At 41.2% G+C, this 144,179-nt stretch overlaps 2 protein-coding genes across 3 annotated transcripts in view; one reads left to right on the top strand and one right to left on the bottom strand.

Moving 5' to 3' along the window:
- The window catches only part of BUD23 (BUD23 rRNA methyltransferase and ribosome maturation factor), a 14,982-nt gene extending 8,516 nt beyond the window's left edge, over positions 1-6,466 (top strand). The window contains exons 10-12 of the mRNA XM_063443643.1: positions 3,224-3,285; positions 4,748-4,837; positions 5,596-6,466. Coding sequence (XP_063299713.1) covers positions 3,224-3,285; positions 4,748-4,837; positions 5,596-5,650 — 207 coding nt within the window. The 3' untranslated portion in view covers positions 5,651-6,466. The remainder of the gene's footprint in view (positions 1-3,223; positions 3,286-4,747; positions 4,838-5,595) is intronic.
- A 25,064-nt stretch (positions 6,467-31,530) lies between these two features.
- STX1A (syntaxin 1A) lies at positions 31,531-120,443 on the bottom strand. 2 transcript variants are annotated; one of them, XM_063449487.1, is made up of 10 exons: positions 119,921-120,442; positions 80,322-80,399; positions 79,663-79,762; positions 44,701-44,775; positions 42,573-42,646; positions 40,620-40,728; positions 35,771-35,844; positions 35,352-35,489; positions 33,335-33,445; positions 31,531-32,765 (listed from the first exon to the last, which is right to left on the bottom strand). In XM_063449487.1, the coding sequence occupies exons 1-10, from the start codon at positions 119,948-119,950 to the stop codon at positions 32,688-32,690; spliced, it is 867 nt and encodes a 288-aa protein (XP_063305557.1). In that variant the 5' UTR covers positions 119,951-120,442; the 3' UTR covers positions 31,531-32,687. The 2 variants fall into 2 exon arrangements, with proteins under 2 accessions (XP_063305557.1, XP_063305566.1); XM_063449496.1 differs by lacking the exon at positions 31,531-32,765 and adding an exon at positions 33,960-34,013 and having other exon boundaries at positions 33,362-33,445; positions 119,921-120,443.
- Positions 120,444-144,179: the final 23,736 nt, after the last annotated feature.

The following is a 144,179-nucleotide window of genomic DNA, read 5'->3' as shown; positions in this document are numbered from 1 at the left end:
ACGCCATTGAAGGCGCCACGACCAAGATTACCCAATTAGAGGCTGCAACAAGCACACCAGATACAAGACTCACCACTGTGGAACGCAAATTGGAGGAACTCCAAGGGCAACAAAAAACCATGGCAGACAGAACCGAGGCACTGGAAGACCAAAGACGGAGAAACAACTTGAAAGTGCGGGGAATCCCAGACTTGGTGAGCCTGACCGACCTGCCGCACTATGTGCGCGCCTGCTTATCACGCTATTACCTCCGAAACAAGCCAAGGTTGAGAGCATGTTCCGGCTGCCGAAACCGGCGTCCGCACCAACAGAGGCAACAGCAGACCTGATAATTAGATTCCAATCCCTGCAAGACGTCACCTCGATTCGCACAGCGGCCCGGGGACATACTTCCCTGCTGTTTGAAGACTCTGCCTTATTGCTATTTCCAGACCTCAACAGAGGTGCCATGGCGTGGCGTAAATCCCTGCGACCCTTACTGATCATCCTAAGAGCTAAAGGCATCACCTACCGCTGGGGGTTCCCAAGGGATCTGTCCTTTACACACCAGGGCTCGACATATAAGGCTCAGAATTTCCAAGAGCTGGAAAACCATCTGCAACACCTGAATCTACTCGGACTGGGAAAGACTGCAACAACGGACCTGGCACGTCTGAACGCCTCCATTATCCTGGAGTTCACCTCACGCTCCACACAACGCAGAGTGCACGCCGGGGACGGAACCTGAGCAATGCCGCCCAACACTCGGTCTTTCAAACCCACGACGGGCCTGCCGGTCTGCACCACTGCATACCGCATATATGATAAAGTTGCCATAGACTGTTCTTAGTATATTTTACACGGTTTACTCTATACAGTTTATTTTATACTGTCTCGCCCACCACACACATCTTGGAAGAAAAAGTTTGTTTCTCCCCTAGGCCCACTCATCAGGCACACACTGCGCCATTAGTCGCTGGGGACTGTAACGGAGGCCATCCCCCCTCCCCATCACCCCTCGCCAAGTATTGATAACATGACAACGCATCTTAAGTGCAGACCCAGAGAAGGGCTCCATGTCCCTAAGAGGTATTGCTACACGCAGGTGCCTTCCCGGACTTATCCCATCCTATTCTAGTGGGGGTAATAACTGTGACCTCTTAACATTACACTCTAATGTAAAACTTATGTCATGCTCAACTAATTCACACATTCCCGAGCCATGGTACCCGATATGTTAAAAGTCACCGTAGCACATCACCATGGACACCTTAGTCTGATTAGTCTGAATTGTTTAATATCATAAAAGTGCTTGACTTTATCTGCCACACACTTGTTACATTTGTTTGACGTGTGCTTGCATTTGCTGTTAAGGCAAGGGAGCTTATTGTTATATGCTGCACAATAAAAATAAAGAATATAAAAAAAAAATAATCTGTACAGACACTGATAAAACCACTTCTTCAGGCAGATAATTCTACATCCTTACTTTTCTTATGGTAAAAAAAAACCCCCAAACTTTCCTTTGCCTTAGACGAAATCTTCTTTCCTCCAGTCTAAACGCATGACTGATTGAGGATGGAGCACAGCCAGTTTGTTAAAGGGACACTATAGTCACCAAAACAACTTCATCTTAATGAAGCAGTTTATGTGTATAGATAATGCTTCTATACACGTTTCACTGCTCAATTCAGGATGCCATTTAGGAATTGAATCACTTTGGTTACTGTTTATGCAGCCCTAGCCACACCTCCCTTGGCTGTGACTGACACACGTTTTTTTATCTCCTGCTCTGTAAATTGAACTTTACTCACACCCAGGAACCTCCTGCTAGCTCTAGCAAGCGATTAAAAGAGCAGGGAAATCTAAATTAAACACAATTTGCAATAAAGGAAATGTAAACATTAGAGGACTCTTTAGAGGACGTGTTTAGGTAGAATGTGTAAGTCACATTCAGGGAGGTGTGACTAGGGCTGTATAAACAAAGTGATTTAACTCTGGATGAGTATCATTTTGCCTCTTTATAAATCATTGGTAAGACCACATATTGAATATGTGTGCAATTTTGGGCACCTGTTATAAAGAAGGATATTATGGCACTAGAAAAAGTGCAGAGGCGGGCTACAGAATTAATAAAAGGAATGGAACATATCAGCTATGAAGAAAGGTTAACAAATTTAAACCTCTTTAGTTTAGAAAAAGTCACCTGAGAGGGGATATGATAACATTATACAAATATATTCGGGGCCAATACAAACCATTGTGTGGAAATCTATTCACAAACCAGACTTTACATAGGACACGAGGTCATGCATTTAGACTGGAAGAAAGAAGATTTCGTCTAAGGCAAAGGAAAGTTTCCTTTTTTTACTGTAAGAACAATAAGGATGTGGAATTCTCTGCCTGAAGAAGTGGTCCATACAGATGTTCAAACTGCTACTAGATGCATACGTGCAAAAACAGAATATTCAAGGATATAATCTTTCAATGTAGGGTAATAACTGCTTGATCCAAGGATAAATCTGACTGCCATTCTGGGGTCAAGAAGGATTTTTTTCCTAGCTTGTTGCTTCAAACTGTTTTTTTGGGGGTTTTTTTTGCCTTCTTTTGGATCAACAGCAAAAAACAAATGTGAGAGACTGTACTTGATGGACTCAAGTCTCTTTTCAGCTATGTAACTCCTAAATGGCAAATAACTCAGCAGTGAGACTGCAGGGGCACCATTTATACACAAAAATGGCTTCATTAAGATAATGTTGTTTTGGTGACAATAGTGTCTCTTTAAACATGCACTGATTATTGGGAGATATGTTAGCTCTCTGATCATGGGGGTTGCAAAAGTTTAGATAAACAGTGATAGGAAGTTTGCTGTATATTTTCTTCCACCATCTCCTACCTGCATTCCTTAGGCAGCTGGATGTGTGGGATAATAATTCTACATGTAATGTAGTTTAGATACTCTGCTGTGTGTGATGGGAGTGGTCCATTATGGGGCAGGAGGGGAGCATATTTAGTTTTAATAAATTAGAATGTGTCTGTAACATTCTCATTTAAGCTGGTTTACATATTAAATGTACCGTTTAGAGTCAATGCCTTGTTGATGGAGTAGGGCTGAAAACCTGTTTAGACATTGCACATGGTTGTGAATGGAGAAGATCTCTAGTGAGCTGCACCAGTGAGTTTGCCATTGTTACTCTCACACCATCTCTGTTTGCCTTGTTGTAACCTTGTCTTATTGTTGCAGGGTCTGGGAGAAGGTGCAGCGAATCAACGGGCCTCTAATCAGGTTTCTTTCACTAACCAGAGGTAATACTAGAAAAGATAAAGTATGTGAAGAAAAATTAGGAGTAACTGCGCTAAGGAGTTGCATAATAAAAAAAAAATCAAAATATGCAAATATTAAATTTGCAAGTAGCACCTGCTATGTATATGAATGAATTATAAAGTAATGTTTTAATTATATCAGGAGTATAGTGTGTGGGGAGAAAAATATTAAATGTTCTGTTCGACCTATAAACCTTTAGCCTGTCTACAGAATTGTTCCTTGGAGTTAGAGGAACCGAAAATGACTTTCAATCACAATAGCAGACATACAGCTCCTATTAACATACTATCACACCAAAGGCTGCTCTGGCATTTTTTGCATCCTTTACATGCAATGCCAGTCATAAAGAATCTTGCTTTAAAAAATAAATACATTTTGCTCTGAGCACTTTTCTGTTTTTTGCTCACAATGTCCATGACGTTAGCGGGGGTAACTTCCATCTCTCTTTGTCAACTGTAATTGTGGCATCATATTCCAAAGCTATTGTTTGGCACAGAAAGCCTGTATAAAACTATGATTTAAAGCTTTTACTCAACAAGTTGTTATATATGGGCATTTAGCAACATATTGTAAACTGAGCTGCAATTAAATAGCAGAAACCTATTTTTGTTTCAGTATTTTATAGCAAAGAATGTGTTTAGGAGCTTTTTTTCTGTCAGATAACACACTATTCTTTGAAGAAATATAATGCTTGATATTCCATTTTCTTGCACTTATATTCACACACGGTGCTCCACACAAAGTAGTGTTTCTACCTCAACACATTTAGAGATGATTCTTGCACAAGAGATAATTTTACTTTTGACTAGTTGTGAAATACAACAGATAAACTGTTTGCAGTCAGACCGAATGACACTCCTATTTAGTGTCATGTTATTTTTGCTAAACTTTTAATATTGTACTTTCAAATATAGGCGGGGGGGGGGGGGGGGGGGGTATAAGCACACTGTTTCTAACAGGTTTAGTGCCTTTAAGGTGCATTTAAATAAGCATGTGGTGTTTTGAGTTCAGTAAAGTTTAGTCTAAATGATATCACTGTTTTTTTGTATCGAGTTCCAGCATACAATGCAATTTATGGTTCCTTATGCTCTTGGACAGGTCTGCAGGTCTTAGCAGCTCTAGTCGTTATGGTGCTTGGAGGGTTTCTTTAAGATAGACATACTCACTACAAATGCATTAAAATGCCATATGTTTGTTGTGCGGGTAATGTTTAATGTTTGATCGCGATGAAAGATGCGTACGTCTGTCCATTAGTGCTGTACGGCCCAACTCCCCTATCAGCCGAAGGACGGACACACAGCAACGAGAGGTTTATAGTCATGTTGGCTACAAGGATCTGGCATGTTTTCCTGCCTCTCACATAATCTGCATGGTGTTGTGTGCAATAAATGCTATAGAAATAATTTTGAAAATGAGAGTCTGACTCTCGCGTTAACATTGCAGGTCGCGTTTTAAAAACATCCGGGGAAAATCTGCGAAAAAAAGCAAAGATTGGATTCTTGAGAAGAAAGAACGCCGTCGACGGCAAGGAAAGTAAGTAATCCCACTGATGTCTATTTTGTACGACTTAACCCATGCTCATGCAGCTTTAATTTTGGAAATTGCTCATCTATTGATTGCCTGTTGGATTTACCTGAGAAGCTGTAAGCCTGGTCTAAGCTTTAAAGAGTGTGCTGATAATATTATTGTCCTTAGTGATACGAGTCTCAAGATGTTTTCTACCAATCCCAACTAGTAAGGCTTGTTTTCCAAGTCTTTTCTATTATAAATTACTGCTACCTTCTGACCAAATACAAATCTAGGGACACTGTCACTTAGCCCGTTACCATTTCAGCAAATAGAAAATCTGTCTAAAATAAAAATCAGCTTTATTTATTGCTTTTATGTTGTTATGATTATGATTTTTTTGGACTCTTGTAAGCACTGTACTTCACAGGGTGGTGTTATTGGTTCCCTCTGTGAGCAGGATGCATGTTCCCATCTGCACCTTGAGGACAGTGTGCCCATCCGGCCACTATTTATTTCTTACACCCGAACAATGAATCCCCTCTATACATGTGTCTGCACGCACGTATATATGCCAAGACACCCATTAGTGGCATTGCCACGCTCTCAGATTTCAAATGATGTAATATCTTCTTTTTTGTGATGTAGTGTTGTGAACCATAGGTAAAAGAAACATATTGCAGTGTCCCATATCATAAATGCGAGTAACAGGATGAAAGCTCTGGAATATTGTGTATTTGGTTTACTGTTAAAAAAATTGTAAACTTTTTTTTCTTTCTCTCCAGGGAAGTTCGTCCTGACACTAAGTTTAGTGGTAGAAACCGACGGCCTCATTTTTAAGGACTACATTGGCTCTTTAATCGCTGGAAGAAATAGTGTTGAGTAAATCAGCAAATTTGAAACAATGTCCGCCTTTCAGATGGGTTTTGCAGTGTTTTTCTCAAAGTGTGACCTTGAGGCCTGGCTGGTGATAACCATTCCTTTTTGTGGAATACAGCAATATTCATGCTTCTTGGAGAACGAACACATGTGAGCAGCGTTGGCCGGACATTGCTGGGTGTCCATGTTTGCATAGAAATCTAATATTTAGGCCACATTGCACAAAAGCCTGGAACTCTGCTTGAAACACCAATAGCCATGAACCAGGAGTACAGTTGCTATATTACCAATATATATGTGTATATTTTTATAATTGTATTAATGTTTTTGGGATTATTTTACTTTTTCCAACATTGCTGCTGCTTCGCACTCTGGTACCTAGATTCTGGAGTCAGTCATTATTATTGGTCCTTGTTACAGAGTGTGGAACTATTCACCATTGAAGACACATTTCAAAGGAAAAAGGTGCTTGAGATGACTGCATTGATCCTATTATACTCTTCCCCCATCACCCACATGAGTGTCTAACCTTTAAATCCTCTGAATCTAGTAATGACCTGCCTGTTGCTCCTGGACATATACGTCTAATTTTCCTTCGTATTGCATTTTCATAGCGTAGCTCTCTGTGTAATGAAACACAGCACTTATATCATTTGGTTGGAGTTAATTGCCTGCATTAAAATGTATTGGTAAAACATGGAGTTTGGATACTGTCCACAAAAAGACACCTAGCAAACGGCATAACTGCAAAGTTATGAGCAAATATTATTTAAAGGGTCACTATCATAAACACTGTGTCTTCTCAGAGAAAATGCAGTGTTTCCATTACAGCCTAGTGATAACTTCACTGGCCACTCCTCGGATGGCTGTTAGAGATCCTTCCTGGGTCATGGCTTCCTAAAATGCATCCAAACATTCAGTATCTCCTCCCTCTGCATGCAGACACTGAACTTTCCTCATAGAGATTCATTGATTCAATTCATATCTATGAGGAGATGCTGATTGGCCAGGGCTGTGTTTGACTCATGCTGGCTCTGCCCCTGATCTGCCTCATTGTCAGTCTCAGTCAATCCTATGGGAATCCTTTAACTCAGAAAACTGTTGGCCTGTCACTAACTAAAGAGCATAACTTTTTTTTTTTAAGATGTATTAGCTCTTTTGGCTACATAACTAACTGGATGTAGCTGTAAGAACACAATTGCATGATATCAAATTAGGAAAGATTGTGTGTGTGTGTGTGTGTGTCTCTCTCCATAATAATAATTTCAGAAGAACATTGAAATAATGTGTCTGATACACCTAAACTGAAGTAGGTAGATTGTAATAGTAGAGTAACATTAAATATAGTGCATAACCATCTGCTAAGTTATGCCATGGTAAATGGGCAACAAACCACTGGGTGGCACTGTTGGAACAAAAATCAGACTACTGTAAAAAATTCTAATATTCTATGGAACGAATCTTACACTAGTAAAGTAGCAGATGGCATACAGATCATGCGGTTTGTTTATTTAATAACTGATTATGAAGAAATGATTTTAAAAAAAACTCCACGTAAAGGAGAAATAGAATTATCTTTTCTCCCCTTTATCTTTATAGAGCCTTCTAAGCAACTCAACTACTACAGTGTGTTCTAGTGGCTATTTTGGTTATAGAACCTTTTTTAATGTGATGATCACAAACAAAAATAACTTTTCAATTGAATAGCCATAGTGCCACAACTATAGACATTTATTTTTCATAGAGTAAGATATTGCATTTGGGAAAAAATGAAAATGTGACGTTAGTGGGGGCCGGTATCTCTCTAAAGCCTCGTTTAAGTGCAAGGTAAAGGTTGCCAGGGAGTTCTTGCTACTTCCATCTGAAACAATTTCAAGCCAAATCACTTGCAAATGCATAGGTGAAAAGTTATTTCATGCTACAGTTTTTAGTTTTTGATCTCATTATTTTAACTACAATTAAGAAAGCTGGATGGCTCCGTTGCCACGTGACGCAGTGCCACCCAATTCTAAGCATACACTTGCATGGAAAGGATTGTGGAGATGCCTCTCATTTCACTGGAATTTTGTTTTTCTTCTCACTAAATTAGAAGTTGTACAGAACTGACAAGGGAATTGAACAGTTCAGGCCGGTGTTTCTTATTACGTGGGTTGCTGCTATTTTTTATTATCTTGGAAACAGGCAATTTGGTAAAAGCTAATGGGTCTATTTCCTCAGTTTAATCCTTTATAACATGCATACACTTCCCACCTCCGGCTGCCTTTTAGCTGCATGCTGTGATGAAATGGAGCAAAAAGTTCCACCATCTTGTTGCTGCAGTTTGGGGGTCCTAGCGCAGCCACACACTGGACTTAACGGAGAGCCACACAGAGACAACTGGCGAATGCTAAAATCTATTCTCATTATTGCGGTAGTGATTAAGGAGATAGTGTTGCTTTGCAGTGCTTTAAAATTCTATCTTCGGCTGGACATGCCCTAATGTATGACAAGTACTGAGATCTGTAAACTCTAACATTGTATGCAGTGCGTCACTCATAACATAAGCGTTTCAGAACGCGTTTTTAGTACTTATTTGTACTGCTTACATTTCACCACACGGTGTCACTCTTCTCCCTCTGTAAAAGACAATTTTGGGAAGTCTACATGACTGCTGATTTCGTTCAGGGATGCACATATATAATATAAATAAGGCTGGAATTTATTTACGAGAAGAAATGCACCATCCAACTTGGAAATACCCAAAATCCAATTTTGCATTGAATTTAGATATGTACTAAAATCAGTTCAGATAGGTATTGAAAAACTAGCCTTAAAGCACCACTATAGGCACCCAGACCACTTCAACACAATGAAGTGATCTGGGTGCCAGGTCCCCCTAGTCTTAACCCTGCAGCTGACAACAGCAGTTTCAGAGAAACCGCTATGTTTATACTGCAGGGTTAATCCCTGACAGTCACTAGGTGCTGCTTCTGCGATTTACACGGAGTAAATCACAGTTATTTGAAGCTGGACGTCCTCACAGAGTCCAGCGTCAAAAAAGATCCCCATAGAAAAGCATTGAGTAATGCTTTCCTATGGGCGGGTTTGAATGCGTGCGCATGCTCATTCGGCTCCACACAGGAGCTGACGTTGATGGAGGAGGAGAGGAGATCACCAGCGAGGGAGCCCAGCGCTGGATTAAGTTAAGCAAATAAATGGTTAACCATTTATTTGCTGCGGAACGGGGCCCTAGTCACCTAAATGGTGACTAGGGCTCTCTAGCATCAGGAATACATATTTGTATTCCTAATGCTATAGTGTTCCTTTAATGTATGGCATGGTACAGTAATGGAAGGTGAATCAAGTAAACAAATATATCTGAGTTTCATGCAAAGTATAGAACTTAAGACATTTATCAATGGCCAGATTGCCTCTAAAGTGGTTAATTCAGAACAGATTCAGATTTACATCTGCTTTTAATCAAAAGTATCAACACAGTCTCAGTCCTAACAGCAATTAGTGAGCAGCATTTAATTCACACCCTGGCTGCAGGCAGTCAGAATAAAGGGAAACTATAGTGCCAGGAAAACCCCTTCTCTCACTTACCTATTTCCTGCGCTCTTCCCACATCGCCGACAGCCGGTGGGAGAGACCTAATGCGCATGGCGGGAATGGCCATGCTCTCATTAGTACTGTCCCCATAGGAACGTATTATACAGTGCTTTCCTATGGGGATTCGGGTGATGCTGTCCTTATGCACAGCGTGAGGACATCCAGCGTCAGGCGACCAAAAGTCGCCTAACAACCCGGCAGTACCTTTAGCTATTTATTGCAACTTCAGGCCACACATTTAAAATCGGTGGGTAATACAACATAAGATGGCTTAGCCCACAAACAGCTTAAAATGCTGGGCAAATCTCTGTATTTGATGCTCTCACTATTGCCATGTAAACTCCTGTAAGGCAGTTGCAGGCTTATGGTTTTTCATCCAGAATTCATCTCGGGGGCCGGAAGGCAAGTGTCCAGGCTTTCCATAAAAAGTTCTCTGGCTGTAGGCACGCTAAGCATTTTGACATGTAAATGTTGCTTCTCCCTAATGTTGTGGCACTTGCAGTGTGCAAGTCTTCTTCAACCTTGTAACTCTTGCTGACGACCCACGGAAAAGTCAGAACTGCATGATCCCCATGTTTTAAATTGTTAATGTTCATACATGGCCTGTTTGTTGGATCCTGAGAACAGGTTTGAAGAACATGAATCGAACAGGTGTGGACAAATGGTAGGCAATCGGTTTTTTTTTTTTGGCTGCCATGTTGACATAGGGTCATGACAGTTCTAGTACTGCAACACCTGGGGATCTACTTTCTGGCCAACCCTGTTGGATCTAGAATGTTTCTTCTGGACAACGAATGGTACATAAATGAACACAATGGTAAAATTCTTGAAAAATAAAGAGAAATATTTTAATAACATTAAAGAGAATAGTTTACAGAGAACCCCTGGTTCAATTACTGCCTGCTGTCCCCTTTTTATGGAAAGAGAGTGAATCAACTGAACAATGCTGACTGGTCTGAGGATAAATTACATTTGTTGGAGGCAGGAAACAGGAGCCAAAATCTGAGAACATGGATTATTCTCGAAAAGTCACCTGGATGTATAGAGCAAATAGTTCCAGTAGATGTGTGGCTGAATACACAGGACTGGATGTACTAGACTAACGTGAAATAGATGGACTATGGAGTGCTAGAGCCATTTTATGTAATTGTAACAAGAACTTGCAATTAATGAACTATCTCTGGTATTGCTTCTTTACGTAAACCTCTTCACTTGTTGTCTAGACCATGACGAGTGTGAGGTCCCTAAAAGGATTTGCAAGTGACTGCGGTGTGATGTGAGACAGTAATAATGACATTCATAAAATACACAGCTAATCATTTTTATCAAAGGAGTTGATGCACACGGAGTATCTCTTGCATAAGAACATTTTTCTATAACTGCTCCAATATACTGATGGGGGTTGCAGAGATATTTGATGTCAAACCTAACAACTCCATCAGCCACTATCTGGCACATCCATATGTGACATTCTGTGCTTAAATAGGACCATTCGTCAAAGTGAGTTTTCTGAGCTTAAATGGCCATTTATTTGTGCTCTCCCCTGCCACAGGTACAGTTTACACAACTGTCTAATGTTAAATTACCATAAAACCGTGACATTTCCATACATATTGCATTATCATATCTTTATAGTCTTGGTTTATGTTTCACATCAGGTTTTGGGTAGGGTGTAATGGTATGTTTAAGAATCTGAGTTGGTCTATCAGTAATTCATAAACCAGCTGGAGCTTTGAGACAAGCAACAACAACAGTCCTGAGGCAAGAGGCTGGCCACAGCAGGCCCCTCCAAGAACCCTTGACGAGGTTCAGTTTGTCACAGGGCCTTAATCACAGGGTAGGAGGCTGGCAAACAGGCCCTTCCAAAAGCCAGTGATGAGGTTACTTTCGTCACAGTCTTCATCGTACACAACAGCACCTGTTAAGGATCCTTATCTCCTCTTTATTTCTAATTTGTTTAGAACTTCTTCTCTAAGTTACTATGCTTCAGTCATGAGAACTCTGAGGCAAGTCACACAAAAAGTTTCAAACTGCAGATTTTAATAGGAACATCAAGTTGCCATGGCAACATTTCACCCACACACCGCGGCCTTTGTCAGGTCTTCATTGTGTGGTCAAAACATTGTCATGGCTGCTTGATGTACCTATTAAATTCTGCACTTTGAAACTTGAGTTTGGACTCCTTACACATGGTTTCAGCATATATTTGGAGACTCACAACCTCTGAGTTCTTGAACACCAATCCATACTGCAGATGAATGATTGGACATAATTGCAGTCCCTTACTTGTGTAAATTGAAGAGATCTCTGGCTTTGAAACTTATAGAAATATCTTTAATGTGTCTTTTTATGCTGACAAAGTCCCACACAATGTTTAGAACCCCTACTGACACTTCTGACCTCACTGGGAAATATCAGGTTATTTAAACAAACACAAATGTGGCCTCTTGCACCATATGAAACCTAACTTCCCTTTCCATATATGCCCCTCATATCACATACCTGGCTATTACCCTGGTTAATGTCCTGTCAAACCTTCAAGTAATTAACTACACAATTAACTGTAGACCTTCAGTGCTGGTAAAATCAAAGCATCTCCTTGCTAAGCTAAGTGGCATGTATCAAAATGAACCCCCTTTTCGGGGGCAGAGCCTGGAGCTGAACCTGAACGGACGCACTTACACAGAGCTCCGAACAATCAACGAAAATCCAAATCAATCCGAGGCACCAAGGTACCATCAGATGACTCAATCACCCACCTGAGTACCCCCGGAACCCAAGGCACAGGCAGATGCCGTTTCAGTTCCCGCAAACGGGTAAAAAGACCCGGTGAACATCTGGGGCCTACCTGACACTTCAAACCGCAAGGTACGTGACGGAGGCCACAGCAATAGGCGCTCGAAACAGCACCTATCTCCTAACTGACGCCACGGAACCGGACAGCTACACAATGGGTTGCAGGTCCCAAAAGCCTCCACCAACCGCCGGCAGAGGCACACAAGATATCGGCGACATGCTGCAGAGGCCAATGGCGCCCAAGATGGCGGCCCCGCCGGAGCGCACGCCAGCCTCTCTACACGAGGGGGAACAGAATGGGGATGGATTGGAATTATCCACCGCTCCTCTAGCCACAGAGTCACCAGCCAGCGAAGGCACACAAACCCCGGCTACCAAGCAAGATATTGCCGACTTTCTGATGGAAATGAGGAGAATGCATGCAGCAGATATTAACCTAATAAAGACTGAAATGCAGGCGATGACCGCACCCACACAGGCCACAGAGGAGGACATCATAGATCTAAAAAGAGCACCTATCATAGATCTAAAAAGAGGGCTAAAGGACACTTGTTACCTTATGCAGGCAGCACAGTCCACCCTCACCACAAGACTGGACCTAGCAGAAGACCGCAACAGACGCGCCAACATAAAAATAAGGGGGATCCCAGACACCATTGACTCCTCAGAACTACCCCACTACCTCAGACGTCTCATGGCAATACTTTTGCCACCCACACAGGCAAAAAAGCTTCTATTAGACGTCTGTTTTAGGATCAGACAAGCACCGACAGACGCCCCTCAAGATGTCATTATCTGGTGTCACTCCGTGACCGACAAAATTAAGCTTCTCGCGGCGGTCATTTGAAGATTTCCAAGTTACCTTTTACCAAGACCTGACCCGCAACACGTTACTGTGGCGCAGGTCTCTGGCCCCGGTCACAACTCAACTGAGAGACGCAAAGATCGATTATAAATGGACATTCCCAAGGTCCCTAACAGTGGCCACGAACAGCCTCTCCTCGTTACAGGATGCAGAACCATTCCTGAGGGCACTGGGGATACCAACTCAAGCCCAACCATGGGAGAACCCCATGACATCACACACATGGGACCCAGAAAGAGCAATTTCTTCCACTCCTAGAAACACGGAGAGAAGCAGGGCCCTAACCTGAACTGTCCCACCAAAACAAACAAATAAGACTTACTGTATCTAAACCCCCCTAAGTTACCCCCCATTTCCTTTGTTCACTCTGTCTCCTCTACAGGCGCTGAGGGAGAGCTGATCTGAACTGCAAAAATGGTAGCCAGCAGCTTCAATGCATTAATCAGTCACTGCCTTATCTTTAGTGTTTTACCTGACGGTTTACCTTCTGTTTTACCCTTAGTTTTTTTGTTATTGTTTTAAGTACAATATTGCTACACATGCATCCTACAAGACTATCTTACGCTACACCATAACTGCAACTGACCCGCCATCAGCCGTGACTCACTCGGACACAGAACACCATAAGCTCCAGGGAGAATACACCTTCTCCCACCCCCCGCGACTTCCTCGGTAAGAAGTCAAACCCCAACCCATCGGAAGACTACAGAGGTACAACGGGCTCAATGAGTGATAACCGCTTACCCACATGCACACGAACACACGCTGACATACGCAGACTTCACAGTACTTACTCGATGACACGAACTTTACTAAGGACAGCCATGTACACACACAAGCAACCCCAACACGGAACACATCAGGGGGTACAAACACACTGATAGCTACCTCCAGACCGACAACCTTCGGGTACTCACCCCCCAATGCCCCCATATTAACACAATCCTGGCACTCGAAGGGGAAAGGCACAAACTGCGAATCTACTCCAAGGAGTCCTTAGTTTGACACCAGTTGACATGTAAATAAAAATTTGCAGACCTAGCTGACATTACAAGTTGGAATCGACAGACAAAAGTATGCTTTAACTATGTTGTGATGTCAGGTAACACTCAAAACCCGCAAGGCTGTTGTGGCCAGGCGGGCTGTTTTGTAATTAACCATGCACGCAAAAATAAAGAATTGTGAAAAAAAATTAAAAATAACCCCCTTTTCAGTTTACATTTATTTCAACGTTTACCCATCCCAAGTCTAACCCTCACCTTGTTTGCCATCTTTGAGGACAGAGTCATTGGCCATTTGATGGATCTCTTGTTCCAGGGCTCATTAATCTGCTTGCACCACAGGAAACCTTTCTACGCACACGTGAGAAACCGAGTCACTGGCAGGACATATAGAAAACCACATATTCTTTGAAGACAACATAAGAAGCTAATGCTTTCAGTCTATCACTGCCACCTGTTCATTGCTTGAGCTAATGGTTCCACATTATTCTGAGCATTGGAGGAGAGGCAGAAGACTAATGCCTGTAGATACTTCCTCAGTCTTAAACGGTTCAAAAACAGTTTCACACTTGAAGGTAAGATGGTATCAGGGGACTCCAGGCATCATAACCACTTAATTAAGATGAAGTGGTTGTAATATTTTAGCAATTTGTGTTACCCACCACGATCAAGAACGCACCTCACAGTGTTTTGGCTCTTCAAAATGTATAGCAAGGAGACAGATTTATGCTGGAAACATTGTAGAGAAAGAGGAACTTACATCCATTGCTAGTGAGGATGTCACTTTCAGACTGTTAGGAAAACGTCTCCACTTAGGCAATTTTACTTTCCAAACCTATACACCGTTTCCACTTATTGGCTGACAAAAAATACACTGGCTTTAAGAGCTTGTTTGGGTTTGTTGGCTGACTGTCAACCCCCTTCCATGAATTTAGTCATTAAAACAGTAAGGAAGATCTGGAAATGGATAGGATGACAGTGGTGATCCGTTGCTTACCCATAGTCTTTCATAAAATGTAGGACTTGTGGCTTGCAAATCCTATTCTTTGTGGTTTAGGTTTGTAGGCACTATTCTTTGACAATATTTGTCTCTTTTCCTTCATCTCATGGTTAGGACTTACCCCTCCTTTAGTCGTAATTCTCCTCTACATTGGGTAAATATTTTTATGTTGGAAATCCAGCTATATGCTTTACAATATATCCAGGAGGCTATATGCTTTACAATATATCCAGGAGGCTATATGCTTTACAATATATCCTTTTAGCATTAGGCATAAGTTATCCTTTACAAATCAATGTTTCTTCTGTTTTCATTAGTTAGTTAGTTGTGGGGTTTTTATGGTTTATTTTACCCGTTCCCCCAAGTCTCCTGTGTTAATGTAGTCAAATGTATTACACCTAATCACTACTACTGTTAGTGTTGCGGAGACTCGATTGATACCTAGTTACCTCAATATATCAAGACAGACGAATAGTTTGACCCCCAGTGAGTATCTACACTAATTAAGTGGCATTTTTTGTAACAGTGCTCTTTGTTATTTTTTTTTTTTTTTTTCAATTTGACAATTTTTATTTTGCACTTTCAAAGCAAACTTGGGATACAGAAGGAAGAAAAAGGGGGGGGTGGGGGGGGAGGAAACATCTCGGTTCTTGGTTTACATGTCTTCCAGTTTTACATAATACATTTCAACATACAAGGGTACATAGTTTCACGTTGTTTGTATTTGCCTCGCTCCCTTGCTCCCTTATTGAGCCCTGCGCATACGCCTATCTGTTAACCAGCCCTGTCTACGGACTCCCTCATGTGTCCTCCTTGTACTAGCTGAAAATTCACTCTTGTTCTAGATTGACGTTTCCAGGGGAGGGGGGGGGACGGGGGGATGAGGGGGGATACAAGCTGGGGGGGGGAGGTAGTAATATGCCCGCTCTCCCTACCGGTTGCTTACTGTTCTTTCCATATTTGTGTTACCCCTCTTCGCCACCTTGATTCGTCTAGTCTGACACTTGCCTGATCTCATTCTTCCCCAAGGGGTCCAGTTCCCTGGATTCCCCATAGTCTCGTGGGGTCTCATACGCCTGGTCTGATAAGTTCCTCGAGTCAGGCTGGTTCTATATATTTGTTAGTCTCTGTCCCTGAACTCCCATGACGCTTTTATACCTTCCCACCTAGTGTTAGCATCCTCAAACTTTCGTGCGTTACCCTGAGTTCTCCTGGCCGTGAGTTCATATTGGAGGTTGGTGGAAATTTGTCTTGTTAGGGCCAGTTTTGACAGGGCCGTTTCTGTCTTCCATTCTCTGGCTATGAGCGTCAGTGTCGCTGTCAGCATGTGGAAGACCAGAATTGCATCGTCTCCCTTGACTTTGTCTATGTTCATGAATAGTAAACACATTTCTGGTGTGATCCTGAAGTTACCCTCTATTATTAAGCTAAGTATGTCTTCTACCATCTCCCAGCAAGGTCGGAGTACCCCACAAGACCACCATATATGGTACATAGTACCTTCTGACTCCCTGCACCTCCAGCACTTGGTTGATGTTCCCGGATATATTCTCGCCAGTCTCACTGGTACCATGTACCACCTGTAATATATCTTACGCATTAGCTCTAGGTGTGATGTACATGTAGTCTTTCCCATCAAAATGCTTCCCAATGTCCGCCTGCCAGGCATCACTGAATCTGTCAAGGTGTACAGGGTCCCCTACATTAAGGAGTGTATAGCATAGGGAGATCAAGCCCTTTCTCTGCTTTGATTTCAAACAGGTCCTCTCAAACTCTGTGAGTGTAGTCTCCCCCTCTCTTGTGGTCGTTTGGGTCCCTTGCATGGATTTTATCTGGAGGTATGGGAATATCAATTTAGGGACCAAATTGAATTTTCCCTGGATGGTAGGGAATGGTAGTATCTTTTGTACTTCTAATATATCTCTTACATGCGTGCAGCCTCTGTTAGTCCACTCTCTATGGTCAAATGTGTTATTAGCTACTTGTAGGCATGATAAGGGCGTTGCCGGTGACCACGGTGACATAGATAGCAGTGATTTGTGTGTTTTGTCCCATGTCGTCACCAGTGTTTTCGTGGTTGGTAAGATGTTAGGTTGGTTGGGTCGCAGTGATTTGGGTACCCACAACAGTCTGCGGAGGTCTGTCCCCTGGAGCCAGTGGTCTTCTATCTCCAGCCATTGTGGGGTGTGTGATGTGGATTGTATCCCTAACACTGGGGCCAGTAATGTCGCCTGGTAATAGAGTTTGATGTTCGGTAGAGCTAGACCCCCTTGGTGAATGGGTCGATACAGGTATTTAGCAGCTATTCTCACTCTTTTGTGTGCCCACACGAATTTGGTGGGGCCGTTTCTGTCTTCCATTCTCTGGCTATGAGCGTCAGTGTCGCTATCAGCATGTGGAAGACCAGAATTGCATCGTCTCCCTTGACTTTGTCTATGTTCATGAATAGTAAACACATTTCTGGTGTGATCCTGAAGTTACCCTCTATTATTAAGCTAAGTATGTCTTCTACCATCTCCCAGCAAGGTCGGAGTACCCCACAAGACCACCATATATGGTACATAGTACCTTCTGACTCCCCGCACCTCCAGCACTTGGTTGATGTTCCCGGATATATTCTCGCCAGTCTCACTGGTACCATGTACCACCTGTAATATATCTTACGCATTAGCTCTAGGTGTGACGTACATGTAGTCTTTCCCTTATGGGCCATGGTCGCGTGTTCCCACTGGGTTGCATCAAAATGCTTCCCAATGTCCGCCTGCCAGGCATCACTGAATCTGTCAAGGTGTACAGGGTCCCCTACATTAAGGAGTGTATAGCATAGGGAGATCAAGCCCTTTCTCTGCTTTGATTTCAAACAGGTCCTCTCAAACTCTGTGAGTGTAGTCTCCCCCTCTCTTGTGGTCGTTTGGGTCCCTAGCATGGATTTTATCTGGAGGTATGGGAATATCAATTTAGGGACCAAATTGAATTTTCCCTGGATGGTAGGGAATGGTAGTATCTTTTGTACTTCTAATATATCTCTTACATGCGTGCAGCCTCTGTTAGTCCACTCTCTATGGTCAAATGTGTTATTAGCTACTTGTAGGCATGATAAGGGCGTTGCCGGTGACCACGGTGACATAGATAGCAGTGATTTGTGTGTTTTGTCCCATGTCGTCACCAGTGTTTTCGTGGTTGGTAAGATGTTAGGTTGGTTGGGTCGCAGTGATTTGGGTACCCACAACAGTCTGCGGAGGTCTGTCCCCTGGAGCCAGTGGTCTTCTATCTCCAGCCATTGTGGGGTGTGTGATGTGGATTGTATCCCTAACACTGGGGCCAGTAATGTCGCCTGGTAATAGAGTTTGATGTTCGGTAGAGCTAGACCCCCTTGGTGAATGGGTCGATACAGGTATTTAGCAGCTATTCTCACTCTTTTGTGTGCCCACACAAATTTGGTGAGCATCGACTGTGTTTTGTTTAGGTATGAGGTTGGTAGGTCTATTTGCAGTGTTCGAAATAAGTATTGTAGTTTAGGGAGGATGGACATTTTAAATGCTGCCATCCGGCCCAGCCAGGAGAGGTATTTATCTCCCCATAAGGACAGACTGGCCTCCACCTCTTTTTGTAGGGCTTCATAATTGGCCTTGAATAGTCCTCCTATTGTCTTTGTTAACTTAATTCTCAGGAAGGAGACGCAGTCCACCCTCCAGTCCATCACAAACTTCTCCCGCAACACCTGTAATACGTTGTGAGGTATCCCAATTCCCATGGCCTGGGTTTTAGTCACGTTCAATTTGTAATATGAGCTGTCCCCATATTCCTTTATTGCCATCAGTAGGTGCGTCATTGAGATCAGTGGTTGCGTCAGGGTCAGGAGCACGTCGTCAGCAAAGAGATTTGCTTTGTATTCCCTGTCCCCAATGCGTACCCCATGTATGGAGTCATGTTGCCTAATCCTTGATGCCAGCGGCTCTAGGGCCAGAACGTACAGCAACGGGGACAAGGGACATCCCTGTCTCGTGCCATTGGAGATACTGAATGGGTTCGATAGGAATCCCGCGTTAAGTACTTGGGCTGTCGGGGCACTGTACAGCGCTTTGACCGCTGCTCTAAATTCTCCCGGTATTCCAAATTTTGTCATGACTGCCTCTAGGAATTTCCAGTGCAGGCGGTCGAATGCCTTTTCGGCGTCTAGGGAGATGACCACCCCACCCTCTTTATGTATTCTGGGTAAGCTATGCAGTATATTCAGCACTTTGCGCGTGTTATCCGCTCCCTGTCTCCCTGCCACAAACCTCACTTGATCCGAGTGGATCAAGTGTGGGAGAAGAGTGCCCAGTCTCAGCGCGAATAGCTTGGCGAAAATTTTCGCGTCTGTGTTGAGCAGGGATATAGGTCTAAAATTTTGCGGGATGGTGGGGGGCTTCTGTAACGTTATGATGTGGGCCAGTAGCGTATCCTGTGGTAGCTTTTGCGCGGCTGTCACCTCCGTGAATGTGTGCACCAGGTGTGGCGTCAGTATATGGTGGAATTGTTTGTAGTAGGTGTTATCTAGCCCGTCCGGGCCTGGGGCTTTGCCTTTCGGCAGTTTTCTTATTATGGTGTGGATTTCTTCCTCGGTGATGGGTCTAATGAGATCAGTCGCCTGTTGGGTTGTGAGTTTCGGGAGGTCCATTGTGTCTAGGTACTCATTTATGTGTTCCGTCGTGGGCTGAAATGTGGTATCATGTTTACGTATATTGTATAAGTCTGCATAGTAGTCGGCAAATTCATTGCATATGTCTGTAGGTATCATTTTCTTCTCTCCCGTACGGGATACAAGAAAAGCAATTTTTTGGTTTGCCCTACGTTCTTGCAGTCTCCTAGCTAGCAGTCTGCTGGCCTTGTTCCCTTGCGTGTACTGATTCATTTTTAGCCTCTGGAGCATATAACCTGTCTGTTCTATTGCCTTTTGGTGTAGCTGGTTTGTAATGGTGGCGATTTGTACTTTGAGCTCAGCAGAGGGGTAGATTTGATTCTGTGTGTTTAATTGGTACAGTTCTCTCTTCCATTGTGTGATCTGGGCTGAGGATTTCCTGCGTAAGTATGACGCCCTCCTAATAAAGATTCCCCTGACTACGGATTTGTGTGCCGCCCATAATGTGCTCTGGGATATGTCTGGGATAGCATTCTCCGTAAAGTAGTTAGTCAACGCTGTCTCTACCTCTTTCCTAAATGTCGGGTCAGTCAGTAAGGAGGCATTCAGCCTCCACGGGCTGCGGTGCTTATAGTCAAATTGATCCTTTACTGATAGCGTGACCGGTGCGTGGTCTGACCAGGTAATCTGTCCAATGTCACAGTCCGTGATTTGGTTAAGTCCCTGTCCATGAATGAGAAAACCGTCTATCCTCGAGTACGTGTTATGTACTCGGGAGAAGTGTGTATACGCCCGTTCCGAGGTGTGGTACAGTCGCCAGGTATCATAGTAGTGGTGCAGTGAGAGGAGTTTCTGTAGCTTTTTACACTGTCTGTGGAGTATTTTATACCTTGGACTGTGTCGTGAGGTGTTAGTGTCTAATTTCGGGTCCCAAACGTGATTGAAGTCTCCACAGATAATTGACACCCCTTCTTGTATCGAGTCTAGCTTCTGTAGTATGTGTCGTAGGAACGTGCCTTGTAATGTGTTAGGGGAGTATAAATTGGTGATTGTATAGGTCGTATTGTTAATGACGCATTTCAGTATTATATACCTCCCATTGGTGTCCACCTCTGCGGAGAGCATGGTAAATGCTACCTGCTTAGAGATCAGTATAGATGTCCCTTTGGATTTTGTGGGGGACGTTGCGTGGTATTGGTGCGGGAAGTCAGAAATTGTCGGTGGGATGTAATTGTCCACCCTGTAATGAGTCTCTTGGAGACAGATAACGTCCGGATCTGTGCTCCTGAGTTCTCTATACAGCTGGTGTCTCTTAACCGGTAGGTTTAACCCTCTTACATTTAGAGAAAATATTTTCATGGGGGTTTATACCCAGTGGATTTGTTAAGGGTCGTAGTAGGAATTAAGAACCAGTGTGGGGGGTTCGCTTGTCCCAGCAGCTTCAAGTCGAGCGACCTTCCCCTAGTTGAGGGCAGTATTTGGGCATATCTCCCTCTCTGGGTTAGGGGTGCTTGGGTGGTCAAGGGTACCAGTTCAGAGTTCGTGACTCCGTGGATTCGGCCAACTCTGTAGACTCTCTGTAGATACCGGGGGGTGTGGGTTGCTTGGTCCCAGCTAGGTGGGGGACACAATGATAACCGGGAAAACATATAATACAAATACAAATACAAGATACTCTGGTGTGCCATTTTCGGCTTAGGTACTCCTGGTACCTGTGGGGGCAGAAGTGTTCACTTCCTCCCTGTGGGGTGCCGTCTCCACGTCTACCCACTACATAGTTTGCTAAGTGTTCTGTTTGGTTTGGCGCATAGCCGGGCAGTAGTGCCCTTTGTAGGGTGTAAGTAGGAATTGCATAATACATGTATAGTCGAAGTTGGTGTTAAATATATAGGGGGGTGTGTGTGTTTTTTTTTTTTTGCTTGTTTTAAAATTCCCTTAGAGGCCTACCTTGTAACTCTGTGGCATAACCTTTAACAATGCTACTTAACAATTAACAATTATTCGATTATACGATACCCTCGGCAGACTCCATGGTCTAATTGTCAGGACCAGTCTCTTAATATACTCTTATGATCTCTCGCAGATCTGTTGTAGTCGCCGTATTTCTTTTTATGTCAGTCTCTTGGACTTTCTCCAGTCCTTGGAGGCATTGTGCTGTCGCTGTGGGCTTCGTTGTCGATTTGGTTCGGATAATCCCCATCTTTGTAGTTGTAGGGCTCCTTCATCTGGCGTGGTGATAGCTGACACTTTTCCTCCTCTGGACACCAATAGTTTCACCGGATATCCCCAGCGGTATGGCAACTTGTGGAGCCAGAGCTGTTCTGTGATTTCTTTAAATTCTCTCCTTCTTCTCAGCGTGAATGTTGATATGTCCGCAAACACCAACAGCCCACTGTACGGGTCTGGAAGCGTCTTCTTTGCGCGGCTTGCCTGTAGTACTATATCTTTCACGTGGTAGTAGTGCATTCTGATGAGAATGTCTCGAGGGGTGTCTTGGGGTAGAAAGCTGGGCTTGGCAGTTCTATGGTACCTGTCCATGAGCAGCAGGTCTATTGGCACGTCTGGCGCCAGCGTTTTCAGCAGGCTTGTCAAGTAGGCCGCAAGTTCTGTGGGTCCCACTTCCTCACTCACCCCACGAATCCGCAGGTTATTGCGGCGTGCTCTGTCCTCAATGTCTGCTAGCTTAGTCTCATATTGCTGCATTCGATTGTACAGCCCTGCCATCTCCTCCTCCATTCCCCTATGTGCCTCATTCAGCTCTGCCACTTTAAGTTCAGTCCCGGCAGTTCTCACCTCCAGTTCTTTTAAATCGCTGTGTAGTGCCCCAATTGCGGATTTGAAGCTGTTTTCCAGCCTTGCAGACATCTGTTCCAGCATTGCCCGCATCATCTCTTGTGTGAGGGGAGCATCCGCTTCCATTACAGCATGCTGCTGTTCTCCAGCCTCCTCGGCGCCATCTTGGGCTTCCCCCTGCAGCGTGGCCTGTCTCCCTTGGTGTGTACGGGAGGTAAAGAAGGTACTCCGGTCGGCCTTTTACGCCTTGCTCTTCCCCTTAGCTTGTGACATGATCGTTGGGGTATATGGGGCCCCGTTTTTCAGTGGCTATTTGCCAAATTTCTCCTTTGTGGGTGCCGTCGGAGCGGAGCGCTCAGCACATGCGTCCGCTCAGTACCGCCACCAGGCCACTCCATATACAGAGATCTCCATATGTATATATTTTCTTCTGTTAGGTGATGGGTTTATTATTATTTTCTACTGATTATTTGAGTCCTTGAATACTTCTGATTTTAATACAGTCTTTGTGCAATTTTGGATAAACTTTCCTTATTATTTTTAGGGGCTTGCTCATTTCTATTTTTCCTCTTTTAGTAGGGGTGCTTTGGACGTAGTTATTATTCTCCAATGCTCTGTGGGTTATGCCCTTGCAAGCTCCTCAATACAACTTATTGATCCTCTCTATAGGGATCAAATTATATATTTTTGCCAGGATGCACTGATACAGTACTCAGTTATGCTATTTTTATGTCTATGAAAGTAACAAGGTACAAGTTCTGTACTTTGATTGTACTAGTACTTGCACACAACTGGGAACCGTCTCTGGGAAACCAAATTTCAAAATATGTATTGTAGAAATTGCTGACTGATTAATATTGTCCTTTGAAGATCAGTTCATTGCCTGTTTGCTACAAGGTAGGTTTGTGGGTTATGGTCATGACCACAGGATGGTCTGCTTAAAAAATGCCTAATTTAATAACCAGTCTCCTTATGGATACTACTGTTATTACATTCTCCACACTCTTATTTTGGACTGCTGAGAAACGAGTATGCTTAGTTTTGCACACTCCAAAATTTGGAGGTCTAGAAGAAAAATCATAGATGTTGTTCAACTTTGCTGGTTTATATACCAAGACTGCTGTAGAGTTGTCAGATTAGGCCTGGATTGTTTTGCCCACAATTGGATCTTCAAAGGCCCTTGTAGCTTCTTCTTATAATAAATATCCAATAACAGCTGTTGTACTTTGTTATTGTTGGAGTAATAAAGCAATATTGTAGCCACTGTTATTTCAGATAACTTGGCAGCAAAATGTTATTTAAAATGGTCTCTTTCTCTTTCTTTGTCTCTCATTCCTTCTATAAAAAATAAAACAAATATGTCCTACTTACACGATCTATCCCATAGAAGAACTTTCTCACAATCAATTTTTTTTTAATGATGACCTCAAGATAGGATCGAAAATAAGCACCCCCATCACAATAGCTAGTACAAAGCACTTTAACATGTTGTTGAGTCTGAAACTCGGGGTTTACGTCATAATGCTCTGCAAGCTTCTATTGTAAATACCATAGATTTTGCTGCAACCTTGAGCACAGCTTATAAAGCATTAGACAAAAACTCATCTGCCGTCCTCGGATGTTCATTAAGTAAAGAAAATTTTCTCAAAGAGTCTTGTCTGGGCTGTTGATTCAGATGATGCAGCCAGAAGGACCTTACATTGGGCCCCTACCACCAGGTAGGCTCTTCTCTTGGACCCCTCTGTCATGTGATTTATAATGTTTTAAGCATGATGCACCCTTCACAGAAATAATGGTTTGCTATTTTGTTCTAAGCCTGAAAACTATTTTGATGATCCAAACAAAACGCTTGTTTACAGCACTCACTGATTCTCCCAGGAAAATCATCAGGAAGTTATTTCTTGCAATTACTTCTTTATTGTGAAAAGATAGCACACGCAGCAGGAAAAAAAAACAACAACAAAACAAATATACGGTATGTGCAATGTAGAATAAAGTTCAAAGGCAAAAAAAAAAGGGACACACACCACAAAACAAAAAGAAAGTGACCTGAACGCTTGGACTTCATTCTCCCTTATACATATATTTGTTTTGTTCAGCCCAGGGGTCAAGTCCTGGGGAAAAAAGTGTGGGAACTCACCCAAGATTCCCGCCCCTCCCCCTTAAAAAAAAAAATGTTTTACACTCCTATGCATATAGTGCAGTGTGTGTATAATTAATGTAGTGTGTTTGTAGTGAATGCAGAGTATGAATAATAAATGCAGTGTGTTTGTAGTGAGTGCTGTGTGTAATAAATGTAGTGTGTTTGTAGTGAGTGCAGAGTGTGTATAATGAATGTAGTGTGTTTGTGTTGTGAGTGCAGTGTGTGTATAATGAATGCAGTGTGTTTGTAGTGAGTGCAGATTGTGTATAATGAATGCAGTGTGTTTGTAGTGCGTGCAGATTGTGTATAATAAATGTAGTGTGTTTGTAGTGAGTGCAGAGTGTGTATAATGAATGTAGTGTATTTGTAGTTAGTGCAGTGTGTTTGTAGTGAGTGCATAATGTGTATAATGAATGTAGTGTGTGTAGTAAGTGCAGTGTGTATAATGAATGTAGTGTGTTTGTAGTGAGTGCTGTGTGTAATAAATGTAGTGTGTTTGTAGTGAGTGCAGAGTGTGTATAATGAATGTAGTGTGTTTGTGTTGTGAGTGCAGTGTGTGTATAATGAATGCAGTGTGTTTGTAGTGAGTGCAGATTGTGTATAATGAATGCAGTGTGTTTGTAGTGCGTGCAGATTGTGTATAATAAATGTAGTGTGTTTGTAGTGAGTGCAGAGTGTGTATAATGAATGTAGTGTGTTTGTAGTGCGTGCAGATTGTGTATAATGAATGCAGTGTGTTTGTAGTGCGTGCAGATTGTGTATAATAAATGTAGTGTGTTTGTAGTGAGTGCAGAGTGTGTATAATGAATGTAGTGTATTTGTAGTGAGTGCAGTGTGTTTGTAGTGAGTGCATAATGTGTATAATGAATGTAGTGTGTGTAGTAAGTGCAGTGTGTATAATGAATGTAGTGTGTTTGCAGTGAGTGCAAAGTGTGTATAGTGAATGTAGTGTGTTTGTAGTGAGTGCAGAGTGTGTATAATGAATGTAGTGCGTTTGTAGTGAGTGCAGAGTGTGTATAATGAATGTAGTGTATTTGTAGTGAGTGCAGTGTGTTTGTAGTGAGTGCATAATGTGTATAATGAATGTAGTGTGTGTAGTAAGTGCAGTGTGTATAATGAATGTAGTGTGTTTGCAGTGAGTGCAAAGTGTGTATAGTGAATGTAGTGGGTTTGTAGTGAGTGCAGAGTGTGTATAATGAATGTAGTGTGTTTGTAGTGAGTGCAGAGTGTGTATAATGAATGCAGTGTGTTTGTAGTGAGTGCATAGTGTGTATAATTAATGTAGTGTGTTTGTAGTGAGTGCATAATGTGTATAATGAATGTAGTGTGTGTAGTAAGTGCAGTGTGTATAATGAATGTAGTGTGTTTGCAGTGAGTGCAAAGTGTGTATAGTGAATGTAGTGTGTGTGTGTGTAGTGAGTGCAGTGTGTATAGTGAATGTAGTGTGTTTGTAGTGAGTGCAGAGTGTGTATAATGAATGCAGTGTGTTTGTAGTGAGTGCATAGTGTGTATAATTAATGTAGTGTGTTTGTAGTGAGTGCATAATGTGTATAATGAATGTAGTGTGTGTAGTAAGTGCAGTGTGTATAATGAATGTAGTGTGTTTGCAGTGAGTGCAAAGTGTGTATAGTGAATGTAGTGTGTGTGTGTGTAGTGAGTGCAGTGTGTATAGTGAATGTAGTGTGTTTGTAGTGAGTGCAGAGTGTGTATAAGGAATGCAGAGTGTGTATAGTGAATCTAGTGTGTTTGTAATGAGTGCAGAGTGTGTATAATGAATGTAGTGTGTTTGTAATTAGTGCAGATTGTGTATAATGAATGCAGTGTGTGTGTGCTGGATGATGTGTGTGTGCGTGTGCTGGATGATGTGTGTGTGCGTGTGCTGGATGGTGTGTGTGCGTGTGCTGGATGGTGTGTGTGCGTGTGTGCTGGATGGTGTGTGTGTGCGCGCTGGATGATGTGTGTGTTGGATTATTTGTGTGTGTGTGTGTTGGATTATTTGTGTGTGTGTGTTGGATTATGTGTGAGTGTGTTGGATGATTGTGTGTGTGTGCTGGATGGTGTGTGTGTGTGTGCTGGATGATGTGCGTGTGTGTGCTCTGGATGATGTGTGTGTGTGTGCTGGATGATGTGTGGGTGTGTGCTGGATGATGTGTGGGTGTGTGTGTGCTGGATGATGTGTGTGTGTGTGTGTGTGCTGGATGATGTGTGTGTGTGTGTGTGTGCTGGATGATGTGTGTGTGTGTGTGTGTGCTGGATGATGTGTGTGTGTGTGTGTGTGTGTGTGTGTGTGTGTGCTGGATGATGTGTGTGTGTGTGTGCTGGATGATGTGTGTGTGTGTGTGCTGGATGATGTGTGTGTGTGTGTGTGCTGGATGATGTGTGTGTGTGTGCTGGATGATGTGTGTGTGTGTGTGTGCTGGATGATGTGTGTGTGTGTGTGTGTGTGCTGGATGATGTGTGTGTGTGTGTGTGCTGGATGATGTGTGTGTGTGTGTGTGTGCTGGATGATGTGTGTGTGTGTGTGTGTGCTGGATGATGTGTGTGTGTGTGCTGGATGATGTGTGTGTGTGTGTGTGTGTGCTGGATGATGTGTGTGTGTGTGTGTGTGCTGGATGATGTGTGTGCGTGTGTGTGTGCTGGATGATGTGTGTGTGTGTGTGTGCTGGATGATGTGTGTGTGTGTGTGTGCTGGATGATGTGTGTGTGTGTGTGTGTGTGCTGGATGATGTGTGTGTGTGTGGCGAAACCAACCTCGCCACTGGGCCCTGGAGAAGCCTGTTTGCTAGCCTCCTACCTACTGACTATGGCCCCTGGGTTATTTGGGGCATATTGTACTTTATATGGCGGCTACTGGCCCTTTAAAATCATCTATGGACAGATTGGGACTTTTGGGACTACTGTCCCTTTAAGACTGTGGAGCATATTTCAGTATATTGCCTGTAATATTATATATGTTATACTGTGTTCAGTTTTACCTGGGATATGTATGCAGCATTCATCTGATTGTTCAGTAGAATCCCTCCATTCATTATATTGAGGGAAACTACCGAACAACCAGACCACCCAGGACTAAGTGTGCCTCCAATTACCATTTGCAACAATGTTGCAAACGGGTAATTGGCAATCCGTGCAGTGTGGTCTTTGTCCTCTGGGTGGCCGCCATTCGGGAGCCGAACACGTGGCGGCGGCCATCTTAAACTACCGAACAGCGGTGTTTTGCCGTCGAGTGTCTGGAACTAAAATCGGACACTTGACTAGGCAAACACCGCTGAGACCTCCATACTTCCAGAAATTCGTATAGAAACTACCGAATGACCCGCCGTTCGGTAGAAAGAAACTCACGAACTAGGGGATTCATGCGAATTCCCCTTAGTCTCTATAACCCAGGCAATTCGTCTGTTTCATTCCCTTTTCTGTGACCGACCGCAGGGCCAAAATGCATGGAACTGTTTTCAGATACTTTACCCATGCGGTCGGTCAAATCTTTGGAACCCCATATCTCACAAACCGTTCATCCGAATGACTTGAATTTTGAATATGTTGTCCCCCTGAATAAGGGCTATCCAGCGATGCTGGATTTAAAGGTGTACCCCCTGGTTTTGGGGTACATCCAGAACTTGGCTGGAAAAGTGTACCGGATAATTGGGTTTAATGTTATCTGAGGGGAGGGGATGTGTGGGCTGAACCATGTATGTGATTGATTATTTTATGCCTCCCCCTGGGTGTGGCCTGTATGTGTATTATTGTAATAAAAGCCAGGCTGGATGAGACAGTCCAGAGTTCCTGTTTTTACCCTCAAAGTGATGTGTCGTCTCATTATTGGGGGGAAGGATTTATTGCATGCTGTTCCAGTTGACTGCTAGGAGTACAAGCCTATTCATATGGTTCCTATTCAATGGTCTACAGCATTCATATGCTTGGGAGAATTTAAAGGTTTTCTCGGATTCGGTGATTGTGGTGTCTGCCAGAGTGCTTGGAGTCCTCAGGAAGCGCTAGGAGCATCCATTAACGGAGGTACCAAGTCGGGGTGCCAGGCGATCCGTTACAGTGTGTGTGTGTGTGCTGGATGATGTGTGTGTGTGTGTGTGTGCTGGATGGTGTGTGTGTGTGCAGGATGATAGGGAGGGGAGCATTTTTTTTTAAACTTTATGTGTGTATTTTTTTAGTTTATTCCCCCTTCCCTGCTTCTTACCTTGTCAGGGAGGGGGGAGATCGCCTGGTGGTCCGGTGGGGGAGCCAGCCGCGGCACACAGGACCCATCACACGCTGTGTTTCCTCTCCAGCTCTAACTCTCGCGAGACTCGCCTGTGCGGAGCGTTGCCATGGTAACCCGTGGCAACGCTCTCACAGCCGCGGGTCTCGCGAGAGTTAGAGCTGGAGAGGAAACACAGCGTGTGATGGGACCTGTGTGCAGGTAGCAGGGCAGGTCCTGCAGGACTGGGAACGGCGTTCCTGCTTTGGAAAAAGTGCAGGAACGCCGTTCCCATGCGTTCCTGCAGGACTCGAGCCCTGGTTCAGCCGTTCAAGAGTATATTCCCATTTTACAATGAGAACCTTGGGGAAGCAGCATTTTATTCTTCTATATTTCTTTACTTTTGTGTTTAGCAGAAATAATAGGAGGAGTCTATGGTTTATCTAGACCAGCGGTTCCCAACCCAGACCTCATGGACCACCAACAGTCCAAGTTTTGCTAGTATCTGCATTTGAATAAAAAAGGGAAATACATAAATACTGGATTGTTGGTGGTCTATGAGGACTGGGTTGGGGACATACAGGGAGTGCAGAATTATTAGGCAAATGAGTATTTTTACCACATCATCCTCTTTATGCATGTTGTCTTACTCCAAGCTGTATAGGCTCGAAAGCCTACTACCAATTAAGCATATTAGGTGATGTGCATCTCTGTAATGAGAAGGGGTGTGGTCTAATGACATCAACACCCTATATCAGGTGTGCATAATTATTAGGCAACTTCCTTTCCTTTGGCAAAATGGGTCAAAAGAAGGATTTGACAGGCTCAGAAAAGTCAAAAATAGTGAGATATCTTGCAGAGGGATGCAGCACTCTTAAAATTGCAAAGCTTCTGAAGCGTGATCATCGAACAATCAAGCGTTTCATTCAAAATAGTCAACAGGGTCGCAAGAAGCGTGTTGAAAAACCAAGGCGCAAAATAACTGCCCATGAATTGAGAAAAGTCAAGCGTGCAGCTGCCAAGATGCCACTTGCCACCAGTTTGCCCATATTTCAGAGACATGGCCAAGGTAAGAAAGGCTGAAAGACGACCACCACTGAACAAGACACACAAGCTGAAACGTCAAGACTGGGCCAATAAATATCTCAAGACTGATTTTTCTAAGGTGTTATGGACTGATGAAATGAGAGTGAGTCTTGATGGGCCAGATGGATGGGCCCGTGGCTGGATTGGTAAAGGGCAGAGAGCTCCAGTCCGACTCAGACGCCAGCAAGGTGGAGGTGGAGTACTGGTTTGGGCTGGTATCATCAAAGATGAGCTTGTGGGGCCTTTTCGGGTTGAGGATGGAGTCAAGCTCAACTCCCAGTCCTACTGCCAGTTTCTGGAAGACACCTTCTTCAAGCAGTGGTACAGGAAGAAGTCTGCATCCTTCAAGAAAAACATGATTTTCATGCAGGACAATGCTCCATCACACGCGTCCAAGTACTCCACAGCGTGGCTGGCAAGAAAGGGTATAAAAGAAGAAAATCTAATGACATGGCCTCCTTGTTCACCTGATCTGAACCCCATTGAGAACCTGTGGTCCATCATCAAATGTGAGATTTACAAGGAGGGAAAACAGTACACCTCTCTGAACAGTGTCTGGGAGGCTGTGGTTGCTTCTGCACGCAATGTTGATGGTGAACAGATCAAAACACTGACAGAATCCATGGATGGCAGGCTTTTGAGTGTCCTTGCAAAGAAAGGTGGCTATATTGGTCACTGATTTGTTTTTGTTTTGTTTTTGAATGTCAGAAATGTATATTTGTGAATGTTGAGATGTTATATTGGTTTCACTGGTAAAAATAAATAATTGAAATGGGTATATATTTGTTTTTTGTTAAGTTGCCTAATAATTATGCACAGTAATAGTCACCTGCACACACAGATATCCCCCTAAAATAGCTAAAACTAAAAACAAACTAAAAACTACTTCCAAAAATATTTAGCTTTGATATTAATGAGTTTTTTGGGTTCATTGAGAACATGGTTGTTGTTCAATAATAAAATTAATCCTCAAAAATACAACTTGCCTAATAATTCTGCACTCCCTGTAGAAACATAGAATGTGACGGCAGATAAGAACCATTCGGCCCATCTAGCCTGCCCAATTTTCTAAATACTTTCATTAGTCCCTGGCCTTATCTTATAGTTAAACTCCCTCACTATGTTAACCTCTACCACTTCAGCTTGAAGGCTTTTCCATGCATCCACTACCCTCTCTGTAAAGTAATACTTCCTGATATTATTTTTAAACCTTTGTCCCTCTAATTTAAGACTATTAGAAAAAGTTAGACTTTCTGACAGACCATCTTAAAGGAATACTCCAAGCAAACAACTGCTTCAATGGTCATGGTGTAAGAACTGCCATGACATTGTCCCAGCCTAATCTGTCAAAATATTTTGCATGGCTTGGAGCATTCTTGGGTCCACCGGGTGCCCATACTAGTTCCTTGCACCTGGTGGCACCCAGTGACATTTCAAACCATGCTAAAATGATTTACCAGATTGTGATGTGAATGTGCCAGGGCACTTCTAGCACTATAACCACTACAGCAGGGTGTAATGGTTATGCAGTGGTTATGTTACTTAGAATATTCCTTAAATGGTCAGCTTTCATATTACCATTCCTTTATTTCCTTCAATAATCAATATTGCATCTTTCAAATATACCTTTTAACAGTGTTCATAAGTTAAAGTATTGTTTAATTTAATGGATCGAAAAGTAGATTCATTTAGGGTCTAAACAGGTAAAACTGGCAAACATACGTGTACTTTTTAATAAAAGAGCCAACTCTGATTTCTTGCATCTTCCCAAACTCACATAATTTATTAAATGCCACACAAGGGGTGCAGACAAATTACACCAGGAAGATAAAACACCAAATATAAAACTCTCTGCACAAAAGCATGCTGGTGATTAATCCCTTCAGGGTTGGGAAGACCTTGTAAAAAACGCTTTGCAGCCCTGAAAGGGTTAACTCCTGACTGGAACAAGCTGTAAGGCACATCAGGGCTTGGTTAACCATCACAAACTCAACGGATGGTGCTGCACTGCCCTACTGCGACATCTTCACAGCTTCAATGACTCTGGACTTGCTTCACATATCAATTCTGCATACGTGGGTTTGAGAGAGACATTGAGGTTGACACCTTGCTCACAAAATTGCAAAAATGGAATGTATGCACTTAATTTAAAAAACAAACAAACAAAAACAAATAGCAAAAATAAAAAGAACCCAAAAAGGGATGTGCCCCTCTCCAGGAGAGGTAATGATAAAGGATCACACTAAACAGACTCCAACCTTGAATAGTTTAACCAAACACTGAGACCCTATCATGCAAAGGGGAGGCCAACATGGTCTGTCCAACGCGCTGTCCCCAAGTTGTTGTTTTTTTGCTTTATAGAGGGGGAGGAATGTTCGGGGCCTAAGTAAAAGAAATAACTGTTGACTGTGCTTGGCATCTTGGCCCAACACTGGTGTCTAAGTTGACCTTGGCAGAGACAAATCTAGCTCCAAACCCAAAAGGCATCTGGTGGGCACTGGGACAGAATACAAAGGCAGTGCTGGAGGTCTAACCTTATATTGATCCCTAAAAGCACCTGGCTGGATCTGTCATTAGAAAAGAAAAAATATTAAGAAACCAACAACAAGAAACAAAAAAATAAATAAAAAAAAACGCTCTTCTTGATGAGAAGAACAGAGGAGCATCACTTCGCAACCCATGTGTTGTCAGTGATCTTACGTCATTATAACTGTTCCTCCCCCTTCCATACAGAAAAGTGAATCGCTCTCTGGGTACGTGCGCTGGGTTACACACAGGGTTGTCATGCAGAGGGGCTCTCCAATCGGGAAGCGTGTTTTCGCGGTCAGTCCCCCATTAACAGGTGTGGCTCGCACCATGTGCCACTTTTTTTTCCGCCATATGTCCAGAACATGCGACCTACTGCTGCCCCTATCCGAAAATTCCTCCAAACGTTGACGCGATGACAATACCAAGTACCACACAGCAGATAATGATCATGATCTTCTTCTGTAAAAGTAAAACAAATATGTAAAGGTCATTGTTTGCAAATGAGATGTCTACATTTCCTAGGTATTGTGATTTTGTATTTAGTTAAATACAAAATTAAGCTGACCACTCTAGTAAAAACAGCTTTTTTTTTATCAATAACTACAACATAAAAATAAACTTTCTACATATTGAGTTAATAAATCGAGAAGAATTGCTATCCAATCCGTCTTACTGCACTGTAACTGGATAATGTCACCTAAAGGCAATCGCAATAAACATAATGGTTTCAAATGCATTTATATTCTCATGATGAGCCAGGACCCATGGTAAGATAGGTCAAAACTGCACTCTATAATTTTATTAAAAATCCAATTGCTGCCCAGCCTTGCGAATTTGGTAAACACAGATGGGTATGTTCTGCATCTATCCTTGTACTAAAACATTAATCTTTTAAACTGAATTCAATCCTTTTAAATGTTTGACTTTGTTGAATTTGTGTAACACCAGCAAAATGAAAGGATAGAAATTCAGATGTAAAATGTCATTGCGGATATTAATACAAGCGTTGCTTAAAAGCACATACTCACCCTCCTAGCTTTACTCTGGTACTTGACGGCCTTTTTGGTATCAGAGACGGCCCTTTCCACATAATCCACGGCATGTTCCACATTATACTCTATACGATCTATCATCTCTCCCTGGTAGTGGTGCATAAAAGGGAAAACGGGGAACAGGAGAAAAAGAAGAGGCCGAAAAGGAAGAGCAGGAGAGATTGGGAAGACATCGAAACAGGAGACATAAAGACCATGAAAGCGAGAGAACCATATAGAGAGAAGCAGGAGCATTGAGTATTGAGTGAGATCAGAGAGATACAATGTGTACATAGAGAGTGGAAAAAGAGAATTGAAGAGAACGGAGAAAAAAAACAGAATCGTGGAATGATATTAGAAGAACCATCAGGCAAAGTCAAGGGAGAAAAGAGAAACCAAGATTTGGCAGAAAAAGAGACGTGAAGAAGTGCAGAAAGAATAAAGACGTTATGAGATTGACAAGACATACATGAAGGGTAATAAATAGAAAGTAGAAGAAGCGTGCAGAAAGACAACAGAGAGACCAAGAAGTGACGCAAGAAGTGAGGGACAACAGAGGAGGGCCAGAGAAAAAGAGAATCTTAATATGTTGGATATTAAACTTTCTCGCCACGCTGGTTACCTGTTCTTCTGTGGGTGATTTTCAACCCCACCTGCTGCTCCGATAAGCTATAACCTGCGTGTAAAGACAAACAGCAGGTCAGGTGACTGAAATCCGAGCAATGGACTCCGTAACAAAAGCCAAAGGCACAACATGCAGATTTAATCACACACATGCAGTGGGAAACCAAGCACTACATACACAGAACATCACATCAGCAAACCCCTTTAGAATGTTTACACACAATTAAAGAGTACTGTTTGCGAAGCAGAAACAGCATTAAAAAAAAGATAGAATTTCTTCTTCCAGTTTTGTTATTATTTATTATCATTTATAAAGCATCAACATATTCCACAGAGCTGTGCAACAGATAGACTAACAAACAAGTTGCGGAACAATATGTGAACTAACAAGTGCCCAAAAGGTAGATCCCTAGATGTTTTAAAACTACAACATCCATAATGCTGCCCAGCCTTGTGAATTACATTTAGAATGGCAAATCATGGAAGCTGTAGTTTTAAAACATCTGATGTAGAGAAACAAACTGCTGAGGCCTGGGTTTGCAGATGGGTAGTATAATGTCTGTTTTCCTCATGCCAACTATCACCTACCTAGACTAACATTATCACATGCTAACTAGGCATTGTGGGAAATATCTGAGACCTATTCTATATAATTGAATTACCATTAGGGTCATCCACCTTGTGAGCATCGATCACAGCCTGGTTTGGTAAGAGCTCACATCACGTGCTGCAAAACTTGGGGTTGTGCAGCAAATGCAGGAACCTCAAATGTAATTACTTCTTATTTTTTCTTTATTTTGTATTTGCTGTTCTGGCATATGTTTTCCAAGCCCTATCTATATATTACATTGAAGAAAAAAAGAAGAATGGACCAAATATAGCCGGGAGTGCCTGGGACTTATTATTATATAAGTAACCTAATTCTTATATCCAAGCGAAGCAGAAAATGCATGCGTAAACGTAGCACCCACCAGAGAGGAATGTTACGTTGTGTGCCAAGAAACAAGTTGCAGTTTTAGACAAAAGACATTTATTCAGAAAGGTGACCGGCATGCTGGAATTACACTTAACGTTATCACACCACAACAACAACGAAAAAAACCAAGAAAACAGCAATACCTACCAGCTGAGCTCTCATCACACATGCAGCATGGGAAGCAAACACAGGAGGGTAGGTCAGAAACCCGTTGCCCATATGGCAAGGTTAACCAGAGCACCTCCATTTTATATATATTAATACTGTAACAGGTAACATTGATCCACCCCACACCCTCCCTTATGGTAATTGCAGAAAATATGGGATACAAAATTATGTCTAATAATCTGCATTGTAAATGGCGTATTCTACCAACAAGGTCCGGGTCCCATCCGAGTAGAAGACCATACACACCTGACTCTCCACCAGCATTGCCATGTCCATAAACATGTCATGCAGCTCGCGGATGCTGTTCTCCAATTTAATGATTTCGCTGTGCCGAGTCTCGATTTCATTCAGAGCCTGCTTGGTGATGCTTGAGTCCATGATGATCTACAAAGACAAAACATGTTCGCGTGAATCTGAGCTGCCAAGAGACTGTAACGGAGGTCACATCATCAAAATATTATCGTAACACAAAAATCAGGGTCACAGTTAGACCTAGGACAACTAGTCATCGAGTGGCATCTTCTGAGTTGTGGGGGAAGTCTGCAGCAATAAATTGTTCCACAATGTGAATCTTCATTTTATTATTTAGTTGACAGTATGGGACATGTAGGCAGCAAAAGTGGCAGTGCACACTCATGATATGGTTTTTGTTATAGCTCACGTACTCCCGAGGAGAAGATGGCCGGGTTCCCACTCTCTAACATGTCTTCTAGTTCTTCACTTGTTGTGGTTCTTCCAGCTGTAAAATAAAAATGATATTCAATATATTCTGCAAGGACAGGGTAAAGGAAGCATTTAGCATAGGTAAATTTACATGAATATAATTATCAAATTGTATGTTTACAGTTACAATTATAAATTAATAAGGACAGGGAATGAAATGCATTATGACCAGTGCTTTCAGCAAAACTGCACAAGCCAAGCAATTACAGGTTTATAAATCGGTAAATAACTGTGTGAAGCACCAGAGACAAAAATGTACAAAATAACATGATTTTAAAATGGTTCCATTGAACTGTGCAGACAAGCAGTAAGTGGGACGTTTCTTTATTGTCTGAATGTGTCATTTAAAAAAATCTTGATTTTGAGGCATATTTAAATAATAAGAGTCATGGACATGTAAAAAAAGATACACAATGGGACGGGAATATACCGTGCCACATCTTATCTTCTACCTGATGGGGTCTAATTCAAATTCATTGCAATTCACCGGACTCTAAATGGAATTCAGCTATAGTCAGACTTTGGTTATTATGTCCACGTGGATTTTAATTTGTTAGAATTTCGAGTTTAATGAACAGATCCTGTCACAGCATATGGAGCCATAATCAGTCTCAAACTTCAGTAAAGAAGAGACCATTCAGAGCCCCTGGTAATAACTTGCCCCAGCTGATCTGGTGGCTAGTTTATCCCTTATTTTGTCACTGACAGCACCGTAAAAAGCACACGGACAACCTGAAGATTTTTTTCTGGCCCTAAAATTAAGTTGAGTAAAACCATTTATAGCCACTTTTTGTTGTAATGAAAAATATCTGGTCAAGAAATCATCGCTTCTTTATAATACCTCCTGGCGTTTACCTATTAAAAATAATCTGTTGATGTTTAAATGCAATGTTCAGCATTTATTCTTATCTTTGTTTAGTATCGATGTTCCCTTGCGTTATCTGCTTAAGACATAGGATTCATTATAATCCGTATTATATACCATAACTACTACTGCCTCGGGGACACTGATACCCATTAGTGGTCTGATTCCAAGATATATTACAAAGATAAACACTGGGATCCGTTATAATTCCTGTATGAAGCAGTTAATTCCAATGTAAACATATAAGAATAATAATAACACCAGGACGCCCTGTAGCTAGGCTCACAGACATTTCCAGCTATAGCAGACATTTGTCCATCTCTTCGTACTCATGCTCTGAGTACCCTGTCACCTTGGATATGTGCTGTGCCACAGATGATGTTGTCTTTTATAGAAACAGATAAGACATCTCCTGGAGGCCACAACAACAATTCCTGATACCACATTATATAACAATTCAACAGAAAAAATTATGTCTATAATGGAAAGGCATACAAACAATTTTCTGTAATTTTTCCAAAACACCTGCAAACGGAGCATCTTTTAACAAAAAGAAACACACTAATTGTGTAATTGAGTAGAACTGGTTTCTGTGTGCACTGTTGACCAGCTGTTAGGTAGTCACAATTAGCTCCAAGTGGTCACTGTAGTGGCCTAATGTGGCAGGCCAACGTAAAAATACTACTGATGGTAAGGGTGTATGAAATATAGCAACTCAGTGTTGAGTTCTGATACATTTTTAAAAAGACAATTTTGGGGACTCAAATCATTTCATCTTAGGGAGTTGGTTATAGTGCCTAAAGTCCCCCGGCACCGTCCCTTTATTCAGTGTTAAATTGTTTCCAACCAGTTTAACACTGAATGAGGATCCCTAGCCACCCATAGCCCAGCACCCACTGGAAGTACGGCTAAGCATTCTGTAACGAATAACACCATTATGGCTCAACATTCTACCTGATGGCTATTCCCACACGTCACCTCTTTGGCAATCATTGCATTTTCTTTTTGTACCTTTCTGGATGCAAATCAAACTGCACTAACCTACAAAGCACACAATAACTCCACTCCTCACTACATTTCCTCTCCACTCAACAAATACACCCCTTCTCATTTCCTTCACTCTGTGAGTGACCTACCAATGACATATTTTTGTCCCCACACCGCTAACTCTTATCTGCAGGTTTTTTTTTTTTTAAGGGCTGCCCCTATTCTTATGAAATTCTCTACCCAGTGCCATCAGACTGTCCCGTTGCCTCCAGCCCTTGAAGAAGTCATTGAAAACACATCTCTTTAGAAAATCCAATCATCTTCCTGGATGACGATTCTCTCATTAAACTGCCATCCGCAGTTTTCTCATTTCTATAGCCCAGCTCTCTATCTCCTTTCAATGTTCGCAAGTTCCACACAGCACGTTTACTAGTTTATTTTAACACAGGCATCTTATCAATCAATCCCTGCCCCCTCTGACATGCTGTTATTTCTCTTGTGTGTCTATAACATTTCCTCACAGATTGTAAGAGGCAGGGCTTTCTTCACCTCTTTTCTCTGTTATTTTGTATGCCAATTATTTGCTGTCAAATACCCCCATTCTAATTGTCAAGCACTATGGAATATGCTGGCGCTAAATAAATATCAATAATAATTACAAAAATCCTTCTAGTCATACCAATTCATACCAGCAATGGTGATAGGCTGAAAGCAGTCAGCTGACACTCTCAGACACTCACAACTGTCCATTGTATTGCTTAGGCGAATGTGGAAGCATTACTCTGAGCAGCAGAGGGGATAAGCTGCTGGGGACTCTCGTTTAGTATTAAAACATTAAAAATGTTTTAACACATAATGGAAGGACAGCACCAGGGGAATCCAGACACTACAACCACTTCAATGAGATTGAGCAGTTGCAGTGACTACAGTGTCCCTTTAATAATGTTTTCTCTAAGATGGAAACGTATTAAAGGGACATTATAGACACCCAAACCAATTCATCTCATTGAAGTGGACTGGGTGAGGTGCCCCTGTATTCCAAACAGCTACTATAGCCACTTCCTAGAAACTAATGTAGTTAACTCCATGAAACGACGCTGGGCTTCTTCATGCTTTGATGAGGACATCCATGTTTTCAAAATCCCCATAGGAAAGCACTGATTCGAAGCTTTCCTACAGGAAAGCTCTAGGGGCGCAGCGCTCGCCACACATGCATTAGGTTCCCCTTTTGGGTGACATCAATGGTAGTTGAGACCAATCCTGCGCAGAGTCATCTTGACGCTGGAAACAGGTAAATGTAAAAATGCTTTTTAAACTTTTATACACCATGTGGGGGCGGGTGGGGGCGGTGGCAGACCTAAATAAATAGGCAGAGGGACCCTGTGGTATATACTGTAAAGAATACAGTTTTGTGTTCTTAATGCTATAGTGTTCCTTTAAGTAGTAGTTTCTTTAGGAGGAAAGTCAGATTATTTTTAAGTAGTATGGACATACCGGTACATGTCTGCAAATAAAGTTTTTTCTTACTACAATACTATCCAAAATGGCCACCACACTGGAATCCCCACAAGGTCGGTCAAGCTCCAAGACAAAGCAGTGGAGGGAGGTTTCTGATGCATGATTCGATGCTTTCTGCCAAGCATTTTGGAAACACATCTCTAACAGATCTCAGGTGCTTACCTCTCCTGCTAAACAATTATCCAATGATGCTGACTCATCCACCTGTTCTTTTTCCGGGCTGGAGGCGCACTTGGAGATATCTCCATGCCACAGTCCATGCACCCATGGAGGACTCCGGACCCAAGATTCAGCCACAGGAGACATATGGGAGCGGCTCCCATAGAGGCCACGGGCCGAAGTTGCAGGGACCTGAAGCATTGTGAGTCCCAAGCCACTCGTTTGCCGAGCTGTCAGCAAATTCTAGCCCATCTACTAAATACACAGGGGGACAGCGAGTCCGGTGTAGAGCTAACTCGCGGTACGATATAAAGCAGGAGCTCCAGCTTTGTTTCCCAGGATCGGCAGCAGCGAGACAGAGAGCTGCCTTTGGCAGGGAGCTAGACTTTCTGCCATGGCCCATCTGTGGCATTGGGTGACCAAATCTATAGCCTGGTTCCGAACTGCCTTCCTAACTTGGCCCATTAAAGGCATAGCCTGAACGACCTAGGCAGTTTCCTCCAGCTGAGATGATAGTTTAATTTGTTTTATCTTTATCCCAGTAGTTTTCCTGCATCCTAAATACTAATATTTGATTTCTTGTGTTTAATCTCTTAGTACTTCTCATGTCTAGAAATGCAATCTATTTCTATGCGCACAATATCAGTTCAGCCTAGACAAGCCTGTTTAGCCTGCTATGTACCGGTATCTTGTGCTACCTTTCTTGTTTTACTAAAAAAAATGGATCCATCACCCAAATATGCTTATATCCCAAATCTGTACTGCTTTACTGTACTGAATTGCACACTTTTACCATTGCTTGAATTTTGTATACATCCATCTCAATAAAATTCAGATAGACAACAAAACTGGGTTCCCTACATAACAAAACATAACCTGATACGGTCCTTTGAGAAACAATGTTTAAATGAGAAGGAAACATCAATGAGTTTTTTTTATTATTAATTATTCAGTAAACTGCCAATCTTTAAGAATTGACAACAGAATTGCAAAAGTTTAGGAACAATAACCCAAACCAGATAAAAAGTTTCTATTTTAACGATTTGTCTTTTTGACCTAAAATGTACAGTTCCTTTGCGAATTCTTCACATTCCCAAGTTTAATGCATAACCCATGTATATTTTTGTTTCACAATAAAAACTAAAAACGTTGTTTCAAAATAAAATGTAAATAGATCGGTAAAAATGTCTAACAATATAAACACTCAAATTTCCTTTGGAATCACTGGTTGGTTGTCAAAGCTATATTCAGTTAGAACTTACTGATTTCCAGCTGCCTCTGGATACGGCCCTTGCATCGCTCACGGTAATCCGACTGTGTGGCATTATATTCCGACATGACATCGACAAACTTGCGTGACAAAGTTGAATGCTGGAAAAAGACATAAGAGAATCTATCAGCATCTTGAATGTAATATTTGAGATAGAGGAAAATACTACACAAGGCAAACTGAATGGTGCATAATTGGGTGTAACTTCTCTGCGCATCTCTGCAGCCATCAGTACCAGACCGGCGGCAAAGTTTCTCCCTTCAGTAACAGCGATAGAGATTCGCTTCTATATGAAATTTGTTTAGGGAATGGAGCGGAGTTTAAATAATAATAAAAAGCATTTCCACTAACAGCAGCATCGGACAACAGTATTTAAAGTATTTTTAAAGTATCTGTTAAAACTCCTTTCTTTAAAAATGGCTTCCTACTCAGAGGCTCGAAGAAGTATATAAGGTCTGGCCAGTGTCCCATAACCAACTTTGATTAGTGCTCTTATAATATCTAAAAGTAATAATCTGTGGGTCTGAGTCCTGTTAAAAGTCAGCTTATTATGTGCTATAATAAATTAGAACAATATATCTTGTAGCACCCATCTCCTCAGTTACACACAGTGCTACTGTAAAGCTAAAAAGATGCCAGAGGCTTGTATTACCTGTCGTAGATTACAGAGGTTAATGACTGCAGATTATTTTTCCCAATAAAAATGTATACAGGTCACTTCTAGTTATGTGAAAAAGCAGCCATATAATCTGAAGGTTATTAAATGTGACAAGGACATAAACATTAATTATAGTCACCCAGCATTCCTTATTAGGAAATCTTCGCCTTAGTGGCTAATTCATATCGTTAACTGGACCGTTACAGTGACCTCCACATTTCACTCTACTGCATTAACAAAAACGGGGTAGGAAAGAATTAGCTACAAATAAGTAATTCGTAAGAAGCTTATACAAATGAACACCAGTAATTTTGGCAGATATTCCTGAAGTCTGACAGGGTCTTATGGTCGTAATTGTATAACATTAACAGATCTAAAATAACTCGCAGCTTGATGAATCAGCGCCTGACAAAGACACGGTACACAGTGACCCAACCTCATGCAAGGTAAAATAACACTAACAACATCAAACACAGCCTGTCAACGCGCAATCCCAAAAATGTAAATACTTAAAAAGAATAGAAAATGTGCATCTGGGAGTGTTAGGATTATGCACATAACATAGCAGAACGTTGTTGTCTGGTTCAGTTTTATTTCTGGTAACCCTCTACTCCAGTACAATCATCTAGTTGCCCTTTGAAGAAGAATTTCGGATATGTTTATAGACGGTGAAAGGGGAAGGTTATAATTAAAATATATATATATTTTTTTATCATCTCTCATTACGGCGTAGTGTTTTTAGCATATTTTTAGAACATATTAAGGGTTTCACCCCAATATTTAAAAAGAAAAAGTAAAGGCGTTTGGATCAAAGTAAGTATATATGCTCACATCCCCATAGACATTTGAATGGAACCTGGCCTTATTTTGTCATCATATTTAAAAAATTACATCACAAGGTAAATAAAACAAAACAAACATCTCTTGGCTATAAAGACAGACTCCGAATGCAGTAGCCCCGGGTAGCTAAATGTCAAAGGGATTAACAGGCTGCTAAGGTGAACTGACAAAATTTGATTGATTTCTGACCTTTGTGCCAACCATTCCAAGGAGCTGCTGCTCTGTGCCGTGTAATAGTAAGCCTGGCACACTCCCGTACATACAGAAAGGGTTGGGCGATACCCAACATGTGATAAGCGTGGCATCAGTGATAAATGTGACCTTTCTTAATTCTTTCAATATGATAAAGGAAACCAACCTTGCACAAACACAAGGTCCTGCCGATAGAGATAAATAGAATTGGCAGAGACAGGGAGAAAAATAAATAAATAAGGTACTATGACCCACCTGTGTCTTCCGTATGCGTAGGTCTGCTGATGAGCGATTCATTGCTTCCTCTTGTTCTATGCTCTGTTCAATGCCTGCCGCAGATACAACATTTAGTAAATTTAATTGAGAACTTGCTAACAAGCTGTAAAACAAAAGCACGTTGCTTATTTTTTTTTATCCCTCTTTAGGATCAATGGCATCCACTAGAATGAGTGAAATGTTTAAAAAAGAACCGACACATTTTCACTTCTCATTGTTTTAAACGTTTATTACATTTAAATGAAACTTGACGATCTTTTTTAATTGTGTATTGTTATCCTTTTGAGAAAACTTTTTTAACTTCTGCTACTCAACCTAACTTGCCCGTTGCTGCAGGTTCCCACCGAGCCATTGCAGCAGCAGGCAAGTTCGGCTGCAAAGCCGCTGGTCAGATAACAGTAAAATCTGACCCAACATGGCTGCTCAGCCAGATAAAAAAGGTGATTTTTTCTCAGAAAAACAAATATGCATTAATTTAAATAATATCATTATGTTTCATTAAATGTAATGAACTTTAAACAAAAGAATAGTCAACATCTGGTGAATAGTTGTCCTTTAACTTGATAGACTAGATCATTTTATTTTATTATTATTAGTTATTACAACTTTAAGATCAAAATGTTTCCAGACCAAAAGTTGGGTCACTAGACTGGATGATATTTTGGTTGCTTGCAAAATTGGTGTAAGCCTGACGGAAGCACAAAGAAGTTGCTACAAGGGCTCGATCAGGGCATTGACGTAATATTATGGTCGTGAATCAGAACATGATGGATTTTTAAAAGGACTGCCGTCAACATAATGACGTCCCATAATTCTTATCATTGTAAAAGTAATCCAAAGGCAGCAAAGGTGTAAGAGGTAATCCCTCAATGAGGTGAACAGCATTTTGGGTTCTTGGAGTTGGTGGGTTAAGCACAGCCTCAATACTGCTGTGCAGTTTCCAGCGTTTTATGAACACTGTTTACATCCTATTGTATTTTCTAGCTGTGATGTTCTTGAGATAAATGTTCCCATTGTTGTGTCATTTCTGATGTGCACCCATTGTGCACTTTGGCTAGATCTATATAAAGACATGGTTTGCAGGCGATATGTGTTGGAAAAGAAATTCTTAATTAGAAGGTGTGAAATTGTAATGCTGGCAGTGGAATGGGACAACGTGTTCAAGTTTATGGGTGTGTGGAAACATGTCAGGAATCTAAAGAAAGAACAAAAAAATTATATATACACACACATACACATTTATTAATGTGAGTTCGTATTCGCAGTTTAAATTATTTTTATAGAGAAACATAATCTGCTTCATCCACATTACAAGAAATGTCCAGTATATTAGCAAAAACAAGGAATTACTTTTCTTTTTAAGCTCTTTATCTAATGTTGGACATACAAGACCCATCATTTACAGGAGGCTCTTTTTGAGCCACACATACTGGGCTTTGTAAGGTGAGACCTTTCTTTGGTTTCTGACCTCCTAAATCTCATGACTCTAGATCTGCCTGTTAGGCCTCTTAGCACTTGAACATTTTCAGGAACAGCTCTGGGCCCACACCTTACCTAAGCCCAAGTATGCAATATAAAACACAGGGAACTACTCATGGATCTCCAGATATTTTTGAACACCACTCCCGTGGTGTTTGGCCTTCTGGTAATTTCCCATAATGCTTAGCCAGACCCACGAGCATGTTGGATGCCAAAATTAGCCATCAATGATATAGGCAGGAGTAGGCAAATGTTGGCACGCTAGATGTTGTGAACTAAATCACCCAATTTTTCTCCTACAACCATAATGCTGGTAAAGCATCAGGGGTGATGTAGTCTACAGCACCAAGACTGGCAAAGGTTGCCTACACCTGGTTTTGGCCCTAGGTATCCAACTGCCCGAAACGGTCATAGAATTGTGGCTGCTGCTAAATGGCTGTCCTGAAGTTGGACACTGAGGGCATAGGGCTTTGTGTGCTTAGACAAAGAAAGTCTTAAGACTACAAAATAGACATGAGGTGAAGGTATAAAGTTACAAGTTACCATGGTAACAGTCAACACCAGGAAAGTAGGCAAATGCTCATCCAGTATTTTAGAGGCTATTTTGAGAAACATTGGGAGCACTCACTCTTCAGCTTGGAGCGAACCTTGTTGGCAGTCTTTTTGATATCTGACATCAATTCCTCCAGCTCCACCTTGGTTTCTGCAGGAAGAAAGAACAGTTTAAGAAATGGAATGGTGGCGAGAAGAAGCAACAGTTTATCTTTATAGTATGTGTGATATATATGTATACACACAGGCACCTCTCTATAAATACATCCGAGTAGCTGAAGGGGACAGAGAAGAGCCTGATGGTCTAGTAAGATCTGGTAACCTACTCCCCAGAAATGTTTTCAATCCCCTTTACTCCTGGAAGTACAATACTGCAACGTGTTAGTAGGGATTAGGGTAAAAACATTCCACTTACAGCCTCCAGGTTGCAAATTTTAGTGGTTTATGGATTGTATTAAAAAAACTAATCTAGAGGCATTTGTAACCTTCTATTAGTTTATCATTTGTTGCTAAAGTGCATCTTTCATTATCTACTGTTTTTATCAATCCAGGTATAAAATCAGACAACTTTTTAAATCAGGAATCATAAGCTAAAAAAGCACAGAAAAATTCAACATTCCATTAAAATAAGGAACATTTTCATAAACCAGGTTCCTAAATCAGAGAAGTATGAATATCCTAGTGAGCAGCCAACCAAAGGACACAGTGAAAACAAAGAAAGAAAATAAATTGTGTAATCTCCATATTGAGTATGTAGCAATATACTAAAGATCTTTCTAGAACAGAAACATTTTTCAACCAAGACACATTTCGATTTCCAAATTACACTTCATCAGCTTACAAATAAGACAGAAAGCAGCTTCATCTCCAGTATTTTGAGCTGTTCATATTTACACATACATGTGGTATCCAATCTATAATCAGTATGCAGTAGATCTATCGGGCCTGTAATGTGCCATGGCCGGAGGTTGAGGGGCATGTGAGATAACTGTGGCCTCTTTAAAAAGGCAATTGGCAAGCCAACACAGAACGGGGGAATATAAAGTAGCAGCTGTTATAATGATCCCATCACAACAATAATGATATCATAGCCAACATGGTATTGTTCTGTGCACGATTTAATGTACAGTGCAAAAATGATAGCTTAGTCAATGTTTCATTTGGTATACTGGAGGTGAAACACAAATAATGGTATACTGTACATGTCAGCAGTGCTGGGTGAAAATTAAAATGACAGGTATGATTGCTCCCCCCTAATAAAAATAAATAGATAATAAGTAAAATAAATCAATAGGTATGAAAATATGGCAGCCCACGCTCAATCCAATTCCCTTAAAAAATAAATAAATAAATAAACTTAAATTTTTTGTATCAATACATTTCAAAGTTTATCCAAACTTCCATTGCTTATCCTATCCCTTTAAAATATCTGTAGCTGTCCTGCGTTTTGCTCTCGGAGATGCCCCTTAATCTCAAATCCCTGCTATGATTGCTACCTCTTCTGGGAATTTCATAAGTCTGCCTGTTATATGAAGAAAATACACAGTTCTGGCAGTAATTAAATGAACATTTTGTGTAATTTTTATTTTATTTATTTTTTACAATTTAGTATATAGGTATGGGGGAAAAAAAAAAGAGTCTACAGCCTTTGCAAGACGTTCCCACTATACCTGATACAGATTTTCAGTCTATGCTAGGGACTCCAGTCTCTATGGTAGAGCCACAATCGTGGCTTTTCAATGAGCTATATGAACTGTAGAAGAGGGGAAGCTCTAGCACTTTTATAAACTTTCACAAAAATAACAGCCTGAAGTGCTGTATGTGTGTGGAGTGTTCCTAATAATTTCCTCTCCTTAAATTGGTTATAGTGCATTAGGTCCCCTGGCACTGTCACACCATTCAGTGTCGAACCATTTTCAAGCAGTCTAACTCTAAATAAAGGTCATTGGCCACCACCCACTTGAGGCACAGCAAAGGTTACTACTCACTTCCTTCTAGCTATACCAATTCGTATCAGCGATGAGTGCTGTGATAGGGTGAATGGGGTCAGCTGGCTCTCTCGGACAATCACAGCAATCTTTTAGCATTAAAACATTTAAAGTGGTTTAATGCTTAAAGGAAAAATGGCCCCAGGGGATTCCAGACACTATAACAGAAAGCAATAACCGTGCCTACAGTGACCCTTTAAGAGTTGCCTGGCCAATACATAAGCTAAAATTCACAGAGATGAGTTCTGAATATTTATTTATTTATTTATTTATTTATTTATTTATAAAATATTTTACCAGGAAAGATACATTGAGATTTCTCTTGTTTTCAAGTATGTCCTGGGTCCACAAATCATTGCATTGTTACATTAGGGTACAATAAAATACAAAAACAATATTAATAGGGGGGCGGAGCCTAACCAGCGAACTGGCAAGACGTGTACTGCAGGAGCTCCTGCAACACGGGCGCTGTAAATGCCCACCTGCCGAGCTACAGAGTTCAAATACTCCTGCCAATGTGCCCAGGACATGGAGGAAGTCTGCCGGAACACACAGCTACCAAACACGACACCCGGGATGACCGAGCACCGCAACGGCAGAGCGGGGCCTAGCTCGAGAGGAGGCGAGGAAAGACGGCCGCTTTCCCGCCAAAAGCAAACAGCCGCAAGCGACTACGAGTTCTTACCCCCCCCCCTATGGACCGGTGGGGGAGATCCCGGTCCCCGCCGGGCGGGGAGCCCCATGCTCGACACCATAGGACTATATCTGCAACTCCATCGAGTAAGGTGGGAGCAGGGGCACCCAAGATGGCGGACATAAGCGCATCCAGCACGAAAAGCAAGCAACCACCCACCAAACAAGTCCACGACACACTGGTAAGAGACTCAATCAGTGTAAAACCGCAGGTGGAGCCCCGGGCCACGCGGCCTATAGAGACACAAAGTAAACGAGGCACTACTAAGATGGCGGCCCAACACAGGCCCCAAGCAAGAGACACATACACCAAACGATCGACACAGCCCATGGAGGCGTTAGACCGGCTATATAAAAGCTTCTGTGCAGTACTCCACAACCGTGGAGCGACATACTACCAAGCATTGAAAGCAGTGGCCCTCTGGATGCGCCCAGCAACCAGGCGCCGCCATTATGACGCACTGCCGAGGGCCCCAAGAGCGACCATCCAGCGGTGTCATTACAATTCACCAGAAAGGCGGGACCCGACTACTAGACGGGCAGGTACAAGCACCCGTTCCCATACAAGCAAGGACAGGAATACCATACAAGTCCCACATATACTCACCACACCGAACCCAAGATCCAGAACTCAATGCGGCCCACAGCGACCCCATACAGCCACAACTGTCGGCCGGACCAACGTACAGAGGGTCACCCCACCGTCCACCGATGGAACCGAAACTGAGCACATAGGCGCTGGTGAACCCGCCTGTCCACACAGACTGATCCCACGGCGATGCCTTGACCCACTCTGCCTGCGTGCCCTTGAGGTCTGCCTACCCCGAACGGGCATGGGCTGAATGAGACTGATTTGCGGACACATAACCCTCTCTAAATCTACCCTTGCTTTTTATAATCTCAATGTTTAAATGTTTGAATGTTTAGCCTCTCAGTATAGCCTGCACCATATAGAGTCAAAAAAGCTGCAGCATTTATGATACCTGAGACCGACCTTCCCTGTTTTTCTTTTCTTTTCTTTCTTTTAAGCATGCCTTTCACTATGAACGGCCTCAACGTAAACGGAGAATTAACTGTAACTACACTCTAACAAATATAACCCAAGCTCTGTATTATACCGGGTTTAACGCCTAGAATAGGGCAGGAGTTATACTAGAATGTATTTTGACACGCTAGCTTACGTTACGCCCATACTAAAACAAGCGATATAACGAGGTTAAAATGTTTTAAAAAGTTTAGCATGTCTGTTTATTATTTTTATCTAAGCCTCTCTTGAAAAATAACGGTTTAAGTACACGATAAGTTAGTCTACACTGGGGACACCCTAAGTTACCCAAATATAGTTGTCCAGATATATCAGCGAAGATACCTTTCGACCAAGTAACGGAATTACCTGTCGGTACCTCTAAGGTACGCTGAAGCAGACGAGTTATTTAGCAATATGTTTATCGTAGTTCATTCATTAATGCCTAACGTATCACTATGTTCGTCAAAAAAAAAATTCTGTGCAATTTCTCTATGCCACTGTTTTACCCATATACGTTTCAATATAAATGCACGCTGTTGTGGCGTATGTAATTCAGATGTAATCACCTGCAAACCAAAAATAAAGAATTCAAAACAATATTAATACACAATAAATACAAAATTTAACATAGAACAGGTAGGAAATATATAATCAACCATGACAGGTGCATTCTGTTTTGAGGCATGTAGAGAGGGATCTCTTAAAGGATTTTAGGCCTGGGGAAGATTTGAAAGTGTGCGGGAGGTTGTTCCACAATTGCGGTGCTCTGTAGGAGAAGGAGGATCGGGCCGCTTTCTTTTTGTATTGAGGTAGACTAAGTAAAGTGTTGGTACTGGATCGGAGGTTATAGGAAGTGGGAACAGCTGGGGAAAGCATTTTGTTCATGTAGGGTGGGAGTTTCCCAGAAAAGCTCTTAAACACAAGGCTGGAAAGATGAAGGGTGCGTCTGGATTCCAGCGACAGCCAGTTTAGTTATTTTATATCCCTGGGTCCCCCATTTTTGTAAACTTACTAAACTATGTTTAGAGCACAGCAGCAATTAACATTCCCCATCATAATAAGACCTCCATTTAATATTGTTGGGTAGGCTTTTCAAACAATTTCAGATTTATGGATAAGCCTTTAAAATTACTTAATATTTTGAATAATATGTGAATATATATTTTTTTTCTTTCAACTTGAAATTTCTTCAAGTTTTTGCATAATCCAAAATAAGAAAAACTCCATAGGGAATTTAGATTGCACAAAGTAGGTGGGGGGAATCACATATGTATTGACAATGTATCCAGTATCCACCACAGCTAAATAGCAGTGCTAAATAATCAAACATCCAGGCTTGTTTCATAATATTCAGCAATAAAGCAAGCCCTTTTGGCAGGCAAAATATTTAAATATATATTTATATTTAAAAAAAATATATATATTTTTGAAAAGCTTATCCAAAATTGTTAATTCAAGGTTTTAGTCAGAAAAGTGGGTAATTTGAAGGTCCAAGGTCACAGATCTAACCTTTACAGAGGATAAAAGGACAAGAAGCAGCACATATTTTAGGAAATGTTTAGCGATTCAAAACATTAAAATTTCTGTACATTAGAGAATGAGTATACATTAAATATCAGGCATTCTTTAACCGAGCATTAACCATCATTCTACAAATAAATGGTAATGTTATAAAAAGATGCTTGAGTGATATCTATGGCACGTGCAAAGCAGTGAAACATTAAAGTATAAATGGAAGTAAAAAAACAAAATGGGAGTCAGTGGAGTCATTTTTTATTTCTTTTTTCCCCAAAAGTGGACGAGTGAGCCGATCCTGTGACAGAAGGTGTGTGCATTTCCCTAGTGCCCAAACCGCTCCCTCGCCGCTGTGAGACTCCGAGCGTGCCGGCATGATACAAGCACAGATGTTCAGAGTAACGACAGCTCTCTGTCTTGTGTCATTCAGGTGTGCTCCTGGTCCGATGGCAGCAGCGACAAAGAGGGGCGTAAATACCAGGGAAATGCACACACTTCCTGCCTTTGGCCTTGATTTAAAAAGATGTTCAAATTTCTAAATACTTTACCTACAAAAATCTGCATAGACTTTAATGTTGACTTCTGTTGATAAATCAGTTGAACACTTTTCTTACAGTATTAAATCATTTAGATAACTTGTTAACCGTGGCCTTAGTCGCTAATCCAGTAAGGTCCCACCTGCCATAGGAAAAGAAAGCAAATGGCGGGGAGGCCACAATGCCCACAGTTTTCATGGGGTCCACAGTGCTCCATTTTTAAGCTGTCACTGGTAAAAAAAAGTAAAAGTGCCTTGGAACTATTTCTTATACTAAAGTATGTCCGTGGTCCAAAACGGTTGAGAACATCTGGTATAGCAAACCGTGCCAGTAATAATAATAATAGATGTGGTCATTATTTTAATGTAGTATTAAGTGCTTTTCATAAATAAATAAAATGTTGACTTGATAGTGTCTCATTCCCTCACTCAAGTAAATGCTATATAAGCATTCACTGGTGCGAGGAACGTGGCAGAAGCAAGTATTAAACACACACAACAACAAAGGGTTAATCCAAGCACCACGACCACTTCAGTGATTTTAAGTGGTCATGGTGCTTGGAGTCTGTATTTGTAGGATTTCACTGAGAAACTGAGCCAAAGCACTTTGCTGTAATTCCATCTCTGTCGGAGTTTAGTGAGCTTGGAATGAAGGTTCCGGGCTGGTTACTGCGAAGTCTGCGCGTAAAAGACATCCGTCGTCAGCACCCATAGCATATAGGATCACTGACAGGGCAGCACCCACGCCATGCCTACCAAGTCCTCCCCACAGCCTAGCTTTCGGGCCTTCACACCCCTGCAGTGAAGATCGGGCTTCAGGGAATATTAAATAAATAAAGAAAACACGTTTTTTTTTTGGCTGGAGTAACCCTTTAACTCCTCAACACTTTTTTGTCCAGTGCAACAAACCTCAGATCACGTCCAGGAATTCGAGATAAAGTGCATTACATCACGAAGGTTAAATTAATTTACACTGCATGCTCTGCTTGGCCTTGCATATGATGTAAGCTAAAAGATAAACACTATGAGGTAACCAGTTGGCTTACAGAATGTGCAAACTCCCACACTGACAATGTCCTTTTAACAGTTTTTGTGAAAGACAGAATGCATACCAAACACATAAAATTAAAGAGACACTATAATCATTAAAACAACTTTAGCTTAATGAAGCATTTTGGTTTATAGCCTTTGCCTCATAAGTTTCACTGCTCAATTCACTGCTTTGGAGTTAAATCAATTTTGTTACTGTTTATGCAGCCTTAGTCACACCACCACTGCCCGTGACTGACACAGCCTGCACAAAAACAAAATGGTTTAATTATTTTCAATCATTTGTAACTTAAAGGGTAACTCCAGTGCCAGGAAAACAATCCGTTTTCCTGGCACTGAAGGGACCCTCTCCCTCCCACCCCCCAATCCCTGGTTACTGAAGGGGTGAAAACCCCTTCAGTCACTTACCTGAGGCAGCGACGATGTCCCTCGTCGCTGTCTCCTCCTCCGCGCCACTCCTCCTTCTGATTCCGTCAGCCGGTGGGCGAGACTGATCCCGCCCACCGGCCGAGGAGACCTAATGCACATGCGCGGCAATGCCGCGCATGCGCATTAGGTCTCCCCATAGGAAAGCATTGAAAACGAATTTCAATGCTTTCCTACGGGGAAATGAGCGATGCTGGAGGTCCTCACACAGCGTGAGGACGACCAGTGAGGCTCTAGCAAAGGAAATCTTTGCTATAATCCAGGAAGTTCCCTCTAGTGGCTGTCTAGTATACAGCCACTAGAGGTGGAGTTAACCCTGCAATGTAATTATTGCAGTTTATAAAAAACTGCAATAATTACAGTTGCAGGGTTAGGAGTAGTGGGAGTTGGCACCCAGACCACTCCAATGGGCGGAAGTGGTCTGGGTGCCTGGAGTGTCCCTTTAATTTAAAAGTTTTTATCTCTTGTGTAAATTGAACTATAATTGAACAGTGAGACTGCAAGGGGCTTAAACTATACATTCAAACTGCTTCATTAAGGTGAAGGTGAAATAGCATCCTTTAAAAGAAAGGAATGATACCGGAGAAACTGACGGAAGCCAAGCACAGAGAGATGGACACAGGTTTCTTCAGGAAGGAAGAGATTCTTTATTGGATCACCGATCGGGACCCAGAGGGACTAATGTCACCAAAATACAGCAAGTTCTGAGCCCCGGACAATAGTGCAGGCTCCTTATATAGGCACATAACTCCTCCCATATTAAGCTCCACCCGCACATTCTCTTGACCAATCAATACAAATAAGAATTAACTTCCTGCTTGACCGCATGGCCTGTCCAGCACAATGGAGGAGGGGAATACTATATCCTGTATTCTTGCACATGCTCCGTACACTACTGATCGTATCTTGCCTCGTGCAACCAACTGATCGATACGTCAGCATATGCACGTACACATGCCACGTGGTAATCTCGGCCTACTAAATTTATTTTTACCGAGATTCCACCACATTCCCCCCTTTGATGCCTCTTGATATTTCACAATTACTTGAGGCATCACTTAACCTTAGTTTGCATACACCGCAAGTTACCTTGAACCAGACCAGACTTATCTTATGATGTGAATCTTCAACACTCATCTTCCTGCATTGGTTCTCCCTGATCTAGAGCCTTATATTTATAAATTGCCATTATCTGTGCAGCAGCCTTCCTTTCTGCTATATTTTCTATCAGGCTTTGCACAGACCTAACTACTAAGGGTATAAGACACGGCAGGAGTAGACACAACATTAAAATCAGTAGGACTCCACCTACCACTGCCTTAAGCCCTCCAAACCACTCATACCAGCTACCAAACCAACTGCTTGGATTATACCCTTTCCATACCTGAGTAGGCACATGCGCTAGTTTAACCATATGGCTAGTAAGCTCAGCTATTGCTTGCCCTTCGTCATCTATTTGAAGACAGCAATTGCTCAGGTTAAACTTCCCACATACACCTCCCTCTACTGCCAAAAGGTAATCCAAGGCTAATCTATTTTGGTATACTGCTGTCCTCATCCTGGTATTATGCTTCGCTAGAAGATTGAGCGCTTGTGATGTCTCGTTAGTAATGATCTCAACCACCGCCTGTAATCTTATAATACGGTTGAGCATATAAATTGGGGTTCTATAACCAAAGGTACCGTCCTCTGCCCACGTGGCTGGCCCATAGTAATCTATAATATGCTGGGGAGGCCATTCATTATCTTCCCAGGCGCCTATCTCTATGGGTCCCCTTTTCTTCCTATGATTCACATCATACACTTTAACACCTAAAGTCTCACCTGTTTCAATAGGTAACAAGAAGAAGGATGGTTTGAGCATACCCAACACACATGCCCCTTCCCAGTCCTGTGGCAACTCCGAATAGGCTTTCTTACCACAGATCCAGTACAAATTTGCTGGGGCTCTCCAGGTAGATGTGATGGATAGGTCAAACCACACATCCTTTAAATTGGCGTATCTAGCAAACGGGTTAGATGGTTCTGAGACATTTGAAGCCGACCACCAAGTTGTATTCTTCGCATCATCATCATAAGCTTTTTGCCCTAGACAAGTTAATTCTCCTACAGAAGTATTATACATCATTCCTTTCCTTGCTATGCAAACATAACCTATGATGGAGGTCTTTAATCTCCACTCAGATTTACCTCTAACACTCATATGATAATCGGCTTGTGTAGATATTAATTGGTCAACTGCCTCAGAACCGGACATTACCTCCTTTGCTTCCCAAGGCCATTGGTCTCCCATGTTAGTACCTCCACACACATAGCAGTTGGTAACATTAAGACTACCGGCAATACTTTCGGCTAAATCAATAAACAGGTTTTTAGCATTATGGGGGATCTTATTATCTATGCTCATCTCTTCATAAAAGGAATGGTATACTTGATGAGTCTGGGAGGATACCGTATCAGTCTCTATCCCTATAAACAATACTGTCCCAGGATCTAAACCCGTCCCATATATTTGAAACCCAAATAAATTACCATATTTATCTAAGAACTTGTCGGGGTTATTTATAAGTATATGGACTGGATTGCATTCCATAGACTTACAATATGGACTGGTAGGCAACTTAGTCACAATCATGTCCTTGTCTACTGTCTGTCCCCAAGTTGCCCACCCCACACAAGACCAATATGGGCAAAAGTTATAATCTCTATTTGGGCATCTAGGACTCACATATTTATTTTTACTACTGGGACAAATATATTTATCGTTAGACCCATACGTCCTCTCCCATCTAAGATCCCCACATACATTCCACGGCTTTCTACCACTTGATATCGCTTTACACGCATCAAATAGCAGAACACCCGAAGAATGTACGGATTCTAATACCGTCTTATTAATTAGGGTCCCCTGAGGATCTCCATTCCTGAGAGTCAACCAAATTGTACGAGGTTGATACTCTGGACTGAAGCACTTAGGTTCTCCTACTCCTAAATGGCACACACTATATTCTATATTTAGGTATCTACATCTTGATACATCTCCTTTACACTCGTATTGTGAATGCCAAATTAGGGTTTGGGAAATATGGTTACCTGTTCTTGTAGTCTTAATGCATACCTCACAGCTAGGAGTGTCGGTACCTCTACCTTCCTGAATATAAAAATACACATAAATAAACATTATCATAAACACATCTTTCGTCGTCATCCTCAGTCTTCGTCCGTGCGAAGGCACCTCAGCTTCCAGGATGTAAGGGCTGCAGGGAATGGAGTTCTGCTCGTCTTCACAGGGGTCCCTTCGAGACTTTTCCTGGCTTATACACTATACGTCGGTGAGCGGACAGGCTTTATTATGGCCTTCTCACTCACTTACCAAATCTCTGAAACAATAAAATTTGTAATCCACAAAGTTCCTCGTCACTCCGACTGAGTCGTGCGTTTTAACCGGATCTTGCAGGGATTCTCTGGATCTGCTGTAACTTGCCAAGAATCGACTGCTGCTGGTTTAACCCTGGAGTGATGTATCCACGGAGTCACTTCGGCTACTTTTATCGCGTATGAACTTATCCAGATAAGATTGGATGTTCTTCTTAGCCTTCTGCGGGATGTGATATTGTCTTAGGCTCACTGGATAAACCCCAAGTTTTAGTTCGATTTTAATAGGTGGTATATTGCGGGCCAGTCTTGGTGGGTTGTTCTCTGCCCAAACTCCTGGTATGTTGAATAAGGATTCATCACTCCTAGGGTTTTGGCTAGTCAACGCTGTATAAAGTCGCCACTCTTCTTCCTTTGGTACGGATAATGTCATAATACCTGAAGGTCCATTAAACTTTAAGGATGTTGTTCCATTTGGTAGGAACGTAATCTGCGCTTGTAACTTAGATAGCATATCACGTCCCAGCAATTGGACTGGACATTCAGGCATATAAAGGAATTGATGTTTTACTACGTGGCCTCCCAATGTACAGAGTCGACTTTTAAGAACCGGTTTTGCAGCACTTCTTCCAGTTGCTCCTATTACAGTAATAGTTCTTCCAGATGGAGGAGCAACTAGGTCAGTCACCACCGAATGTTCAGCACCAGTGTCGATCATGAACGCACTCCTTTTTCCCCCTATTGATACATCGACCATAGGCTCCGCTCGACCAAGGGGGATGGAGCCCGGTCGGTATCAATAGTCCTCCATGACCGTGTCAGCCAATCCTACAAAGTCCCTTCCTTCTCTATCGCGGGACCTTTGCGCTGCTGGATAGTACCTATCTTCCCTTACACTTCCTCTGTTCCCATTACTCCCTCTATTACCATTGCTCCCTCCGGGGCCTCCTCTGCCTCTCGCTCTGCCTCTAAAGTTTCCATAACCTGTCCTAGGTCTGTCTCTCTCATACTGTTCTCTTCGCGGACACTCATTTCTCCAATGCCCTTCTTCCCTACAGTATGCGCACTGATTTCTACTCAGAGGTTCCTCATTCCACTTACTATCGCCTCTATCTGTTCCCCGTCTATCTACGCCTGCGATCGCTACCGCTAGCATATCTGCCTTTCTACGCATCTTGCGCTCTTCCTCTTTCTTTGTCTCTGTTTCCCTGTTCATATATACTTTATTCGCTACCTCCATTAGTTGGGTAATAGACATACCTGCGAACCCTTCTAACTTTTGTAGCTTGCGCTTAATATCTCCGTAAGCTTGGCTGACAAAGGCGGAGTTCACCATTCGGGAATTATCTGCGTCTTCCGGATTAAAGGGGGTATACAAGCGGTATGCCTCCAATAATCGGTCATAAAAGACACTGGGCGCTTCATCACTTTTCTGAATCACCTCAACTGTCTTCGACATGTTAATAGCTTTCTTCCCTCCGGCTTTCATGCCAGCAATTATAGCGTCTCTATAGGCTCTGAGTTGAACCATATCTGCGCCATTTACATTCCAATCGGGATCGGTATTAGGGTAATGTGTTGCGGCCCATGCTGCTGGATTGGCTTGATTCAAAGCACGGGCTCTATCCTCTAGCGCTTTAATGGCCGCTTGATTAATCCTTGTCCTTTCCTCATTATTGAACAATGTCATTAATAACTGCTGGCAATCAGCCCATGTCGGGTTATGTGTCTGAACTATCGAGGTGAACAGATCGGTCATAGCTTGTGGTTTCTCAGTGTACGAGGAATTGTGGGTCTTCCAATTCAAGAGATCGGTAGTCGTGAACGGGACATATACGAAGACTGGGTCAGCATGTGCCATTTGACCTGCGGCATCGATATAGGCTGACCCAGGATTCAGACGAAGAGGCATCTGATAATGTTTTAATTGTTGGGTACCGGTCAGTTGTCGGGTTAGTATGGGGCTACGTGGAGGGGCGTCAGTTAGAGGTTCCAGTCGGGGGGAAATAGGGCATGAGGATGTGGGAGCTTGATTTTGGGAAAAGTTAGTAAATAGAATACTCCCAGCCGAGCTAGAAGAAGCTTGACCGGAAGTTTGAAGTGGCGCCAAATCAGGATATTTAGATCTAACGGGGGTTGGTTCTGGTTCCGGAAGGGGAGGTTTAATACGAGGGGGGGTGGATTCTGTACTAGAGGAGGAAGCGGAAGTGGATGAGGGCAATGAGGGGAGGGGTATAGAACTTCCTGCATTCGCGTTACCTCTTCCTGTAGGGAAGTAAGGGGGCGGCAAAGGGATCTCGGACTCAGGGGGCGTGTCCAAAATGGGCCTAACCACCGTCCTAGTGGACAAACAAGTCCTGGCCACCATGAGGCGACATTGCTCCTCGTGGCATATCTGAATCCATTTTGGCGAGTCGTTTACGGCCTGTCTCCAACAATCAATATATGTCCGTAAAGTTCAGGCCTACCTGACACAGCCACGTGTACACGCTGTATCAGGGTTGGATCCAAACTACCACGTGGCGGCCATGCCGCAACCAAAGTAGGCCACTCCCTAGTGCACAAAGTAACCAAACGTACAGGAGACATTTTAACCCCCAAATCACATGTTTTGAATCCCTTTTTAAAATTCTTTACCATACAACCTAAGGGATCCGGAATCGTTGACTCCGACGCGCCCATACTTATCAATGGAACGTCGTTGACAACGAATACTATGCACGCGTACTATTCAACAGTCACACCCGTTTCCTCTGGCAACAGCACCACGTGGTACGGTTACCAAGTGAAACGTACACAATAACACAATAAACACTCAGGGAATTCCCGTACACACGCAGCTGTTACACCAGTCACTAAATAATCAATATTATGCCCTTTGGCGAAACTATACAGTCACCCACGCTATAATTCTCTATATATGAATTACCCGTCTATAACACACCCCAGTAACATCGTCTTTTACAAATAGCGGTTACAGTACGGTTAGCATAGGTCAAAGCACAATTTAAGGTCACAATACAATTATTAGTGGTTATGGTGTTAAACATGCAATAGACGACAATGATTAGTACTTATATACAGTGTCAGTAAATATACAGGGTTATGGTACCGTGCACTATGATACAGCAACACACTATTAACACTCTCGCTAGACGGCTGAGCTCGCGCTATCTAACAAGATATACACTTTACTAACAATCTTTAACACATTTACAATTCCCAACTAAACTATTGGCCAGTACCTTGAATGGACTACCTAAAACTATCTACATCCGTTTTGGTTAGCCACACTGCCCAAGCACCACATATAGCGAACTAGAGGACCGAATTTACAAAGACGCCTCTTAGTCGATTACTCTATCAAAAATCTAGTGGGTTCCAAATTTACACGCCTTCCCACTTAGCCAAGATAGGTTGAGAGCTAGCGAACCGAATTTACACAGACGCCGCTTAGTCTCCCGGTCCCTCCGACCTAGCGAACAAAATATACACCCTAGAACGCTACTCTAGACAAGACACCGGTGTCCGGCTAGGGCTATTTACACCAGAACCCCGCCTGACTAACCAAATCAAACGGTCTTACTAAAGAGCGTTCGATTGAGCGGTGCGCCTTCGCTCCTTCCCTCCGACAGAGGGGGCAGATTCCATACACAATTCAAACCCCTTATGGGCCTACCGCACAATCGGTATACCCCTAGTGGGTCTGCCGTCTAAAACAGCAGTTGTCTTACCTCCTCGTTCCTGAACCTGAGTTCACACTCATCGACGGGGACACCCAGCACTTCTTACGTAGAGGCCGATGATCTCCTGGACAACAGACCAGTGGCGCCGAGACGAAGGGATGTCCACGCAGAAGTTCAGGGGTGCAGCCGTAGAGAACGTGGGCAAAGATAGACCGTCTCACGCCTCTGCCTCTCAGCTACCGTTGAACGATGAGCTTCCCGGCCAATGCACCAAATGATACCGGAGAAACTGACGGAAGCCAAGCACAGAGAGATGGACACAGGTTTCTTCAGGAAGGAAGAGATTCTTTATTGGATCACTGATCGGGACTCAGAGGGACTAATGTCACCAAAATACAGCAAGTTCTGAGCCCCGGACAATAGTGCAGGCTCCTTATATAGGCACATAACTCCTCCCATATTAAGCTCCACCCGCACATTCTCTTGACCAATCAATACAAATAAGAATTAACTTCCTGCTTGACCGCATGGCCTGTCCAGCACAATGGAGGAGGGGAATACTATATCCTGTATTCTTGCACATGCTCCGTACACTACTGATCGTATCTTGCCTCGTGCAACCAACTGATCGATACGTCAGCATATGCACGTACACATGCCACGTGGTAATCTCGGCCTACTAAATTTATTTTTACCGAGATTCCACCACAGGAACAATATTGCATTTTAGGAATAGATAAAAGGTATGTGTACTTACAGAAATGTAAATGATCATTTAATATTATTAATTCATTCATTACGAAAGAGCAGAAATATAGGGATGTTTAGTGATATTGAAGTTTTAATCATGCATGGTATGCTCAGATCTTCATAGAGTTACCTCTAGGAGTGACATACAATAATTAGTGAAAATTAAGAGAAACTACAGACTATTTTTCCATTCATTATGTAGGTAATGTGCTTTAAATGCATGATTTTAGCCCTATCAACCGCAAATTATTGATTTGAGTATGATCAAAACAGTTTTTCATGATCCTGCATTTGGTTCATTTTAGCTAAGCCCTTGCTTTGATTGAAAAGCTATGTTTAACATGACAGGTCATGCTGCGAGTTCTCACTTCATTATATGCATGGCATTTTGGAAACCTGTGATTACATTATATGTAACAGAAAACATATAAAATGTATGGTATAAAAGCCAAATAAAGAAAGCCAGACGCGAAATGAACGGCAAAAGCAGAACAAATTCTGGAAGCAGACATTTTCAGAGAGTTCTATCACGTTAAATAATTCAGTGTGTGCTACTTACACAAACCATCTCTCACTCTGCTTTCTAATAAATATTATAAGAAGCAGCAATCGCTCTGTGCAGAAAAATATGTCAAATACCAAATACAAGACAAACCAAGGACAGTGTCATGATCTGTGCTGACACCAGGCAAAACCACTTATAATTAATGCAAAGCCTAGAACAGAAACCGTAACAACAAATAATTTGACAACAGGAGGACTGTGTAGGGCAGGAGTAGGCAACCTTCGATCTGCAAATGTTGTGGACTACATCTCCAATAATGCTCTTACAGCCTTAATGCTGGCAAAGCACCAAAGGAGATGCCGGGCATCTGGAGCTCAGAAGGTTGACTACCCATGGTAGGGAAAGCATAAAGCTGGCAGCTGAATAAAGTTGCCGGGATATTGTAGAGTTCCACTACACATTTAAAGTGAATAGGTTAAAATGTAAAAATATTAGAGTAGAACTAGAATTCTGAAGTGGGTAGGAAAACAGGCTTGAAAAGACATAACTGCAGGACATGATAACTCGACCTCTTAGCTTCTGACTATTATTTATGGGCATCTATGCTGTACAGTTATTTACTTTCTATTATTAATATCATTACGAGGATTACACTTTATATCATTCCAGAGTATACTCTTAGCATCTGGATATTCCATCCTGAGGCTAGTGTATTCTTTAAAGGGACACTATAGTCACTTGAACAACGTTAGCTTAATGAAGCAGTTTTGGTGTATAGAACATGCCCCTGCAGCCTCACTGCTCAATCCTCTACCATTTAGGAGTTAAATCCCTTTGTTTATGAACCCTAGTCACACCTCCCTGCATGTGAATTGCACAGCCTTCCATAAACACTTCCTGTAAAGAGAGCCCTATTTAGGCTCTTTATTGCAAGTTCTGTTTAATTAAGATTTTCTTATCCCCTGCTATGTTAATAGCTTGTTGGACCCTGCAAGAGCCTCCTGTATGTGATTAAAGTTCAATTTAGAGATTGAGATACAATTATTTAAGGTAAATTACATCTGTTTGAAAGTGAAACCAGTTTTTTTTTCATACAGGCTCTGTCAATCATAGCCAGGGGAGGTGTGGCTAGGGCTGCATAAACAGAAACAAAGTGATTTAACTCCTAAATGACAGTGAATTGAGCAGTGAAATTGCAGGGGAATGATCTATACACTAAAACAGCTTTATTTAGCTAAAGTAATTTAGGTGACTATAGTGTTCCTTTAAGATAATAAACTGTACTTTGATACCTCATAGCAACACAAGTAGTGACTGTTTGGAGACACTGATATAGTAGTTTGAAATTTTGTAGATGTGGCCTCAATATCCAGAAAACTAAGCAACATCACAGCTAAGGGGGGGAAATCTACTTCACTGTCACTCTTCCTTATCAGTGAGATATCCAACACAACTTTGAAAGCCTAGTAACGACAAAAAACTTCTATGTCAGAAGGGAAATGACAAGCACTGTAAGGACAAGGAGGGTCTTAGTACCTACATAAGTTACGGAGGTATCAGGGTATTCAATATCATGCCAATAATGTAAAAAAAAACCAGTGGATATTGAAACAGCTTCAGGGTCCTTTAGGTGGATGGACCCATGGACTTCAAGGATACTCTTAGCCACAAGTTTGTTTTGGTACAATTAATCTGAGCCATATCCTTAACTTTAAAGGGACACTAAAGGCACAAGAACAACTTTAGCTATGTGAAGCAGTTTTGGTGTATAGATCATGCCCCTGCAGTATCGCTGCTCAATTATCTGCCATTTAGGAGTTAAATCACTTTGTTTATGCAGTCCTAGTCACACCTCCCTGCATGTAATGTACACAGCCTTCCTAAACACTTCCTGTAAAGAGTCAGCTAATGTTTAACTGCATGTCATTCTGTTTACTTTAGAATTTCTTATCCTCTGCTCTGTTATTAGCCTTGTAGAACATGCAGCAGCCATCTGTGTGTGATTAATGCTCAATTTACAGAGCAGAAGCAGGGCCGGTGCAAGCATTTTTGGCACCCTAGGCGAAAACAAATTTGCAGCCCCATTTGCTTCACTCAATCATGCAGACTAACACACACGCTGACTCAAGTAGACACACACTGACCATGCAAACTGACACACTAACCCATGTAGACTGACGCACACAGACTCATATACACACACTTATCCATGCAGACACACGGACCCATGCAGACGCACACACACATATAGGCACACTGACCCATACAGGCACACACATTGACCCATGCAGACACACAGGGGCCCAACAATGACCCATACAGACACACACTGACCCATACAGACAGACACAATGACCCATACAGACAGACACAATGACCCATACAGACAGACACTGACCCATACAGACAGACACTGACCCATACAGACACACACTGACCCATACAGACAAACTGACCCATACAGACAGACACTGACCTATACAGACACACTGACTGATACAGACAGACATACATAAACATACTGACTGAAGCAGACTAACACACATTCTCTGACATATCTTACCTTCATTGCTGTTCGTTGCCTGCGCCTGGCTGCCCATCACGTCCTTTCACGTCCACATTTCCTGTTATGCTCCCGCCCACTTCTCCCCACGTACAGGGGAAGGGGCGGGAGCGAGCAGATGACGCGCCCGCACGCTGCCGCAATGCATGTCTGGGAGGGGGGCCTGGCTGAGTGGGCTGATCTGCATGCCGCCGGATCTGTGTTCTACCGGGCGCTAGAGAGCAACAATGTAAGTGCTTCCGAGCACCCGGTAAAATGGCATACTCAAAATAATCTAACTTGTCAGGGCCCTGAGCAGGAAATAAAAACTGCTAAAGCAAGTTAACATCTAATTGAAACTGAAACAATTTTTTTCATGCAGGCTGTGTGAGTTAGGGGATGTGTGGCTAGGGCGGCATAAACAGAAACAAAAGTAAGTTAACTCATAAATGGCAGAGAATTAAGCAGTGAAGCTGCTTCCATAAGCTAAAGTTGTTCATGTGTCTATAGTGTCAGTTTCATAAAACTCACCACACTCAAAAGCTGAAAATTCTTGCTCCAAGTTCCACTCATGCGATTTGATGTGACAAATTGCTGAATGAGCAAATAGCAACAATTCCACAGGTGCTGTCAGTTTATGGACAGACCCAATCACAAAATTGTCAACTGGGTGTGTACAGTGTTCATTCGCAAGCATGCCCATGCTGTATGCACAATTCACCAGGATTTGTACAGCCAAGAAGCTAGTTAAACTTCCTTAAATACAAGCTATAAAAGGAGAATTGCACTTGTCCATTACAAGCAATGTATCATATGTGTGGATGCACTAGATAAAAAAAGAGGAAAATTATGATTGAACCAGGACAAAATAGCAAAAAAAATAAAATAAAAAAAAGGCATGATTCCATGTACTTTTTTGACTATATGCACAGTTTGTATTGAGAATTTCAATAACAATTGACAAGGTGTGCAATGTTTGATGTTTTTATTGAGAATTACAATAAGGATCAAATGATCTCAAATTCAAGACCATGTGAATAATTATTATGAGGGTTAAAAGATAATGGCAGAATACCCACGATCGCCATCACTGGGGTGAAAGGAAATGCAAGATTTGTAATGGCAGTCAAATAAATAAAACAACCAGTGCACCTTAAGAGGGGAACAAAAACGGATATAGATCTGAATCTTTTCCATTTTGGGCAGTCTATGGGTCCCCTCTGTCTGAATGTGTGTTGATGTTTTGATGAATTACATACATGAAAGGTTTTTACATGAATCTCTTGATATGTAGATATTGGAATAAGTTTATGACGCTGAAGATGACGCTGAAGATAGGCAGAAAGAATGTCAGATAAATCCAAAACAGAAAATGGCTTAACGGGCCTAACTACGCAGAGTCATGGGGATATAATAAGCGAGTCTAAGCTCGAATGAGCCTGGTCGATTAGGAAAGTGATCTGTTGGAGGTTGTCAATATGTCCAGTCTGTCAACATATAATTGGTTGGCCAAAACTACTGATTTTAAGATACCTAAAACACAGATGTGTTAAGTCTTGAAGTTGTGTAAGGCTAAGCATCTTTTTACGTAGAAGTATTCGCTAGGATCATTTCAGAAATATTTGGAATGTTTAAACCCAAGTTAAATCTCAGTTATTGGAGACCGTTCATTTCACTGGGATTCTATATTTCTGGGATTTCCCAAACTAGGAGAATAAAGAGTTTAACCATCTGAGATAGCATAGATAGCATATGCAGAGATACATGAGTTTTGGAAGGATTATACTTTTGGTTACACAGTCCCGGCCCAATGACGAGATTGTTAAATATGCCCAACTATCCCCAGAGTGAGGAAATAAAGGTCAGTAATGTTTCTAGGGAGTAAAACGCCAGGGTATTTAATATATTCCAACTGCCATTGCATAGGAGATGAAGATTGGGGCTTAGTGTGGTGTATGTGCCTAAAGGTGAAAAGATTACCAAAAACCACAAATTGTCAAAACCTACAATTCGCCCACAAGTTCGGAGTATGTCACTGAGAAGAGTTATGGTCATTTCTGGGTTACCAGTACATAATAGGATATCTTCTGCAAATGCTGTAAGTTTAAGTGTTAAGTTACCAATAGGGGTGTCTGAAAATGAGGGCAAAGTGTGAATCAAATGAACAAATGGATCCAAAGATAAATTGAAAAGAAGTGGACATATGAGACAGCCCCGGCACACACCCCAGGACATAAGCATCTTCTCTGAGTCCAAACCATTTGTTGATATTTTAGTACATGGACAATTGAATTAAATTAAAAACGGGTATACCAAACAAATGATATTTCAAGGCCTGAAAAAATTGTGGCAACCACATCAAAGGATTTGTGTGCATCAAGTCAGAGAATGAAAAGAGAGTAGAAGCTATAGTCGCTCTGTCCATTCTGATCCATTGGATTGATTGCCTGGTCTGAACAAAACTCAATTGTTGACACTAAAGTAAAATTGGTTAAAAAAAAAAAAGATTTTGCAAGTAATCTTCGTTTTGTACGATTTTTGCATGATAATCTGTACAAAAGTATTTCAATGTCCAAAACAATGCTGTTACATATAGTTACATAGCTGTTATTATTGAATGGGATAGAAAATTCCCAGTTTAGTGAATAAATCCTTTTATTAAAAATAAACAGAAATGCTTGCCTGTGCGGGTCAGATACCAGAGCATGCTCTGACAAAGTGTTTAACCATTACATCTTATGATCCATTCATGCAGCAGAATTTTTCTGCCAAAAAACACCCAGCTTGTCCTGCAGCCTGCTGATAGAACTCGGATAGGTATTAATGTGCATCCTGCAGAACATCTCACTGCTACGTAAAGCTGTGTGGCCCAGTGGCGATGCGTGGGAAGGGAACATCACTGTGTCAGCTGGGTGTCTACTCAGTACCATCGGGCCTCCCGCTGTGACTCACAGTCTCCCGATGACAAGCTCTGCAGCTGCCACCTGTACAAACTCATGATTCAGATACACACACAGAAGGCCCTCGCTACCAGCTAATATAGAGGGGAACACCCACCCACAGCCTGACACTACACGCAACCCCTCCTACTCAGTATACACTCATCTCCCTCCCTGGCTGTGTGGCATCTTGTTCTGGCATTTTCCTGCTTGCTTTTCGGATAAAACAAAAACATGTTTTGATGCCTTTTGTAAAGGAATAAATAGCAACTGTTCTTTCAAAGCTAATCATCAGGCAGATAACGTACCGCAGCAAAAGCTTAACAAGGATTTTTATTTATTGCAGTTTTACACAGTAATACAGTTAGGGTTTAGACTGCCCTAGTGAAACCAAGCTGATTCTCCCCACCATCTAATTAAAGTACAATCTAAAACACCCTCTTACAAACACAATCAGCCACTCTCAATCACGCACACATTCACACAAACAGCTCATTCACACGCGTACACACAAACAGCTACATTTACTACATTTTTTATTTTTGTCAATGCAGTTAACAATTTCAATTTACTAACGGGCATAACAGAGACACCAATTAGAAAAGGGTTTCAGCCAGAGAGCAAAGTGAAAATACTATTGCTATTTTACTAGTCAAATCACTACATCTAGTGAGACCAGTCCTAAAGTCTCTCTTGGCAAGCTATGCCTGTAAGATGAAATCTTTCAGGGCTGCAAGAGAGAGAGAAAACATAACCCTTTGTTACTGAAAGCAAAATAAATTGTACATGTTTTGCATGTAATTAGAGAGACCCGATTGGCTCTCTCCATAAAATAAATCAAATAGTTTCAAAAAAATAGGTGGGGACAAAATTAAATTAAAATCCAGGAGCCGCCCGGTGAGTGGTCCCTCTTCATTCTCCATTATGGGCTGTTCGGTGGTGAGTAAAAAAAAAAGAGGAAACATGGCCTAGTCCCCTGAATAGGGTTCCCCTGAAATGAAAATTCTGGGCCGAAACCGAAAATTCAGGATGCCCTTGGCCGAAAACCAAAACAGAAAATGACTTTTCCCCCAAATGATTTACAAAGTTTTTTTCCTATATTTTTTTTAATATTAGACTTTAAGGAATTTAATTAATCTAATATGAAAACTTCCCTTCTCTTTTGGTGCCCCCCCCCCCCCACTTAATTTTCCTCTCTCCCCCCTCTTTTTTAGTGTTCTTCCCCCCTTCCCCTGTCCCATAGTGTTCTTCCTCCCTTCCCCTGTCCCATAGTGTTCTTCCCCCCTTCCCTTGTCCCATAGTGTTCTTCCCCCCTTCCCCTGTCCCATAGTGTTCTTCCCCCTTCCCCTGTCCCATAGTGTTCTTCCCCCTTCCCCTGTCCCATAGTGTTCTTCCCCCCTTCCCCTGTCCCATAGTGTTCTTCCCCCCTTCCCCTGTCTCATAGTGTTCTTCCCCCTTCCCCTGTCCCATAGTGTTCTTCCCCCCTTCCCCTGTCCAAAAGTGTTCTCCCCCCCCTTCCCTGTCCCATATTGTTCTTCCCCTCCTCCCCTGTCCCATATTGTTCTTCCCCCCCTCCCCTGTCCCATATTGTTCTCCCCCCCCTCCCCTGTCCCATATTGTTCTCCCCCCCTCCCCTGTCCCATATTGTTCTTCCCCCCCTCCCCTGTCCCATATTGTTCTTCCCCCCTCCCCTGTCCCATATTGTTCTTCCCCCCATCCCCTGTCCCATATTGTTCTTTCCCCCCTCCCCTGTCCCATATTGTTCTTCCCCCCCTCCCCTGTCCCATAGTGTTCTTCCCCTGTCCCATAGTGTTCTTCCCCTCACCTGTCCCACAGTGTTCTTTCCCCCCCTCACCTGTTCCACATTGTTCTTTCCCCCCTCACCTGTTCCACAGTGTTCTTTCCCCCCTCACCTGTCCCACAGTGTTCTTTCCCCCCTCACCTGTCCCATAGTGTTCTTCCCCCTCCCATCCCAAAAGAAATAGAAAAAAAGAAAACATTTCGGCAAATTTGACCTGTTTTTGGCCGACAAGGTATAGGCCCATTTTCGGTCGAAAATTTCGGCAGCCAAAATTTTGGTGCATCCCTTCTCCTGAACCCTATCCTTTCCACAATTTGAATGCTCAGTAGAAGAATGTGATTGGTTGGCTTGATCGCTGAGCTCTGATTTGTCAAAGTCTGACATCTTGGGTGATTTGCACAGTAACGTCATTATCTATACAGACATTAGTATGTCTATTGTTTTACACTTTTTACAAATTTTTTAAGTGTTGGTGTTTGCAGCAATAATTGACCGTCTCATGCTTATTATTTCCCTAACATTGTGCTTTCTGGGCACGTTCACTAGGGAAATAGATCTGGAGCTAGCTTGTGTAAATATGACAAATCTTTGAAATTATTTCTAAGTGTAAAAATTCAGCAATATCGCTGCTTTTTACACTGCTTAGCAGATAAAAGTGACAATAGCTGCTTACTTACTACATTACCATTCAAATTTAGGCAAAATCCTCCAACTCATTTAAAGTCACAGCTACAATTTGATGTTTGGTTAATAAACCCACAAGCTGGGCACACTACTCACAGATCATTGCTAACTATTTATAAAGTTCATTACTAGTGCTGTAAGGTACACATTTAAGTACAGACTAGAAGACTAACCAAGAGTATAGAATGAATCTGGTTTCAATGTCTGTTAGTCCACCCATTGTACAGCGCTACGGAATCTGATGGCGCTATATAAATAATAAAATAATAATAATGAAGCATGACGAGGTGGGAAGAGGTAGACAACAAGGGAGTTAAAAAGATGAAAAGATTGAAGGAATAGCATAAGGGATAAACTAGTGGAAAATGCATCCTGTACTTTGGGCCCATCTGTTCCTTAAAATGGCTTTCCTACTGGGAACAATTGCACATATTCAGATTTTGAGACTTAGCATCATCTTGAGACCCATGAGGATGGTCTGAAAGCACTAAAACAGGATGGGATTAAAAAGAGGCTGTAACCAGAGAGACTAGGCCTCCACTGATTTCCACAGAAAATGATTTCTCATGTCGAAGAATGGCTGTATATGGTATTACATCTGACCTACTTTCCAAAGTACCCAATGATTTACTCCTATTATTCCTGTGTGCCCAAATTTCTGCTTTCTAAAATGTGTATTTATGCACGTTAATGTGTGCAAAATATGCATTTCGTATTTCCATAGCATTTCATATTATCTATTCATGGAATACGCAGTTAAACTCCTCATGTTGAAATACAACTATGACAACATTCTTAAAATAAACATTCCGATTACAATATAAAAATAAAGACATAAAACAGACGGGTAGGAACAAAATTAGAAAGTAAGATGACGGGACTTGATACATTAAGTCAGAATATAGATATGCCCTCAGACAATCTTTGCCACACAGCAACCAAACTCCATCCATCACTGCACTTGGAAAATATGAAGCACCCACATCCCGTACTACACTTGTCTTTAACACCATCAGATGCAGCTTCCACAAAACTCACTTAGCAGCCACAAGACCTGCCAACACATCTAGAAAAAGCACCCACAAATTATTCCTTACTTATATACCAAGTGCTGTTGAATAATGAAAGAATAAATATCACTCTGAATTAGGAATAAGATGAGGTGACCATACCTCTAAACATTTAAACTGGACAAAGAGGGACACATTTAACTTTAGGGGTGTGAGTTGGGTGTGTCTGTTCTGAGATATTTTTTAATGACTTACTAATAATTTATGTAACTAAAAAAAGTAATTTATAAGAAGAACAATGTGAACAATGTATTGTAGTTTAAAGACACATTACTGGGAGTAGCATTAATAATGGAGCTCTGGTATACACTCAGACACACCAACAATATGGAGCTCCTAAAAATTAGGGACAGAGGGATTTAGGGACAAAATAGGAACTGTCTCTCTTAAATAGGGACACTTGTGAGGTGTGGTTAACTGACAGCTGAACCTCTCAGCATAAATCTCACTGTTTATCCAACTGTCCAGTCCACATTTACCTACATAGCTGCTGATCCTTGAAATAACACTAAAATGTTAAAGGAACACTATAGACACCCAGACTGATTGGATGCCATGCACCCGCCTATTTCAACCCTGCAGCTGAAACCATTGCAGGGTAACCTCTAATGTCTGTAATTCTACCGTAATTAGAGGTGCTGCTGCCAAAATAGTAAAATAGTAGAATTCCACTATTTCCGTCAGATGGTCTTAGAGAGAGCATTTGATTGGCACAGTGCGGTGTTTTGCTGCACAAACATTATATATATATATATATAGACACACACACACACGCATATATATAAACATACGCGTGTACAGTATACAACGTGTTTGCATAAATACACAGAAACTCAATTTGTAAGTAAACGCATAGAGTAAGTGTGTATAATATGGAATATATAAAACAATACTCAATCCTTCTTTTTTCTTTCATACATCCTTCTGTGGATAAACCATTTGTATCCCTATATAAGGCACCAGAGCGAGCAAGCTTTAAATGGGATTTCTTACCAAATAGGATTAGTCTCAATGTAAAAAGGTGCAAACTGTATATATGTGCCCAAGGCATCAGAGCTTCTCACTGGGGAATCTACAGCCAGGAGTGCCTCTAAATCCAATTATAGATTTCAAACAGAGTAGGAGGGGCGCACACCCATTCTGAGCCTCTGAACAATCACCCATGACATAAGAGTCGAGACTGAAAAAAACAATTATCCAGTTTTAAATCGGTAGAAGTGACAGGGCTTGGCACAGCTCCAAAAGAGCTGGAAAATGTCCATTTGTAGACGAACTTTCCTTACAGGGAGTGAGGATCAGAACACACAGGAAGCAGAAAACTCAAGATTGTGTGAGGGCTGGAAGGCTCACATGGGAATGAATGAATTAACCCAGGAGTGCTGCTAAGAGCAGGCATGTTTCATTCTGCCGGAATTAGGCATATCTATTTTTCTATCATGGGGATGAATAAAGCATCAAGTGAGTTGTCCATAACAGCAGTATGGGTGTATGTGTGTGTGAATGGGAGATTCATTATGGCCACCCCTGATACACACCAAACTGCACCAGCAAACCCTTAGCTGCCCAGTTGTTGTGAATTTCAATTACCAAAATACTCAGCCAGACTATAAATTACATTGTTACATAGCTGAAAAGAGACACGTGTCAATTAAGTTCAGCCTTTCTCTCCTCTATTTTTGCTGCTGATCCAAGAGAAGGCAAAACACCCAGTTTCAAGCGAAAAAATTCCTTCTAGAATGGCAAACAGATCTCTCCTTCATCAAGAAGCGACTACCCCACTAATTAAAAAATAATATCCCTCAATAATTTCACTACACTTCCTGGATTCAAGCTAAGGAGGCTTAAACCTCTCATCAATTTAAGTCAACCTAAACAAGCATGAAGTTGCAGTATCTGAACAGGTTTTTTGTTTTGTTTTAGTTTTGAAATCTCTGTGGGTTTTTTTGTTTATATTTTTAAGTCCGTTTTTATGGAAGATTGCAAGTATAACCGTTATAAAGCATAAGACCGTATAGAACATATAAGTGAGAAGAAAACAATACAATAATGTATATTATCACACATAAGAAAAAGGCGGTATATATTTCACCCAAACTACTGAACACACATTGTAAGTGCAGGGCAGCAAAATCTCATATACAGTTATGGAAGAAAAGCAAGCATTAAAATGAAAAAAAGAAAAAGAAAAAGAGAAGAAAAAGGAAAATCTGTGGTAAAAGAAAAATTAGGGGTAATTCGATGTCCCATTATGGAGAGCAAGAAATAATAGCGGGATGCCAAAGAGTGGATCCATAATACAAATGTAACCTGGAACATAGCAGGCCCACACAAGCATGTCTTATCCAAATTAGAAAAGGTAAGGGACATTGTCCGTAAAGATGCATATTACCGAGTAAGCAAAAAACTGTCAAGAACAATGGAGGAAAGGCCCGTTCCTATTTTTGCCTAGAATGCGCAATACATATTACACAAAAATACAACACAACGTTCCACCAAACCTCAGATCAGACATAATTGGAGCCATGCTGTGCATGGAGTGCGTAACTGCATTAGGAGTAAATTTTGCACAGAATCACTATAAGCCGGTCTGAAACTCCTGTTTCCATATATGCACTGTTTGTTACTCAAACGTTGCACAACCAGACTCCAGCCACCATGACCACTTCAAATCACTGATATGGTTATGGTGCTTAAAATAACCCTTTCATTGTTTTAGCTAAACACAAAAAGTAATCGGTATCAGGTTTCAGTAAGTTGAGAAAAACAGATAGATAGTCATTTTAACAATAAAACGACAGAAGTTCTGTCTGAGAAAAAGGCAGGTGAAAATGACAGAAAAAAAGTTATATTTTCATTCTTCTGTAAAGATATGTAAATGTCAAACTGGGATATTCGGTATTTCAATTTATCAATAATTGGAAACAAAACAGAATGGTTTTCTTTTTTTTTTTTTTATTGGGATAAAAGGATATATGTTGGTAGTAGGGAACCAGAATAGCTGTTGGAATAGAAATGGGAATAGTAGGTTGTTATACAAGGGGGTCTAGAAAAGAAAATGTCTTAATAGCTAGTATTACTATAGCAGGTTCATAATGCAAAGTTTACTTAGAGATATCATTAGGCCACCTTAAATCTTGGTACCATGACACGTGTAATGGTAAAACACAGAAAAGACAACGCAATATAAGAAGAATCTACATCTGCACAGCTGTCTCGACCTTAAAACGTACGCCCTTTCCACGATTCTATTTATAGCTCTGTTATGGATGTTCTAAGTGAATCACTCTGGGGAGGTGTTGCAAGGAAACTTAAAACACTTCATTGTTATCTAAGCCAACTAAGAAAGGGAAATTAGTATCGGATTGTTTGACACTTGATTTCTTGGCAAGCAGTGTATTGCTATTGTGGAATAAAGGTGCTTGAGGAGCAGTGTTGGGCTCCTAGTGGAGACTAGCTTTGAGAACCAAGAATGACTCAGTTCTCACATTGGAATCACCTCTAGTGGCTGTCAGGCAGAAAGTCACTAGAGACTCAGTTAACCCTGCAGTGTAAGCATTGCCCTATCTACTATATGGCCATGTTTTACATTGCAGGGTTAAGACTAAAGGACCACTGCACCCAGACCACTACATTGAGATGAAGTGGTATGAGTGCCTTTATTGGTCCTTTAAGTTAGTGCTCCTCAACCCTCTCCTCAAGGCACACCTAACAGTCCAAGATTTAGGGATTACCCAGGTGTGTTTAGAAAAAGAGTCTAAGATGTTTTTTGTTTTTTTAAACACCTTCGACACACCCAGTTAATTCCTAAATCCTGGACTGTTATGTGTGTCTTGAGGAGAGGGTTGAGGAGCACTGCTTTAAGTGTACGGAACATGTATCTTGTTGGTACTGCTTAAATAGTTTTTCTAATCATTTGGAATGCCTGGATTTTCAAGAGTCACATCCCCTTCATTCTTAAATTAGACTTTTTTGGCCTGTTTTAAGAATGGCTGTTATCAGTCTAGCACTCTACTCAATGCTTGTCATATATTAGGGGATCAAGTGGTGGACATATGCTCATACCCCATAGCATATGGCATTATCAGATAAATTATGAAATGTTCTCTAATTTTGCAATTAGGAGGCATAATTGGAACATGGTGAATCCAATTATCTAAGGGGTATTATTTCTTAAAAGTATGTGTTTTTCATGCAAACGAGTGGGCCTTATTTTATGTAATAATACATGCAGCTCATGTGTTAAATTTAAGTATTTTGTGCGTATAGACAATACAGAAAATGCAATGCGTTATCAGAATGCAAATCATTTCAAATATAAGAATAACAAACTGATATTGTGTATATCAGATATATAGGACCAAACAGTGTTGGCACCTTTGTGGGGAGGTAAGATATTAACAGATCCTAAGCAATTAAGTAAATTATTTTATCTTTATAATAAATTATATATCTGTTGCTTTAGAAACTATTCCAAAAACAGATATCTATTTTGAGATCATGTGACAATCTAAGGACACATGAGCAGACTAATTATGAAGGCAATTTGTTGTTTCAGAGCGGATTTATGGGGTGTCATAGCAATTGGAATGCAACTGTCTTAATTACGTCTTAATTAACTTTTATTTCAGAATACACAATATTGCAGTTACAAATGGTTAGGTATGTTGACTAAACCAGTTGGTGAGAATTATGACAAAATGGACTTTTTAATTCCAAGTTGTAACACTACAAAATGTAGAAACAGCCAGAGGGGGAGGGAGAGAATGCCTAAAGTAGACACTACATTAAAACAAACACACATACATCAGCAAATATAAAATTAACAGAGCACATGGTGAGGATGTGATCATATGAGCACAGGTGTCTCTGTCACTAGATGAGTCATTGTAACAGATGTTCTTGCGAGGAGCAAACTCTGCTGTGTTAATGGTACTTATCTGATGATGGTCTGGACTAGGTGTGTCCAACCTTGGTACTACAGTAAAGTAGACGACTATAATATATATCTCAAAGCTAGGTGAATGCCTCTGGTCTGGCATATTTTAGATAGTCCTACTGCAAAAATTATACTTTATATCAAACAGCACAGAACACTCTATTTATATTGGAGTTTTACGGTATTACTGAACTTGATATGTTCAGTAATACATACCAGCAGCATCATTACTGCATGTCTAATTAACACCATCTACTCTAGAGTAGCTCTCTGCTCCTGATTGCTATATCATTTATAACAAGCATTATTGTAATTTGCCAAGTCCAATGGCAGTATTTAATCAGGCTGAAAACGATCTGATCACAATACGAAAAATGAATTTCAAATGCTCTGGATTTAACACAAACTTATCTAGGAGGGATTTATGGGACAGGTAGTTAACGCCCCCAGTCAAAGTTCCAGTTTTGTGAATTGGGGTTTTACACCGTGTCAGTGAGGGTATGTAGATACTTGCTTACTGTACAGACAATTTGGAAAAGAAAGGAGGATCAATAAATTATGACATCTTCTGTGACTTCAGTGGGGAATAAACCAATCTGAAGGATGTAGTAAAATTTGCTATTCACTACGGTTAAAAGTAACTGTGTGCAGGAGGCAGGAACTGGAGATCTCATTACACAATAGCCTAAGCAATCAGTAATTACAATTATTTCATTAGTGTCAAAATTCCACAGAGTCTAATGGTGGCTTTGGACTGGAGTGTCCCTTTAACATTCAGTGTGCAACTGTGTGCAAGGAGGCAGGGAATAAAGGACTCACTGCACCATACCCTATGAAATCAGTAATAGCTGTTTTGGAATGGAGTGTCCATTTCACATTCAGTGTGTATGAGTTTATCACAAAGCTGGACAGCAATTATAATAATAATAATATTTTTTTCAAAAGTAGCGGGTCTGAAAATCATAGTAATTGTGTGTCTAAGTTTGTACAAACAATTATACAATGCTGTTCTTCTGTGAGAATGAAATGGTTTCTTTCCTGGACATACCCATTACAACATGCCCCAACCTGGACTTTTACAATGTTGGGAGAAAAAAAAAAAAAGAAAGTTTATCTTCTAATGTAATACAGCATATACACATTCATCCCCCAAATATTTCAGCATCTCTTTGAATGATTGTGTTTTAATAAGTCACCTGGGTTTTACCATGCATGAAAAGGTGTAATGTTTACAAATTGTATCCCCGTCCTTCACAGTAAAACACCACATCACAGGACATCCATAAACAACAATACATGCTTGGTATAATCTTTTAATCCGTTTGTTGGCAGCAAAAATAAGGTACAATCTTCAGTGATGGCAATAAAAGTGCTTACTATTTGTATAAATAGCAAGTTATTTTCTAGAATTGATGTTACAGTGAACAGTTTTTTTTTAGCAGATCATAAGTAGAGCATTAGACAACAGCTAGCAGGAAAAAGGGAAATAATTCATACGTAACAGTGTTCATTTACCCGGACGGCACTCTAAATATTTGCCTATGGCCCAGCTACTATTAGAACTCCAGGCCTGGCCCAGTTCTCATTTGTTTGTTGATGCTACAGACTACTCACACATTGACTCAAAGGTGGGCCCAGAAACACAGAACTCGTCTAGGAATGCAATGAACAGCAGAGAGAGGCTCTTCCATCCGGAACATAAAGACAAAGGGTTTGACGTGTCTTATTTGCAGAGTAGCTTCAGAATGCAAATTATGCATTAAGCAGTCGGAGGCTGAACTTGGGCCCTTTTTACAATAAAGCACGTATGCTCAAAATTTCTTCCAAACCGTTATACAGGGGGGCACCTTTCAGCTGCTGCTGAAACAATGAGAATACTGCACTTCCATATTACCAGTCTAAATCCATCCACAGATTTTTATTATTATTACCATTTATATAGCGCCAACAGATTCCGTAGCGCTTTACAATATTATAAGAGGAGGGATTTAACTATAAATAGGAACGATAGATCGAAGAGGACCATGCTCAAACGAGCTTACAGTCTATAGGAGGTGGGGTATAAAACACATAGCTGGATGAGAGAGTAGAGTGCTGTCCTTTAGGAGAGAGCAAGAGACAGGTATGTGAGGTAGAGGTTACTCTGGGAGGTCATAAGCTTTCCTAACGAGATGGGTTTTAAGGCACTTCTTAAATGATTGAAGACTAGGGGAGAGCCTGATGGCGGTAGGCAGGCTATTTCATAGGAATGGAGCCGCCCGCGAGAAGTCCTGCAAACGTGAGTTGGCCGTACGAGTGTGAGCAGCGGACAGAAGGTAATGGCCAGAGCAGAGAGACCGAGAAGGGGCATACCTATGGATCTGTGAGGAGATATAAGAGGGGCTAGAATTGTTCAGTGCTTTATAGGTATGGGTTAGCACTTTGAATTGACTCCTATAGGATACAGGGAGCCAATGAAAGGACTCACTGGGGTGAGGTGTGAGAGGACCGACTAGAGAGGAAAATCAGTCTGGCGGCAGCATTCATTACAGGCTGTAGCGTGGAAAGACCAATTAGGAGAGGGTTACAATAATCCATGCAGGAAATTACCAGAGCATGGACAAGCTCCTTGGTAGCATCTTGCGTAAGAAACGGGCGGATGTGGGCTATGTTTTTAGATGGAATCTACAGGATTTGGCAACATACTGGATGTGAGGCCAGAATCAAGTATGACACCAAGACATCGCACTTGCAAGGATAGACTTATGTGGATACCAGTAACTTGAAGGGAAAGCAAAAGAGGAGGATCACTATTAGGAGGAGGAAAGACAAGGAGCGCATTTTTAGAGAGACCAAGTTTCAGAAAGTGGTAGGACATCCATCCAGAGATGGAAGAAAGGCAAACAGTGACACGCTGCAGGATGGTAGGGGGGGCGGTCCGGGGAGGAGAGATATATCTGGGTGTCATCAGCGTACAGGTGGTAGTGGAATACAAATGAGGTAATAAGTTTGCCAAAAGAGGCAGTATAAAGAGAAAATAAAAGGGGACCAAGGACAGAGCCTCGGGGGACTTCAACCGAGACAGGACGTGGGGAGGAGGTATCATTAGAAAAGGAGACGCTAAATGAGCATTGGGAGAGATAAGAGGAAAACCACGAGAGGACAGAGTCACAGAGACCTAGTGATTGAAGAGTTTGAAGAAGGAGAGCATGTCAAAGGCTGCAGAGAGGTCAAGAAGAATTGGTATGGAGTAGTGGCCTTTGGATTTATCTGCAATTAGGTTGTTAGTAACTTTGATAAGGGCAGTCTCAGTAGAGTGGAGAGGGCAGAAGCCAGATTGAAGAGGGTCAAGGAGAGAGTTGTAATTGAGGAAGTGAGACATCCGGGTAAAGACAAGTATTTCCAGAAACTTTGAGGAAAAAGGGAGCAGGGATATGGGACGATAGTTAGAGGAGGAGATGTTTTTTTCAGGATAGGTACTACAGTCTAAGGTCAGCAGGGGCAACGCCAGAAGAGAGAGAACAGTAGAAGATGTGTGTTAAGGAAGGCACAAGACAAGAGGAGAGAGATCTGATAAGGTGAGATGGAACAGGATCGAGCAGACAAGTGGTGGGGCGAGAGGAAAGGAGAAGTGCAGCCACCTCTTGTTAAGTAGCCGGGGAGAAAGTCTGAAGGGTAGGAAAGGCATGATCTACATGTGGTTGAGAAAGAGAACAGCAAGGTCGGGAGAATTCTTTCCTTAGCTGTTCAATCTTGTTGGTAAAGTAGCATGCAAAGTTATCGGCTGTAAAGTTAGTTTGGGGGATGGCCACAGCAGGGTGAATAAGAGAGATAAAGGTGTCAAAGAGACGCCTGGGATTGCAGGAGCATAAACTAATGAGAGAGGAAAAGTATGACTGTTTGGCAAGGGCAAGGGCTGCGCTGTATGAACACAATATGAATCTATAATGGAGATAGTCTGCCTGGGTGCGAGACTTCCTCCAGGAGCGTTCAACAAAACGGGAGCATCTTTGCAGGTAGCGTGTTGATTTAGTATGGTCGGGGGCGTGTCCTCCTCGAGGTGCATGTTTGGAGCAAGGCTGCAACATTCAATGCAGGTGAGGGTAGTGTTATGTGTGGAGATGGCCAGTGAGGAACAGGAGAGGGAAGGGATGGATAGCAGTTGTGAATCAATATCAGCTGACAGCTGCTGGAGGTCAGTAGAATTAAGGTTCCACCTGAGTTGAGGGGGGTTAGGCTGAGGTTGTTGGGTGAGGGGGTACTTGAGAGCAAACGATAAGAGGTGGTGATCAGAGAGAAGAAATGGAGTGTTGCAGATACTAGATACTGTACATGCAAAAGAGAAAATGAGGTCGAGGGTATCACCAGCTACATGGGTCGGAAAATTAGCCCTCTATGATAGCCTGAGGGAGGAAGTAATTGTAAGTAGTTTAGAGGTTGCTGAGGTCAAAGGTGGGTTAATGGGAATATTGAAGTGCCTGAGAATTAGGGATGGAATATTAGAAGAGAGGAAGTAGGCAGCAGGCAGCAAAGTAATCAAGGAAGAGGAGAGGGGAACCAGGGGGGCGATAAATAACTGCAATGTTAGCAGAGAAGGGTTTGAAAAGGCTAATCGAATAAATTTAAAATGATGGGAAAGAGAGGGAAGGGGGGTGGGTAGAGGTTTAAAGGAACAGTGAGATGAGAGGACAAACCCTACACCATCACCTTTACATTCAGAGTGTCTTGGGTTGTGGGTAAGTTGAAGACCACCAAAGAATAAAGATGCAGGGGTAGCAGTGTCAGAGGGGAAGAGCCATGTTACTGTTTAGGCTAGTAAATCTAGGGAACGAGAGATGAAGAGATTTTGTAATATTGCAAACAGAGCGTGTATTTCCGAGGGCAGTATTGAAGGAAGATTTAGAGGAAGAGTACCATGAGATGGGTATTAGATTGGTGTGGTTCCTTAAATTAGTACGTGGTGAGTTTGCCAAGATGGGACCGGGGTTTGGAGAGACATCACCAGCTGCTAGGAGCAGAAGGATAGAAAGGAAGTGAAGGTGGGAGTAGGATTTGAAAGTTTTGTAGGAGGGTATGTATGTAGAGGATTTAGGAGGAGTTGGAGGAGATAGGCTGGAAAGGTATGTGTAGAGTGCATGGGATGAATAGAGAGAGGAGGGGAGTAAAGTGGAAGTAATGAAGATGGTGTTGCCATGGACAGTAACAGCTGGCGAAGAGACCTGGACGTAGGTTAGTCCAGCGCTCTTAATCTATCACCTCTGTCCAGGTTGGGCAAAACTAAAATGATAATGTGCAAATGTAAATTCTACATAAACAGTGTGGCCAAGGAAAAGGCTGCCTTTGGGTGCTACGGAGAGTTAAAAGTAATTCTTCTAATTAAATAACTTGCTAATTTTTCATATCGGCTCCAAAATTCAATGGCGTCACACACATTACGTACTGCAAATGTGTTGACATGTTAACGAGAACACCCAAGATTTCCTGTACCATTTAGGGGCATGTTTTCGCCCATCCCATGCAACCAAATGTGTACTTACTCTCATCTGGATTCGGCGAAGCGAGGATAGCACTGTGCTTTCTCTTCACTTCCTCCACATTCTCGGATATCTTGTCAATGAATCCTCTGATTTCCTCTACCTGAAAACAACATGTGACACTGAGATTATCTAAACATATATTGAAGGCACCATTTGAAGCTCCAGGATGGGAGACTAAGAGGTTATGTGAGGTAATACTGCTTAGAAATAAAAGGTAGTAGATGCCTGGAACAACCTTACATTGTCTGTTTTGCAGAAAAGTATGTAAAATAAGTAACTGTATTTGAAATAGGTACACTGGGTGGACTGAGTGATCATTATCTGAGGTTAAATATACATTTTTTAAACTGCTGGGTATTCTGGGTTAAAGAGACACTCCAAGCACCAAAACCATTACAGCCCATTGGACTCCTTATGGGGCAAAGAGACTTTAGGTGCAACTATGTCACGTCAATCTGTAGATGGTTTGACAAAACTAAGGGGGGAAAAAAAGCAAATGTTTTACTTTCAATTATGAACAAAGTATGGATGGCAATTATAGACTGCAGTGATTATAATATGGTATCTCTCCATGTACTCTAATAATAATCAGTATGCCAAAAGTTATAAGAAAAATACAATATTAACTGTAACATTATATAACTACTTCTGATTTGTACCTGTTCAAAAAATTCATCCATGAAGCGATCTCGATCCACACTGACAGCCACTTCATCATCCTCATCGCTGTCCTTCGCCTGCAAATGAAATATTTCACATTAGTACAATCAATAGTTAAAGAAAAAAAAAATATGCATTGCACAAGCTTTAAGGATAAAGGGGGGAAAAAAAATCCTATTTTTTTTTTTTTTTTTTTTAAAGGAACACTATACTTTCAGAAATTCAAACATATATTCCTAACACAATAGTATTCAACTAATGATGACTTTTTCTATGAAAAGGCAGTGTTTACAGTGCCAAGACTGCAGGGACAGGATATAGACACCAGAACCACTACATTAAGCTGTAGTGGTTTAGGTGACTATAGTGCCCCTTTAACTGTGAGAAATTAATTTAACTTCTAGCAGTCAGTATTACTTTTCAACTTTCAAGGCCTGACTGAAATTGTCAATTTAAAAAACCAAACACACAAAAACAGACATTATGACAAAAATGCAAACTGAGATTTACCGTAAATGAGCCCTTACAGCTGTACATTGAGAATTCTCATATGTTGCAGTTTTGGTATGATGAATTTTACACTATAATTAAGAGTGTTCCTTATGTTACATATACACACACACATATAAATATTATTTTAATATGATAATTTTTTTTTATTTATAATATCATTTTTCAAAAGTAAGAGCAATCAGCATGGAAATTCATTGAAAGCCCCGCTACTTTCGGAATGTTGCCTCAAATGTTCTCTATACAAATCTCCCTAAGTTTTCAAGTTAAGAACACCAATTTAATTTCTTGTGCTGATAAACTGTACAAGGACTTGTATGACCAAGGAGACGCACAATTTCCTCCTGTGATGTAATGCAGTGCAGAATAGGTTTAACTCTGCAGTGACAAATCAATGCAACTGCAAGGAACACAAGGCAAGCAGCCATGCTCCAAAAAACGACATAGTTTATGGTGCTGACAGTGTTACTTTAACCCCTTCAGTGCCATTCATGTCGGCCTTCAGTGATTGGGAATTTCCAGATTTGATGCAGATTTATTTTTTTATGATGTCAGACTTTAACTTAATGTTTAATAGCAAACTTTTGTTATGTTAAATCTAAGCAGTTTTTATTTTTAAAACAAAAAAAACCCAAAACTTTATGGTTTGCCTTTACTGTTTCAACAGTTAAAACAAAGACAAACTAAACCACTAAAGCAATATCTTGTAAAAAAAATTACCTATTGTTTATTTTCATGGGAATATAGTACATTTTATCTTTACTTTGGGGATCTTAACATTCCCAAGATAATCTACTGTATTTAAAATAGACAACCAATAGGAGGCTACAAACAATGATGCTGCAGCTGTTTATTGGCTTGTGGGACCTCTACCATTTTACAACTGAGCCGAGTAAAATCTGTCAGCCATTTTGATTTCCCCAAGGTCCATGCAAGCTCCATTAACTACACCAGTGTACACTGGGAACTGGAAGGACGGATGAAAATAGTGTAGATGTGCTCCAAAGGGACAATTAGGATGCTAGAGAATAAGAGCTCTGAGCTACAGAAGCATTATAACACATAGTTTATTTAAGTGTCAAACAAAAATATCTCATTTATAATTAGTCTAAGTACTTAAACTAGGCGTATCTACTCATAAATATACATTTCACTATTAGTGTCTGTCTCTTTAACCCCTTAAGGACCAAACTTCTGGAATCAAAGGGAATCATGACATGTCATGTGTCCTTAACCCCTTAAGGACCGAGGACGGTTCAGGACCATCATCGGCATTTTTGCCTTGCCGACCGCTGACGGTCCTGAACCGTCCTAACGGTCCAATGTACTTACCCGATCGCCATCGTTCCCCCGGCGGCGATCGGCGGTGCTCCCATTGTGGGGAGACTGCCTGCAGCCCATACAGTCTCCCCATGGCGAATTAGGACCCCTGTGGCCATGTGATCGCTCAACAGGGCGACCTCATGGTCACAATAGGTGTCCATGTGTCTGCCTGCAGGGGGACTGTCTGTGCTGACAGGCAGTCTCCCTGCATGTGTAAAATCATAAAAAAAAATTAAGTTAAAGTTAATAAAAAAAAATTATTATTATATATGTGTATATATATATATATATATATATATATGATATATAGACATATATTATACCTATATAATATATGTCTATATATCATATATATAATGTCATGCTAAGTGTATTTTTATATTAATGTACATATATTAATATAAAAATACACTTATAATTAAATTACACACATATATATATATAATATATAATAACTATATATATTGTATATATATATTATTATAAAATACAAATAATAAGTAAATTTAATTAAATTAAACATATAAAAATAATAATACATTTTTAAAAAAAAATTATATATCTATACGAAATTTTATTCTAACTGTATTTTGATATTAATATATATATATTTATATCAAAATACACTTAGAATGAAATTGTATATATATCTATGTATATATAAATAAATAAAAAGAATACGAACTATTCATATGTCCATATACAAAATTACATAAATAATTATATAAATATACACGTAGACTTCAAATATATAAATATGCATATATATTTAAATTCTACGTGCGTATTTAAGTTATTTTATTGATTGCAATTTAAGGGACCTGCCTGCCAACCCAGGCCGAGAGTCCAGAGAATTTAATTTGCTATCACTGTATTTTACCCTGTAACGTTCTACGACACCCTAAAACCTGTACATGGGGGGTACTGTTTTACTCGGGAGACTTCGCTGAACACAAATATTAGTGATTCAAAACAGTAAAACATATCACAGCGATGATATTGTCAGTGAAAGTGACTTTTTTGCATTTTTCACACACAAACAGCACTTTTACTGATGATATAATTGTTGTGATACATTTCCCAGTTTTTAAACACTAATATTTGTGTTCAGCAAAGTCTCCTGAGTATAACAGTACCCCCCATGTACAGGTTTTATAGCGTTTTTGAAAGTAACAAGTAACAGTAACAAATATATGGGTCAAATATTTTTACATTGAAAATGGCCAGGTTGGTTACGTTGCCTTTGAGAGCGTATGGTAGCTCAGGAATGAGAATTACCCCCATGATGGCATACCATTTGCAAAAGAAGACAACCCAAGGTATTGCAAATGGGGTATGTCCAGTCTTTTTTAGTAACCACTTAGTCACAAACACTGGCCAAAATTAGCGTTCAATTTAGTTTTTTACTTTTTTCACACACAAACAAATATGAACGCTAACTTTGGCCAGTGTTTGCGACTAAGTGGCTACTAAAAAAGTCTGGACATACCCCATATTGAATACCCTGGGTTTTCTACTTTAAAAAAAATATGTACATGTGGGGTGGTATTCAGAGATTTATGACAGATAATAGTGTTACAATGTCACTATTGAAACATTTTAAAAATTTATGTTTTGAAACCGCAATATCCTACTTGTACTTATAGCCCTATAACATGCAAAAAAATAGCAAAAAGCATGTAAACACTGGGTATTTTTAAACTCAGGACAAGATTTTGAATCTATTTAGCAGTTTTTTTCATTCGCTTTTGTAGATGAGTAAAAGATTTTTCACATAAAAGTCAAAAAACGTGTATTTTTTTCAATTTTTCATCATATTTTTTCATTTTTTTTTATTAAATTACATGAGATTATATAAATAATGGTATGTAAAGAAAGCCCCTTTTGCCCTGAAAAAAACAATATATAATTTGTATGGGAACAGTAAATGAGAGAGCGGAAAATTACAGCTAAACACAAACACCACAAAAGTGTAAAAAGATGCCTGGTCGCAAATGTACAACATTGCAAAAACAGTCCGGTCCTTAAGGGGTTAAGAACTACAAATTAAAATGCGTTTCTTTTTGTCCCATTTGTTTTTATGTTTATTTATTTTGTTATGTAAAAATTCTATTTTTGAAAATCCTTTAAGCCTGTGGACTAGAGTTGGCTGACATATACTCCCCTTTTGTTAATGCATTATGGAAGTTATGGAATGCATACAGCTACACATTTTTTCTCACTATAGTCACCTGAACAACTTTAGCTTAATGAAGCAGTTTTGGTGTATAGAACATGCCCCTGCAGCCTCACTGCTCAATCCTCTGCCATTTAGGAGTTAAATCCCTTTGCTTATGAACCCTAGTCACACCTCCCTGCATGTGACTTGCACAGCCTTCCATAAACACTTCCTGTAAAGAGAGCCCTATTTAGGCTTTCTTTATTGCAAGTTCTGTTTAATTAAGATTTTCTTACCCCCTGCTATGTTAATAGATTGCTAGACCCTGCAAGAGCCTCCTGTATGTGATTAAAGTTCAATTTAGAGATTGAGATACAATTATTTAAGGTAAATTACATCTGTTTGAAAGTGAAACCAGTTTGGTTTTTTTCATGCAGGCTCTGTCAATCATAGCCAAGGGAGGTGTGGCTAGGGCTGCATAAACAGAAACAAAGTGATTTAACTCCTAAATGACAGTGAATTGAGCAGTGAAATTGCAGGGGAATGATCTATACACTAAAACTGCTTTATTTAGCTAAAGTAATTTAGGTGACTATAGTGTTCCTTTAACTATTTCACCACTTAAAATGGGAGCCAACAGAGTGGGGCTAAGGAACAATTCGCTATAAATATATATATAAACAATACACAAAATTTAAGCATGTTCAGGTGAGTGCAACCATCCCCCCATGTTTCATATATATATATATAGTAAGAGGAAAAAGAAAATCCAGGGCTGCACTCACGGTCTTAGAATGAAAAAACTTCTTTATTCCATAAAATGAGAGAGATCAACGTTTCGGTCCACGCAGGGAAACGTTGATCTCTCTCATTTTATGGAATAAAGAAGTTTTTTCATTCTAAGACCGTGAGTGCAGCCCTGGATTTTCTTTTTCCTCTTATTTTATCTACATCCCCATGGGGACTGGCACCCGTCAAGTACTACCAAAGCTTTAATGTACACATGTGAGCGTGAGTGCATGGATTTATATATATATATATATATAAATAACCAAGATGGCGGCACTCACCTGAACATGCATACATTATAGGGTGCTGCTAGGGGCCAATTCATACAGCATACAATATGCAGTACACTAACTCATTCACAAAACAGCAATTTCAAGGCTCACAGAATGTAATATTTTTTTTTAAAATACCTAACCTAGGCAAAATTAATGGGGATTTATAAAAAACAACCATGGTGTTTATTTCTCAAGATTCCAGCTCGATCCTGCAACGTAGGCGCCTGGAGGGTCCCTTAAATATCTCAATATCAATGGTGACTGATAAAGCCATTGACTACGTCTTTATTACTCCAGAGTGGAAATAATACTGCTCTTTTTCTGTTCACTGATTTGGTAATAGAAGGCCTGAAAGCTTGCTGGTTGAGGTGAGAATGTAGCCCATGGAGCAGCTCAGCTTATGGGAATGGGCCTTGACAAGCATAGGAGGGGTGTAATGTAGGGGACTGGCTAGCATAACTGGAGGAGGGGTTTGTGTTAGAGGAGTATATATAATTGGCCATTTTAGATCAGTGGCCATCTTAAATAATCCACACTTACATGTTTTGCCCACCCACCCTCCCTCCCTTTTTGGTCTCTAGCTCCCATTTGGTCACTGCGGCGGGGGATGGATAGAGAAGCTGGGGTGTAGGTCGTTTGTCCTGATGGAAAATAGTTTTGGTTCGCTAAGAACAGTTTGGTTTTGAATAGTGTTGGTAGGTTCGAGCTCGTCAGTAGTTCTGAACCTGGTGTGTGTAGGGTGTATCTCGGTATGCCCCTACATGGACAGTTTGGTGTGGAAAAGTATTGGTAGGTTCAAGCTCGTCGGTAGCTCTGAACCTGGCATGTACACCATCTCAGTATGCCCCTACATGGAAGAAAGCTGGAAACCATGCCCTCGGTGGCAATGGATATGTCATACCCTCGGTGGCAATGGTTATGTTATATGTTAATTATATGTTATAATGTGGTTTTACTTATTGTGTTGTGGGTCATTGTCTGGCGTGGTATTGTTAAAGGAGTTGGGGGATATGTTATGTTAATATGCGACAATGACTCTAAACTATTTTAACTTTATTTATTTATTAATAAAGCTGTGATAATTTTCCCAAATAAAGGTGTTCGAGTATTTGTGGGGGGGTTTGGGTTTATCACGCATATGCCGGAAAGGCGACTATGCATATGTCATGAAGTTCCTCTTTTTATTTTTTTTCCTGTTGGGTGGTTTGGTGGATTGGATGTCTTTGTATTAAGAAACTCTAGACATTTCCCTTTAACTCCTAATAATAACTCTCTGTTCATGCTTGTTTTTTCATTGTACTTATTAATTGATCACTTTTTCAGTTTTTCCGTCTGCCTGTCCATTTAAGCCTCTTAATACCAGTCATAGGTCTTTGTATCTTTTCTCTTTCTAGGTTTCTATAACCAGGTAGTCATATCTCACCACCTGTAGAACACCTGTAGAATCACATCATCGGGAACACTCATTGATTATAAGGGGGATAGCATTATACAATAATAGTTTTTTTTTTTTTTTAAATGCATTCTTCAAGGGTGCAATCTTGATGTAGGCCACAGTTTATCTATCGCAGCCCTGAACGGTTTTCAATAAATGATTAGGAGATGAAATGGCCTTAATCAATGATTTCCATAAACTCACATGAATATACGTAACTACACATTGACAGAGATCAAAGATCAAAGATTTTTTTTCTCTACAGATTCTGTGCACATCTCTATAAATAAATAACTCACCATGCTAAAGAGTTCAAAAAGGGGACAATGGCAAGGTCCCTGCTTAGATTATGGTCCATTTGGGTCATAGCCCATGCTTTGGTTTACAAATATGTTTTTCAAACAGTGCCAAATGTGCCCTGCCAAAGTGTGGGAGGAAGGCCGAGGACATGATGCCAGCCTCATTCTGGGAGAACTGCTATAACATAATGTTGTGTCCAAAACAGACTATGTCCAAGGCCTGTCGTGAGACGTGTAGGCAATTCATAATAGTAAATGTTGAAATGTATATATTTACGTTAATATCCAAAATAGCATGTAATGGATTAAAAACTTGACATTTATTTTTGTTGTGTTCAAAACCTCACGCTATTCTAGAACAACAGATTGTACGCACGGGAAATGTTACGTATCAAACAAATCAAATTATTTTAAGAGGTTCTATGACCCAATTCCATTCAGGTCAAGATATTGGAGATTAATACAGAAGTAAATGAGTGCAGATACCGCTTCATTGTAAATGCAGTATTCCCGTGTATATAGAAGACAAGAGAAGAACTGTCATCGGGTGCTTGATGTTATACGTGGGAAGGCAAAGCGGCTCCCACCTCCCTCGCAATACAACAGGAGAATTACTGGCGTGAGAGAGCAGAACTGACACTGTCATAAATCATCCTCTCTAAAGGAGCTGAAATAGGGATGAATCTTCCCTCCCACTTAGATGTCACTGTATATATAAAGCATGCCAGGGCAGCCCATTAAACAAAGAAAAACTGTTAGAATACTACACAGAAGGGGGGGGGTTTGTAAGTTGCAGAATTACAGAACAAGTTGAAGAAGTGAAAATCCCAGCCTCTCCTTACATGCAATTCTACAGACTGACAATGAGTATTACTCACAACTTTTTAGATTTTTTTTATTTTTTTATATAGATACCCCCAGGCAAAGGGTTTTTTCACTACGCAGTTTAAGTTTTTTAAATTCACGACTACCAATTTAGAAAAACATGGATAGCGAAGATAGTAAAGCAACAAAAACGCACACACGGTATTACCGGTTAAAATTTATTTTAACTCAGCCAAGTGATACACATATTACATGCCAGAGAGGAAGGCAAACCTACTGACACGCCAGGGCGTGGCTGCCAAAAAGGAAGCAGCTCTGGCCAAACTAGAGCATATGCACAGTAAGCGGAAACTCTAATTATCCTCCAGACAGTGACCCAACCAGCAGTCCACCTCAACCTACCACTTGGTTGCAATGTTTTTTCAATAATGCCCCCTCCTCCCCTTTATCCCCCAACAGGACACCTGGGAAACCTGCGCCAAAAGCTAGAGGCAAGCAAACATATACTTAGGTTAGCTTTAAAAGCTACACAATAACGTTCAGGTAATGGTAAGCACTAGACGAGAATATTGAATAACCCCAAAATCATTGCTTGCGCTTGCAACATAGTGTTCCATAGCTTGCAACATAGTGTTCCATAGCTTGCAACATAAGGTTCCATAGCTTGCAACATAGGGTTCCATAGCTTGCAACATAGGGTTCCATAACTTGCAACATAGTGTTCCATAGCTTGCAACATAGTGTTCCATAGCTTGCAACATAAGGTTCCATAGCTTGCAACATAGTGTTCCATAGCTTGCAACATAGTGTTCCATAGCTTGCAACATAGTGTTCCATAGCTTGCAACATAGGGTTCCATAGCTTGCAACATAGTGTTCCATAGCTTGCAACATAAGGTTCCATAGCTTGCAACATAGGGTTCCATAGCTTGCAACATAGTGCTCCATAACTTGCAACAGAAAATCCATGTAGCATGTATAAAAAAAAAATATTTTAAAGGGGGTTCTGCAATACTTCACTGAGCTTTCTTCTAACCAATAATTACAAAATTTAGAGTAATTTATTATCTGGTAAGTGGGAGTTACTTGGTCTAATGAATTTTACTATGGATGCACTGTTTCAATAAATTAAGCAAAAAATAAATAAATCTTCCTTACTTATGTGGAGGAAGTAAGTTCAGAATTTGATTTTAATTATAGCAGGCTAGCATACACATTTAAAAAAAAAAATGCAGTTGGTATTTTGGGAATGAAGGAGTTAAACCTGCAGGGAAAAGGTGTGCTGTCTATGGCAGTTATATGAAAACGCCACCTGCCCTTGGGAACATCTGGTGAATATTCCCCGCCCAGCCATTCTCTGGACTGGTGCTGCAGGTGCGAGCGAGCATGTATCAGTCCAGGCAGACACTAATTGCACTCAGGTAACAATGAACAAAAAACAGTTCATCTCTGCCTTCCATATGAAGAGTGGCTGTGTTCATCTACTGCCTAGCTAAGCTTCATCATTTTCATTGGAATGGCATATTGCAATATTACAGCATTACTTTTTTATTACCACACATAGAAATATACTTTCATGCACAATAAATGATACATAATGAGTCAGATATGCAGATTTAACCTTCTTAAAGGTACACTATAGACAATGCAAACACATTCATCTCATTGAAGTGGTTATACTGTCTGGAGTCCCCTGGCATCATACTTCCATTTAGTATTGAACAATCTTTAATGGTTTAATGCTAAATGAGAATTCCCAGCAGTCTATCCCATCTGTGCTACTTGGGATAATGAGGAATTAGCCTGAACAGCAACGGAAGGCTGTGATTGGCTGAGGGTATCAATTGACTACTTTCAGCCTATTACAGTGTCATTGGTGTATGAATTGGTATGGCTAGAAGGAAGTGTGTAATCTTTGACATAGCTATACCTCAAGTGGAGGCGGGGCTATTGGAAGCCATGAACCCTTAATCTATGTTAAATTGCCTGAAAATGGTTTAACACTGAATTAAAGGACCACTATAGTGCCAGGAAAACATACTCGTTTTCCTGGCTCTATAGGGTCCTTGGGCCACCCTCGCCCTCTGGGCCCCCCTTCTGCCGGGCTTTAGGGGGAGGGAGGGGTTAATCCCTTTTTTCCAGCGCTGGGCTCCCTCGGCGCTGGGGACTCTCCTCCTCCTTTCCCGTCATCAGCTGAAAGCACATGCACGGCAAAAGCTGCGCGTGCATTCAGCCAGTGTCATAGGAAACCATTTCCAATGCTTTCCTACGGACGCTGGCGTCTTCTCACTGTGAAAATCACAGTGAGAAGTGCGGAAGCGCCTCTAGCGGCTGTCAATGAGACAGCCAATAGAGGCTGGATTAACCCATAGGTTAACATAGCAGTTTCTCTGAAACTGCTATGTTTACAGCAGAAAAGGTTAATCCTAGAGGGACCTGGCACCCAGACCACTTCATTAAGCTGAAGTGGTCTGGGTGCCTATAGTGGACAACGCCAAGTAGGGTTGCCACCTTTCCAGTGAAAAAACACTGACCATTTGAATAATTATTTACGCATGAAATCACATTATGCTACGTGACATTACAGTTGAGGACATAACAGAAAATAAATGATAGAGAACTACTCCCTAAATCACTGAAAACTACTTACAATGTGTGTACTAAGTCTGACAGAGCATGTAGCATTATGTATGTGTAGCAGTGTGTCAGTGTGTATTTGTGCCAGTGTGTGAATACTTTGCCTAAGTGTGTCTGTAGTAATGTGTGAATACTGAGTGGGTGTAACAATACGCGTATACTTTTAATGTGTGATAGTGGTGTTTGTCATTGTGTGCATACTATGTATGTGTATATATCAGTGTGTGTGCATTTAACATATAATAGTGGTGGATATTCTGGCTCCATTTCTCTAAACACTCTCCCAGAGTCTCGTCAGAGAAAAGTACCAGTCTTTGCATTTCTGGTATTTTTACAACACTGGCGACGGCAAGACAGTCTCAAGTACCGGCTGAGCAGATCAAATACCGGCCAGATGAAAAACCTAGCACCAAGGCATTATAAACATTTAATGAGTTTAAATGGTTATATTGTCTACAGTGTTCCTTTAAAGATTAGGGATCGTCTAGGTCATGGGTGCCCAAAAGGTAGATTCTCAGATGTTTTAGAACCAAAACAACCATGATGCTGTGCCATTCTTAAGGTTGGGAAAGCATCATGGGAGTTGCAGTTCTGTAACATTTGGAGATCTATTTTTTGGATACCCCTGGGTTGGGAGTCATAACTTAATCCCAGCAGCGTCACCTATATGGAATGCACAGAATGGCTTATTATTATAGTTATTAAGAGTGCACCCCGGCACACGTGACTTGCATGTGCATGCGCTTGGAGCCGTCAAATTGTCTAATCATAGGCTACTCTATAAGTCTGTAATAGGACCGCACAAGGTCCTGGCTGATGTCAGGCAGGGGCTACCCATGTTGGATTCCAAGTAAGTAAAAATCTTTTTTTGGAGGTTTTACTGCACAACAGAGGACGGTGGGAAAACTAATTAATACAAAAAAGTCCCCCTCCAAAAGGGTTTGAGTAACCCTTTTGAAGGACACTACTGGCACCCAGACCACTTCACCTCAATGACCATTTCACATCTTTAAAGTTGCTATGGAGACAGGAGTGCCTTGGGGTCGTCTTACCTTCAGAGGTTAGTTGGATACCCAGGTGCCCAACAGCTCCGCCTCCATCTGGCTATGCTCTAGGAAGGTTTGCCTTGGCAGCCTGTTATTGTAATACTACATAATATTTCATGCAAGGGGTGCCTGAGAGCATTAGATGACCAGACAAGCCTTTCGGTAGTACAATATTCAGCCACAACGTTAAAAACATTGACAGGTGAAGTGAATAACATTGATTATATCGTTACAATGTCACCTGTCAAGGGGTGGGGTATATTAGGCAGCAAGTGAACAGTCAGTCATTGAATTTCATGTGTTGGAAGCAAGAAAATAGGCAATTAAAAAAAGAGTGACTTTGACAAAGGCCAAATACTGATTTCTAGATGACTGGGTAAGAGCATCTCCAAAACAGCAAGTCTTGTTTGGTGTTCCCAGTATGGGGTGGAAGAAAAATGGTGCGAGGAAGGGCAGCCGGTGAACCAGGGTCAGGGTGATGAGTGTTTAAGGCTCATTGATGCACGTGGGGAGCCAAGGCTAGTCCGTCTGTTCCCATCACACAAAAGAGCTACTGTAGCTCAAATTGCTGAAAACTTTAATGCTTGAATACTCAAAACATATAGTGCATTGCAATTTGTAATAGTGCTCATGATGACCCCTGTCCACTGCTGAAATGCCTTCCGTGGTGACATGAGCATAAGAATTGGGCCATGGAGCAATGTAAGAAGGTTGCCTGGTCTGATGAATCACGCCATCAGGTGGATGGCTGGGAGCATGTCTGTCTGCAAGTGAGTGAAGTGGTCATGGTGCTTGGAGAAGCCATTTAATGGAACACTCCAAGCATCGTAGCCACTACATCTCGCTGCAGTGATTATAGTGCCTTGGCACACCCTACTGTAAGTAGTTTTTTGAATAGTTTGACTTCTGAGCTTAGCTCTGCTGGGCACTGTTCCCAGCCTCTACTATGAACCGCAGTGAGCTATGCAAGGTAACGCTAGCTCATTGGCTGAGACAGTCAGCTGGTCGTTTTTAATAAATTAAAAACCACTCTTTTAATAAATACAAATTAAAGGTAAAGCTTTCAAATATTTTTGTAATACTTGGTTTGTACATTCTGTAAATAGTTAAAATAGTTTATGGCATATATTCAGTGACATACCTTCCAACAATCAGGATGAGAGAATTGGGATGGGGTGAGTGGGCCATGTGAAGCTCTGACAAGATAAATGTGTGACTGCAGGCCTCACAACACTATTGATTTCAAGGTTCTGTCCTGCTTTATGTCCCTGGTGTCCTGTCTCTGAGATCCAGCCTTCAGAACCATGGAGGGAGCACATGGTCCTTGGGCCCAACATTGAGCTGCCTGGTGACAGCTCCCTGCTATCCCTAGATGCAGGACACCAGGGAACTAAATAGGGACAGAACCGCAAAATCGGGACTGTTGGGAGGCCTCCAGTCACACATTTAGCTAGTCACAGCTTCAAACGGAACGAGGAAAATCTCACGAGGCTTTTATTGTATGTTACTAGTAGTTAATCCCTCACACGTTAGAGAGCAGTGGGAAGGTTAATAGAGCAATTAGGCTTGCTCCATTATTAACCCTTGCACTGCCATTTGTTGCTTAACCATTTACTTTCTATGCTACACCACGACTGAAAAGTTCACGTATTTTAATTGCTGCCTGGTGCCAATCATATTTTGTTAATGTTCGTTTCCATTTGATTAAATCAACCAACAGCAATTTCTAAAAGGGAACCTAGCATTGGGTTCTGAATAACGCACTCTGAACCATCAGTTAAAGCTATAATATATATCAAATCCATTTACAAATAGGAGCTACCCTGCTAAAACAAGCAATTGATAGATTTTGTGAATAAAACCCTGATTTCTGACCCTGTATGCCTGCAGATTGTCCAGAAGAGTTTCCACAATTCTGGTTTCTTACATTTTGGGTTAAGTGAATACCCCTGCAAGATTTTTTGTGAATTGTAGTTTATAAGCAGCTGGAAGACAGATATTTTCTCAGTCCAGAATAAGAAGCACCTGTATCAGTCGTGTAGCTTCCATTTCCAGGAGCAGATAATTGGCACTCACTGAATAGATGAATCCTCATCTATTATTTGGTTTTCATTAGGACACAATTATCCTGAAAGCTAGGAACATTCTGGAAACTAATCTGTGTTAAGGCCTAATTCAGAAACACGCTGCTCAACACAATTGCTAAACTGACGACGTGGGGGTGTAATACATGAACTAACAGACAACCTCAGCTCATCAAACCTGATGTAAGCCATTCTACCCAGCATGGCAGACCTTCCCCACGTTAACTAGGGACGGGTATAGAAAAAGCATCATGCAGTACAGAAAATGGAATGTTGAACAGGAGAGATGCTATAGTAATCAGAACAAATAAATCAACTAGTTTCACGGATATTCCAAGCTGCAGATGATCCATTCTTTTTTCGATTGTGGTACACACCCAATGCATTAAATATCTGCAAAATTAATACATTCAAAATAAATTTAAAAAAATACTCAGATATGAAGTTCTGGCATATGTTGCAAATCTCCAGGGCTTTATAGTGTCTGCAATGGGTTCTAACTAGACTCAGCCAATCATAATGCTTAATTAACTTTCGATTCCATAAATCTCTGCACAGCTGTACAGTCGTTTCTGAGAGTTATGTCACCTTACTACTGTAGAAAGGCAGCAGTTGGACCACAACTCCCAGAAATCTTTGCTTATGCAGCCTCAATATAATGCATAGATGACATAAGACAGAGCTGTATTACTGGTTCAAAAAGGAAATCACTGCCATTTGGAAGCAAGAGGCAGATAGAGTAGGCGTATGGAGCAAAAAACATTTATTAAATTAATAAATGACTCAACAATGTAACCGAAGACGCACATTACAATTAACATGACTGGGTGCCTTTGATGTCCCAATTAAATAAGGCAAGGGATCCAACTACTTATAAAGCAGGTAAGAAATGAACATAAAGCTGGGCTCTGTAATAAAGGGGGTTCCATCCAGTGTCCAAAGACTTCATTCAGCAACCATTGAAGTCCAGTCTGTGATTACAAAGTACATATTTCATTGGGAGGCCCAGTGACTATAAATGAAATGAGCATCAGATGTGTACCTGGTAGAGATATTAACTGCTGAACCTTATAACATTACTTATCGGAGATCTGCTTCTTTTGAGTATGTGGTTTAACCCCTTAAGGACACATGACATGTCTGACATGTCATGATTCCCTTTTATTCCAGAAGTTTGGTCCTTAAGGGGTTAAAAGACTCACTGAATTTTTTTTTTATGAGCTCTTTTTCCTTTTTTGTGTCTGATTTTTGGAACATAGATGAATAAAAGTTTTTTATTAACAGGTTAATTTTACATGTGTTTTTTTTTTCTATTTTAATACAATCTAAATACACGTTTAGTACAATTAAGGGCTTACTGTTTATTTAGTAAACAGTGAACTAAAACATGTGGAAGTAAAGCTAAAAGTCTTAAACTTCCAAATTGACTATATTGTCCTAAATATTCCAAACCCTGCATTCAATTCACTGCTTCCTCCTGTTCTATGACAATAAAAGATAAATGTGCAGAGATTGGTAAAACTCCTTACTAGAGATGTCGCGAACATAAAATTTTCCGTTCGTGAATGGCGAACGTGAATTTCCGCAAATGTTCGCGAACGGGCGAACCGCCATAGACTTCAAGAGGCAGGCGAATTTTAAAACCCACAGGGACTCTTTCTGGCCACAATAGTGATGGAAAAGTTGTTTCAAGGGGACTAACACCTGGACTGTGGCATGCCGGAGGGGGATCCATGGCAAAACTCCCATGGAAAATTACAGTAGTAGCAGTAGTAGTTGATGCAGAGTCTGGTTTTAATCCATAAAGGACATAAATCACCTAACATTCCTAAATTGTTTGGAATAATGTGCTTTAAAACATCAGGTATGATGTTGTATCGATCAGGTAGTGTAAGGGTTACGCCCGCTTCACAGTGACAGACCAAACTCCCCGTTTAATGCACCGCAAACAACCGCAAACAGTCCATTTGCACAAACGCAAACTCCCCATTTGCACAAGGTTGGATACCAAGCTAGCCATGTCCCATTCCTTGTCCTCACTGATGTCATTGAAGGTCTCTTCCTCCACCCAGCCACGTACAACACCAAGGATCCCTGAAAGGTGACAACAAGCCCCCTGTATTTTTTTTTCTAAATGTACACTACTGTTACACCAGATATGAGTTGCACTGGTGTGACACTGTGCCCTGGCAGGCCCTGAAATGCACACATGTGAAGGAAACTGACTGCTATTATATTACAGTCAAAAAAGTTTTTTTTTTTGTTTTTTTTAAATGCAAGCTATTGTGACACCAGATATGAGTGGTGGCACTGGGCAAGTGGGCACAGTATACGCTGTGAGCCTGACACACATGCTGGCAGGCAGGCAACTGCAATTAGATTACACACAAAAAAAACTGTAGTGGACACTGCATACACTAGCCTAGCCATCGATTTCCCTATTAAATCAGCAGCAGCTACACTGTCCCTCCTCTCACTAAGAATGCAGCTTCCGGGGGGCGGGGCCTAGCTGTCATGGGGGAAAGACACACTTCGTGTGAGCTCCCTCAATATCTCACTTTAAGCAGCTATCAACAAGCAAATTTCACCCCAGAAGGGGATGACCCAGCAATGTTGCTCCTATCTGACCGACCCGACATGCTTAATAGCGGTCAGCAACTCGACAGAGTCTTACTTACCTCCGCGTGGCAAGTGTTGCCTGGTGCTCACCGGGCGGGAGAGGCGGCCGGTCTCCCGATCCTGGGATGCCCAGGAGCAGCTACTTCCCGGCAGGAGCTCAGTTACCCCCCCCCCCCTCGGACTAGTGGGGGTTATCCCGGTCCACCCCTGAGAGGCTGTCTGGAGCTAATGGACGCACAGAGCACAGCCGCCCAGGCTGACATACTCATCTGTGACTCTCCCAATATGGCGGCAGCCGCGTGTCCTCCTGGTACCAGCAAAGCATGGCAGGATATTGAGTCTAAGCTGGACAGACTCTTTAATCAATTTTGGAAGCAAATAACAAGCAGGAAGCCCCAACAAGCTCCACCACAGCCCCAACAAACTCCACCACAGCTAAGCGAAGCAGTCCCCATGAAAATCCACAAACGCAAAAGGCGTTGAAGACGGGTCCGGAGGCACAAACAGAAATGCAGAGCCTGCCCCACGTCAAGCACTCGCCTCCACCTTAAGCCACCACAATCCCACACCGGACGTGAAGCACCACCGGGACAGACCCGAGCACCCGACAAAACAAGCTTCCACCAGCTCAAACCCGCCACTCAGCCAGAGACTTGCCTTTGTTGTTCCAGGTATCAGGGACTCCCAGGGTCTGCACCTGGCACCCAGAAGGGATCGGATGAGCACAAGCAGTAAACAGCAGCCTGCCAAGCATGTCCCACTATAGTCGATCCTCCACACCATGCCTTTGATCACATGAACTGCTCTCTGCACATTAACTAATCGTAAAGTACCAAGCGTTTAAACAGGTCATTATTTCACCTCCTAAAGAGTGTATTGTCGTAGTTCCTTACATGCCTTTACCTTAACCGTTCATGCATTATGTTATTCACTAGTCTCATCTCATGGGGCGACTCACACTTGATTTATAACTAGTGGTGGAGCTGCTGATATAAATACACAGTTGATAACGTGCAAGCTACACCCTAAACATGACAGCCATCTTTCACAACATTGTACTGCTATATACTCATACCCTCAGTGCAACTAGCCATGATATATGCACGTTCAGCCTAGCATGCTCAAATATAACACACTTCTGTCTAAAAAAAAAATGCAGCTTCTGAATGAATCTAAAATGGATGCTGTCCAGGAGGTGGGAGGGTCTGGGAGGGAGGGTCTGCTGCTGATTGGCTGGAATGTGTCTGCTGACTGTGAGGTACAGGGTCAAAGTTTACTCAATGATGACGAATAGGGGGCGGACCGAACATCGCATATGTTCGCAGTCCATGGCGAACGCGAACAAACTATGTTCGACAGGAACTATTTGCCAGCGAACCGTTCGGGACATCTCTACTCCTTACACCATGCAAAGACGCAGCTCTTCATACACTGGCCCCGTATCATACACCTCGTTGACTACCCTGTGTGACAGGGAGAAGATATGAGTCTTTATAGATATTAGCTATCAAAGCAGCTTATAAAAAAACGTAAGTAATTAATGCAATTAACAAGACAGGTATACACAACCAGACAACAGAAACTGCTGACAGTCTCAAAAAGCTTTGGGTTAATCAATGTCTGTAGAACTTAGATGAAAAGTTTACTCCAACCACCATAACCACAACAGCATGTTTTACAAAAGTATGCCTGCTTACCTGATCCAGTGGGTGCCTGGTCTGCTATAAAACAGGGTTTACGACATATAGCTTTTGCACAGTTGCAGAAGTCGGATATTGATCCTGCTGCTCATCTATTGAAGTCAGATGAATTTTAAAAGAATTTACATTAGTCAGCCAAGAACTCGTTGGCTGGTGACATCCCATAAGCGAGATGGAGTTACACCTCTGGCAGTAAACAGGTTTATCTCGGTATGTCTAGGGCTTCACAGCAACTTGCACCATGACCACTTCAAATGACTGAAGTGGTCATGGTGCCTGGTGAATTCCTTTTAAAAACACGTTTTATATCCAATGGAAGTGCTGCGGAAGTCAAAGAAACCATGTAGCAACTATTTCACAACGTAATCTTTAAAACCTCATAGCAAAGCACATAGTTTGATAGAATTGTCTACAAAGAACACCCATTTCTAATGTCTTTTTGAAAAACTGTTTTGGAGTGCAAATTATATTGAACACAGATTAGTTAACAACATTATATCAAGGGAAGATCCCCAGCTTTGAGGCTGGCAAAGCAACATGGGAGGTGTAGATCAACAACATCTGGGGGTTTACCTTTGGCCGTCCCTGCCTGTTAGGTTATAAAATAAAGGAATTTGCATGTCCTTTTGCCACGAAGGCATTAAATACTACCCAACTAATCCTTTATAGATGGACGTACCTATGATACATTATCTCTACGAACAAAAATATTAAGGTGTGCCCAGGATACCGCAGGGCACGGCAATTTTTGTACCGATATTAGGCATTAACTTGATTTTAAATCCCACTGCAGAGATATATTTGAAGAAATGTTATATAAAATAATAAAATTCAGGAGCAGCCGTGAGCAAAATGCAGTAAAAATTGGCTAGATTTGAGGTCTGTGTGTGAAGATACAATATTTTGGATCAAAGGAACGTTGAGTGAACTCTTAGTGGTACATCCTCACGTCACTTCGAGAAAGATGCTTCATCAGAATTATTTGCGAACAACATAACAAATGGTGAATTCATCCATGTGGGAGTGAGCGAAAGGACAGCCGGTGGGTGTGTAGTACATGATTCATGCTCTCTTATTCTCTGTGTATGACCAGGGAGCTCTTGCATCTCTCTACGTATAATTCTATTCCATTTCTTCATGGGGTATCTTATAGATATGTTTAGCTTTATATGTGATGTACATCTTTTTTTTTTTTTCTCTTCCCAGCCACGAATGTGCCTCCCCCATAGTGATGGAACTGCCGGCTTCTACTGTGTCAGCCTGCGGGATCTGCGTTAACCACCCAGGCCTCTTTTGGCTCTGGGAATGAAAGCAGCCTGTGACCTACTTATGGACTGCAGTGTAGCTGAAATTCAGCGAGACAGGATCCTCCTCTAGAATCTGTATTGTGTGAGCAGGGCGCACTGCCCTTTTTAACTAGATTCAAGAACAGTCCATGCAGAGGACAGGCAATTCTGTAACTCATATCACCCGTGAGAAAATTGTGGCTAGAGGTGATTTATGGGAGTTGCAGTCCAACAATAGCTATATCAATCCTGTTTCAAGCTCCAATTAATAAGACAAGGTAGAAGACAAATGCTAGGTTAAAGCTTTAAATACAGAAGAATAGAGTGGATTTCATGTTACGTTGGCTAAGGAAAAAGAATGAGATAAATACAATGGTTTTGGTTTTATCACCTCTGATTGACCTAGCCAAAGCTAATTTGGATTCTAGCAAGCCACCTCCATATGGGAAAGGGATACTGTAATGTGGTGTCTTGTTTTTTTTAATTATAACATAATTGAATAACCAAATGAAGTAAGCCCTTTACTCTGGATATCTCTGGGAATGCAGAGATTTGAACGGTCTGCCATGTTAAATAAGAGTTACTTGTTCAGATCACTTCTTAAATTCCTTTATTTCTAAACCAGTCACGCTGGCCAAGAACCATGGGAGTTGTATTTCCTACGGGCAATACGCTGCTTACACAATGCAATTTCATTATATCACCAAAAAAATTACTTCCACCGAAGTCACAAAAAGCTGAAAAAAAACATTAAAGGTGTTGAAATGTAAACCTCCCTTTGCATTTTCTTGAGCCCAAAAGGCATATAGGTAGCAATGTATAATATGTGTTGAGAGATTGAAACAGAGAATGGGAAAATAGGGCAAACTATAAATATATTGATTAAAATGCCAAGCTATTTATAGGAACTATTGAGTCAGGAGATGAAAGGAAGCAAAATGCAGGCATCAGTGGAAACACCCTTGTAAGGTGAGTGATTAGATAGGGATTAAACATGTCCTCCCCTCCCCAACTGATATGTCACTGGTTTCAGAGCGCTGTGTTGCAGTGACGAGCCATGTATCATGTTCTGACAGGGAGGAAAGAGACAGTGGGACCAAGATACATTCTCAAATGCCCTCTAGCAAAATAATTAAACTGATTCGAGGAAAACAAGCAGAAAATTTAGTTTTAAGCAGTAAAAAAAAATCCAAGGCAAATGTACTTGAAGACTGCAAATATATGGAACTTTAAAATAAAAAACAAAAAAACTACACTCTTTGATACTTTTGAATTGTGATGCGTCAATGTTAACTCGTAAACTTTGAGATTTGCACACCAAATTATTTTAAAAAGACAAGATATACATATTATATATTTCATGAATCTCTATTTAAAGGGACACTATAGTCACCCAGACCACTTCAGCTCAATGAAGTGGTCTGGAGGTACTTAGGTTTTAACCCTTCACATGTAAACATAGCAGTTTCAGAGAAACTGCTATGTTTACATTTGGGGTTAATCCAGCATCTAGTGGCTGTCTTCATCATGCATTGAGAAATGCTTTCCTATGGACACTTTGAATGCGTGCGCAACGCTTGCCGTGCATGCTCATTTGGCTCCAGTGACGTCGGACGGGGGAGCTGACGTCGGCGGGGGAGGAGAGGTCACCAGCGCCGAGGGAGCCCGGCGCTGGAATAAGATAAGTGGCTGAAGGGGTTTTAACCCCTTCAGTGCCACGGGAGGGGGACCCTGAGGGTGGGGGCACCCTCAGGGCACTATAGTGTCTAGAAAACCGCTTTGTTTCCCTGACACTATAGTGATCCTTTAAAGTGTGTCTAGTCCACAAATGGAAAACTAGACATAGTCTAGAGCAGGGGCAGGCAACCTTCAACTCTCCAGATTTTGTGGACTACATCTCCCACAATGCTCGTATAGCTTCAATGCTAGCAAAGCATCATGGGAGGTATAGACCAAAAAATCTGGAGTGCCGAAGGTTTAAATCCCTGGGCGGTTTAAATCAATTGTTTTCCATCATCCACTAAAAGATTTGGTTTAGTGGTTCTTAATTATCTATAAGATATGAGCTTGATGACACAATCTTCCATTGTTAAATCTACCCTGTGACCCCACCCTTCTATTGTAACAATACATTCTAAAGAAAATCTTTCAAAATTCCTTTTATCAGACTCTTCCCAGTATCGGAGAGGTTTCCACTGCACTGGGGATGGCAGTGTTGCTAAATTAAGCAATTTCTGTGCACAGCTTCATGGGGGCTAAAGGGGGAGCATAATAAGCCTGTAGTGACCAGTGGGGATCCACTAAAATGTCATGAGCACCTTGTTTTCTATTCAAATACAGAGTTAAGAGTCAGTGATTTACGCCTTGATTAAATAATCTTTCCAAATGATTCAATATTGTTGGAAAAAAACAACTTTTGAAATAATTTATCTACATAAGTCACAATTGAAGTCTACTGTGATTTTTGTACATAAATCACTTGTTATTAAAGTATTGGGAAAGCTTTTTAAATCGAGAACTTAGTAGCTAAAATGTAGATTGTGAAATGCTGAAAAAGTAGCAAAATGTAGGCCAAGTGGGAGAGAACGCCAAATAGGAGAAACCATTCAATGTCCAACTTTGGCCTAAATTTGGTAATGAGGTTTTCAGTTCACCATGACTCCCCACAATTCACTAAACAGAAAAATTTGACGAGGTGACAAGTATCATGCAAATGTAAAACCTGAATTTCACTCAGCTTAATGTTTAGTAAATTAACCAAAACCCTTTGTTTGTTTTTTATTTTTAATTGCAGTGTTTAGTACATTCCCCAGGAAGTTAGCTACAAAAGCGTGTCAAAAAAACACACAAATAAAGCCCGCTTTATTGGAGAGGTTTTGATCACAATACTTCAGCACCATGGACAGAAGCAGAAACTGAAAATAATGGAGTTTAAATAATTTTAAATCAAATCGCAAAATGTTGTATAATATATCTAAGCTGCGACTATATCAGAGTTGCAGAATTTTTCCAAATCAGTGATTTTTCGATTTTATGTACTATTTCACATGAAATGTAATATAGCAATATGTCTATATTTTCTTAAATGGAAAACTGTAACAAGATAAAACATTTTGAGTGTGTTACGCTTTCTTTTTTAAGTTTAATAAAAAAACGGCCGCTCCTTTCTATTTTAAAATAAAATAAAAACATAGCTGTATTGCAAGCAGGACAAAACCATAGCTGACAACACTAAGCAATCGTCATCATCGAACGAGGCATCAATGGATGTGAACACTACTTATAGAAGCTCAAATGTGACAACATTTTTTAACTATAAAATAAAGGAACACTACAATCACCAAAATGAATGCAGTATTCTGTAGTGGTTATGGTGCCAGGATTGCCCATACACACCCCAATGTAAGAAGTCAGATTGTTTAAGAATGGTTTGACTTGTTACCTGGGTTTCTCCAAGCACCGCTCCCTGTCTCTACTAAAGCTACCGTAAACTCTGTCTGATCTAAGCCTGGTGGTGTACGATTGAAATCATTGACTAAGATCAATCATTTGACACTCTCAGCCAATGAGATAGACTGCAGGGTTTAGCTCCAGAGAGCAAGAGTTTCTATCTCAATGTCAACTGTAATTGAGACAGTGGCGTGGCACCCAACAGTACTTGGGTAAGAAATCAAACCATTTACAATTTTGTTCTGACTACTTACAATGGACGTGCCAAAGCAGTCCTCGCACAATAACCAGTACAGCATGCTGTACAGTCTAAAGGGCAAAAGCTAGTAAATGGTTGACATGGTAAAAGAAGGGACTGTCCCGTATTCTGTATTATTTTAGTATTACACCGATTTTCATTAGTTATACTTTTGTATTTTATTAAAATAATGTCTCTATTCCAACTGTCCTAATATCATCTGAATTTGCTTCCAGACAATCAAACGTAACACTTTTATGCATGCCTCATCCCATTTGGGACTAATTATAAGGGATAAAGTTCTCTCAGCAATATTCTCACTCAATTGCAATAAATAATGAAAATTAGATAGCACCGTTGGCATAACAGTAGGAATAACGGTGTATTTTCCCTTAAAACGCATCTCAATTTTTCTTTTGTTTTTGCTTCTTGGTGAATGTTCCCCACAGCTACAGTGAAAGTATCTACAGCATTAGGAACAAACCTGTAGTCTGAACGCTATAGTGCCCCTGCCACTGGTCATATTCAGCCCCCCTCACTCTGTTTGCCATAAAAATATTTTCAAAAAAATTTTTTTTTACATACCTATTTTCCTGCTCTGAGTCTCCCTTGGCCCTCCTTGCCTCTCCACAACATCATCTAGGAGGCATCGCGTCCTCCACTGTTGATCCAATCCAATGTTCCTCATAGAGGAACACCGGGGACCTGGTGCACATACTTGGCAAGCATTGCGCGAACATCCAATGTGTCTCATTGGAAAGCATTGAATCCAATGGTCTCTTATGACCTGTAACACCATGTGAATGAGTTTTGCGTGGTCGTTACAGAGGAAGTGCTTCTAGTCGGTGTCAGTATGACAGCCAATCGATCCGTCTTTAACCTTTCAAGATAAAAACTGCCCTTTCGGCAAAACGGCAATGTTTTGCAGAGATACACACACAGGATCGCCGTAGACCACTTTGCTTAGATGTAGTGGTCTGGGTGACTTCAGTGATCCTTTAACTGACACACTCACCACTGTAACACGTGTTTATCACCGAGTACCTAGGTGCACAGGATAAATGTAGGCACACTTGCTCCTGAACTAGACATACAGCCATAGCAGACAATTTTACCCTGTCCCATTATTTTTTGGAGTTATCAATAAACAGCCTAAAACTAACCAACTATATCTGCAACAGTTACTGTGAAGAGGAAACAGGCGTTGCCTTTAATATATACTTTTCTAGTGAATCAAACTCATATTGCGGGACTATAATGGTGTCAGCCATATAACCGATGTTACACACAACAGAGGGCTGAACACAGATGTCGACAGGCTGACAGGTTAATAACTGTGTCTATGTATGAATGTGTCACTCATTATCTATTTATGTATGCATATACACAAAGAAATTATGTAACACATAAATATTACATCTCAACCCCACTCCGGCAGACTGAAAATAATTATGATACGTCGGTAACTCCTTTAGTGTGCTTTGACTCAATTCAAGAGGGTGTTCAATAGCAATGTAAACAAAAATGGGTTAGCATATATGTGTTAAAAATATTAGACAAAATGATAAATGAATAGAACGCCAATGTTGCCGTCATGCCACTAACAGAACCTTTTTACTAACAAGGTATTGTTTAAAACATAATGTCACCATCCAGTATAAAAAAAAAACACTACTATTCGGCAGCAAATTGTAAATTGCTGGCAAATGGGGCTTTCAAAGGTGGGATGATTTGTAGCGGACTAGAAAAATAGAGTTGAATACTGAATACATAGCAGGTGTGCTTAAATATGCTCTGTTTTTAATGGACAAAGCACACCAGAGTGGAATTTAGGATTTCAACGGGTTAATGTCGATTGCATATAACAAATTGTTGAAGCAATAACACAGATAAAAAAAAAGACATACACAATAATATATAATCATTATGTAAATGGACAGAAGCCCATAACTTTTATTTTAAAGGGTTTTTACCATTTACCAATAAAACCATAACCAAATTGAATAAATAAACCTTACATAATAACTTTAAATTCAAGCTTAAACGAATACAATCCACTTATAGAGCCAGATTGTTGTTATCGCGTGTACATCCACCCCCAGAATTAAAGAGGACCTAACTCCTTCATTTAAAGCCTACGACAGATTGTTAGGTGGGCGTGATGCTTGTCCTGGTAAGCCGAGGAAAGAGGTCTAGCCTGAGAAAATGCTGCCCTAAATAAGTTACTAGCGCGGCATGCACCCTAAAAGTAATGCCAACAAATGATATCAGATTTTTTTCATCAGTGGTGCCGCAAAAATCCGGTCAAAACAAACCTAAACATGACAGCACCCAGTCTACCTTTCCTACCTTGATCTCCTGGCCTAATTCTGTCCGGAAATGGAAAATTGCAGCGCTTTCTTTAGTGCCAGCACTTTATAATTCTCGTAAACGTAAAATGGCATTTAACTTGCGAAAATAATAGCTTAAAACAGTTTAGCTAGGGAAACAATATGCTGATATTTGTGAACCTTGGCTATTTTGGCCTAACTTTTCCAAGACTGTCAACAGTACATAACTCACAGCTTAGTAAATAATAGTGAGGTACGTACAGTAAGGTCTGTTTAGGAAGAGCAACATTGATGGAATTCCATGTGCTACTGATGACTAACCTACTCAGTCTAGAATTCAACTGAGGTCTTCCAATTCAGAGTAACCACATTCTTAATATATGCTTTGTGGAACCCTGAAAAAGAATGGATTAACACAACCTGGGATTACATGTCTTCAATCTATGCTATTAAGACAAAGAAAAGCTCTTAGTGTGGGATGAGCTATCTTATCCAACAGCCTAAATCTCCTTTCTTCTCAGCTTCCCAGATCCCCACTTAGTAATCATATGTAATATGTAGCTGTGTAAAAGGACAAACACTTCACGCCAGTGTCGAGCCCCTAGTTCCTTAATGCATTATGCAGTTATTACAACAATAAAAACAAATAAGCAAAAAAAAAATTAAAAAACCACATACAAATACTCCCCTGCAAAATAATCTATTGTGATTTCGCTGCTCATTTTAACCAATCAAAATTCTCTTATACGAATATGTGGGAGTATCCCTCAGCATGCACGCAATGACAGTGCACGCGCACAGCATGTGTTGTTGCAATACAAAGAGTAATTTACTGAAGTGAAAACTGATGAGAATTTAAAGTGAATACAAACTGAATTATGTATATATATATATATATATATATATATATATATATATATATTTCTTCTTTCAATTGACATTTATTGAAAAGTTTTTAATATATGGGTAGGGAACAAAGAATGGGGAAGGGTGGGAAAACATCAAAATAACAAAGGATAGAAACACCAATATGTGCAAAACAGTCATAATCACTTATTTATACGTTTGCCATATGGTAATGAGTGCCTAGGTCTCTGGCCCACGTTTCCACAATGTACATCAGACACTTTGTGTCATTTGTGGTCCCAAGTTTTCTAGGTGAATCTACCAAAACTGTCTGACGGCTATCAATGAGAGGTATGTTTGTTGCCTGTCTCATGTTAAGGTTCAGTGTTGATGCCCAGGGCCTTTCACGCTGCCTCTTGTCCATTATCCACGGATACCCAAACTCACCGTGATTCCCCTTCCGGTGGGTAACGTAACCAGTTGGTTAAGCCTTTGTAAGAGCTGGCAGGCTGAAGAAGTCTTTTTTTTTTTCTTCTGCATTTGAATTTTAAGTCCAAACTAGGCTCAGTGAAAACAGACTGGGAAAGTTTTTCTGCTCTGGCTATTTTGTCCGTAATTTAAAAATTCACTTTAAATGAACTTTTCCGGGCAATTCTCCTTTTAGCAAATAACCGTATAAATGCACGCACGTGTTTATTAATTTTCAACGTGTTCCACGTGTTCCTATGAAACCACTAAGGTAAGTGTTGTAAAACTGTGAGCGATGACATCAAAACAAGCACACACGAATACAAAGTACATCTGTATCTGACACTGACAACAACAGACGGATTGATAAGATAGATAGAAAAGAGATGAATAAGATCGATAAGATAGATTTATACACATCATTTTACATGAATTATCATCAATTTATAATATTTGGGGGGTGGGAATGCTGAAATTTGCATTCCTTTGTATAATACAGCTATTTAAATAAAGCGTGCATTAAAACCCTATTTATAAATGTCATACATAAATCAACTGCCTGCAAATCAATAGAGCATCAGAATTTACAATCCTCTTATTTCTGCCTTACCGCTCTTGGTGGCACAAAGATCTCTGTCTATTTTCAAGGCATGGATTACATTGTGAAGATTTCTTTGTTCATATTCAAAATGGCGGTGTGCGTGAATGGAATTTTTCAAGGAATTCAGCTTAAAGGAACTGGCGCATCAATCTCGGATCAATTGTCTTGTAAGCTTGTGTGATAAATTAACAACTTGTTGGACTATCAAAAAAAAAATAGGCCCTTATAAACACACTGAGAACACATTATTTTATTACAAAAATATATATATTATGTGTGAGTGCTTATTTTCTTTTGCTGAGAAGACATTTGCCTGGTCTCGGAATTTTCAGTCAAACCAGCCAATTCAATTGCAATTAGCATCACCACTGAGACAAAAATCCAGTGAAGTCTGCAGGGCCTGATACCGACTGACAAGTAAATGTGACAGTAAATTTAAGCCTGGCTCTCAAAGCTCACTGGTTGGGATGTGATGGCCTGATGCTATTCAAAAATATCTGACTAATGTGGACTTACTCTAAGGGTGAGTAAAAACGAACAGACCTGAAACAACATATTAGACAGGTCTATTTTTTTTTGTCTGATAAATAACAAACTCTGAAAAGAAGTAAACAAAGAAATAAAAATAATAGAAAGTATGTGTGTATTCACGGTAACTATTCTATTAATAAAATGTGAAGCAATTTAGTCGAAAATAAAATATGATACCCCTTGCTATAGGAAAACTGCACAAACTTTACTGTATATCGTGAGCAAAAAAAAAAAAAGACTAAACGTTGAATTTGAGGACAAACAATCTGTTTAATCACATGGAAGTCCCAGCTTGAATATATCGAACTAAAAAAAAAATGAAAAGCTAAAAAATAAATTAAAAATCAAAGACTATAGCCTACTATCTATAATAAATAGCACTTTAGCTTCAACTGTCTAAATATGAAATGGCCGAGGCAATTACCCAGTGGAATTGAAGCAGTTAAAGTGGAGGAAGTGACTGAGACACATCCAATGTGACCTTGTGACAATTAACGACTAACTGGGCATATCAGGGGTAATAATGTGGGGACCTTATGTTCTAAAATCTGTGTTTTAGGGCGTGGAGTTGTTTTGAGTTTAATTTAATCAGTACGGCCTGCCACTTTGATTGACTCAGTGCTGCTCAGACGCTCTGGAACCAGCGATGGGTGTAATTTAATAAAACATTTTATTGCTATTGGTTACTGTCCCAAGTCCTGTCACTGTTATTGGTCGTTATGTTTTATCCTCCCCTCCTATTTCCCTATATAAACAAATCTCCTTCAATAAAACACACATGAGATGCAAAAGAGCCTTTCAACCCTGTGACTTGCTGAGGGATGTAGAAAGACTTGTCTACTCTGTTCCTGTTACAGACCTATGTAAAAATATTATTCTGTGAAAAAAAAAATATATTTTTTAATGTAATTAATAATTTACCAGAAATTTACCAGTACCAGAATTTTTTTTTTTTAATTGCATCAGCCATACCAAAATATAAAAGCGATCTACACATGTAAAATGTATTTTTTTTTAATTTGTGACAGACTATGCATAAAAAAATTAGTCCAGAATTTTTTTTTTCCAAATTCATTTCTTTCAAGTACACGTTTGCAGTCACCATGCAGCTGATAGACAGTAGTACACCAAACGTCTCAATGTGTTAAAATAAAAAGTTGCAAGAGTCTTTGCACATTAATTCAAATGAGCAAAGACGACTTAGACATCTGTATTCATAAAGTACAGTTGAAAAGGCACCAAAATTAATCAAGCTCAGTGTTCAATTAAAAACAGCAATTTTTTTTATTTAGATATATGACTTCCAGCAGCCTACTGTTAACAAATGAAATGAAAGACAAAAATCTCTGGGTGCTATGGGTTTTGTTTAACTCAGGAGGTCGGTAACTTGTCAGTCATTCTCAACGTGTTATTGGCATAAACTGAGCATCTGCAGAGGATTTTCCAGGTTAACGCCTACTCTATTTAAATAACAGAAGCTTTGCTGACATGTAGAGGAAGGTTTATTAAGACAAAATAGGCGCTTTTCTGTGTGCAAAGTGCTAAAAGTTATTGTCACATTTTTTGCCCCACGGTTTCAGAATTACATCTATTCTTGCCTTGATAAATGTGACATAAAGTGCTAACCATAGATTACAAAATAATATATTCAGCCGGTCTTGCATAATAGTGCATAATTAAATAATTTACCTAATTTAGCTTCATGCCTCTGCGAATGAATGAAACCTAGTGGTCATTTCAGGGGGAATGAGTACAGGTTACATCATGCAAGCACACAAGCTCACTGATTCTTACATAGACATTTCAACCAATTCCTGGCTTGAGTTAAAATCAGAAGGCGTATCAGATCCCTACGTTCAGAGGCTTTAATTGCTCAGTTCATTTGGCAAACCTTAAAGATTAGACAGTAAGCATTTGCTGTGCAGCTCTTGATACACAACAGTTAACCGTTTCCGTCTTGTAAAATCAGAGAGTTGCTGGCTGAGAATGATGGGGGATGTAGTCTGATATCCACTCAAGTAATGAGATCACCTGCCCCTTGCTAGAGGAAATGATTCACCAAAGTTTGCACAGTTTAGATAATCTGAATATCACTGAGTTTACGTCAGTAGCTGAACAAGGAAGAAACTTCACTGTTCAATGTGGCATTAAGAGTTCTTCCTGTACGGGAGATAAGAGCTTAATTTAAAAAAAATAAAAAAAATAAAAAAAATTTATATTCAGGACTTGTGTTTATCAAGATATGTAGTGATCGATATGTGTCACACCAAAAAAAAGATTACACTATTCTTACAGAAATGTAAGACGTCAAACGTTAATCACATCAAAAAGTATCACTCATGAAGAAATGTTTACAGGGATATGCAAAGTAAGAATGCATCTGATAAAGCATTAATAATGAGGGGGAAATCCATAATTTTAGTACGCTGTCAAAATGTAAAGTTTTTGTTTTTTTAAATCTTTAACCCCTTAAGGACCAAACTTCTGGAATAAAAGGGAATCATGACATGTCACACATGTCATGTGTCCTTAAAGGGTTAAAGGGACACTATAGTTCTGGTGTGTAGAATCATTACCTCCAGGATTTTTGCTGTAAACACTGTCTTTTCAGAGAAAATGCAGTGTTTACATTAAAGCCTAGTGATAACTGCACTGGCCACTCCTCAGATGGCTGTTAGAGATCCTTCCTGGTTCATGGCTGCCTAAAATGCATCCAAACATTCAGTATCTCCTCCCCCTGCATGCAGACACTGAACTTTCCTCATAGAGATTCATTGATTCAATTCTTCTCTATGAGGAGATGCTGATTGGCCAGGGCTGTGTTTGAATCATGCTGGCTCCGCCCCGATCTGCCTCCTTGTCAGTCTCAGGCAATCCTATGGGGATGCACTGTGATTGGATCAGGCTACCACTTTTGATGATGTCAGCAGACTGCTTGTTTTTTTTCTGAGTCTAACAGCAGGCAGAGTTACAGCTTCAGGCTTGAATACAGTAAGATTTCTATATTTAGGGAGGCATGAGGGGCTCAGGGTGGCTAGAAGGTGGTTTTAACACTATAGGGTCAGGAATACATGTTTGTGTTCCTGACCCTATAGTGATCCTTTAAGAAATAAAATAAAAATATAAAATAAAAAAGTACAAAATCCTGACACAAAGGCTAAAACTAACTTGTATTGACCATCATCAAACTTGATGATGCCAATGACATCCCTTCCCATAGACATCTATGTGTACACAAGCTGCGCACATGAATGGCAAATCCACATGCTGTATTTTAGTCATGTTAATCAAAAAAAAAAAAAATTAACTAATCATGACAATTTTGCCATTACCGTTGACCTAGTTGTGGTCCCTATATATAAACTCCATCTAAGAACTTTGTCGGTGCCCCTATATTAGCTTCAGCATTTATATAGCACCGACATTTTATACAGTTCTTTAAAAAGTTATAAAGTTATATAATAAGAATATTTAAACATTTTACAAAAATTCATTGATGTACACAATTAATATTGACAGACACAAGATGTATAGAAGGCCCTATTCAAACATCATTACACTCTAGAACTGACTCCATATGTCTCATTATTTATTCTCCAAGCATTTTTTTTTTTTTTTTTTTTTGTTTAGCTTATGCATATATTTCCAATAGACTCTGATGCCAGAATCCCAATAGGTGGAGTGATGTTAGGAGAAACAAAAACGTTAAAGTAATAGGAATAGTAAAATTTAGGAAATCTTATTCCTATACATTTACATTAACATGCTGGTGCTATTTTACGTGGAATGTCCCTTTAACCCCTTAAGGACCAAACTTCTGGAATAAAAGGGAATCATGACATGTCACACATGTCATGTGTCCTTAAGGGGTTAATACATTTATTACTGTAGTCCAAGATACACAATCCGAAATCCATTCAGTTTAAAGGGACTTTCCAGTGCCAGGAAAACATATCCATTTTCCTGGTAATGCAGGACTCTGCTGTGCCCCTCTCCCTCTGACCCCCATCCCCTGTTGCTGAAGGGATTAAAACCCCTTCAGTGACTTACCTGAATCCAGCGCCGATGTCCCTCGGCGCTGGGTCAGGCTCCACCCATGCTCCTCCCCCGCCGACGTCAGCCAGTGTGGGAGACCTAATGTGCATGCGCGGCAATGGCCGCGCGCATTAGTCCTCCCCATACGAAAACATTATTCAATGCTTTACTATGGGGATTCCGGAATGAAGACCTCCAGCGTCGTTTAAAACACTTTTCGTGTTTTAAGAACCCGGAAGTCCGTCTAGTGGCTGTCTGACAGACAACCACTAGAGGAGGACTTAACCCTGCAAGGTAATTATTGCAGTTTATAAAAACTGCAATAATTACACTTGCAGGGTTAAGGGTGGTGGGAGTTGGCACCCAGACCATGCCAATGGGCAGAAGTGGTCTGGGTGCCTGGAGTGTCCCTTTAATAAACTGAGCTACCAATCAGGTATAGAATGGCAATTGCATTCTGGGAAACAGAGCTTCTTTTCTTGGAAATATACATTGATTAACTGTGACAGGACAGAATTAATTGTATTGTGTGCTAGTATTGCATGCACGAGTTGTACGCCTGTAACTTTTAGTAGAAAGGAAATGAACACGGCTATTCTGTAAAAAGGACTTTGATCTCATATGCGCAGATACAACATGAAAACTAGTTTGATGCTCAAGTCAATGAAAGGGTAAGGGTTTGATACCATTACTACTAAACAGACATCCACCACCCACACACCCTCGAACATGCATCTTTAACACAGCAGCAAGAGCTATCCGTTTCCACACCCACAAATGTTCTATTATTTCAGCCATGTAGTGAGAGCAATAATTACATTCATAGATTATAGACGTCCATTAAAATGCATACCTTGGGTATTTTCGTTATTAAAGTACATCAGTCAACCGAGGGGAAAAAATATATTAATATAATTAATAATTATATTAACTATCCAGCAGATTTAACCCTAAAAGAACTAAATGTAACACTTTGCCTTCATCACAGTCTGGCACCCGAAGACTACTGCCCTCTTAAAGAAATACTATAGCATTAGGAATTCAAACATGCATTCTGATTGCTATAGTGCTGCTGGCCCTACTTGAATACAGGTCCCCCTCCCCCACCCCCATGTTCAATGAAATGTACAAAAAAAAAATGTACTCACGTTTATTTATTTTTTTTGAGTCGAGGCTACCTTGGCGCTGCTTACGTCTCTGTCTCTTGCCACATCATGGAGGAGGAACGGCCTCCTACGCCAATGCTCCCCAAAGAGCAGTAATAAAGACCTAAAGTTTATGCTATGGGTGCTTTTGTTCATTAGACTAAGTTTTACTAGGTTAGTTCAAGGGAAGTTCCTGTATTGGCTGTCACATGGACAGCCAAGGGTGGACTTAACCCTGGTATGTAAACCCTGCAGTTTTTAAAAACTCCAATGTTTTACATTGCATTGTTAAAATTACATGGACACTGCACCGAGACCACTTCATTGAGATAACGTGGTCTGGGTGACTATAGTGCCCTTTTAACATTTTTTTCATACTGAGAGCTGCACTGTCACTTACCTTTCTCCTATTGTTTCCTCTTCTCTTCCTCGCTCAGAATCTGTTATTCTTTTCTTTATTTCTGATCTAGTTTTCTTTAAAGCATAAGACAAAGTAAGGACTACTTTGTCTTGTGTATTTTTCCTACGCCTGCCTTTCTCTGCCCCAAGAAGGAGCTTAAGTCAGCTCCATTTCCTGTGTCAAAGAAAGTACTCACCCTTCTCCTTGACGCAGGAAATGGAGATGACATAGCACACATTATTGGTTTGATTTTTGGTTCAGCCCCAGCCACACACCTCTTGGTTGTGACTCACGCAGCCTGCATGGAAAAAAGGTTTCTTTTTCATTGAGATGTTAACTTACTTCAGAGGTTTTTATCTCATGCACTGTAAATTTAACTTTAAAGGGACACTATAGTTACCACAACAACTACAGCTTAATGTAGTTGTTCTGGTGAATAAAATAGCTCCCTTCAGGCATTTTCATGTAAACACTGCTGTTTCAGAGAAAAGACAGTGAGTGTTTACGTTGTCCCTAGGGACACCTCCAAGTGGCCACTGGAGGGTCTTCCTGGCTCAGGGCTGCAGAGTAAGACGCTGCATGGAGACGCTGAATTTTCCTCATAGAGATGCATTGATTTAATGCATCTCTATGAGGAGGTGCTGATTGGCCAACATGGCGTTTGGCCCAGCCCCCTTGCCGATTTTAGCCAATCCAATGCTTTCAATGCATTTTTATGAGAAAATGCTGATTGGCCAAGCTAGGGTTTGGCCTCACCCCCACCACACCTCCTTGACAATCACAGCGAATCCAATGCTTTTCATATGGGAAAAATTCTGATGACTTCATCCAAGGAGGCGGATCGGTGGCAGGTCAGCAAGCCACCTAAATAGTGGGGGGCAAGCCACCTAAACAGTGTTTTGTTGTTTTTTTTGCAATTTTTTATGGTTTTACAATGTGTACAGATTTACATTCCAACATGGTACATTGTTTAGAGTAAGCGTTGCAATATGTACATGCTATCAGTTCACAGTTTTGAGATGAAAGATTCTTAAGTTACACCATACTTTGTTACATCATACATATTCTAATTCTTTCAGCTCTTTATTCCAGATGAGCTCTAGTGGTGGTGCTGTTTGTGCTGGTTTCTGGTTAGAAATGTACTGTATGTTCCTAATGGTGGTTGGGTTGGTATGGGGGGGGGGGGGGGGGTTGAACTTGGAGGTAGAACCAGGATACAGTTCCCCAAAGAACTGGGGAAGGGGGGGGGGGGTAGGGAAGAGGGTCGACCCGTGTTGCATCTACCCATTTTATTTGTGTTATCTCATTTTGTGTCATTTATCTTGGTGCATCATTTGTGGTTTTCCATGACACTACCATTCGTTATTGTTCATTATTCTAAACAGTGGTTTTAACACTGAAGGGTAAGGATTACATGTTTGTGTTTCTGACCCTATAATGTTCCTTTAAACAGACTGAGCAAAAAGGAAGTGTAAACAGATCTCAGAAGGCTATGTAAGGGAGGTATGACTAGGGCTGCATTAACTCCAAAATGGCAGAGAATTGAGCAGTGAGACTACAGGTCTGGTGAAGTTCTGATGTTGTTTTGGCAACTATAGTGTCCTTTTAACACTATAGTGTAAGGAATACAAACATGCATGTCTCTGGTCTTGACGTGGCTGGCCCCACCTCCATGGCTGAGATCAATCATAGGAAAGCACTGGGAGTCTAAAGCGCATGAGCTGCGCTAATCGGCATCTCCTCATAAAGGGAGATCTCCATTCCGAGCATCCACACACACAGTGCAGCACTGACATAGGAAGCACCTCCAGTGACTGTCTAACATCAAGCTATAGTCTTACGATGACTATAGTGTCCCTTTGAGTTTGTTTTTTATGATTGTAACTACCAGTCTGGAAATCATTAATACACATTTAACAATAATAATAATAATAATAATATAAATGATAAACAGGCCTTAAAACTTAGTGTGTATGCATATAGAAGTTGTAGAGCACGTGTGTATGGTTGCGGTAATGTTTGTATAGGGGGTTTAGTGTGCATGTGGTTTTGTAGGGGTATACACTGTGTGCCTTTACAGGGATATAGAGTAGTGTGTGTGTGTGAGTACAAGGGGTATAACGTGTTTTTATAGGGGTTATATAGTGTGTCTTTGACCTCCCCTGCCAGCCTCGGCACATCGGTTATTTTCATAATATGAAGCCAATAGACCATACAAAATTCATAAATTTGCTTTTTTCCTGCTACGCTGCACTCTGTAATTGCCCCATGAAAACTGAATAAATAAAGAAATCATATAAGACACTCCTGATTTATTGTTGTTATATGTTTTGTGCACCAGCAAACGTTTTCTTGTGCAACTAATTTTGCAAAAGCACGAGGGCATCATGTTCAGAGATACAAACTTGCATCATTATGGTAAAGCATTATTAGTTTAGTCACAAATACAGTTAACCGCGTTAACACAGAATATCAGGGACCGTCAGGGCCAGATACAGATACATTGTTCTAGCAGCAAGAGTATACATAACATAAATGTGTTTAAATGTGCCCTCTGTAATTAGCTTTGCTAGCTCTCCTGAGCTATGTCCTACATTGCAGCGTGAGGTAATTTGCTGATAGCTTCATCTGATTGCTCTCAGCCAATGAGCGAAGTCCTGCATCACTGGGCTTACCTCAGAGAGAGAGAGATTCCAGCAGGCCTACAGGCTGCAGTGGAGGAAGGGAGTGGTGTCCTGTAGTGGTTATGGTGCTCCTTTATTCTACATACTGCAACACTCAGGATGTGGGAAATAGGCAGACTTTTCAATGGCTAAAGAGAATTCAGAACTTTATTGTAACATCACACCTATCAACATTTGGAAGAGAAGAATCGGGATAGGGTGGGTGCTGTGTAAAGGTTGGCATTGATGCAACCCGCTTCACTAGCGATGCCAATAATGGGTTCACTAGCGATGCCCATCGACTGACAGGCTGCCTGGCCGGCCCTAAGTTTTCAGGACCATGCAGGGAGTGCTGCTGAAGTGCTCCCTGCATGGTCTTAGTGCCCGTAGCATAGCAAGGGCACATCTAATGATGTCCATGTGCTATGCTACCCAAGAATACTGCCCAGGTGTTATCAGATTGAGGACACTAGGGAACCAAAGCAGAATGGTCTCCGAAATCGACTGTCCTGACAAAAGTTGGACTGTTAGGAGGCCTGTAATAATGCAGCTCTAAATGAAATATGAATATTTAATTTTCTAATTCAGATCCACATTTGTGGTTTAGAATATAGCCCCTTTTAAGTATGTATAAGTAAATTTAAATTAAAGTGCCAGTGCACATAAGCTCTTGTTGAAAAGCTATCAAGATGTGTATCCCCAATTCCTATTGACTGAATATTTATTGCATGCAATATAATGAATAATGATTATAATGCAATGAGTCCCTTCCCTTTTGATATGATATAGTCAGACCTAACTACATTTACAAACATCTCAATGTTTATACAGCTGTGCTTTATATATAGCAGTGATCACCGATAATTGGGAGCATTATCATGTTTTGCCAGAAGTGCAAAAAAAAAAATCAGTTTATTAATACATACTGCTGACAATGCATTGCATTAATAAGTGGGACGCAATGCTGGAGTATGCTTCTAATCTGAAAAGCTATAGAACGTTGGGGTTCATCCACGGAACACTAAATTGTGGTAAACTACAACATTTAGGCATGCTATAATAATAGCAAATTTGAAGAATTTTTGCCAAAATTTTGCAACTTGTTTTTCAATTCATTACAATGCGGTGTAAAGTGAATACACCAGTTCAGTGCATGATGGATAACAATAAAGCACAGAACATGCAGGACAAAAATGGCAAGACTTTAACAAGTAGAGAAATAAGAAGACAGTATACAAGGCAGTGTATTTACTAACACTCACCAGGCTGTGTAATCACAGATATTTGCCTGCAAACATTGTGCTGTCATTTCACTTGGAGAAGTTATTTATGTGCAGTGCACAGATGGCATTGCTGTGATTTCCAATCTATAGGGCTGATGGCGGTATCAGAGAATGCATTAAGGATTTAATAATGTATAGCTCACACTGGCAAACAGTTCTGGGTACCGAAGCAATTGCAACAAAAACAGAGAATATGAGAATGCACAAAAGCTCAGAGAAACTCAATAGCTAGGCATTCGGTAGGATCTGCACCTGTAATTTTGGTACCCCATATGATTGTTAACAATGCTTCTCAAGATGCTCTCCCAGCTTAAAAAATGTACCGTCAAACATCAGATGGGAAGAAATTACACATCACTGTTTTAGAGAGTTAGTTTTATGACTTAAAGTGTTTCTCTAACAACCACAACCACTTTAGTGAATTCAAGTGGTCATGGTAGGAGCTGGGAGGAGACGGAAAGTTCAGCGTTTCAGCGAATGATGCACATTCGGATTTATAATCACTTTTGTGCCGGGGACTAGTTACACCCCCAGCACACGTGGCTTAGGCAGCACAAAATTCTGTTCTGACCTACCCAATATCAAATCTGTGCAAAATATTACCTCTGTTGTCAGTGCGCACAGTGCACTAGCGATAATTGTAATAATCTTCTTCCCATCAGGAAGCGCCCCTGCAAGGGAAAGCTTGCTCTAAACCAGGGGTACACAATAGGTATATCCTCAGATGTTGTAGATTTACAACTCCCATGATGCGTTGCATGCCTTTAGAATGACAAAGCATAATGGGAGCTGTAGTTTTAAAACATCTGGAGATCTACCTTTTGTGCACCACTGCTCTAAACCCTCCCTTCTTCCTTTGGTGCACTCACTCACCATAGAGCCTAAAACCTCCCTTCCCTGTTCACAGCATGCGCATGCGTTCTTAGCTGGTGAAGTAGTCCAATCAAAAGCTTCTTTATGAGAAGCATTTCATTGGACCAGACGAGGCCCTTGGTGACATCAGAAGAGGTGTGGGAGCTTTTCCCAGCAATAGATTTTAATTTTTAAAAAAAAAATTTTTAAATGCTAAAAAAGCTTTGGGCTTTTTACCATGACAAAATGTTTAACCATTATGGAGTCAATTGTATATGGTAGGAGTGCTAAATCTGACGGGTTCTCTAGCAAATATACAGAATATCTTCATGCTGATGGACAGCAAATGAAATGTGTTGCCACGTCGAATGCAGAATTAATATGCAGCAATGGGGAAATGCAACTAAACTAATTAATTTTTTTATTCCTCTGATTGATAAATTTCACTCCTGAATGATATATACTGCAAAGCAGCACTTTTTTATTTCCTGACAACAGCATGATTATGTGAAAAATCGCCAGTAGTTCTGGAAACTCTATTGAGGACTTAATAATTATTAAAATAATTAAACTTCTTTATATAGCGGCAACAAATTCTGCAGCGCTGTACAATAGGTAAAGTAAGCCAAATAATTCAAACTAAGAACATTTGACACACGGAAACAGAAGGGAAAAGGGCCCTGCCCAAGCAAGCGTACCATCTAAAAGACTCAATGGTGGAAATCACTCACACAAGTCCATCCATTAAACGTTATAAAAATAACAGAAATACACCAACACCTCATGTCACAGCACGTTTAAGAGATGTGATTCCAGTTCTTGAGGTCTGTCATGCTCCTAGTCACTAAACTGGTGGGTTTTCCAAACAGGCTCAAATATGTGATAAGCTAACAAAAAAATGTGCCTGCACTTAACCCCTTAAGGACACATGACATGTGTGACATGTCCTGATTCCCTTTTATTCCAGAAGTTTGGTCCTTAAGGGGTTAAAGGGAGGTTTAGGATCAGGTCACATGTAGACAAGCAATGCTTTGAGCAACAGGCTGTGTTGGTAATACACAGGGGAATGGTTTTGACAAGAAGGCTGCTGCATTGTGAATGGGCTGGACCAAGAGGTAGATATAATAACTCACAGATAAAGATGTACCTCCTGACTGATGGCTAGTGTTTCTCAATCTATACTTTGTATTTTCAGAGGATGCTGTGATATATGCTTTTATCTCATACACTGTGTCCAGGAGCTGAACATTAACCCATTGTCAATTGTCTAAAAGTGATCTGAAAACACCCTATTGGGGGGGAATTCATATTTTAATTTTTTTTAATTTTTTTTTTGCATTTAACTACTATGATTTCACAGATAGAAAATGAGAGCAATACTTTTCTGTGAATGCCCTATAGTGTTTCAATAGGAGTGGACCCCCTAAAAGGTTAATTACACACAATGTGCAGCGTTGATGTACATTCACAGATGGTAAGACATACTGTAATTACACAGGCGTACGCCGCCAGTACGTGTATATAATGCAAAGCAGTGATGGCTCTAATCTTTGACTTTTGTGGCTCATGACTCATGTGACGCCCATACAGTGTATTCACGGCTGCCTGAGTGTAATGTGGGTTGTAGTCCACCATCTAGAGCATTCTGAAGATGCAGGGTGTCCCATTCTGGCACTGAAAGTACAAACAATAAGCTATGCAGAATAGGGTACCAATGCCACCATCACCAAGTATGCAACAAGTAAATAGTCAATAAACTGAGTATACTCACAGCTCGCAGCTCCCGGGTGCGATCCTTCATCCTGAGCCCAGGGGCCACACAAGGCAGATGATCAGGGCTCCCAGGAACCAAGAGAGACAGATGTCCCCTCTCCCCACAATACTAAAAGGATGACTGTCACTCTCTATCTGTCATATGTAGCAATATCATATAGATACATCAATATACCTTCCGACTGCACCGAACATGGGGTAGCTGTTACTTTATACTAATAGCCCTTTTTTATTCTCAGCTTTAGATGTTAAACAGCTGGGATTGTATAGATCTGCCTCTAGCTATAGTGCTCTCTCAGAAGGCAGATTAGTTATTTCCTACAAATTACTGTTACAGACTTAAAAAGACCCTCCATTTAAACTCCCCCCCACCCCCAAAGCCTCTTTTGTGGGTTTTTTTTCTCCCCCTGCTGCTATGATGAATCTATAGATTTCTAAAGCTCTATAGAACACAGATTCCTTGCTGCAATCACATCCCCTCCTAGATCTGCTCAACCACCTCCTGCGCTCACATCCTCCCCTATCTTCCTCAGCCCGAGGATTGTGGGAAGAGGCGGAGCTTGCATGGGGTGAGTGCAACAGTGTATCTCTCAATGATCACCGACTTCCATGCATTCCCCGTGCTTTGCCTTGGTGGGGCTTTGTTGATGAGCTGTGGGCTAGCTCTGGACCACTTGGCTAACTGGGAGAGGATGCAGGTGGCAGTAGTGATCTCCCTGATAATGAGAAGAGTGAACAAACAGGATATTGCCAGTAGCTGTGTAAACATATTATTTTGCCAATCTTATTAATCTATGACAGCGCTTACCAACCTTATTTCACTTGTGTACACCTTGACAGCCCATTTCCATACATTGGACCCCTCATATTAGCAAAATGTTTGTAATTGATATAGTTGTTGTCATTTCAAATGTATATTTTTCTCTGCCCCATCTCCTCTTTTTCTCCCGGCTTTTACTCTGCCCCAGACTCCCCCTGCTTTTACATGCTCCCCTGCTTCTCCCCTGATCAGGCATATTAGTATATACAGTGCAGATACACACTAACACACATGCAGATACAGACACAGATACAAACACTGACACATGCAGATACACAGGCACACAGAAACAAACATTAACACAAACAAATACACAGATACTGACACACACATTACACAGACATACAGATACAAACACTGCCACACATGTACATGCATAGACACACATATACAAACACTAACACATATACGGATACACAGAAGCAAACCCTGACATACATCTAGATACACCCACTGACACAGACAAACAGATACAAACAATGGCACAAACACAGATATACCAACATGCAGATACTCTCACTGACACACATACAGATACAAACACTACATACAGATACAGACACACATACAGATACAGACACACAAAGAAACACATACCGGTCAAAATCTAGCCGCCTTTCAGTGTTCTACCATTTGGGTGCAGGAGGGTGGCTTCTGCTGACTGGGACTGTTGAGAGTCAGGAGCATGCACTGCCGGTCCAGCCCCCTCTTCCTATTCCCCCCAACCATCACTCACTCCTGCATGGCTGTGTTAGCAAGGAGGAAGTGCCAGGCTCTCACTTCCTCTCAGCGCTGCAAAATAACAGGGGAGCAGTTGCACTGTTAAAGCACTGCAGCGTACGACCATGTCCATATAAACGCATGCCTTAAGCGCTTGAGCCACCAAATGGGCTCTCCTGAGCCTGCACCAACTGTAGTCCTACCAGTACCGATTTTTTTTATTTTTTGCGTACCCTTAGGGGAACTGATTCATATCCCTGGGGGGTACAGTTTGGGAACCACTAATATATGGTGTTCATTCGCTGAACAGTTAATTGAAAAGAAAACAAAATTGCAAAAGTTGGTGTATATTAAAGATTTCAATATTGAAGGTGGGAGAATGAAAATTTGAGGGCTATTTAAGAGATATTTTAATGGTGCAGCATCTGTGAGAGTGTAGTGTCATAAAATGTTAGCTTGGAAGTACACCTGCACTTCAGATACTATACTGATCAGCCACAACATTAAAACCACTGACAGATGAAGTGAATACAATGTATTGTATTGTTACCATGGTACCTGGCAAGGTTTGGGATATATTAGACAGTATCCTGCTATACTTTTGATGAAGCCCTGAGAGGAGAAACATGTAAAGTGTGGTTCCTAGTATTTACTGGACTTTCTTTTACTTTGTTTTCTTTTTATTTTAATTATACAATAAAGGTAACTTCAATACTCTTCATGCGTACCTAGTCATTTACCCTTATCCTGCTTCCTGGGTATCTTCAACATCCCATTTTGGGGATCACACCACCTTATGCTCATTATACTAGAGCAAGTCCTGCTCTAGAAAGTGTAAGTACATTTCCATATATATACTTTATTTGTACTTAATTGACCATTGGAGTATCTTTCTGTTTCTGTCTTCTATATTGCACAAGAAACATCCAACTGGGAGTACTTCTATCATCTAGACTAGTGGTCCCCAACCCAGTCCTCATGGACCACCATCAGTCCAGGTTTTGTCAGCATCTCTATTGGAATAAAAAAGGGAAATACATAAGTCCTAGACCGTTGGTGGTCCATGAGGACTGGGTTGGGAACCATTGATCTAGACCACCATGTATCCTTAGACTGGGATTATACCGTTCATGCTTAATACACGAACGGTAGCTTTTAGTTAGCTCTAAAAAACGTGAGTGAATTGCCTACACGAACCTAAACAAATTGCACTTACCCTTAACTGTACTACGCTATAATTTGTTTCTATTTTCCTTTTGACGTTATGAACCTCAGAATATCCTGAAAGGAATATGGTTTGCTAATATTATACTTTGGCGTGGTGTTTCTTTGTTTTTCTTTGGTTCAATATATAAGGTTTTGGGAATTCCTGTGTGATCCACTGCTGCCTATTGTAGCGGTACTTACCTTATCCGGGGGCCGGACGCGGTCCTCTCTTCAAGCCGCGCGCGGTCCTGCGGCTGCACGAGCCGCGCGCGGCTCGTCCGACTGTTCTGACAGGAGGGCGGGCAGTGACCGCGAGAAGCGGTCACGTGTCCCGCCTGCAGCTAAGAGCGCGCCGCGAATCTCGGGCGCGCTCTTAAAGAGACAGTGGGAGCCTAAATTGCAAAAAGGCTCCCATTGGCTCCTGTCATGCCAATCACCCCATACACTTACCTGTTGGGGGAGTGGAAGTGACAGGAGCCAATCACATTAGTTTGAAGGCTACTTATACTTACCCTTTTCCCTTAGTTCCTTGCCCTATCGTGGTTTCTGCTACAGTTCCCTTTAGTGCTTGTTGTGTTCAGTTGTGTTTCTCCGTATTTGACCTTGGCTTTGTATTCTGACTTCGTTTTTGCTTTATCCTATTCTGTACTGTTTGCCGGCTTGCTGATTCCTGTGTACCAGTCCCCGGCTAGTTTTCGTTTACGCTGTCTCTTTGTGCCCTTGACCTCGGATCGTTCCTGACTCTGTCTTATCCTATTACGTCGAGTCCGGCCACTCTAAGGTCCGGTAGACGTATCTCTCCTCTGTACTGTCATCTGTTAGGGCTGGATCCTGCGTGTAGGGGTATATACTCGTTACATTACGATAGGGCCATGGACCCCGCAGATTTAGCTCAACAGATGGCGACCCATGAGGCTAGATTTGTAGAGCAGGATCACCGTATGGATCAAATAGCTCAGGCTCTCCAGACGCTCTTAGCTAGAACCATTCCAGCAACCGCACCTAACCCTCCTGCACCCCTGCTTCCTGAAGTATCGACTATGCCTAACGCTACAGCACATTTAACGCCTCCTCCTAGGTATGGAGGGGATTCTAAGACATGCAGAGGGTTCATTAACCAAATAGAGTTTCATTTTGAAATGTATCCACGTTCATTTCCCACAGAGAGGTCTAAAGTTGGGTTCTTTATGCACCAACTTACCGACAAAGCACTTGAATGGGCAAACCCTATTTGGGAGGCTAATGGACCTATGGTGCATAACTTTCACAGTTTCCTAACAGCTTTTCGCAGAACTTTTGATACTATGAAAAGGTCTAAGAATGCCGCTAGAGCATTAATGAGGGTTAAACAGGGTTCTAGGTCTGTGGCTGATTACGCTATACAGTTTCGTACCCTTGCCTCACAGGTCGATTGGACCAATAATGGGTTAACTACGGCCTTCATGGAAGGTTTATCAGACTCTATATTGGATGAGGTAGCAGCTAAGGAGCTTCCTATTGCCTTAGAGGACCTTATTGACTACCTCATCGATATAGATAATAGGATTCGTGACAGGCTCTATACTAAGAACAGGAATAGACGTTTTGTTACACCTATTCAACCCAGAGTTAATATACCGGAGAGTGTTAAAGTACCTGAAGAGGAACCTATGCAATTAGGGGTTGCCAAACTCTCAGATACTGAGAAATTACATAGGAGAAGGGAGGGACTCTGCCTATATTGTGGTAAGAGAGACCATATGGTAAAGGAGTGTCCTCTGCTCCCGGAAAACTCTCGCACCTAAGACCTTATAGGGGACTGGCCTTGGGTGTGATTTCTAAGTCTCCTACATTGCCTCCTAACCGACTGCTTCTCCCTGTTTCTTTACATATGGGAGAGAGTTGTATAGTTGAAAACATAGACGCCCTGGTTGATTCTGGGGCAGCCGAGAACTTTATAGACTCTGGTTTTGTAAAGAGAAACAATATTCCCATCAGAGAGAAGGAGATACCCTTGGCCGTTGAGGCCATAGATGGTAGACCATTGATATCTCCAGTTGTTACTCACGAGACTGCACCGCTACACATGTACACAGGGGTTCTACACTATGAAACCATTCGGTTCCAGGTCATCACCTCTCCCTCTTCACAGTTGGTGTTAGGGTATCCATGGTTACGTGCCCACAATCCCATTTTTGACTGGGAGACAGGGCAGATAAAATCATGGAGTGAAGCCTGCCATGAGTCATGTACTATTGAAGTCACGCCTGTGAATTCTATTAACGTTCCTACTGTTCCTCCTTTATCTACGACTATACCCTCTCAGTATTTAACTTTAAAGACTGTCTTTGATAAAAGAGAGGCTGACAAATTACCGCCTCACAGACCCTACGATTGTGCTATTGATTTGTTGCCTGGTACTATACCTCCTAAGGGCAGGGTGTACCCCCTATCGGTTCAAGAAAACCGTGTCATGGAGGAGTACATTAAAGAGTCATTAGACAAGGGATTTATTAGAAGATCCTCTTCTCCGGCTGGAGCGGGGTTCTTCTTTGTATCAAAGAAAGAAGGTGATTTAAGACCTTGCATTGATTATAGAGGTCTTAACAAGATCACCATCAAAAATGCTTACCCTATACCTCTAATAACAGAATTGTTTGACAGGCTCAAACATGCTACGGTATTCACCAAATTAGATCTTAGAGGAGCATACAATTTGATACGTATTAAAAAGGACCACGAATGGAAGACAGCCTTTAACACTCGGTCAGGTCATTATGAGTATACCGTCATGCCATTTGGGCTTTGCAATGCCCCAGCAGTGTTCCAAGAATTTATTAATGATGTCTTAAGGGATTTTATTCACTCATTTGTTATTGTGTACTTGGATGACATTTTAATATATTCTACAGACATTCACGCTCATCACAGACATGTTACAACAGTTCTGAAGACCCTTCTTGCTAATGGTCTTTATTGCAAATTAGAAAAATGTCTATTCGACCAGTCCGAGGTCCAGTTTTTAGGGTATTTGATTTCCGCCGAGGGTTTTCGGATGGATCCCCAGAAGCTCGCTGCAGTCATAGAATGGCCTCTGCCGCAAGGTCTGAAAGCCATCCAGCGTTTTCTGGGGTTCTCTAATTATTATAGACGTTTTATCAAAGGTTTTTCGTCTATAGTAGCGCCTATAACTCGTATGACTAAAAAGGATGGCAATACACGTGTCTGGTCTACTGAGGCACTTCAGGCTTTTGACTTTCTTAAGACTACGTTCGCCTCTGCCCCTATTTTACAGCATCCTGTCCCCTCATTGCCATATATACTTGAGGTTGATGCTTCCGATATAGGGGTAGGTGCTGTCTTATCCCAAAGAGAGTCTCCTGACAAGCCATTGCATCCTTGTGGCTTCTTTTCTAAACAAATGTCCAAGGCAGAGAGGAATTATGATGTGGGTAATCGCGAACTCCTTGCTATCATTTTAGCACTCAAAGAATGGAGACATTTGCTAGAAGGAACTAAGGATCCTATTCTCATATTTACAGATCATAAGAACCTATCCTACCTTAGCGAAGCTAAAAGATTGTCTTCAAGGCAGGCTAGGTGGTCACTGTTCTTGTCTCATTTTAATTATATAATCACCTATAGGCCAGGTGACCGGAACACTAAAGCGGACGCTCTGTCCAGACAATTCGAGACTATTGACAAACAGGAGATTGATGTCACTCCTGTCATTCCCCCAGACAGGATAATAGCAACTACTATATTGTCTATTTCCTCGTCCCTCTTGCAGGCCATACAAGCGAAACAAGGCATGGCACCCAGCGAGAGGCCTAATGATAAATTGTTCGTTGACATTCCCGAGAGACGGGATATTCTGTCACTTTATCACGATACTAAGACTGCTGGACATCCTGGTATTTCCAAAACAGTGTCAGCCGTTTCTCGGTATTTCTGGTGGGATACCTTACGTAAGGATGTTACTGACTATATAAGTGCTTGTACTACTTGTGCATGTATGAAAACCTCTCGTAGAGTTCCTTGTGGGCTGTTGCATCCGTTGCCCGTTCCCGAGAGACCTTGGTCTAATCTATCAATGGATTTTATTGTTGAATTACCCCCTTCGAATGGTAACACAGTCATCCTAATGATAGTAGATCGGTTTTCCAAAATGGCTCACTTTGTGTCTCTTCGCAAGTTGCCCACTTCCAAGGAATTGGCTCTTATCTTCGCTAGAGAAGTGTTTCGATTACATGGTATTCCCTTATCTATTGTATCCGATAGGGGTAGCCAATTTATTTCCAGGTTCTGGAAAGCCTTTTGTTCGGAGATGGGTATTTCCCTCTCATTTTCTTCCGCTTACCATCCCCAGTCTAATGGAGCTGCTGAACGTGCCAACCAGTCTCTAGAGCAGTACCTCCGTTGTTTTGTGTCTCACCATCAGGACAATTGGTCTGACCTGCTTCCTTGGGCTGAATTTGCTCGGAATAATGCCACTCATGATTCTTCCGGCAAAAGCCCTTTTTACGTTGTCTATGGCCAGCATCCCGTTGTTCTTCCGGCTGCATTCTCCTCTCAGGGCATGCCAGTTCTGGATGAGCATTTGGCTGGTTTGCGTAATACTTGGGAGCAGGTTCAGCGTTCTTTGGTGGACTCTGCTGCCCGCCAGAAGGCTCAGGCTGACAAGCATCGCAGAGCGGCTCCTTCCTATGTTGTGGGGGACAGGGTTTTGCTTTCCACACGGAATATTCGCCTCCGGGTGCCTTCTATGAAATTGGCTCCCCGCTTCATTGGTCCTTATCGCATTATACATAAGGTTAATCCCGTTTCTTATGCCTTGGGTCTGCCTAAGAATCTGCGTATACCCAATGTATTTCACACCTCTTTGTTGAAGCCTTACGTACACAACCGCTATACCCGGCATACTCCCCCTCCCCCTCCTGTCTCTGTGGAGGGTCATGAGGAGTTCAAAGTATCTGCTGTTATTGACTCTCGTTTTCTTAGGGGTCGGCTTCAGTACTTGGTACATTGGAAGGGTTATGGGCCTGAGGAGCGCAGTTGGATTTCTGCGGACGCTGTTCATGCTCCCCGCCTTGTACGTTCTTTCCATTCGCGTTTTCCTGCCAGGCCTGGTCCTGCCCGCCCGGAGGGCATGTCCTCAGGGGGGGGTACTGTAGCGGTACTTACCTTATCCGGGGGCCGGACGCGGTCCTCTCTTCAAGCCGCGCGCGGTCCTGCGGCTGCACGAGCCGCGCGCGGCTCGTCCGACTGTTCTGACAGGAGGGCGGGCAGTGACCGCGAGAAGTGGTCACGTGTCCCGCCTGCAGCTAAGAGCGCGCCGCGAATCTCGGGCGCGCTCTTAAAGAGACAGTGGGAGCCTAAATTGCAAAAAGGCTCCCATTGGCTCCTGTCATGCCAATCACCCCATACACTTACCTGTTGGGGGAGTGGAAGTGACAGGAGCCAATCACATTAGTTTGAAGGCTACTTATACTTACCCTTTTCCCTTAGTTCCTTGCCCTATCGTGGTTTCTGCTACAGTTCCCTTTAGTGCTTGTTGTGTTCAGTTGTGTTTCTCCGTATTTGACCTTGGCTTTGTATTCTGACTTCGTTTTCGCTTTATCCTATTCTGTACTGTTTGCCGGCTTGCTGATTCCTGTGTACCAGTCCCCGGCTAGTTTTCGTTTACGCTGTCTCTTTGTGCCCTTGACCTCGGATCGTTCCTGACTCTGTCTTATCCTATTACGTCGAGTCCGGCCACTCTAAGGTCCGGTAGACGTATCTCTCCTCTGTACTGTCATCTGTTAGGGCTGGATCCTGCGTGTAGGGGTATATACTCGTTACACCTATATTATTTATCAGAGTGAACGCCTATAAAATAAAACCTTTTCAATGAAAGAAGGTTGCCTGGTCTGATGAATTGTGCTTTCTTTTAGATCAGGTGGATGGCCATGTGCGTTGTTTACCCGGAGAAAAGATGGCAACATGGTACATTATGGGAAGAAAGCAGGCAGTGTTATGCTGTGAGCAATATTTTACTGGGAAACCTTGAGTCCTGGGTCTTCATGTGGATGCCACTTTGACATGTTCCCACGGACCTAGAGACTTCGAGACTGTGTCAGCTGTCAAGTCCTAAAAAAATTGTGTGAGAACTCACAAAAGCAAACAGTGATAATAAAGCTGAATCTGAAGTGTCCTGACCTTACAGTCGGAATGTTGATTGATGGATTTGATGGGCCTTTGTCTCATTTTGGGACATTATAGTAGTTTGACTGTTGTCCCTATCATTTGTGAAAGTAGACATCCCAGTGTATCTCATATGGCATATATTGTGTTAAGTAAACCTTGCTGGGGTAAGAAGAGAAATGAATATAATCCAGAGGAAACCTAAAGAACTGTGGGATCCATTATGAGAGGACTTACATTTCCCTTACCAAAAGCTCTTTTTGGAAAGAAAGACTGTTACATTGCTAGTAAAGCGAGTAGTAGGGTTCTAAGGTTCATTGTCTCTCCTTTTATTTTAGCTGTTTCTTGGTGCATGTAAAATGTATTTGTAACCTTTTTATAATATCGGTATGCACCGTGACTATTGTTTTTAATAACAAATGTTCCTTTATTAAATTCTTCCCTTTTCTCCTACAGAAGAAATGTATAAAATATTACTGTGGTTTCCTAGTCATTTCTACTAATCTGTGTTTTTGGGTTTAAAAAATGTCATGTTGGTGGAGTAACCTAAGTTTCCACATTTATAAATTTCCTTGGTGGTGTCCGCTTTTTAGAGGTGTGGTTTGTGTTAAAGGAACACTGTAGTGTTAGGAATTCAAAGTTGTGTTTCTAACAATTTAGTGTCCCTCTGCACCTGTAACCTCCCCCGCGGAACTCAAAGGGTTAAATAACCCTTCAAACATTCACCTTATACTAGCACCAGAGCTCCGTCTCCACCTCCTCCAACATCATTGCGAGGGGGAACCTAATACACATGCAGAGTAAGCACCGCGCATGCATTAGGCCTTCCATATATGAAAGCAGTGAACCAATGCTTTCATATGGGGTTTGAAGACGCTGGATGTCCTTATGCAGAGAGTGGTTTCATGGAGTTAAACTCTGTGAAACAGCAGGCAGTCTTAACTCTGCAATGTAAAACAATGCAGTTTCTCTAAAACTGCAATGTTTTCCGCTCCGTGTTAAGGGGACAGGGACGATACTGCACCCAGACCATTTCAAAGAGATTAAGTAGTCTGGGTTTCTATAGTGTCCCTTTAAGTTAATTCTTTCATCATTATTTTTGGTCTAGTGCAGACAAACAGTGACTTTTAAGCAACTTACGTGTCTGCCTGAGAGTGGTGGGGTTTGTGACAAATGGTTGCATAGTGGTGGGATAGCTAAAATGAGTGCAAGGATTTTCCTTTTGTTTGTTTTTGTATGAGATTTAAATGTTTCCTCGATTTTCTATGTTTGAATCCAGGCATTAGAAGAAATTGTGTCTCAATTTACAAAGGCTGGATTTTAATATATGCAGCATACTGCATAAAATATTTACACAGAACCTTCCTCCTTTTCTGTTTTCTCTGCTATGATTTTTTTAACTAGTACAGTTTGCTAAATGGAGTATCAAGCACACAGTCACAGACAGCGCTAGACGAGCTTTGCCGGGAGAGATTGATAATCTGTCATCCTGTCATGGGTAAATGAAAGAGGAGCATGTTCCAGCTCTTGGGGACTATGACATGCAAAAGGCAACAGAGGCGCTGCCTCAAACACTGCTGAGGGAGAGTTAACCTAGATAGGAGATACCTGCAGCTATGGTCCGTGATTCACCAATCTCTGGAGATATCCTGGACCCTTATTTGCAAAATATTTTAAAATGTGTGTACTCAGCAGATACAAACATACACCTATAGTTAGTCTTAAAATATCATGAGAGCGAGAAACACCAGGCTGCGTGAGAGAGAGGATTCAGAGCACCTGGTTTGCAGAAAACTGTCCGAGTAGGAGAGTTCGACTACCTTGACTGCCTCTTGTGGAATTAGAAAATGTGGATAGAATTTCCAAACTCTGGATAAAGATGGAGATCTGGATGTGTTCCTGCGCCGCTTTGAAAAAACATGCAGGAACCATACCAGCTGAAAACGGGCAAGTGGGCAAAGTATCTTACTCCTGGTCTTAGAGGTTAGTTCCTCAGAAGCATTTGCAGAGCTGCCAACAAAGTCTGATGAGAAATATGATTCAATTAAGGCTGCACTGCGGAAATGTACAACCTCAACCCTGAGGTCTACAGGAAGAAATTCTGGAGCTTGCAGGAACGTTCCACAGAGAGCTAGCATACAGTTGTGGACACACTGACTACAGTGTTCTGAAAGTGGACTAAAGGCTGGAGATTAAAACCTTGAAAGTGCTTGCAGGATCTGATGATAAATGATCAGTTTTTGGAGCTGTGCTACATTTCGCTGGTGATGAGGCCTTAATAATTCTGAAACGATTATCAGGGGTTGCTGTATCTCTTGTGCAGAGATAACTTGATGGCATTTCGGTTCTGGACTGCCCTTATGGGTGGGATTAGTTTGATATGGAAATGGTATAGGTTTTCTTAGTAATGGCAAAAAAAAATTAAGACATGAGTGGGGACTAACCCTAGGGCAGGCATAGGCAACCTTCGGCACTGCAGATGTTTTGGACTACACCTCCCTTGATGCTTTGCTAGCATTATGTGTGTAAGAGCATTATGGGGGATGTAGTCCACAACATCTGGAGAGCCGAAGGTTGCCTATCCCTGCCCTAGGGCAAGCTACTGAGTTTCAATAAGATTTTACCCCAGAGTGATGAGCTAAAACCATCAAAGGGCTGACTAATTGAGCTGTTGTCTGTTTTCAGCACCCTCTTGAAACTTGTTTTTTGCTCTCTGTAAGTTTAAACGGTAATCCAGATGTGGACCCCTTGCTCTCGATGCCTAGAGGGATATCGGCTATACCTCACTGATGATGCCTAACAAGGTTGGAACGATCGTCTGGGGTTGCTGTATCTCTTGTGCAGAGAGACCCGGCCTGCATTTTGGATCTGTTCTGCCCTTTTGGGTGTAATCCGTTTGAGATGCATATGACCCTGGTTCTTTTTGTAATGGCACAAGGTGAGCTAAAACCATGAGAAAAAGCACGAGAACTTAGCGGGGACCCACCGAAGGGCAGGCTAATGGAGCTGCTGTCCTTTCTCAGCACTCTCTTGCAACTTGTTTTTTGCTCTCTTTACCTCAGAGTTCTAATATTCTATGTTTTTGTTGGAAGAGCAGAATGAGTCTGCGCCTGATGTAGGTGTGCCTGGGGTGCCATGCAGAAGTTTGTAAATACAGCCTCACCGAGGAAGGGAAGAAAGAGTGTGCATACCAACCTGTGTCAACAGCAGTGCTGCCAGCAGTGTGCCATGACAACTTTGCTGGGAGGGCATAATGTGTGTAATAAGCCGTGCCGTGGGAAAATGTACATTGACTATCTCACTGGGAGGAAGGGAAGTGTTTGTATACCTGAACAAGGAGTGAACAGTATGATTGCAGGGGAGGTTGGTGTGTGAGTGGACATTATTCTCAGCCAGTACTCAAGGAGAAAGGAGGGACCTGTCGGCAGTCTGCCAAGAGTAAGGTACAGGACTGACTCGGCCTGCAAAGAGGATGCCTGCAGGGCAGCATGTTGATGCGGAAACCAGGGACCTTATCACCCCACTACAGTCACCCCTCACATACACACCACCATACAATACTTTCTGATTCTCAACCAAGGTGCAGAGTCAGGAAGTGTTTAATTAGAAAATAACAGGGAACCATGGCAGACAACCAACCTCTGACCCTGGTACTGTCGGGAAACCTTCCTTGGTGGTACTTGAACCTACGTTCTGACTCTGTACATTGCATGCTTCATCACTGTGGAACCTTCTGGGAAGATTCCAGAAAGTGTACTGGTTACTTCTCAACAATAATTGTTTATTTTGTAGAACACTTGTAGGTAACACAAGGGTGCTAACCTTCTTGCCTATTATTTCCAGAAAGCAGGGCTAATAATGTACAGGAACTCCTTATTTATTATTTATCTGCTCTAAGCCTTTTTGTGTTTCCTGTGCCTTTAGTCTTTCCTTTAGCATTTATCCTGATTGAGTTCCTCTTTTTGACCCGGCTTATCCGTTGATAATTCCTGATCTCCTGTATATCAGAGCTGGATTGTATGGTTACCATGTTATTGTACCAGATCCAGCTTGGTCATTGACCTGACTTTGCCAGTTCTGACGTTTGACTACCGGGCCGTATTTTATTATTTTTTTTTTTCACAGTTTTGTTTATCTTTCTGTTTGTTTGTTTTTTGTGTTCCTCTCTGGCCTGAACAATTTTTTTTAGTTTTGTACTCTTATTTCCTGGTTCCTACTTTAACTACTTTTAGGAATAGGCCTCTTCCTATCAGTCTTTACCTTTGTTAGGTCGTTGCCTCTCACCTTGGTGAGGATCCTCTAGCCAACACTGACTGGTACAGAGCAAGCACTTCGGAGTGGTACCTGTCACCTCTCCTGTTTGCTAAAAGGGAGATGCTGAATAAATACATCAATTTCTGCCTTGTAGAGCTGCTCTATGGGTGCAATGCATATGGATATGACCAGGGAACAGTGGGAAAGGAGAATGGGCACCAGGAATACATGTTGCGTCATGTGATTCAGGGACAAAATGCAGCTCTTCCTGAGGATGTGGAATGTATACTTAAAGGCTCTGTCCATTCAATATGATGGAATGACTGGGATGCCAGTGACCATAGGCGTGCGCATAGGGTCTCCCTCACTGGCCCACAGGCAGGGAGGGAGGCAGGAGAGGACCCGGGGAGGTCTAGCCAGCAGCTCCGCCGGGTTCCTTTTTGCGAGGTCGGAGCGTTGCCTATATCGCACAAGCCTGCCACAATGTCAATGTACCCCATTCTTGGCAGGTCCTACTCTAGCAGCCTAATGCTTGCTCTTATGAGATTAATCCACTTACTTGGGAAATACTTCCTTACTGGGACTCTCTGCAAGTCAAGGCTAAATAGGGTCCTGGAATGAGGCACCTGTGACAGGGAGGGGTGCAAAACCAAGGAGTTTGCCTGGACTCCCAAATATATAAATGAAACCAAGAGGCCTGCACTCACCTGAACATGCATACATTAAAGGGTGCTGCTAGGGCCAAAATGCACAAAATACAAATTCCAGCGCACTTGCTTATTCACTAAGGTTTTCAAATCTTAGAGATATGTAATAGTGATCTCCCATTCCGGCCTTGGCCCATTGCCATCATGGCCCACCGCGTATTAGCCCGGTTTGCCCGATGGTCAGTACGGGCTTGCCAGCGACAGACTGTGTGAAAAGGGAATAAAAGTGCTTTTCTTGGTACCCATGAGTCAAAACAAACTGCAACCTGCCAGTGCGAGTCTCGAGTGAATGGTGTGAACTGCGTAGCATCTCTTGGTGTAGAGGTCAAAAGCATATTGTAACAGAGCACCCCATGCATTTGCCATTTGTAGTTTGTTTGAGGCCAAGCAAGTGCCTGACTTATGGGCCACAACATAGAATCAGCCCAGGTTAATGACATTAACTTGAGGAGCAGAAAAGACCTGTAACTATCAAACCAGATAAGTGCCAGTTGGGCCAGGCAGAGGTTTGGAACTTTGAGCACAAAAAGGTTAGAATGCATAACAAAAATGGGGAGAATTTTAACTGATACGCAAAAGAGTGGCATATAAGCCTCACCCCACTGTGTCTCTTATTTACGGGAGTTGTTATGCCCAGTGGGCAAGATTCATTGTTCCTTGTAAACATATTGTCAATTAATGTGTGTATTCGTTGTTTCATTGTCAAAATATGGTTAACTAAAGTGTTGTGTGTATTGGATGCATAGTAGTATGATTGATAACATGGTAAGGGTTAATTCGGCTGCCTATATTTAAGATCTATGAAGTGAACTGTGTCTGGGAAGCAATATGTTAAATCTTGCTGGTTTATGGAAAATCCCTGAAATGGTATAGCAATTAAGACATGTTTTATTTTCCTGTTTCTAAACCAAACAATATGGCTAATCTCTGAGGCCCTGTAATATTTATTACTACCGGGGAGGCTTATCAGATCCGCTGTCTGAGTTGAGACCGCAGAAGCTGTAGAAGCTGTATTCTTATGCTGATACCCAGCATAAGCTGTATTCCTGCACAGATACTCAGTATAAGCTGTATTCCTGCACAGATACTCACTAGAAGCTGTATTCCTGTGCTGATACCCAGTATAAGCTGTATTCCTGTACAGATACTCAGTAGAAGCTGTATTCCTGCGCCAAAGCCCAGAAAAAGCTGTATTCCTGCACAGATACCCAGTAAAAGCTGTATTCCTGCGCCGAAACCCAGTAAAAGCTGTATTCCTGCGCTGATACCCAGTATAAGCTGTATTCCTGTACAGATACTCAGTAGAAGCTGTATTCCTGCGCCAAAGCCCAGAAAAAGCTGTATTCCTGCACAGATACCCAGTAAAAGCTGTATTCCCTTAATACAGAATACACACCTCCTGACGTGTGAATGCCTGATAGCTTAACACTATGATCTTCTACTACCCACAACCAAATAGAACAACAAAAAAACATTGCTACACATACACAGACATAAACACTCAAACACAGCTACACACATTGACATATGCATACACTTAAACATACACACACTATATGTCTCGGTACGTGTGTACAACATAAAAAAAAATATTTAAATGATCAAGTTTTTTTGTGCATTGATCAGTGTGTGCATGTGTCTATTTAAAACGAATCTATCTATCTATCTATCTATCTATTTATCTCTCTGTCTATATCTATCTATCGATCTATCTTAGCTTTTATTTTCCTTCCTTTTTTCATTCTTAGTTGATGTGAGTGATTCAGAACAGAATTAAACTCTTAATTCATGCTTGTAATTTGGTTCAGAAGCAATTCTTTATTCAGGAGATGTAAAACCTTTGTGCAGATCCCAATTTTAAAACTATTTTAGTGTGAGTCATAGTGTTTTATTAATGTCAGGGGCCTTTACAAGAGATGATTTCTTGAAAAAAAACATAAATATGTTATTTGATTTTTTTTTTCTTTTACATTTTAGTTGACAGAAGAAGCTTTAAAACCATAAAGGGCAGTTCACAGAGAGAGAATATAGTACAAATGAAGAACAATTGTGTGCATATGTCTCATGGGAACATTTTAATTGGTTAGGAAAGATGTGTATTCAATAGTTATGTTCCTTTAACTCCTGGATGTGGCAATTTGCATTTAGTTTATTAGAATCAAATATTGAGTTTGAAACAAAGGTATTGTTTGGGGGAGCATTTTAAATGCTAAAATATACACCGTTATCTTAGATGGCTGCCCACCCACTCCAACCACCACCATGTGGGATGTGGGATGTGGATATATCTTTTTAATGGGGGGCATGGCCATCTTATGCCTCTCACCCATTAAGTGAGTGAGTTGTTAACAAATATTTTAAATACTGCCTGGGAATCCACCCCCACCACAGTCAGAGGTACCCTGCCATGAGGGTATACGAGTCTGTAAGGTGAGGAAGGGTAGATGGCATGCTACAATGCCTGAAGTTGTGCACATCAGCAGTGTTCTAGATGTTTAACTATTCATCCACTTAAAGGGACACTTCAGACTCCTACAGCACTTTAGCTTGCTGAAAAACTTGTGTGGAAAGCGTGTCCGCTCTTTTTTATTGAGCAAAAAGTACAGATTTCAATAGAATATGACACTTTTATAAATTAACCTGGGTACACCCCCTGGCTTTCAAGCAGACAACTGGTCCTGTTACTTCCTGGTTTGGTTAGCTCAGTGGAACTTAACACAAGAGGCAGCAATTGCTCAGAGCACCTGCCTTGCAAAGACTTCTCATTGAGCTGCATTGGGAAGACTGTGATTGGACAGCTACAGAAAGTCTGGGCGGGGTTAGAAGGGCAGAGCTCGCAAAGAGTGCAGACTAGAGAAATGCAGGTTTTGCTCATTGTTTTTAGAAATACGCCCAATGTAAAAATTCATAAATAAATGCATGCAAGTTTTCATTTGAGGTATATCTATTAAACAGTGATTTTTATTTATGTTGTATTTGGGCAGCCGAGTGTCTAGACCCTCTTCCTAGAAGGTTTGATTGGGTAAGCTGCATAGTTATTAAATCCTTCAATCACCACACATGGGTAAGAGCAGTGGAACCGTTGCGATCCTCCCCTCTCTTTTCTGACAACATGTTCTCTTCCATCTCACAGACCAGGGGAAAGGCAAATATTTAACTCGTTAATAACAAGAAAAGAGCTTTAAGCTAAAATGTCAAAACTGGTAAATTGCAGTTTACTGTGCAATTGGTTTTTCTTTTATTTATTTTACTCATATGGCAAATTAATTATTTATGTTTCAGACATATGGCTCCAAATCCCAAAAGTCCAGTATCTGTTCAAATGTCAATTTTGCATGTTAGATTCACGACAAGATTGAGTTGGGTGGTAATAACATTTAGAGACATAATGTAACCCAGGGATATTTATTTTTGTTATTATCCAATGAGTTTGTGACCATGATGACAGTCTTGTTCTTTCTCATCTTCTTCACCTCTATTGACAATATTCTTATACTGATATTATGGCTGTTGATTATAGAGGTCAACACTGTCTACCAAAACACAGGGACTAGCAGTTTCTGTGTGTTGGTAGCCCAAGTATACCCCTATGATCAACTATACGTGTACTAATCTCCTTTCAATCCATATCCTGCAAAATGTATCCTCCTATGCTGTGGTTATGCATCCAAATGGAGGGATCACATTTAAACACTGCACTGGGCAAATATGCAAACCATAAACCACATGCAGAAAAACATATTTATATATATTTATATGTATATTTATTTATTTGAAGTGCTATTGTCAGAGTCTATACAGATGTTTAAACTGCAATTGGATAAATACTTCCAAAACCATAACATACCGGGATATAATGTCTAATTAGTGGGGTAATAGCTGCTTGATCCAAGGAGATATCTGACTGCTATTTTGGGGTCAAGAAGGAATTATTTTGTAGTTTGTGGCAAAATTGGAAGCACTTCAGACTGGGTTTTTTGCCTTCTTTTGGATCAACAGCAAAAACATATGTGAGGAATGCTGAACTTGATGGACGCAAGTCTTTTTTCAGCTATGTAACTGTGTAACAGTCTTAGGAATACAAAACTGTATTCCTGATGCTAGAGTGTCCCTCTGCCCTAAAGTTGTTGTCTCCCACCCCCGATGTTGAAAAGGTTTAAAAAAAAACAAAAAAACATTTGAACACTTATCTCTTTCCAGTTCCAAGGTCCCTCAGCGCTGGCTGAATCTCCTCCTGCTCCGAGGTCGGCAAAGGGGGAACCTAATGCAAGCATTGAATCAATGCTTTTTTATGGGGGATATCAAGACGCTGGACATCCTCATGAAAAGCTTGCTGACATCCATGGTCGTTTCACGGAGTTAAACTCCATGTAAATGCAGAAAGCACCTCTTGTGGGTGTCTAGGAGACTGCCTCTAGAGGTAGTGTTAACCCTGCATTGTAAATATTGCGGTTTATCTGAAACTGTAATGTTTTAGATTGCAGTGTTAAAGGGGACTGGGACACTGCACATGAGATAAAGTGGTCTGGTTGCCTATGGTGTCCCTTCAAACACTACTCTTTTTAAAGAGACTTTCTAAACATCTGAAATGTTCTGCTTGCGAAAATGCTTAAGGAATTAATTTTATATCCCTTATGACCTACTTTATAAAAGTGCCAATTTCAAGAGAAATTGTATATATTCCCTGAGTAACACCATCCAGATAGACGGAATGGTTTCCTGTATTACTCACTTTGCTTTGTAGTTCAAAGTGGAAGCAGCTGCTTCTCTGGCTGCCGAGCGTGCACAGTGTGTCCCAATACGTCACCATGAGAAGCATTTGATTGGGCTAAAATCTTCAGTAATAATGACCTCAAAAGAGGTGGATCAGAGCTGCATGGAGGAGACCATACCACCTCTAAATGTTTGATATGAAATTTATGAAATTAGGACTGGAGTGAACACATGGCACCAGGCATATCCGATAAGGGTGTGTGTTGGCATCACAGGTTATCCTGGGGAAGGATACATACAAGGGTAATTGACTAAGGGGCGGAATGATGTCAGCTGCTCAGCTCCTGAGTACTTACTGATTATATGTCTAATAAGGAAGATGCATTGTGAAAAAATAGAGCGTAACTAAAGGTACCTGGTCATGCCGTTGAAAATCTCTTTCTTTTTGAGCAAAAATTATTTAGATTTGTAAGAGAAGTAGAGCAGGGCATGAATATAAGGCCAAAATGAATCATATGCATTTAACTTATGGTGGTGCCTGGAATATGACTGGAGTGTCTTTTTAATATTCTGATTTTGTTTTGCAGAACTCTGCACAATAATCCTGCCTCCTTTGCCATGACCCTCATTTAAAAAAAGAGTTCCTTAGAAAATATATGTACACAGCTCAGCAACTGACAGCCCTGGGTGATCTGAATTACAAAGCAATCTGCATGATGAGAAGAGGAAACCCAGGCAGACATATAAAAAGGACATTACTACCAGATTGTCTGTAGTTTCTCTGACAGTGTGCAGCCAATTTGTGAACTAAAAGCAGTGCTGTTAGGGGCCGAGCAGTGAACCTACATTATTAAGAACATTTTTCTGGTATTATAGGGCCTAGATAAGCAGGAAGATTATGGTGCAGAGTTCTGAAAATTGTCTTTTTTTTTCTAAAAAACTATTAAGAATTTATACGTGCAAACAGATAAAGCATATAAATGAGGTCAAAATCTCAAACCATCAAATGCATTAAAATTGTGTTGGTGATTGGACTATTCCTTTATTGATGCTAATCAAGATTAGCTGTGCTTCACGTTCTGTACTTAATTAGCAGAATTATTCACTAAAGTGTGCATTGCTAGGAATTGTAGGCCAAAGTAGCCAAACTGAAAAGATAACTGACTAGGAGAGTTTTTGCAGTTTGTCAATTTTGTTGTTATATCTGAAATTCATGCAGAATTCCTGACAAATCTCCCCTTATCATGTCTCCCGCATGGGCATGCTGGGCAGTTGACCAGGGGCCCCACAAGCATAGGGACCCCATCACGATGCCCATGGACACAGGCCTGTAGGGTAGTTCCTTTCATCTCCTCTGCTGGCCCATGGAGAGCCGGCCCTGCTGTCTGCCTTCATGGCTGATGTCTGCCTTCATCTCCATCACCAGCATCCTGACATTTCATTTCAGGTGAGGGAGGGGGGACCCGGAAAGCTGAAGGTTCCTCCCGCGAGCAAGCTAGTTGGAGCGTTCTGCAAATTACCATGGCAACGCTCTAACACAGCACTGATCTCACAGGAGAAGTAAAGTCAGCCTGCAGCCACTGGACCACCAGGGCTTGCAATGTCCCCGACCAAAGGTTAGAAGGGGGAATATAGCTTTTACTTTATTTAAAAAAAATAATGAAATAATAATATTTTCTACCTTATCACCTCCCCCCCACACACACACGCTGCATCCTTCACACAAACACACACACTGCACCCCTCACACAGAGCGCTGTATTTAGCATGAGGCTGACAAGGCATTTGCCTTGGGCGGCACTTTCAAGGGAGCAGCAAAAAACACCCGAAACGCACATACCTTGTCAGCCTCTTGTCCGGGGGGGGGGGCATGAGCTGGCCAACTGTCCACCTTGAGGCCCCCTGAGGTGGGCAGCTGCTCAGGTTGTAGGAAGGTGGGGAGGGAGCACTTTCCTCTGAACTCTTCCCGTTCAGCTCCCTTGTTATGTTGGAGCCGGAATATGACATTACTCTAGCCCCAGCATTAATAAACAGCGCACGAGGGAGCTGAGCAGGGAGATCAAAGCTCCCTCTCTGCTTCCATTGACCGGCCGCCCAGCACCACTGGACCCCAGGGAAATAGCGACTCCATGCCAGCACTTCCAAAGGTAGGGAGGCTGGGTGGAGTGAAATTAAAAAAAAATAATAATAATTTCAATTGTGAGTGTGCCACTATCAGTGTATATGTGTCTGTCAGTGGGTGTTTATGTATTTGTGTCTTATTGTATTTGTTTGTCAATGAGAGTGTATTTGTGTGTCTGTCACTGAGTGTGTGTGTATCAGTGAGAGTATATGTGTGTCGCTGAGTGTGTGTGTTTGTCAGTGAGAATGTGTGAGAATGTATGTGTCACTGAATTTGTGTGTTTTTCATGGAGTGTGTGTGTGTTTGTCGGTGAGAGTGCATGTGTCAAGAAAGATAGAGAGAGTTCCCCCTAAGGATAATTCTTCCCTAGAGCTTAACCCTGGTAAATATATACACAATGAAAGAGGTAAAGCCCCTCTAAAGGGACTTAAAGATGGGAGAATCCCTAGTCTAATAATAAGCCGTGTCAAAATAGTGAATAATACATCTGTGCTTAAATAATCACTCTAAGTAAGAATAAACACACAAAAAAGCCCTACATAAAAATACTTTCTATATATACTCTACCTAGTGGTCAGGGAAAGTAGTAAAAAGAAGTGCCACCCTAACTCAACCAATGCTATTATAATTGGGAAAGGTTCCTTTATTAGATGCTTGGATAGGTACAAAGTGGCCAATAGTTACGTAACAACCACATTAATACTTGAACAAAATGGGGGAACAGTGATAAAGTCATAAGAGAGATAATATGTCCTGATAAAAAAATAAAGGTGATCCATTTGTACTCCCTAAAAAAAAATGTTAGTCTAGATGAAGGCCCATTACTCTAGCGCCGAAACACGTGTCAGGCGTTTTGCTTTGGTTTCTGTGTACAGTAAAGCTGTCTTTGTCACGATGGAAATGCCAATTGCGCCCCGGTCAGAGGGCAGTCCTCACTTATCGACCTATATGTTGTATAGTAGTATGTGCACTTTTGCTTCCAGGTTTAAAAATGTGATTGTGCATCAGATTTGATGGCGAGTAAATACAGTATATCCTTATAAAACTTTTCTCTTTCCCATATTATTTACCTTCATCTGTAGATAATCTTATCATAGACCACTTGCTATAGATACATGTTCTAGTATGCTTTATAACTGATCTGAGAGAAATAATTTTTTTTTTTTTATAAACGTAGATAGGCTTGCAAATATACGGTGTCAAAATAATTATGCGTTACATTTGTTGAAATATGTTAAGGAAATATGCCTAAATGATGAGCAGATGAGTAAGTTATGTTTTTATGGTGTATTAATCTCTATAAAAAAACTATTTAAGGATAAACTGCAGGCACCAAAATAACATTTATGTATTATGTAGATTTTTATAATATGTATTTTTTGCATGAGCAGTTTTGGATTTTGCATCTCAACTCCACCTTTCCCTTTTTAATATACTTCTGTGCTGATTTTTACTATACCTGCATATCACACTTTAGCTGTCCCTTCTTCCTATATTGCTGTGCTGAAGAACACAGTTGAATGTCTTTAGGAAGCACAACAATTCTATCTAGAATTTGGAGTTTGGGGGAAAAAATTTAAAAAGTAGAAAGCTCATCGGATCCTGAAACTTTTGTATAAATATGAGTGTGCACACAGCACTTTGAAATCTGCTAATCAGCCATTTCCCCTACATGTCTAACTACTGAGCCCTAGCCGCATATGGCAAATATGTGTGTGTGGGTATATATAGCACAACAAGAGAAAGAAATAGGAGGATTTCTGAGTATCCAAAATGTAAATGGGAAAATGAATGATATTGGTATAGTGATACTAGTATAAGTGGAAAGATTTCTAATTCAGTCAAGAAATGACTGAAGAAAAATAAATAAAACTTAACCTTTCATAAATAATGGTTAAAAAGTGGGATTGATAAAGTGAAATAACACCAACAATAAGAGAAAACACATAAACAAAAATAAATAAATAAACAATAGACCACAAAGGGAGGATCTACTAAATATAGAAACAGTCTACCTATGTTCCTATAGATAAAGGAAATGTAGAGTAGGAAGGGTAGGTCTACGAAATAAGGTAAAGTAGTGTTGCCTACAAACCTCCAAGTAAATGCGATCTACAGAGGTAATGTGTACAACAAAAATCTCTAAAATATCTAGGTAAATGCTAGAATAAACTGACAGACGCTGGAAACCACCAACACTAAACTTCAGTAAAGAGTTGGACTTTACAGTTTAACCCCTTAAGGGCACAAGTTCTGGAATAAAAGGGAATCATGATGGAATATTTCCGTCATGTGTTCTTAAGAGGTTAAAGTGCAACAATATAACAGTCGGGAATAATCAACTAAAAGTTGATACACGTAGCGAGTGGCAGGTAACTGTACTAAAGAGATATATATATAGAGCACACAACTCGCTACTATCATTGCTAAATGACGGTTGTTAAGTATTCCCTAATGTGCCTTCAAGGGCACCGCTTAATCAAAAAGCTGTTCCTAAATCTGTTAATGTTAAGTAACACCACCCAGCCAACCAACCTCCTACAGAACAGTACGGTATCTAAATAGGAGTGTGTCGAGCACAACCACGATGTGTTTAGTAACTAAGTCAGCATGTTAGTAGTGCAGGTGGATTGCAGCATCTATACCCCTGACGAACGTTTCACCTTTCGGCTCATCAGAGGGGACACTTTAAAATCTGCTAATCAGCCATTTCCCCTACATGTCTAACTACTGAGCCCCAGCCGCATATGGCAAAAATGTGTGTGTGTGTGTATATATATATATACATATACAAATGGCTATTTATTTAGTAACTGTTTCAGTTTGACAGCGCAAAATTTATATATATTGAATATCACTACATACACTGATCAGACACAATCCACCTGACGAATGTGGACTCCAACGGAACTCTGAACGTGTTGTGGTATCTGCCATCAAGACATTAGCTGCAAATCCTTTTAGAAATCCTGCAAGTTGCGAGATGGGGCCTCCATGGATCGGATTTGTTGTTTCAGCACATCCCACAGATGCACAGTTGGACTGAGATCTGGGGAAAATTGGAGGCAAAGGCAACACCTTGAACTTGTTGTCATGTTCCTTAAACCATTCCTGAACAATGTGTGCAGTGTAGCAGAGTCATTATCCTGCTGAAAGAGACCACTGCCATCAGGGAACACGTTGCCATGAAGGGGTGTACACTGTCTGCATAAATCTCTAGGTAGGTGGCACACGTCAAAGTAACAACCACATGCCAGGACCCACGGTTTCCCAGCAGAACATTGCTCAAAGCATAACATTTCCTCCACAGGCCTGTCTTCTTCCCATAGTGCATCCTGCTGCCATCTCTACCCAGGTAAATGGCACACACACACCAAGTTATCCACCTGATCGAAAAGAAAATGTGGTTCATCAGATCAGGCAACCTTCTTCCATTGCGCCATGGTCCAGTTCTGATGCCCATGTCCCCATTGAAGGCACTTTTGATGGTAGACAGTGATTCATCATTGGCACTCTAAACTGTTTAGCCCCTGTATCACAACTCGACTTTAAA

Source organism: Pelobates fuscus, chromosome 1 (genome assembly GCF_036172605.1).
Source record: "Pelobates fuscus isolate aPelFus1 chromosome 1, aPelFus1.pri, whole genome shotgun sequence".
Lineage (NCBI taxonomy): Eukaryota > Metazoa > Chordata > Amphibia > Anura > Pelobatidae > Pelobates > Pelobates fuscus.
The sequence above is the reverse complement of the archived record's forward strand: the minus strand, read 5'-3'. Positions and strand labels throughout refer to the sequence as shown.

Coding starts and splice junctions, on each gene's coding strand:
- STX1A (XM_063449487.1), bottom strand. CDS start 119,950: ATGAAGGATCGCACCCGGGAGCTGCGAGCT. Junction 80,400..119,920: donor GCACCCGGGAGCTGCGAGCT/GTGAGTATACTC, acceptor TTTCATTTGCAG/GCGAAGGACAGCGATGAGGA. Junction 79,763..80,321: donor TGGATGAATTTTTTGAACAG/GTACAAATCAGA, acceptor TGTTGTTTTCAG/GTAGAGGAAATCAGAGGATT.